The 144,179-nt window shown below is 32.8% G+C and overlaps 3 protein-coding genes and 2 long non-coding RNA genes across 10 annotated transcripts; 3 read left to right on the top strand and 2 right to left on the bottom strand.

Moving 5' to 3' along the window:
• Positions 1-11,184: 11,184 nt before the first annotated feature.
• Positions 11,185-17,480, bottom strand: LOC139527612 (uncharacterized). 3 transcript variants are annotated; one of them, XR_011665396.1, is made up of 4 exons: positions 17,409-17,480; positions 14,415-14,612; positions 12,725-12,883; positions 11,185-12,080 (listed from the first exon to the last, which is right to left on the bottom strand). It is a non-coding gene; the product is annotated as an uncharacterized lncRNA (long non-coding RNA). The 3 variants fall into 3 exon arrangements; XR_011665395.1 differs by having other exon boundaries at positions 17,405-17,464; XR_011665397.1 differs by lacking the exon at positions 17,409-17,480 and adding an exon at positions 16,320-16,653.
• A 25,664-nt stretch (positions 17,481-43,144) lies between these two features.
• On the top strand, positions 43,145-65,553 carry LOC139527611 (fucolectin-like). 3 transcript variants are annotated; one of them, XM_071323142.1, is made up of 4 exons: positions 43,145-43,264; positions 43,439-43,678; positions 55,121-55,342; positions 65,207-65,553. In XM_071323142.1, the coding sequence occupies exons 2-4, from the start codon at positions 43,444-43,446 to the stop codon at positions 65,476-65,478; spliced, it is 729 nt and encodes a 242-aa protein (XP_071179243.1). In that variant the 5' UTR covers positions 43,145-43,264; positions 43,439-43,443; the 3' UTR covers positions 65,479-65,553. The 3 variants fall into 3 exon arrangements, with proteins under 3 accessions (XP_071179243.1, XP_071179244.1, XP_071179242.1); XM_071323143.1 differs by having other exon boundaries at positions 43,258-43,280; XM_071323141.1 differs by having other exon boundaries at positions 43,258-43,292.
• Positions 65,554-73,941: 8,388 nt separating this feature from the next.
• Positions 73,942-76,915, top strand: LOC139527610 (uncharacterized). The gene is made up of 2 exons (XR_011665394.1): positions 73,942-74,751; positions 75,450-76,915. It is a non-coding gene; the product is annotated as an uncharacterized lncRNA (long non-coding RNA).
• A 5,145-nt stretch (positions 76,916-82,060) lies between these two features.
• Positions 82,061-116,265, bottom strand: LOC139529063 (protein strawberry notch homolog 1-like). The gene is made up of 31 exons (XM_071325305.1): positions 116,167-116,265; positions 114,699-114,806; positions 110,723-110,857; positions 108,535-109,239; positions 107,127-107,247; positions 106,142-106,351; positions 105,366-105,450; positions 104,400-104,490; positions 103,734-103,895; positions 101,840-101,975; positions 101,395-101,500; positions 100,060-100,213; positions 98,733-98,915; positions 97,831-97,928; positions 96,628-96,779; positions 95,717-95,899; positions 94,922-95,134; positions 94,253-94,386; positions 93,408-93,536; positions 92,883-93,018; positions 91,757-91,869; positions 91,052-91,123; positions 89,459-89,558; positions 88,624-88,698; positions 87,916-88,062; positions 87,333-87,427; positions 86,387-86,479; positions 85,874-86,097; positions 85,068-85,264; positions 82,523-84,317; positions 82,061-82,274 (listed from the first exon to the last, which is right to left on the bottom strand). The coding sequence occupies exons 1-30, from the start codon at positions 116,182-116,184 to the stop codon at positions 84,175-84,177; spliced, it is 4,518 nt and encodes a 1,505-aa protein (XP_071181406.1). The 5' UTR covers positions 116,185-116,265; the 3' UTR covers positions 82,061-82,274; positions 82,523-84,174.
• A 156-nt stretch (positions 116,266-116,421) lies between these two features.
• LOC139529064 (N-lysine methyltransferase KMT5A-A-like) lies at positions 116,422-128,325 on the top strand. 2 transcript variants are annotated; one of them, XM_071325306.1, is made up of 8 exons: positions 116,422-116,511; positions 118,289-118,384; positions 118,699-118,868; positions 121,115-121,233; positions 122,808-122,907; positions 125,548-125,607; positions 127,571-127,761; positions 128,074-128,325. In XM_071325306.1, the coding sequence occupies exons 2-8, from the start codon at positions 118,297-118,299 to the stop codon at positions 128,285-128,287; spliced, it is 942 nt and encodes a 313-aa protein (XP_071181407.1). In that variant the 5' UTR covers positions 116,422-116,511; positions 118,289-118,296; the 3' UTR covers positions 128,288-128,325. The 2 variants fall into 2 exon arrangements, with proteins under 2 accessions (XP_071181407.1, XP_071181408.1); XM_071325307.1 differs by having other exon boundaries at positions 116,422-116,525.
• The last annotated feature ends 15,854 nt before the right edge of the window (positions 128,326-144,179 follow it).

Below are 144,179 nucleotides of genomic sequence, written 5' to 3'. Positions count from 1 at the left end.
GTGGTTCTTATATACAGTCTGTAAGTTTTGTCTTTGGTTCTAAGATACAGTCTGTAAGTTTTGTCTGTGGTTCTTATATACAGTCTGTAAGTATTGTCTGTGGTTCTTATATACAGTCTGTAAGTTTTGTCTATGGTTCTTATATACAGTCTGTAAGTATTGTCTGTGGTTCTTCGATACAGCCGAAGTATTGTCTGTTGTTCTTAGATACAGTCAAAGTATTGTCTGTTGTTCTTAGATACAGTCTGTAAGTATTGTCTGTAGTTCTCAGATCCTGTAAAAGTCTGTAAGTGTTTTCTGTTGTTCCTAGACAAAGTCTTAGTGGTTCTAAGATACAGTCTGCAAGTTTAAACTGTTGTTCCTAGATACAGTCTGTAAGTATTGACCGTGGTTCTGAGATACCGCATACAAGTATTGTCTGTGGTTCTTAAATACAGACTGTACGTATTGTCTGGTTCCTAGATACAGTCTGAAAATATTTTCTGGTTCTGATGTACAGTCTGTAAATATAGTCTGTAGTTCTTAGATACAGTCTGTAAGTTTTGTCTGTGGTTCTTAGAAACAGTTTGTAGGTTTTGTCTGTGGTTCTTAGATACAGTCTATAAGTATTGTCTGTGGTTCTTAGATACAGTCTTTAAGTATTGTCTCTGGTTCTTATATACAGTCTGTAAGTTTTGTCTGTGGTTCTAAGATACAGTTTGTAAGTATTGTCTGTGGTTCTTAGATACAGTCTGTAAGTATTGTCTGTGGCTCTTAGATACAGTCTGTAAGTTTTGTCTGGTTCTTAGATACAGTCTGTAAGTATTGACCGTGGTTCTGAGATACCGCATAAAAGTATTGTCTGTGGTTCTTAAATACAGACTGTACGTATTGTCTGGTTCCTAGATACAGTCTGAAAATATTTTCTGGTTCTGATGTACAGTCTGTAAATATAGTCTGTAGTTCTTATATACAGTCTGTAAGTTTTGTCTGTGGTTCTTATATACAGTCTGTAAGTTTTGTCTGTGGTTCTTAGATACAGTCAAAGTATTGTCTGTGGTTCGTAGATACAGTCAAAGTATTGTCTGTGGTTCTAAGATACAGTCTGTAAGTATTGTCTGTGGTTCTTATATACAGTCTGTAAGTTTTGTCTGTGGTTCTAAGATACAGTCTGTAAGTATTGTCTGTGGTTCTTATATACAGTCTGTAAGTTTTGTCTGTGGTTCTAAGATACAGTCTTTAAGACTTGTCTGTGGTTCTTATATACAGTCTGTAAGTATTGTCTGGTTCTTAGATACAGTCTGTAAGTTTTGTCTGTGGTTCTAAGATACAGTCTGTAAGTATTGTCTGGTTCTTAGATACAGTCTGTAAGTTTTGTCTGTGGTTCTTAGATACAGTCTATAAGTATTGTCTGGTTCTTAGATACAGTCTGTAAGTATTGTCTGTGGTTCTTAGATACAGTCTATAAGTATTGTCTGGTTCTTAGATACAGTCTGTAAGTTTTGTCTGTGGTTCTTATATACAGTCTGTAAGTATTGTCTGGTTCTTCGATACAGTCTGTAAGTATTGTCTGTGGTTCTTAGATACAGTCTGTAAGTATTGTCTGTGGTTCTTATATACAGTCTGTAAGTATTGTCTGGTTCTTGGATACAGTCTGTAAGTTTTGTCTGGTTCTTATATACAGTCTGTAAGTATTGTCTGTGGTTCTTATATACAGTCTGTAAGTATTGTCTGTGGTTCTAAGATACAGTCTGTAAGTATTGTCTGTGGTTCTTATATACAGTCTGTAAGTTTTGTCTGTGGTTCTAAGATACAGTCTGTAAGTATTGTCTGTGGTTCTTATATACAGTCTGTAAGTTTTGTCTGTGGTTCTAAGATACAGTCTTTAAGAATTGTCTGTGGTTCTTATATACAGTCTGTAAGTATTGTCTGGTTCTTAGATACAGTCTGTAAGTTTTGTCTGTGGTTCTAAGATACAGTCTGTAAGTATTGTCTGGTTCTTAGATACAGTCTGTAAGTTTTGTCTGTGGTTCTTAGATACAGTCTATAAGTATTGTCTGTGGTTCTTAGATACAGTCTGTAAGTATTGTCTGTGGTTCTTATATACAGTCTGTAAGTTTTGTCTGTGGTTCTTAGATACAGTCTGTAAGTATTGTCTGTGGTTCTTATATACAGTCTGTAAGTATTGTCTGGTTCTTAGATACAGTCTGTAAGTTTTGTCTGTGGTTCTAAGATACAGTCTGTAAGTATTGTCTGGTTCTTAGATACAGTCTGTAAGTTTTGTCTGTGGTTCTTAGATACAGTCTATAAGTATTGTCTGTGGTTCTTAGATACAGTCTGTAAGTATTGTCTGTGGTTCTTATATACAGTCTGTAAGTTTTGTCTGTGGTTCTTAGATACAGTCTGTAAGTATTGTCTGTGGTTCTTATATACAGTCTGTAAGTATTGTCTGGTTCTTAGATACAGTCTGTAAGTTTTGTCTGTGGTTCTTATATACAGTCTGTAAGTATTGTCTGTGGTACTTATATACAGTCTGTAAGTATTGTCTGTGGTTCTTATATACAGTCTGTAAGTATTGTCTGTGGTTCTTATATACAGTCTGTAAGTATTGTCTGTTGTTCTTATATACAGTCTGTAAGTTTTGTCTGTGGTTCTTAGATACAGTCTGTAAGTATTGTCTGTGGTTCTTATATACAGTCTATAAGTATTGTCTGTTGTTCCTAGATACAGTCTGTAAGTTTTGTCTGTGGTTCTAAGATACAGTCTGTAAGTATTGTCTGTGGTTCTTATATACAGTCTGTAAGTATTGTCTGTGGTTCTTATATACAGTCTGTAAGTTTTGTCTGTGGTTCTTAGATACAGTCTGTAAGTTTTGTCTGGTTCTTCGATACAGTCTGTAAGTATTGTCTGTGGTTCTTATATACAGTCTATAAGTATTGTCTGTTGTTCCTAGATACAGTCTAAGTTTTGTCTGTGGTTCGTAGATACAGTCTGTAAGTATTGTCTGTGGTTCTTATATACAGTCTATAAGTATTGTCTGTTGTTCCTAGATACAGTCTGTAAGTTTTGTCTGTGGTTCGTAGATACAGTCTGTAAGTATTGTCTGTTGTTCTTAGATACAGTCTGTAAGTTTTGTCTGTTGTTCCTAGATACAGTCTGTAAGTTTTGTCTGTTGTTCCTAGATACAGTCTGTAAGTTTTGTCTGTGGTTCGTAGATACAGTCAATAAGTATTTTCTGTTGTTCCTAGATACAGTCTGTAAGTATTTTCTGTGGTTCTTAGATACAGTCTGTACGTTTTGTCTGCGGTTCTTAGATACAGTCTTTAAGAATTGTCTGTGGTTCTTAGATACAGTTAAAGTATTGTCTGTGGTTCGTAGATACAGTCAAAGTATTGTCTGTGGTTTTTAGATACAGTCTTTATGTATTGTCTGTGGTTCTTATATACAGTCTGTAAGTTTTGTCTTTGGTTCTAAGATACAGTCTGTAAGTTTTGTCTGTGGTTCTTATATACAGTCTGTAAGTATTGTCTGTGGTTCTTATATACAGTCTGTAAGTTTTGTCTATGGTTCTTATATACAGTCTGTAAGTATTGTCTGTGGTTCTTCGATACAGCCAAAGTATTGTCTGTGGTTCGTAGATACAGTCAAAGTATTGTCTGTTGTTCTTAGATACAGTCTGTAAGTATTGTCTGTAGTTCTCAGATCCTGTAAAAGTCTGTAAGTGTTTTCTGTTGTTCCTAGACAAAGTCTTAGTGGTTCTAAGATACAGTCTGCAAGTTTAAACTGTTGTTCCTAGATACAGTCTGTAAGTATTGACCGTGGTTCTGAGATACCGCATACAAGTATTGTCTGTGGTTCTTAAATACAGACTGTACGTATTGTCTGGTTCCTAGATACAGTCTGAAAATATTTTCTGGTTCTGATGTACAGTCTGTAAATATAGTCTGTAGTTCTTAGATACAGTCTGTAAGTTTTGTCTGTGGTTCTTAGAAACAGTTTGTAGGTTTTGTCTGTGGTTCTTAGATACAGTCTATAAGTATTGTCTGTGGTTCTTAGATACAGTCTTTAAGTATTGTCTCTGGTTCTTATATACAGTCTGTAAGTTTTGTCTGGTTCTTATTTACAGTTTGTAAGTATTGTCTGTGGTTCTTAGATACAGTCTGTAAGTATTGTCTGTGGCTCTTAGATACAGTCTGTAAGTTTTGTCTGGTTCTTAGATACAGTCTGTAAGTATTGACCGTGGTTCTGAGATACCGCATAAAAGTATTGTCTGTGGTTCTTAAATACAGACTGTACGTATTGTCTGGTTCCTAGATACAGTCTGAAAATATTTTCTGGTTCTGATGTACAGTCTGTAAATATAGTCTGTAGTTCTTATATACAGTCTGTAAGTTTTGTCTGTGGTTCTTATATACAGTCTGTAAGTTTTGTCTGTGGTTCTTAGATACAGTCAAAGTATTGTCTGTGGTTCGTAGATACAGTCAAAGTATTGTCTGTGGTTCTTAGATACAGTCTGTAAGTATTGTATGTGGTTCTTAGATCCTGTAAAAGTCTGTAAGTTTTTTCTGTTGTTCCTAGACAAAGTCTTTGAGTATTGTCCGTGGTTCTTAGATACAGCATTATAGGAGTGTCTGTGGTTCTTAGATGCAGTCTGTACGTATTGTATGTGGTTCTTAGATACAGTCTGCAAATATAGTCTGTGGTTCTTAGATACTGTCTAAGTATTGTCTGTGGTTCTAATGTAGTTTGTAAGTTTTGTCTGTGGTTCTAAGATACAGTGTAAGTATTGTTTGTGGTTCTTAGATCAGTCTGTAAGTATTGTCTGTGTTTATTAGGTACAGTCTGTAAGTTTTGTCGGTTGTTCTTAGATACAGTCTAAGTAGTGTATAGTCTGTGGTACCTACGTACAGTCTGTAAGTTTTGCTATGGTACTTGCGTGATTATTTTCTGTGGTTTTTGCATACAGTCAGTAATGTCATTGTTTTGGATTCTTTTCGTATATAACAAATCATTGAAACAGGCGGACACCATCGTTCATAAAATATATTTGTAACATGATGGTATGGATACAGTTCTTACACATATAAAGGTATTCAGACGGACATTTAAGTGGCTGCACGTCGGATGTACTTATTTACTGGCTACAATATTAATACCAAGCTGCAGACCAAATCAAAAAATGATTTCGTCAGGTAGAAGCCGAACATTGATTTTATTTCTAGTCAATTTGACAGAGTCCTACGGTTATATGACCTTACTATTGTATTCGCTGTTAATTTGAACATGAATGCAATACTTGCCACTGGACGTAAATAGTTTGTTGGACGGACAGAGTCTAGAGGTTACCCTTACTATAGAAGTGATCGCTAATATGATCTCGTTCTGAACATGAATGAAATATTTGTTACTGGACGCAAAGCAAACAGCAATCAATCAATTTAGCGGTTACTAGACTGTGGTAACGTAGGTAAAACGACGCACTGAAAGACAACTTTATTTGAAATGCATAATTTCATTACTTTTATTTTTCGATAAGTATATTTTCTGTATAACGTTCATGAATACACCAATGAGACATAGTTATTCGATAAATAAAAACCCTATACAACGTTCATACACCAATGAGACGGCGCTATGGGTATATAAGGTTCATACACCTATATATTAGACCGATCAATTCGATATATAGAGTTCATATTCCAATGAGACAGTTATTCGGTTGGTATAGACCCTTCATACATGTTGTATATACCTATGAAACAGAGTTATAAGATGTGTATAGACCCTACAATGTATTTAACGTTCATACACATACACATGAGACAGAGTTATTCGAGAGGTATATAATTACATATACTCTATACAACGTTCATAAACCAACGAATCAGAGTTATTTGATAAGTATAGGCTCTATATAATGTCCATACACCAACGAGACAAGTTATTCGATGGGTATAGACCCTATACAACATTCATACACCAATGAGACAAAGTTATTCGATGGGTATAAACCCTATACAACGTGTATACACCAATGAGACAAAGTTATTCGATGGGTATAAACCCTATACAACATGTATACACCAATGAGACAAAGTTATTCGATGGGTATAAACCCTATACAACGTGTATACACCAATGAGACAAAGTTATTCGATGGGTATAGATCCTATGTAACGTGGTGCATACAACTGTGAGACAAAGGTATTTGAGAAGTATTAACCATGTTTAGTGTTCATTCACCAATGAGACTAAGTTATTCGATAAGTATAGGCTCTATACAACGTTCATACACTAATGAGATAGCTTTATTCGATGGTTATAAGCTCTATATAACGTTCATATACCAATGAGACAGGGTTGTTATTAGATGGCTATATAACCCGTCGTTCATACACCAATGAGACACTTTTTGAGAAGTATGGACCCTGTATAGTGCATGTTCATACATCAATGAGACTGAGATATTCATTAAGAAAAGGCTCTATACAACATGCATACATCAACGAGACAAAGTTATCCGATGGGTATATGAGACAGAGTTATTTGAGAAGTATAAACCCTGTATAGTGTTCATACACAAATGAAACTTATGTTATTCGATAAGTATAGGCTCTATACAAAATTCATACACTTATGAGATAACGTTATTCGATGGCTATAAGCTCTATAACGTCCATATACCATTTAGACCGGGTTATTCGACGAATATAGCCCCTATATTACGTTCATATACCAATCAAGCAGAGTTTTTCGAGGCCGGGTTTTAGACCCTATACAACATTCGCTCACCAACGAGACAAAGTTATTCGATGGGTATACGAGACAGAGTTATTTGAGAAGTATAAACCCTGAGACAGAGATATTTGATGGATATAGCTTTTATACAATGAATCATCTGATTTATTAGATAAAAATAGGCTCTAAAAAAGACTCCAATGCGACAAAGTTATTCGATGGGTATAGACCCTATGTAACCTTCATATATACGTCTATGAGACAGAGTTATTACGAAGTTTCAATAAAGGACAAGATCATTCCGTCTTATAGAATGTAAAAAAATATGTTTTCTGTCCATTCTTTTAGATAGACGGAATATAGCAGTTACACGACCTACCTATTGTACGCATAGTTTTCTTGTCTCAAACATGCATGAAATATTTGACCGTGACCTAAAGCAAACAGCAAACTATGTCTCACATGCATGAAATATTTGCCACTTGACTAAAGCAAACAACAAACAATGTCTCACATACATGAAATATTTGCCACTGGTCTAAGGCAAACAACAAACTCTGTCTCACATGCATGAAATATTTGCCACTGGACTAAAGTAAACAACAAACTATGTCTCACGTGCATAAATATTTGCCACTGGACTAAAGCAAACAACAAACTGTCTCGCATGCATCAAATTTTTGCCACTGGACTAAAGCAATCAACGATCACTCAATCTAGCGTATACTAGAATGATGGTAATGCTGGTAAATAGATACACAGCAAACTGGTTATGTCATATATTTTGCATAAAACTTAGCTTCGTTGCACCATGGAACATTTGTTCCTTATCGAACACTGAACAGTTGGGGAAACTATACACATCATTTAATCTTGATACAGTTCTTAATTTGAATTGGGATTTAATATTTGACAGCATAGGTTTCTGACCGCAAATGAGTGTGGTCTAAGAATTTTGAAATTGGAAACATTGTGTTTTTGTTAAGATTCTATATTTTTATTTTGACCCATCTGATGAGTTAAGCCATTCTCCAACTGATTTTTATATAGTTTGTTAGGGGAAATGTTGGAGCATTCAAACTAGTTTAACCCCACCACATTTTGTATGTGCCTGTTCCAAGTAAGGAAGGAGCTAAAATGAATGGTTGTTGCTTGTTATATTTTAGGCAGTGTCTGCGCGTACCCGCATGCGGGTACGAATAGTCATATTGCCAGTCTTGGCTGCGCGTACCCACATCCGATTTTCTATTAAAATGCCATCGGATCGGGAATGAAACGTGAAATATATACGGAAATTATCGATAATATAGGGATTTCGTGTAGAACGAGTGAAGAGTATGAAAAATAATATTTTCAAATTGTATTTATTAAATAATGATACATAATAAACATTGCAAAAATTAAATGCACAATGATGGAAAATGAAACTGTACATTCCCTGTAAAAGAAAACATGATAGAAATTAATACTATTATAAAATTTAAATGAAAATTTTAAGAATAAAATTTTAATAATTTAAAAAAATACCCATATGATATTTTAAAATAATCTTTTAGTAAAATGTAAAACAGAAACTGAAATTTTAAAATATATAAAAATTCTAAAATTTAAGCTTGAGTTTATAAAAATTAAAGAAGCAAGTAATGATATCAATTTAAACCAATTATAAAAGATTCATGTAACTAATTAAGGTTTTGTCCATCTTTAGTTACGCCAAGTTTAATGTGGAAAGGACATTCCATTTGGAAAGTACTGAAATTAGACATATTCTTAATATAACGAACGATTTACAATACAAAAACTATAAGTAATCGACATTATAAAGAAACTTAAATGAAACGCGTGGCAAATTCGATTAAAAACTACAATTTAAAACAAATACCTTGTATTAGGCCTTTTTCTTGTCGAATTTGTTTGGAATTGCTTCCCACCATGAATGCAGGAAAAATTTATTCTGTTGTACTTTAAATCTTCTTTAATTTTTGTGCTCCCGGTTCTTCTTTCTTTTCTCTGCGGCTTCTATAAATTCTTATATACAATTGTATGAAATATATATGTGTATATTTATGAAAATTCTGAGTAGTTTTAATCAATTTATTCACTAATTGCAACAAATTCCGTATATATTTCACGTTTCATTCCCGATCCGACGGCATTTTATTATAAAACCAGATGTGGGTACGCGCAGCCTAGAACGGCAATTTGACTATTCGTACCCACAAGCGGGTACGCGCAGACACTGCCTATATTTTATAGTGCATTGTTTTGTGCTGTTGTACCAATGTCTCATGGTAGGAGAGGGTTTTGCGCCATCCAACTATTTCATCTCCGCCACATTTCGTATGTGGCTGTCCCAGTCAGGAGCCTTTAATTCAATGGCTGCCGTTTATTGCTGTTTTAACATATTTGTTTTTCGTTCATTATTTTTAACATACATTGGCTGTAAGTTTTCTCCTTTGAATTGTTTCACATTTGTAATTTGGTGTCCTTTTATAGCTGATTATTCAGTTTTTATGGGTTTTTAACCTTGTAAAAAAGCTGCAAGTTGACCTATAGTTGTTAATGACTGCGACATTTTTGCCTCTTGAACAGAGTTGTCTTGCTGGCAATCATACCACATCTTATCTCATTTACCTATAAATATATGGTTAGATTCAGCAGAAACATACAGGTCCATGGATTCACAATATAACAAAACACCTTGTGTTCATCATACAAAATTTAATTTTAGGACCTGTTGGAAATCAAAACGGACCAATATGTATGGCAAACTGTTTTAAAATAAAATTGAGAATGGAAATGGGGAATGTGTCAAAGAGACAACAACCCGACCAAATAAAAAACAACAGCAGAGGGTCACCAACAGGTCTTCCAAAGCAGCTTTTTACTTATTACTTTAATTACTAGAATACTTGCTCACTCACAGTGGTCAATTTGTTTTTTTTTACTACTGTTCTGCTTTTGCTGTTAAAACCATTTGAGATTGGCAACAAACACAAAAACTTCATAATAGTAAATGATTGCTTTATTGAAAAGGCAACTAAAAATTTAATTTCTACGTAGCATATATACCATCAGAAATACTCATTAAACATCACTCCCAAATCTTCAATAGAAAACATAATCCTAACACATAGTATACCCTTAAAGCAACAATAAATATAATTCTCATTTCTGACTGAAGCATAAAATATGACACTTATAAGTATTGATTGAGTTTTTGCCCATGAAATAGTCTGACATCAAAACAATGGAAAAGTGTAAGCGGAACAGAACTGACAAACCTGATTCGTAAAACCAGGTCAATATTAGCTTCAATGCAAAGTACATAAACACTATATATAATACTAATACTATATCTATCTGGAAATTTTTTGTCCTATGCTAGTACTATCCTGACCATATTTCACAAATACTTAAAACCTCTTTCCCACCCCTAGTGATAAAAGGGTTGTGTTTTTTCTTCTCTTGTCATATTTATTGACCAATTTATCATTTTGTATACTATATTGTGTTGCTCTTGTTGCATACAATGTGTGCCTTTAAGTAAACTAGTAATAATAATAAACTGTTATAAACTTAATTAACATGAACTAAAAAAAATATTGTACTAAAATTTTCCATAATAAAAACATATTCAATATGTCAAGTATTTTTGATTTCATAGTGAAAAAAATAAATATCAAAGTTAAAATAATTAACCTTGAAATTAACGTAACATAACATTTTACTTCATACAAGAAAACTAGATACCTAGTTCTACATATTTTAAAGAAAACAGATATATAATATAAAATTCATCACAATCACTGAAAACAGATATATTTGGATGAGACATTGCTGATACATGTATAAAACTTTGATATAAATTTCATAAATGTGGAAACTAAATGAGGTTGGAAGTTCAGATTAAATAAATGTTTCGTTTTAAGAATACCTGATTTCTACTTAAAGATACAAAACATGCGACATTGACAATGAAACAACGGACATTTATTCACTCACAGTTTCTCACATATCAAAGTTAATACAACAACAAAAAAAAACGTCACAACAAAATAGTTAAAATATATACAATAAATATAGTTAAATGCCATAAATGATGTTTAAAAAAAATAGTCAACAGGTTACAATTGATTAAAAACTTAAAGTTTACAATAAAATACAATTAAATAAGTAAGAGAAAAATGAGCAAGAGGAACTTTTAAGAAAAAAAAAACAATAAAAAAGATGTTACACACAAACCTAATTTGAGAAATAGAATTTACAATGAACTAGTTAAATATACAGCAGTGCAATGAGCACATTATATGCCTCTCATTTATAACATTCCATAATGCCTATATTTCATATCAGAAATTTATAAAAAAAAAAGCTTAAGGGAGCTCACATCAATAGAAATAAAGCAGTCATCAAAGTTCCATGAAACTGCTCAAAGCACTTATGAATTCTTGTCCGAAAACAATAGAAATAAATAATTCATCAAAGTTTCATGAAAACCACTTAAAGCATTAGCCAAAGGCGTGGCAAGAAGAAAACGGACGCAGGGTAAACCCAGCATACAACTTCAATAAAATAACTACTGTTCAGTATTTTTGGGGAATTTAAATTCCAAGCGAGAGGAGTCAACAGTATAGTGAGGCAAATAAGTTCAAAGGGGTGTAACTCCTAGAAAAAAAATTGAATCGCAATTTCCCGTCGATATGCACAACTACATAGTATGTCCTTATTATCTGAAAAGGTTTCATGAAATTCTGTTGTGTAGTTTGAGAGGAGTTGCGATGACAAACTGTTGCAGTAGTACATAAATTCCAAGCGAGAGGAGTCAACAGTATAGTGAGGCAAATAAGTTCAAAGGGGCGTAACTCCTAGAAAAAAAATTGAATCGCAATTTCCCATCGATATGCACAACTACATAGTATGTCCTTATTATCTGAAAAGGTTTCGTGAAATTCTGTTGTGTGGTTTGAGAGGAGTTGCGATGACAAACTGTTGCAGTAGTACATTAAAGTAAATAAGTTCAAAGGGGCGTAACTCCTAGAAAAAAAATTGAATCGCAATTTCCCGTCGATATGCACAACTACATAGTATGTCCTTATTATCTGAAAAGGTTTCGTGAAATTCTATTTTAACAGTAAACTAAGGAAAATAACATTCCTTTCCTCAGACTCAAGAGCCTGGTATAATATTAAACCAATTGCAATGATGATACTGTGTTTAGGATCAAACCATAAAATAAATTTGTTGTGACTTCCTGGAATTCTAATGATAAATCTTTTTGCTGGAGTATTGGAACAATGATCTAGATTTGCTGGAGCTGGTTTATTAAACTGTTCAATTACATCTACCAATGAAGTCAGATACTGAAAAAAATAAAATAATTCTATTAGATTATTTTGTGTCAGATTTAAAATCTATTCAATACATCTCTGATTTCTGCAACAAAAAAAATAGTATCCAGAATTAGAAGTCTTAATATTATACCTATTATTCCTATATACATGATTATACAACTATTGTTTCTGTGAATCCATATATTTTCTTATTTTGTCTGTGCATTCTTTACATTTTCTTATAAATTTTCTGTGCACTCTCTACATTTTCTTCAGTTGACATTCTGATATTTGATATCTTATTTCAAATCAATCAAACTACTGAACCTCATAAAATTTTTTGTTAAATCATTGGACAAATAACATAAATTTTAATAATTCTGATATTGTACATATTATAAAAGTGCTGAGGGTGTTAAAATATTTTTGATATTATTTGTCACTTGTTGAATATGTTTGCTTAATATAGTTGACAACCTGTTGAAAGTTTTAATTGGACTAATTGTTCAAAGCACAAAGCCATGTACACTATTTCAACAAGTTAATATTTGATGGCAATCCAATTTTAGGTGACTTGTGTTTTAGCTGGTATCAAGTTATATGTCAATCAATAGGGATATATCAATTAAGGCAAACAAATGTGTAAAGCATGAAAGGGATGACTTGAAATTAACCTGACAACAAGATCTTCAAAAACTTCATGGACTTCTTTTATTGTGCTTCTTCAACAATTCACAAATGTTCTTACACCAGATCTTGTAAGTCCACTTGTCAGGTACTTTCATGGTATGCACCTTACTTCCAGCTTTAACTTTCCATTATATAATATATCACTGTAATTAAAAAGTGTGTAATAAATGTATAATTTAAAGAAGATCCTAAATCTACAAAACTGTACACCAACTTATTTTTGTAGACTATTACTTTTGAAACTTGTGAGTTTAAGAAAGAAAGAAAAGGCACATATGTTGTCTGTCAGAGGTAAAGCAGGGAAGAAAAAGCCAGTCTTACTAGGTTATTTGATATTGCTCAACCCAACGAAGGCATTTAATTGGAATGAAAATTGTCAGGATTAACTAAAATGGGGGTCTTTCCTAACAGAAATCAATAGCATTTTGGTTGAAAATCACAAGAATAAATTGCTGCTAAGTCAGCTGAAAAGGGCTTTACACAAAATCTACTATCCCTGAAAAATAAGTTGGTTTACATATATGATGTTAAGTTGTTACCATCAATAAACATACAACTTTCAGAAAACTATTAAATATATTACGATTTTCTTTAAAAAATTAAGATATGGAGTTATTTATTTATAAATAAACACAAAAAAATAAGAGAAATAAGTTTCATTTTAGTTTTGTTGTGATTGGTGGTTTCTTCCATTAATCATACACACACCCAACAGCTCCCATTAGTAGTGGAAGACACAAAAGCATGGTATCCAAAGTACCGGTAAGACTATACCTCATGTGTTATATATATACATGTATATGAAGATACAATGTAGTTTAGTTTAAATTCCACTATACATGAACAGAAATATAGGACTTTTGTTCTATTGTTGGTTTTCTTTTTTTTTTACATTTCATAGGTACAAACTGTAATGTACATGAATAGAACTGTGTTAAAAAACTAAAAAATTACTATCCATTTCATAAAAGTTTTTACTAGAAACTCGAAATTGTCAGTCTAGGTGATCAAGTGATCACAGGTACCCCTGGTTGCAAAAACACCCTTACTGTAGTTGCCACAAACCAAAATCACAATTGAATGTGACCTGTATTTTAAGTTTCCTCACTTGTCATGCTTGTGTTAAATTATAATAAAATTGAAAAAAGTTTTTTTCAAATGGTGCATTATCAACAAGAAACACAAAATCAATCTGAATTTTTAGGTAAATAAGGGTAATAACTCTTAAAACAGTAAATGTCAAAATTAATTTGATCTGTCATTCATGAACCAACTTGCATTGTGTTCTTTAAGAACTTAAAAAAAATTTGGCAAGAGATTTAAAAAAAACTTTCAAGGTGGTCGTGGATAATTATATAAGGGGCATATTTAGTCATAAATCTTGAACAATAAACATCAAAGCTATCATAATCAAACTTGATCAGTATAAAGTATTATCCAAGATGTTTCAATTTCATCAGATTTGGTCAAGTGATACTGTAATCATTATCATAAAACTAAAATTTTGAATGGTGGACAGACAGCATACTGACAATCATGTGCATCAATAAATGCCCCATCTTTTCAAGATAAGGGGTATGATAATAATTGCGTGTCAGGAACATTTCAATACTTGCTAGCATTTTTAGTAGTAAGATATTTTGTGAAAGGTGTAAAGTCTTTTACAATATATACTTTTTTAAAACCTATCTGATTTGATCATGTTGATAATGTCAATGTGATAAACAGTTCCGAGAATCCAGAGGTTTTCTGATGTTAAGCTTTATGTCTGTCCTTGCCCATCAAATTTCTCCATGCATTTTCAACAGTTCCTTTATTTTTCGTCAGTTAATAATAATTATATATTCTGCCAATATAAATGAGAAGGTTGACCTGAAATGTATGATAAAGATTTCAATTTATACAAATTAGTTTCAAGATCTCTCCTAAAAGATGTAGTGGAACTAATGTATGAACACAATGTTTTCATAAAATTTGAATGAGTAAATTTTCCTTTGAGGTAAATTTTAAGCTTGAAACAAGTAAAGGTTAGGTATGCTTTTTTCCATTAGGTATTAGGGATGATCAATTTAAACATACTTGGTGTTCATGGGAGGCCATTATAAAATGGGGGTATCCACCAATATATAGTGAAAAATAAATATTTTCATTTATATTTTCACCATGTTCACTCATTTACATCTTTTATCGTACTTAGACTCTATCATAAAGCAGATTTTAAAGTGCCTTTCCTGAATTTCATGTGTTTCGAGTAAACAGCCTTTTTGTATTTGAGTTTGGTGGAAATTAACTCTCAATTAATACTAGAAAAGATCAAATTTTGTAAATCACATGTACAAATGTAGGATATAAATGACATCAAATCTAAAATACATGTTTGTAGTGTAAAAAAATCTTTGTTTTATCATATTTAATATATATTGGACATAATAAACAAACCTGGTTAAATAAATGTCTTTTACATCTATTCTTTCATTTATTTTGTTTTATACATAAATCAGGTAATTTAGAATTGTTTTACATTGTTTTGTATTTCAGGGCCTTTTTAAGTTAACTATGCATGGCATGGGTTTTGTTCATTGTTGAAGGCATTACACATATGTTCAGTGTCTGTCTATTTTGTGATTGTTTCAGATGAGGGTGAAGGTTGGTACCTATCAAAACGTTCAATCCAGCTGCATTTGTTTGCACCTTTACTAGTCAGGAACATGATGTTTAGTGGTTGCCATTTGTTGATGAGGTTCATAAGTCTTTCTCGATTTTTATATAGATTAGACTGTTGGTTTTTCTATTTGAATGGTTTCACACTTGTCATTTTTGGGGCCCTTTATAGCTTGCTGTTTGGTGTAAGCCAAGGCTCCATGTTGAAGTTATAGTACTTTGACCTATAATGATTTACTTTTAAAAATAGTGACTTGGATGGAGAGTTGTTTAATTGGTATTCATATAACATCTTCTTATATATCTAGTGACCCATACAAATGTAGTTGTTAACTTTTATACCATTCACTGAATGTTACTGTCAAGTTTTTCATCAGTCAAATGTATGAATGGTAACAGAACTATATATTTTTTGTTCAATGAACATGATTACTGTAACTTACTCATATCACTCATTCAATGTTTTACAAGTCCCTGTCATTTAACATGTTAGTGATGTTTTATATAATAACATAAAAATCAGATTTTTTAAATGGTTGTCAAACTATTATCGATCAGACCACAAGTTTTCTCTAAAGTTCACATTAGTTTACATTTTTCATGTTGGTACAATGCTGTTATAGCCAACCAAATGGTACATGTATAACAAGTTTTTCTCAATGCTGAAGGCAACATGTATACATGGTATATGGTTTAACATCCCTTTCATTTGAACTCATGTGGATAGTTGTCTCACTAGCAATCATCAACCACATCTCCTTATTTTAATATGGAAGGAAAGAAATTAACTATTAAGAATCATGATATTCATTGAAGGATGTAAAAAAGGGGGAGAAGATGCAAATATGGCAATCAAAAATAGACACAACAATTTTTAAAAAGACAAAGAAGAGTTATATCTGTGCCTGTATTGTTCACCTGAAGAATAAAATCACCAGTTTGCTAATTCAGACTTTTATATATTTTTTTGCAATTTACAGGTTTAGCTTTAAGCTCCTGTAACATGTATAACTTTCAGATAACAGCCAAAACTGAAAAAAAGAAGTAAAAAATCAACATACATGACATAGCGGACTATGCATTTTAAAAGACTTTTCTTATTGTTGAAGGCTGTACAGTGTTAGTGACCTATAGTTATTAGTTTCTATGTCATTTATTGTGGAGAGTTGTCTCATTGGTAATCACCGACATGCCAATTATTCTCTTTAAATTAATGTATATATTTAAAAAATGTTTTCAAAATAACAACAAAAAATGTGTGAATAAAAGTATAGTACAAGTTGATAAAGAGATTATATTGAAACAGGGGGTGTCACGGAATAGAAGTTCCTTCATATAAATGTAAGTTCCGAAAGGAAAAATATTCTGGAATATTATTTCCAGAGGAATAAAAATTACAGTATATGTTCCGAACGGAATAAATGGTATAGAATATGTGTTCCTACAGGTATAGATATTATGACATTGTTTATAACAAAGTTTCCAGTGGAACTTCAAATATAAGTTGACACCTGGACCAAATATTCACTAATTTTTTAGGATATATATTCATCTTGTTAGGTTGAACCTTTTTACATGTTCAATTTTCACCTGAGCTCCTATTTTTTCATGGAAAAAGCTAAAAAACTGGAAATTTATATTATTTCAGGGGCAATAACTCCAAAACAGGTTTATAGACTTTTCTCGAAATTTCAGTCAAAAATAATATACATATTGTCATGCTGATCCATTTTCCAACTCAGTAAACTTTTAACCTAGCTCCTAAACATATTGTGGTCACAGTTAAAAACTGATAAAAAGCATTATAAAGGGGACAAAAACTCCAAAATAGATTATAACTGATTTTTTTATACAATTTTATCTTCTTCTCCACTAGCTATATATATATAACTCCCTATTACTCCTGATTAATGTACTTGTATTGCTTGTTAAAGTTTCATCCCTATAACTGTGGGATTTATCTTTTAAAATAGGATAGATTTACATTGAAAATGTTTGGTTACCTACTATGTGTTCCAGAGATAATGGCCGCGCCCCATCATCAACATCGTGGTAGATCTAGCTAAGTTCCGAATGGAAATGAGTATTTTCCAAAAAAAATTAAAAATTTACAAGTGTGGACACATATCGGTGTGGATAGTAAAATAGAGAGCACTTGAAGCAGAGCTGAGCATGTAACTATGGTTAGATGCCCAATGGTGGAAGGAGAAGCAGTACTTTATATAAAGAGAGCACCTGTTCTACATATGAAAATATGGTTCATCTATAAAGGGGGGTTAAAGATCAGTTATACTAGATTAGTAATTGTTAAATTTGTAATAGTATGTTTGAGAGTGTCATTATCATTGAGTTTATATATTGGTTGTGCCCTCTTCAAATGTTCTACGAGCTATTTCTTTGTCTTTTACATATAGTTCAACTTGATGATCTTCTATGTGAAAGTGTGTGCAACGGTGAGTCCGATGATCTCGCCTTTTAAGACTGAGGTTATGTGTTATAATAGTCTCAGTTTCAGATAATAAGCAAAAAAGCAAAAACACAAATATCAAAAAAACAAAACACGGTGTGTTGCGGGGGTCGACATAAGTATATCATTCAAAAACTTGACTGTTTACAAGTAACCATGGAGACAACAACTTGTCAGGCTCTGAAAATTTGTACTTGCTTAGAGAAAAACCTCCGATATACTGTCATTACTGACATAAAATGATATAAAATTAGCGTTCTGCTTTTCTGACGAAAATTTCCATACAGAAAGCTGTCGCCGCGTCATCTTTTAATAGATCAGCTTGAGATTATTATTTAGGTTGAAACACTAAATGCTCATTTGATGAAAATGCTGGGAATAAAACTATTTTCCAAGGTCATTTCACCCACATAAATCCTTTCCTAAGATAAAGTAGTCCTAAACTTTGAAAAAGCCTTTAACAACTTATTCAGTTCTACCAGTGATTTCCCCCTAAAATAATTGTGTGAAGGTATTTCATGATTTGAGGAACAATATATGATGGAAAAAAATTGGGGGTCACCGATTTAGATTTGTCACTATAGCCACCTTGAATTTTGATTGGAAAATAAACATTGAAGACCTGTTGGTGACCTTCTGCTGTTGTCTGCTCTATGGTCGGGTTGTTGTCTCTTTGACATATTCCCCATTTCCATTCTCAATTTTATTTGTATGTGTCTGTCCCAAGTCAGGAGTCGTTTGTTTATGTGTTACATATTTATTTTCGTTCATTTTTTTATATATATAAATAAGGCCGTTAGTTTTCTCGTTTGAATTGTTTTACATTGTCATTTCGGGGCCTTTTATAGCTGACTATGCGGTATGGGCTTTGCTTATTGTTGAAGGCCGTACTGTGACCTATAGTTGTTAATTTCTGTGTCATTTAGGTCTCTTGTGGAGAGTTGTCTCATTGGCAATCATACCACATCTTCTCTCTTATAGTTGTTATTAATAAAGCATTTATACATATAGTATATGATGGTCATTAGTATTTCTATTGTATCCGGCATATTATATTAGGGAACAGTGCTTATCTTTTTACCTTCGAATAAATTATTGTGAACTTATCTAAGTAATTTTATCACACATTTTCCATAAGTAGGTGATTTCAGAGGGATGCGTATCTATATAAAAAATAATCATTTTCGATATTTTCTAATGCTTTTCAACTACGATTTTTGATCGAATGCGGTCTCGGCTGTATATTTGGAAGTTCCATCAAACGTACCATCTTTATAATCTATACTCTACTCGGGACAATATTCCTCAATATTCATGCAATTACCCTATAATATAAGATCAACAATAATAAATCAAATAACGTGTTAGTCTCATGGTATATGGTTTTTAGGCCGCAGTTTTAATTTCCGGATGTAGGATAAAAAAAAATTATTGGCTTCAACATCGTTGTACCGTTTTACCCTATTAGAACAATATAACTCCATACCATATGCAAAACTTGTATCATTGCTGTGTTATTTTACTTGAATAAGATAACCCCATACCATATACTAGCATGGCTATAATACTGTGTTTCTCTATTTCAATAGAATAACCCCCTAACATGTGTTAACATGGTATACCATACCCTCTATTGAACAACGTAACCCCACTAACATAAGATCTATTTAATAGGATAACCTCAGTTGCATCGGGTGCCAGGATTGCATAGTGAATCCATACACGTATAGAAACTCATATGTCACCATCCTTGTTTTTGAAATAAATGGCTTCAAAGTTGATCGATAGGCCTAGAATTTAACCAAAAACGTGTGACGTTATGGTGTACGGAATATAACGTTATTCCTTCTCAGAGAAATGGAGAAAAAAATATGTGTCGGGATCTGAATGAGTATATTTTATTTTCATTTCCCCTGTCGACTGTCGTAAAGTTCCTAGTAATGCAATATAAAATTCTACTGAATCAGATATAATTTTATTTCGTCCTGCACATGGAATTTCACTCATATGAATAAATATCAATATCGTCCGATTTTCACATCAAACGAGCATTTCATGACTTGAAACTTGCGTGAACAGGTTCCATGTGAATCTTATGATAATAGTTCTTGCATAAATCACCGGAATTTTGTACACGTTAAATTCACGTAAATATTTTAAAACATAATATCTTTCTTCTAAAATTTGATTAAAACCATAAAAAAAGTAAATTTTTGTTAAGTTTACGTGAAAATTAAATGAAACATTTCACGTGAGATTCATCCGAATTACTGATTTTTAACTCCATCATATTAGACAATGGTGGTATCATCACTGCATCCCGTGATGCAGAAATATAGTATTTTAAAAAAATTGATTCATTTAACAGTTTTTTTAATTGCTCGGTTTGATGGTTGTTTAACGTTCAGTGGCAAATAGTTCATGCATGTTTGGGACGATACAATACAATTTTGAAAACAGTTTTTTTTATGAAAGACACATTTGATGCACCAGTCAAAAAAGATTTTGTTAAAATTATGAGGAAAAATAATGACCATGATAAAATACACATTCCAAAAAATAAAATAACAAAACTCCAAGAAAAAATCAAAACGAAAAAATCCCTTATCAAATGACGAAATCAAAAGCTGAAAAACATCAAAAGAATGATAAACAGCTGTCATATTCTTGACTTGGTACATACAATACATGTAGTATAGTGTACTCTGCGTTGTGTAAATGTGTTACTTGTTTGCTCAGCAAGTCGGACAAACTTGCAAACTGTTAACCCGAATAATTCAGTCGTTATATTCCGCTTACTACATTAAGTAAGTAGGAGAGATCGATTACGGGGAGGGACTGAATTATTCGGGTTAGCAAACAGTATGCAAAATTTCACAAATTTCAACATTCCGGCATTTGTGAAAAATTATATACATAACAAATCTTGAGATCATATATGCATTTTTTATATAAGTAAAACAACTGCGAAATTTAAAAGTTCCAGCTTGAAATTCAACCTGTATCAGATGTAAGCCGGAGTCTGTACTCTGTGTGCCTTTGTATTTTTATCAAAATGCCTAATCCAGCAGCCTGTCATAAAACAAAAAAGAAACTCCAGACGATATGCGCACCTATAATATGAGTAGTAACACCAGGTACATAGTTTTAAAGCTGAAGCAAAACTACTGTAGTTCTAAATAATTAGCCGAATTAACTCTATATATACTAAGTGCGGGATTAACGGTCGAACGGACAAATGTAAAACAATATGAAGATACAATAGACTAATTGGAAATTTTACCGCATCTCCTTATATTTCATAATGGTTTGAATTTTCTAGAGAAGAGCAAAAGTTTTAAGACTTAAACTAATATTTACCAAGAGACTAAAAATGTTACTGTAAAACAATTATACTACACATACTCAAAATTTTCCAACGTTTACTAAAACTACAAATAAGAAGTGTAAAGATACTATTCCAATTAGCATTAGTCACGATTTTTTTGATGTCTTCAAGGAGTTGATGTCAGTTAATTAATGCCCAACTGTTGCTATCATATCTCTATTTATAATTCTATCAGCCAACTTTTGTACAAATAACATGTACATGTACACAATTTTTTTTTATTTGTACTTGTACTTTTACAAATAAAGTCTCATGTTACCCCACTTCCAAAATGAGCAAGCGGTAACATAGATATTTAGTTTTGCGTAACAGTTCAATTTCGGTCTTCCTCGCGGTCTACGTTTAAACTTTGTCGAATTTTTTGAAAAAATTAGAGGCAATGATTTAAATTTTAACAACTAAAGTTCCAAGTGACGGGGGTAAATTGTAGGATTGATTGCTTTAATTATTGGTTGGTTAACGTCCAGTGGAAAATAGTTCATGCATGTTATGGACGAGAACAAGTTAACAATAAATACAATAGGTAGGTTTTGCAATAGAGGCAGGGCATCCGCGATGATGGTCGGGAAAATTTAAACTGACGCCATACATGTATATATATACTTGTATACTTGTTCTAAAAACTAATTTTAAGAAAGAAACTTTCCGGGCCTTTTCCGACGCCTATTGTGCGAGCAATATGGCCCTCAGAGCCCTAAAAGGTAACTTTGTTAATTTTCTTTCAGTCGTTTTGCCTCCCAACTTGTACATGTACATTATTTCAACTCAAAACTAAAAAAAACACCGAATACCCATGCAAGCGTAAATTAACACGAATATAAAATCTAAATGATTTCAAGATCTAGCGTTTTTAAAGTCTCTTGCCGTTTGAATGATACAAAGTCAGCCGTTTGCATGTAAATTTCGAGAAAAAAATTATAACAGAATCAGGAAACACGGAACCGGTCTGACTACAGCCAGCCCCAACTATCAACTTGCGTTTGTAGACGCAAGTGGATACTCGGGGCTGGCTTTATTCAGACTGTAACGGAACCTGAATTTTGTTATTTTATGTCTGCCGAATCAAGTGCCCATGTATTTCTCAGCCTTCGTTAACTTTCTAATGCTTCATTCCGATGTTGCTGTCCGTCCTGAGTAGACGTGGTTTATACGATTACAAAGCTGGCACTGTATTTTAAAATATTTCCAAAACTATATTGAATTTACTCTCTACAGACCAATGAATTTCAGAGACTGTTTACACATGGAACACAGGAAAAATTATTCGGCTAAATAACCACTTTTTTAATATTCCATACCAACAAACTATTTTCGGTATGATTTTCAACGTCTGGTTGTATTGTGCTTTTCCCCCTAATTATATCCGTATTCTCATCCAAATAAATTTCAATTTTGTCCGAGCGGTGTTTTTGATGACCATTTTAAAACGAATTAATAGTTGTAAAATTCCCCGTTTTTTCACACATCATCCTAAGCTTCTATGAATTAGATTTCTACTTTCAAAACAAAATTTCATGGGGATACGGCGTGAATCATGAATAAGTACTTATTGCAAAAATAAACCAAGGTTTACTTTTATAAATTGTTATTTGGATGGAGAGTTGTCTCATTGGCACTCACACCACATCTTCCTATATCTATACCAAGAATAAAAATAAAGTGATAAAACTGTGCCTGTTATGTATAAGAACATATATAGATAAAGCGTACAGATGCTTAAATATCAAAGAAACAGAATATTTAAAAAGTAAAGTAATACTTTTTAAAGATTAACAATGAGCAGAATGATTGCCGGAAAACGATAAAACAATCTATGTCAAATAACCGCTACGTATTGCATCAAAACTCTCGGCACTCTGCATCTAGGGAAAGTTACCGTTACAAATGCTACACAAAACCCGCTGCATTGGCTTATATAAATATGTGTGAACGTTATTCGATAACGTCAGGAACGATAACTCATGGCGTAACGTCATTCGGTATCGTGTTACCTTAAACATTGCATCAACAAATCGAAATGAAATCCTTGACCGCATTCATCATATAAAATCAAAGAAAAGCGAAAGATACCAGAGAAACAGTAAAACTCATAAATCGAAAATAAACTGACAACGCCATAGCTAAAATGAAAAGATAAACAGACAAATAATAGTACACAAGAAACAACATAAAAAACTAAAGACTGAGCAACACGAACCCCACCAAAAACTGGGGGTTATCTCATGTGCTCTGGCAGGGTAAGCAGATCCTGCTCCACATGTGGCACTCGTCGTGTTGCTCGTGTTATTAAAAATCCGGTAAATAGTCTTATTCGGTAGGTCACATTTATGAAAAGGGAAGAGGATTGTATTTACGACGTAAGAAACATATCCGATATCATTTGTGAATCGGTTATTTCGTAACGGTCAACCAACTCGTGATGGCGTCCGTAAATTTTACGAAGGGATGATATAAACTTCACCATTTGGAACTCTTGATTTAATAGCTTCCTTGTGAACAGCAAACCTCTATAAAGGAAATCATGATAGGAAATACAAGCGACAGTAAAACTACCGATGGATGTCCGAAAAGCTTTAAATACAATACAGTTATCTCTATTCTAATGCAAAGCAAGTTCATAATTAAATTTCAATCATTATTTCAGTGTAAAATCTTCATTAAAGAAAATTCCGCGAAATTTTACACTGAAATAAGATTTTTAGGTGCAATATGTGAGTTTTTTTGGCTTATTGTTGTAGAAATTACATGTCAATACATTCAGCAATTCAAAATGTCGGCTTCCTTAGTTACAGACAAGGAGATAGAGAATTTTACGCTAACTGTCATCCAATCAGATCCATTGATACAAAATAATTGAATTAGAATTTTAGTTTGAATCAGTGTGATTCTTTACAAAGTAGGGTTTATCCCTCCCTAAGAAATGATACTTGTATCTACGTTGGCCATTCTTTTTTATGAAACAAAGCAATATATATCAACTCTTTCAATTTGTCTTTTAGTGTGAAATGGGGTATACTTGTGTATAGTGTAGAAAAGTCAAATGTTTTAATACTATTTTATCATATATCTCTTATAATATTGTCGAGTTTTCATTATGTTTGATCATGTTTGTTTTGTATTTGCCATAACCTAAATTGGTTTTTGTCTGTTTTGCAAATAAAGAATTATTACAATATGAAAGAGTCTTAAATTGTATGTACTTTAAAAGATCATTGGCGGATCCAGAAATTTTCATAAGTCATAAGTGGGAGCCCACTGACTGACCTAAGAGGGGGCCCGCTCCAGTCACGCTTCAATGATTCCCTATATAAGCAAGCAAATTTTTTCCCAAAAAGGGGGGGGGCGGGCCCCCTTGGCCCCCCTCAAAATCCGCCTCTGAAGATCTTTGGATTTTTTTAGTATCCACATCTGATTCACGCCACTTCTAGAAAAGGCAATTACACAATAACGTTGAAGCCAGCTTCGATTGCTGATAAAATAGATGATAATAATTCAAAAAAAGATTTCGTGGAGCACTTGGAAGATCCCACAATATACCATTGTTTGTAAGAACGCTTATGTAGTTAAGGGTGCTGTAAACAGTTTCGTATAAAAAAAAAAATAGGCGTTATTCCCCGACTAAAAATAGCCATGGAGGAAAACCCCTGTTTATTTACTCAATTGGTGAAAAAGTATCATGTTTTTTGTATTTGATTGTGAACATTAGTTAATTAGCTTTCAATTAAAACAAGTTGAATGATTGAAATAATTAAAAAAAATATATTAAATATACATGTTTTGAGGGGAGACAACACTGTAAACATCCTGGTTTTTTTTGGCAGTGAAAATTGAAAACTTATTTGCATTCACTGTAGCTCTTTCCCGAGCAGGAGACCGTACCCTCAAACAAGATTTTTTTGAAAGGCCAGGTAAAAACCTACAAATTTCATACAATTTGATTATGTAAAATGGGCATGGATCATGTCTTCATGGGTGCCCACATGTATGGAACGCCATGACTGTCTTCTGATGTTGATTGTTTAATATGTTCGGTGCTTTATGCATTATGTTCAGTAGTATGTATATTATGTTCAGTAGATATCCTATTATGTTCAGTAGTTATTACATTATGTTCAGTAGTTATTACATTATGTTTAGTAGTTTTTACATTATATTCGGTGCTTTAGTTATTATGTTCAGTAGTTTCATTATTATATGCAGTGGTATTTAAATTATGTTCGGTACTTCTGACGTTATATTCAGTACATTTTTCATTATGTTCAGTACTTTCGACATTATGTTCAGTAGATTCAATATTATTTGCAGTACATCATGTAATACCTTCAGCAGTCCCGCTTTTTTTTATATTCAGTAGATTATTCATTATGTTCAGTAAAAGCATCTGTATTATATTCGGTTCGTCCAACTTTATGTTCAGTGGTTGTATCATTATGGTGATGTAAGTAAAAGTGGTTGTATCATTATGATGATGTAGTAAAAGTCGGGAAGTCAATAACGGAAATTGTCGGAAAAAAACGAACGCGGATATTTTTGACGGACGTTTTATTCATGAACACCTTTACATGATTAAATGAAAATGAAAGAAATGGAAGCGGTTTTAAATCGGTGTGGTTTACGTTTCCAAGTTGGCATTTTTCACCAGGAAAAATAACTCCTGACTTAATTTGTAAGTTGTCGCTACAAGATTTCGCATATTTAGGCAGGAACGACAGGAGAAAAATAATGGAATTAAGAATAGCTTGTGTTCATTTCAGCAGCAATATTTTGACTAAGATAGCTCGAACAAATGCCTAACGGATAACTTTTTTTCAATCCGTTCATGTCCGCTAGACGTCCGTTCTTATCTGTTGGACGTCCGTCCATATCCGTTGCATGTCAGTTTAGCGTATGTTTAATCCGTCGACGTCCGTTCTGTCTGGTGGAAAATTTTGAGCATGTTCAAAACTTTGAACTGACGTCCATTGGATGAAATGTCCGAATACTAAAAAAATTATTGAAGTTTAAATAAGTCTGACCTTAGATTTTCAGATCAGTTGAGGTCTATTCATTTCTCTGTTCTACTAGTCCAGGTTTTGGCATCAAATATTTGTTTTTTATTTGAAAAAACATATTTTTGATAAAGTAGGGTTCATTTAATAGAATTCTTATTTGAAGAAAAAAATCCATTGAAAAAAAGCAGCAATTGTTATTTGAATAATTTGAGTCATATGTGTTTAGGTCTATTATCTGGGATTCTATTTGAAATGTATGGGATAGGACACTGCTCAGCAGTATAAATGTGTTCTAATTTCTTGATTTTTTTCTTTTAGTGTTTTTTTACATCAATTTCATGTATCACTTAAGATTCAGTTTTATGTAATTTTTTGTTGTTTGGTTTGTAGCTGATATTTAGCTCACCTGGCCCGAAGGGCCAAGTGAGCTTTTCTCAATACTTGGCGTCCGTCGTCCGCGCATCCGTCGTCGTTAACTTTTTACATTTTGAACTTCTTCTAGAGAACCACTAAATGGAATTAAACCAAACATGGCATGAATGTTCCATATGAGGTGCTGACCAAGTGTTGTTACTTTGTAGCCGATCCATCATCCAAGATGGCCGCCAGCGGGTGACTTAGTTTAACATAGGACCCTATGGGAAATACATACAAATGTCTTCTTTTAGAGAACCGCTGAATAGGATGAAACCAAACAGAACATGAATGTTCCTTATGAGGTGCTGACCAAGTGTGGTTACTTTGTAGCCAATCCATCATCCAAGATGGCTGCCAGCGGGGGACTTAGTTTAACATAGGGAAATCTTCTTTAAGAGAACCACAGAATGGAATGCAACCAAATTTGGTCTCAATCATTATTTAAGTACCTGTCATGATTAATATCTTTTTTCAAAAACCCAAGTAGAGTCAGGTGAGCGACACAGGCTCTTGAGAGCCTCTAGTTTTGTTGCACTCTTTCTTTTTTAAAGCTTATTTGCTTTTTGGTTGGTATTTCTTTCTTTTGGTCATCATGGTCATGAGTATTAATTTGTAATGATGAGGTTGGTAAAGCTTTGCTCACACGGAACGGCAAGCTAAAAAAGGACCACAAAAAATACTATTGTAAAACAATCCATGAATAAATTTGATCTATGATACAATGTACAAGGACATATACAGGGGACTTTGGGAGTCAGATATGTATATTGCATCCAAGTAATGTGGCAGCAGCTTGAATTGCAATTGATGTAACCCATATACTTCATTTTGTGTACTTCAAAGTAATATGCCTTGTATATTTACTATACTATATATAAAAATATTAATTTTCGCGAACCATTTAGGTCACGGAAATTCCAAAATATGGCATCAGTAAGGAGAGTTGTGCAAATAATGTGAATACACAGAACCCCCATCCAAATTATCTCCAGCTAAAAGTATTCATCTTTTTCTATTTTATATGTACTAACAATGTTCCATTTTTCTATAATTTCGATTAAAATATTCCAAAATCTGAGTAAAATTAGATAGAATGCCCCAAATAAACATTGTCTGATTGGTTGAAGTACTGTGGCGTCGATGCTTAGCATAATAAGCCTCGATGTAAAGCACACGCTTCACAGGAAGAAGGAGAGTTTTACAAATAATGTGAATACACAGATCCTCCATCCTATTTTTATTTTGATGGAAATGTTGCAGTGTTCATCATTTCTGTTTTGATTCTGCTCACAAAATTCCATTTTTTCTATAATTCCGATTTAGATATGTGGAACCCGCAATAAAAATAGATGGCCTCAATCACGTGGTTTCAATGATTTAATAGCAACGCAAAAAATTCCATTAATCATGTTGTACTTTGTTACCAATCGGAACTACTCGGCCTTTCTGGTTGCACGAAGTGAATAGCCGAGTAGTTCCGATTGACGATTGTTACATAAGCCGAATCACACATACGATCTTTGCGCTCAAATGTAGTTCTTGGTGAAGTATACAGGTAACTTCGTTTACGAAAATTTATACACACTTTTTCATTAACATATTATCAGACTTTTGCATATTCACGTTTTTTTATGCTGAACTGTAGTCGAATTCAATTCTATACATTTTTTTTTACGTGAAGCAGAAGGAGTAAGAATATTTTTTCGCGCTAATTTAAGCAGTTTCATCACGAAGAACAAAATTATTTATTGTTATTTTCGTGAAATTTTAGTCATATAGTTTATCAATTAGAGAATTTTTTGTAAGTATTACTTATTCATGTTAAGGTTCTGCTGATGTGCTTCTCTAGACCTTTTTGACGGTCCGTTTTATCCCATTTATCTCAATACTATCTCCGATGACAGAAATGTCAACTCGACCTATTCGTGTCGAAAGTGAAAATCCATCTATTTGATGAAATAATTTTTTCTTCAACGGTTCATGCATTATTTTTGTATTATTTGATAACCAATCACATTCACGATGCATGTTTGCATGAAAATGGTTATGTATTGGTGAATTGTAAGGGCGATGCAACATGCGAGGTCAGTGCGCGATCACGTGACATTATTATTTGTAAACAAACATGCTCCCCGTGTAACACGTGTCTGGATTATCCTTTCAAAGTATTGTGAATTTTTCAATCACTATTTTATGATATATTTCTTTTTGTTTTTAGGTTTGCATATTAGTAGTCCAAGTGAATTAGACATAGTTCTGAGTCGTGTGTGTTTTTTTTTTTATTGAATTAGAAGGTAAGTCTACATAAGTTATATTTAACTTAAGTTTAAAAAGATGACTCCACTTTCACTCTATATTTAAAACCCGCATACCAATTTAAACAGCATTTGCTCTGCTTGAATGTTAATTTGCCCCTTCCCCGTCAATTCCCAGTGACGGATCCAGGAATTTTCATATGTGGGGGCCCACTGACTGACATAAGAGGGGGCCCGCTCCAGTCACGCTTCAGTGATTCCTTATATAAGCAACCAAATTTTTTCCCAAAAAGGGGGGGGCCAGGCCCCCCTCTAAATCCGCCTCTGTTTCCCTTTTAAATTTGCGCAAAAGTCATACTTTCAGTCCATTTCGTTAACGGCTGATTTGTGATTTTACCATCTTAACTGCAATTTTCATATTGAACACATTTGACCATTCAGTATGAGTTCCCAAGTTTTTGACTTATATGTAGGAGGCTTTAGGTCATGTTTTCCTAAACACCTTATCGCTATTTGTCTGTCTGGATTGTTATACCCATAAAATCAGATAGTGATGAATATGCAAGTTTTCAACAATCCCAGAAAATACACCTTATTGCTATTTAGTCCAATCTGGCAAAACCAGTCACATGTAAAACTTCCTGTTTGGGTCATGCGGCTGAAAATAGAGGTTTTTCAGTAGAGAGCTGAGGGAGGAAAAACTTTAGAAAGCGATTATCAAGAAACTTTAATATAGTATGATCCACTTTTTTCGAAATTAAATTGAAGTAAAAATTATTTTGTTTTAAGTATTTACGGTAAGTTAAAAGGGTTTTCATTAAAAAGTATTGTGCATGGTGAATTGTTTCAACGGCCCCCAGATAGCTTCAACTGGATGAAAAAGTTGTGTAATGTTAAAACTTATCCGGTATGGAATAAATAGCGATTAGGTGTATTGACATCCACAGAAAAAAATAGGAAGTAAGGTGCATGTACACATGTATCTCCCCTTTAGGTTTTGATAAATATTGGATATGACATTAAGAAGTTATAAAACTGTATTCTTTGAATATGTTTCTAGCGTAACATGCACGCTTAGTACTGCTTTTTATCAGATATTTTATAACTTATGTCTTAAAATTCGGGTTTTATCCATTCCAATAGGTGGATTTAAGTTAATGAGAAAAATGCTCTGTTCACTAACTCAGCAATGCTTTAACTGTTGTGAATGTGAGCTCCCTTTTGCTATCATTAGAATCTAGATTTACATCATTCATTTTCAACTTATGAGTTCTCCTTTCATTCAAAAGGTAGATTTCAATGTCTGCTGGTCACTTGACAAGAAAATGCACTCAATGATATTATTTGCCTCAATTTACACCTGGAATGCAGATTTTTCACTAAAATAAATGTCGTTTACTTAGTAATAAATAGTTTTGTATATTACTATCATATTCATGTTTTCATTTGACATTACGAAAGTCCTTTTGAGATCCAGGATTCTGACTTGAATAAACAGTGTTTGTAACACACATGGTTTCAACCGTTTCTTTCCCTTCCCTTAAAAGTATCTTTCAGTTTTAAAACTACCTGATAATAATACAGAGTTCACACCTAATTTGAATTGGATTGACATTAACTAATTTGAATTAGTTTAATTCACATTTGAAAAGGTTTACATCCTACCATCAATTGTAATTTGAATTGCAATGCGCCTCAAATTAGCTTAGCTGTCTGAATGACGTTTACTTTTAATTTGTATTAACAAAAACATAGTTCAAATGCGAATGTAAGTGAATTGTTTGTCTATCTATGGTCAATTTTTAGCCACATTGTTGAATTTTATTTATGGAGCTTACTTTTCATTTACATAAATTTAAGATTAATATTTCTGAGTGGTACGTTACTTATAAAGGGGGTGGATTCCCAGATATTTAATGAAATTGTATTCAGTTTATGGTTTGTGGGCCTCTTATTTGGGGTTATTGATATCAATTGAGGTGTAAGAGGGAAACCAAAATAGTGAAAGATCATTGAAAACCTGATCTATTAAAGTTCATTGATACATGTGTATGTTTAATCAGCCAGTCAATTTAGGTATTTAGAAATCCAATAAAAAATGAATTCTTGGGAATATGTAGAATTATTCACTCAAGGTGCAATCAAACTTATTTATTTCACTTTTTGATTTCTCTTTATTTCTTGGTCTCTTAGTAGGTGTTGCAGATTAGAAGTATTTTCGTACCATAGTATTGTTAGTGTTCCGGATCCTGTTCAGTAGTTAATAGTGAAAATTTAGGTAAGTTTACATTATGTTTATAAATAAACTAAGCCCATGCTAAACTAACTCTAATCTTGCTGTATTTTCCTCAAAATTTTTGAAATACACTTGCATAATATAATAAGAGATTGGCATAAGCTTTCTTCTTCACACTGCCCTCAAAACTCAGTGGCAAAATTACTAGTCTTAGGCAAAAAAATAGTATATGTTTGTTTACCGTTACCTGATGACCTACCCTAATTTTAGCGCTAACCCTAAGTCATTTATTTTCCTCTTAAAAGTGAAAAATAAATAGAACTTGTGTCACGAGGGTAATAAGGGTTGCCAATAAATAATATAATAAGAGATTGGCATATATATATATATAATTATAATAAGCTTGCTTCTTCACACCACCCTCAAAACTCATTTTAGAATTGATAGCAATACAGTTTTTGTGTCTTTTATTAAACTTAACATTTATACGTTATTCACACACTTTAACAGTGCTTATTGAAAATTGTACCAAAAAAAACGTTAAGTAGGCGGTACTAAGACTGGAAGAAAATTAAGACGCTTAACATTTTTTTATATGACCAGAACAATTTCTTTGCGTTGTATATAATGCTATCATGTTGTCTGCGTCTTCGTACTGAGACTTATTTAGTTTGCTGCAGTAACTTTAGTTCTGGTGAATGGATCTCTGAAAATTTTATACTTGGAGGTTGAATACCACCATAGGAAGGTGGGGATAGAACTTGGGGGTTATAGTCTCAATAGTTTTGGAATTGGGGGCTACAAAAAAAAGCCGAAATGAGCATTTTTCTTGGTTTCCGCATATTTACTTTTTGACAGGACATATTATGGTACAGAAATGTCTGGTGTCCGGCTGTCTGGCGTAAACATGTCTCACCATAACTTGAGAACGACTTATCCAAATGCCATGAAATTTAATATAGTTGTTTCTTATGATGGTCAAATGATCTGTTTTTGGTGAAAATAAAATTGTTGAGTTACTGCACTTTATAACTAAACAGGGGAGGGGGTGTCTTTATCACACTGTATCTCAAAAACCATTCTTGATTATGACTTAAAACTTTAAACACTTCTTAGTTATATTAATCTCAATATCTGTGTACTTTTTGGTGATGATTCAAAATTTCATTTTTGAATTGTTGGGTATTTTGTAAAAAAGGGGGAGGTTTTTTTCCATGTCGGCCATATCTCAAAAACAAATTATGATTTTTGCTTCAAACTTTACACATGTCTTTGTTATATTATCCTATAGATCTGTATACTTTTTGGTGATGATTCAAATTTTGAGTTGTTAGTATTTTAATTATATGCGTGTTTTTAACAACACGGAAAATCAGAATTACGCAGTATTTATATTTAGTGTTTTTCTAAATTTAGAAACACGTTAGAGGGAATTCCCAGTTTGATAAAACATTTAAAATGCGAGAGTTCTCTGAATTCCGATAAATCTATTTCTGTCATATAAGAACTGAAGTGGAGTTTTTCTTATATTTTACCTTTATGAAACTGATATTTGAGATTGTACTTCCATAAAGAAATAGAGAACTATCTAGGTCGTTTAATAAACATTTAATATACGTTCTTGCTCCAGGTTTTTTTTGGAAATTATGCGCATGCGTATAGTTTTCTTGACTTTGAGGGGTTTTCAATTGAATGGTTGCTCTGGATTCCCCACTCAATTAATTAATTTTAAACTCATGGGATCTTTTCTATGTATGTCTGCTATTGAAGGTTATTATTGTTGCATAATTTTAAATCATATGCATCATTTAAATGAAAATAAATATAGTCCACATCGTAGAACACCCCTTCAGGCAAAATGGAGTCTTCCATATTATTGTTTCCAATTGTCTCCCTTCTGGAAGTAACTTCCGTGAATTCTGAATTAAAACAATATGTCGAGTATTAGCTCGTTCTGTCAATAAAGTGTATTATATTAAAAATGATCGAAATTTAAATGTGTACGGAAAGGAGTCATGATCACTGACCGAAAGGAAATTAAATATTTAAAGAGTTAGGAATGGGGTTCCTCCTAGAATTAACGTAGGAAAATAGGTGAAGAGATACGAAGTGAAATACCTTCTCTCACTCTGAGTCTCAGTGACTGCTGTGGAAAGTAAACTTGGAATTGATAGTACAAAAATAAAACACAATAGGCCTAATCGCATTGTTCATACACTTTTATCCGGGATAGGCTATTTTGTAACTATTTTACATGTGCAGTTGAATTAGTTTTGAAAATAATATTATCCAGCTACATGTATACATGTACATGTGTCAACGAAACAACGGCAATCGTATCCGTCAGAGCAATCTGCTCTTTGATTTTTTGGGGGGAGGGTTCCAAACCTGTTGTTTATAAGTTGCAAATCAGGCCATTACATTAATTGTTGCTTACTTAACATGTCTAGACTGTTTTTTTCTCACTTATTAAGGCTGTATGGTTGCCTATAATTACTTTGTTATTTTAACCTCTGGAAAGCTGTCTCATTGGAAATTATACCACATATATACAGATTTTTATATGGATTGTAGACCTGAAAAAGATTTTCAAAGTTGAATATGCTGCAAACTTCAAACAACCTACTACTAAGTACTTATTTACCATGCATGTCTATCATGAAACTTTTGATCAGAACTATATATAAGTGATTTCACCATTTCTTCATATGTGTACCACTATCAATCAACAGAACAAATGCAAATTATTTTTTTAATATTTGCATATGGTTTCCTTTAATTTCTCACATCTATTTTATTTGAATTTAGGGAAATAAGTATTATGTATATAAACAAATCTCATGTCGATACATAACATGTACAACAATCAAACATCAACCCACACCAAACTGGCTGTAGTTGAAAAACATCAAAAGGGAAAATACAGTGAAATCTGGAGAATTTATATTATCACATATACATGCATTTGAAATATATTTAAAATATTTTTTTCAAATTTTTTAGTTTTAGGTTCCACCTAGCTACCATATTAGAAAACTGGGATTTAAATGCTAGTCTATTAGAGGGATATTTCTAGTGGCGAATCCAGAAATTTTCATAAGTGCGGGCCCACTGACTGCCTGAGAGAGGGCCCACTCTGATCATGCTCCAGTGGTCCTCTAAATAATCAACCATATTTTTCCAGACAGGGGGGGGGGGCCTCTTTTAGTCTTACATGTATTTATGTGTACATATATCACTGATTCAGTGGCGATGGTGAATAGCTATATATAGACACTGACAAGTCTTGGATAACATTTTATAGTTTTGAATGTTTCTTCATCAGTTTACTAAAATTAGGTGGAGGTATGTTTTTATTTCCAACAGAGGGCACTCATGCTCAACCTATATCAGTTTGTGCATGAAGCGATTGATAGTTGCCAGACACTGAATGATTATACCTCAAATTTGTGAAAGTTTTAACCTATGCATATATACTTTAAATACGATAAAAAAAAATCATGTCTTTTTCAGGACTTCTGATCCAACCATGTAGAATGGCATGTTATTGAGATATGGTTCTGGTTGATGGATGTTCACGAAGGACCTGTAGTACAAAGTATATCACTGGATTAAGCTCTCTGTCTAAGTGTATTAGTAAAGTGCTTTGCTTTGAGCTCGGTTCATTGTTATGCAATTCATTCTTTGTGAAGTAAAGATTTTACAGACAACTCTCATGTACAAGGATGTCTCCATGTATTATCATTTCTATGTACAATGTAAGTAACAGGGAGATAAAAGCATTTTATTTTTTGTTTGAACCAAACATTATTTGTCCATTGACCAAATTTGTTTTGCTTTCACCAGCTTTGAAGGAGATATATTGTATTATCAAAGAATTGATAGAAAACAGCACAGAAGCTTACTTTCTAGCTCATCAGGCCCAAGCATCATGTTGGGCATTGTCATTACTAAAATCCAATAAATTTCTTCTAATCTGAGGATCAATTCAACATTTTAAAGTGTTATACTAATGATACTGACAAGCCACCACAAAGATATACTGAGTGCCAATGAAAACGCAACACTTTTGTTTTTCAAAAAAGTCTGATAATTTTTATTTATTTTATATTAGAACTTTGTAAAGTTGGTTGAAAATGACTTTAAAGACAATTGTCGACAACTTTACGGTTGGGTGATTTTTGGAACAAATGCGAAGTAAGGGTTATTTTGAACGGACATAAACCGAGTTCACCGCTTTTCAATATTCTTACCATTTTCACGATTTTGTCATTTAAAGCTTGGCTAATGTCGTGAATTTTCCCGCCCTTATTGTAAGGAAACTGCAATAAACATCTGAGTAAATGCCAGGACTTTCTGACAACCAGCGACATGCAGTTTCCGGCATGATCCAATGAAGCCTTTCACAGCATACAATTTCGAGAAGACTGTAGCCTCTACAATAACCCAAATCATCCACAAATTCAACAAAAATGGATCAGTTAATGATAAGCCACATCCCGGGGTTCAAAAAGCAAGAAACGCTCAGCAAAACCGATACATTTGGTCTTTAACATATCCGATATCGACTCTGATGGATGTCCAAAGGTCACGAGAGTTCAATGGTAGTCAAGGTAGATCCTCTGAAGCAATTTCAGTAAAGCACCATTTGCGCAGAAATTCAACAGTTAAAGAACACCACAGCCGACATCTTAATGGCCGTCTGGCGTAAACATCGAATTCTGTAGACCAAAAATCATTCATTATGTACCAAAAATCGTCAGTGGTGGTTACATAGACGTTTGGCACCCGCCTTGGCCAAAAGTCATGCGTTTCGCCAGATTTAGGTCCGATAGAGCAAATTTTGCATCAGATTTGACATGGTTTAGACGATGAAAACCACCACCAATATCAAAAAGTCAGCTTGAGTTTGCTTTGCGGGACAAGTGGAATAACATTCCTCGAGATCACATTAAACGTCCGGGATGATCAATTCCGCGGCGCTGTCGAGATTGCGCTGCACAACAGGGTTGTAACATTTTTTGTTAGGACTCTGATTTGATGATTCGTCATTGGATGTTTCATTTATCTATTGCGCCCGAAAGATGACAATGAAACATTTTTGTTTGATATCGATCTATTGTTAGAATTGTTAATTTTCAAGAACAATTCATTTTGAAAGATCATGATTTCTAATATAAATTTTATTTTTGAAAAACCAAGTGTTGCGTTTTCATTGGCACTCTGACAGTATATATAAATAGAACCATACAAATACTTAGCAAATACATATAAAAAAAGATGTGATATGATTGCCAATGAGACAATTCTCCACATCAGACCAAAATGACATAGAAATTAACAATTACAGGTCGCCACACACCCTTCAACAATGAGCAAAGCTAATGCAGCATAGTCGGCTATAAAAGGTCTCAAAATGACAATGTGTAACAATTCAAAGGAGAAAAATAACGCTTATTTATGTACAAAAAATAAAGAAAAAACGAATATGTAACGCATAAACAAACGACAACCACTGAATTACAGGCTCCTTATATCATGTTCTCAGATATCATCTCCCAATTTAAAAAAATCACGAAAAATTGAACCTATTATGTGTTGCTCTCCTAGCTATAAAATGTATCCAAAATCAAAGATGTGGAACATATTCTATCATTATCATTTGGTAACTAATGCAATTAGTGTCTCTTCCATGCCTGTCTTGAACATAAAAACTAAACTACATATAAAATAAACAATACTCCTAATGCTCCGGTTGGTTGTCATCGTGCAACACAGTTAATAACACATATAGGAAAATCATAGAACTACATTTATCATAAAACACTGTCAAACATTCAAACATACTATCCACACTCATCTGTGTCCACACTTGTATGTATATAATATATCTATTAAAAGTCATTGTATTTTCATAGTTAATAATAGCTTCCTATAGCTGTATAATGAAACATATGGGAATGCAACCCGAGTATAAATCTCACTTTCTTTGGTATAATTTTCAAAGGTGTACCATGATTTTGATTTTCATTGTCTTTGATATTAAGAAAACAAAAATAGAAAGTGTTTTATTTTTTATATTGGAACAACAGAGTCAGTGTGGGGCCACTAAGCTCAACTGCCCGCTTTGCACCAGCTGATATAAATGAATGCTTAGGGTGGGAATCGAACCCTCATACACCAACTCTGTTATCCTATATTTTTAAATGAATTAAAATTTGCTCAAAGAATAAACAACCAAACAAATTAAGTATAATAAAATTTAATAAAATGTTCCAGGGCGCAGGTTCATACAACCCCAGAAGTTGAACCCTGAACAGTTTGGGCAGCCAAGTATCCCAGGACACAACATTTAAGCTTGATACAGCTCTGAATTTGGATTGTGACACAGCATAGGTTTCTGACACAGAATGAATGTGGTCTATTAAGAACTTAAATTTTTTTAAATTGGACATTTATCTTTTATGGTCCAATTAGATTCAGCATTTTAAAGAACCTCAAAAATGCAATTTTTAAGGAAATCAAACAAAGTTTAAGTTTGGACCCTTTTGGCCTCATATGGACCAATTTGATTACAGGGCCAAAAAATAAAAAATCTAAATACATAGTAAGATTCAGTATATATATCAAAGAACCCCATATCTTGATTTTTTGTTGAAATCATAGTATAAGACAAGTATTGTTTTTGGCCCCTCATTCCTAACCAGTTTATAGGGCCATAAACCCATAAATCAATCTCAACCTTCCTTTCTTTGTATGGAACCTTGTGGTACAATTTCAGAAAGATCCATACACTTGCATACAAGTTACTTTCTGGAAACTAGAAAAATGCCTATTTGGATCCCTTTTAAGGCGTTTAATTCCTAAACTGCTAAAACCCCCAAAATCAATCCCAACCTTCCTTTTGTGCTGTCAAACCTTGTGTTTTAATTTCATAGAGATCATAGACTTAACTAAAGCTATTGTCTGGAAACTAAGTGTCTTTGGACGACGTGGACGATGACGCCGGATTACGATGACAACAATATATGGTTTATGCATAGTCTTTCATTGTATTATTATAAATGTTGGTTTGCTAGATCCAGCTTTAAAAATTCTATATCCAAACACCAGCCCAGGGACCTACTGAAATTAGTAATAAAAAAAATCACTTATCTATAAGTAGCAAATTTATAGTTTCGTCACAAATTGTGATTTTGAAGTTTAATATACCAAAATTTTAAACATATAGGTTTAGATATCGATTATATCTTATTTTTTGTAAAATTGGAAAAAAATAACTTTTTCCTTCTTTTTAATAGCATAGAAGGTTAATTTTTGCCTTTGATGCAAACATAATGTCTAAAATCAATATTTGCTGAAAAAATGTTAAAATGAAGGCTTTATATTTATCAACCGATACTTTCGTAACAGATTTTTCCCAGTAGTGGGAGTAAATTTTGCTGTAAAATTCAAGGTTTTATACACATGATATAAGGTAGTAAAATTTTACTGTTTGCGATCACAATTTCACTGTTCTTAATCTATATAGCTAGGTGTTAAACAATTAGTGGTGGAAATTTAAATAGTAATACTTAAACAGGTTTTTTTGGGAAGAAAATAGAGGTATACTTAAACATGTGATGATGGACTCTCCACAGACTACATAATACTTAATTCTTTGTTTAAAAGTGCAATTAATTTCTTCAGAATTTTAAATCAACATTAAGAAATTAAAACTCAACCCTCTGAAGACTGCAATTCATCTTTAAACCTGTGATTCCAGAAATATTTCAAAATTTTAGAATATGAAATCTGTAGTCTCTTGTGTCTACAATGTATATCCAGATGCAGCATTTTATTTATTGCCCATTTCTTTGCAGAATAATCATTTTAATTACAAAACAAAGTATACAATACAACACAATATGAACTAAATAAAATAACATATAATTTTTATTATTATTTATTATTAAAATTATTCAGTTCTTGTTTTGTTTTTTAAAACTAATAAGTTCTGAAGCAGCAGCTGATTGATCTAAATGGTATCATTCATCAATAAACAGATGAATTTGTTTTCATCATTAAAAATAATTGGTGGTCAGATAAACATAAAATATTTAGTTCACTACAAGTGCATTTAACTCATTTATGTCAAATTATGAAGACTGCAAACAAACTATATATATAATACATGATATATAGAGTGGACCATATATCAAATGAAACCGTCAGAAGGGGGGGGATACAAATCTCTTGAGATATCAAATGTCACTCTTTTTTGTTACATTATTAAACCTGATGGATTTAAACATTTTTAGTTGAAGTCATATGCACCAGTTTGTCTACACCCATAGTAAATTTTCAGGTGCAAATGTGACCATGTGTAAATTACCTGTAATAAACAGACGGTCTTCATGTTTTTTATTTGTATAAGTGCAATATAGACATATTTCCCACAATATATGTCATATCTGGTCATACATGTATGATATATGATATAATTCTGCTTCAAAACTTACTGCTTACATTATCATGATTATATAGCCCGTCGTCATACATTTATTGTTAAACTATTGCGGTGATTCAGCCAAACATATTTGATTTTTTTCTTTATTCTTTCTTGTCCGATACTTATCAATTGCTATTAAGTCTTACAGGGTGTAATTTATAGGTTGACATTGGTCTGACCAAGGAGGTTATATTAATCTTTTTCCATATCATAAACACCTATATACTGCATTGTTACCAAAATTACACCTGAACTTTAATGACCCACTCACTGATAACAACCACGTGACATATGCGATTTATCTATTAGCCCGAACTGCTCGCGGTAACAGCCTGGTACATCAGAGGGCCATGTCAAGTGGGTGATAAACATGTCATTTTCTTTATATTTTTATCATTTTTCTCTGATCGAACTGCTATCCTGGGGATGTTAATTTTGTATCAAGCAGAGTGTTCACTCTCCTTCTAATATAACCTCCTTGGTCTGACCAAGGAATTGTATATTTAAAAGAAATGGAAACGCAGCCGACTTCAAAGAAAATATTATGATGCATCTCTTGCTTTGACCGGGTGTTGATTACACCCCATCGCTCTAACTGGCTCATTACTTATCTTGTAGAAGTTATCGAACGTGGTCATTTAATCTGACACTAGTTATCTAACTTGACAATGATATTTTTTTCTTCTTAGGCATGTTTCTGTAATAAAAAATAATAAACTAAAATCCTTCTGATGGGCATTCTTTTTCAATTTGCTTGGTGTAAAATTAATCATAATTGGTTTTTTTAGAAGATAATTCGAAATACCTATTTTATTGTAGAGTAATGGTACTTAGGAGATAAGTGTATTGTATTTTAAGCTCCGACGGCATCAATTGGGGATTTGATGGTCGCAAATTAAGTTTACTGGCGACGCGTTAGCGGAGACAGTAAACGGGTATTTGCGACCATCAAATCCCAAATTGATGCCGTCGGAGCTTAACATACAATATTGTTATCTCCATTCTAATGAAACTGACAGAAAACAACGTTAAAACATGTATTTAAAATCTGTCATATGCCGTCTGCGCTTGCGCGTACGTCCCATATTATCAATTGTCAATTGATGCCATGTAAGAAAGTGACGTTATCCAATCAAAATGAACGTTACAAACGTTGTTGCATTAGAATTACATTTTGCAAGTTGCGTTGTGCAGTACGAACGCGGTATAGTAGGTGATAAATCATGAAACCAAAAATAATATTAATTCAAGAAAAAAATATAACAATACAACCACATGCAAAGTTACTTATAACAAACTTTTTATTCTAGTTTTTTTTTATCTTGATATTTCATGAAGGTATGTCACAATCAGATGATATCGGACATTTTACGACTTTGAAATAGTTTTCATGATAAAATAAAGGAAATTTTGAAAATGTAGTTAAGGGGGTTCGCGGGTCTAAATCATTTATATAGGATTTCTCTATATTTTTCTATAAATGAACTTTATCTCATAGTTAATAGAAAAATAAAATAAAAAAGTGGGGTCAACAACTGCAGTATATTATCTAGATAAAAGAACTTAGATTACAGGTGTTACAATGAACAATGGCATGCGGGATGTTCCAATTTGCAGGTATAATATTTCATGAATCAATGATAAGCTAATTTGTCTCTTACATACTTAAGATGTTAAAAATTAATAACGCCGAGCACACCTGTTAATTAATGCTAAATTATGCAGAGATGCGATAAATTTTCTATTTAGAAACAGTTAAAAACTTTCCCACATTCGCATTTTATGTATGTTAACACCAAAGGAATACAATGTACTTTTGCGACAATGTACTTCTGCTCTTCGAGAAAAAAGGAAGGAACAGTTTTGCTGTTGCGTATGGTAATTTGCAGCAACGCTTAATAATGGCAAACTGCATTACCAAACAACGATTTAGTATAAAAAAAAGTATTTACAAAAAAATAAATGAATAACAACGTACATGTATATAAAAAGGCACAATCAATCCCAATCGTAAGTCTTTGTATATATTTCTTGTCTGTTATTTCCAACTTCGTCCGTGTCGACCTTGACTGAACAAAATGGCGTCAATGTGAACTATAAATATGAGATTTTGAAAAATCATAGCAAATTCGTTTTTATCACCATTTTCATAAAACCAACACTATTTGATAGAAAAAGATTAAGCTTTAAAATTGTATGTCAATGTCACATCTATTTCACGCAGTTATTTAACTCATACCAAAATACAAAGTGTTGATGTATTTGTTGACGCACAACTTCAAATTTTCAACATGTTTCGATATAAAATAATTTACATAGTACCAGGAACATATATATTAACTTAGATATACTGTTCCCAGATAGTACCAATTATATTTAGCATTCATAATTTAGACCAAACTGTAGGAAAATATTTCTTCTTTAAAGTGATATCTCATTTTCTCACTTTTTTCTTTCTACTTTTCAATATTATAAAAAAATCGTAGTGCACTCCCAGTTTGATAGACATATTTTGACAGAATAATGAAACTCAAAACAGAAATTTCGAAAAATCGTTGAAAACTCAGAAAAGTAACAAGAAACTTTAAAAAGAGCTTAACGATAGAATAAGGTTTCAGCTTTTTTTTTGTTTTTGCAGTGTTAGAAAGTGGTGAAAATTCTAAAAAGGCTATCATTATCCCTATGGGCCAGGAAATACTACCGTGCCACCTATAGCTCTGCAGGTGCTCTGCGAGTATCCCGATTAATCTCGAGCCGCGTTTCCATTCCTTTTAAATATACAATTCCTTGGTCTGACCAACATACAAGTCCTTGTCGTTGGATGTGCTTGGAATAAATCGTTTGCACATTTTTTGTCTGTGTTCCAATTTTAATCATTAATGTCTTAAATCAAAGAAAATACTTTTGTTATTTTCTGTCTCCTAAGGCCAAAATTTAAAGCTTTTGTTTACTTGAGGCGGACTCCCAAATGCCAACTTCCGGTCCATTTTGAAATTTAAATAATAACCCCGTACCGGGACCTCGTGAGAGAGTATGGCTAAGGCAGCAACCATTTGATTTTCTGGGGGGGGGGGGGGGGGGGGGGGGGGGGGTCAAGTCGAAAACAATTTTTTTCTTTCAATTTTAGCATTACATATAGTGGCAGCTGAGGGGGAAACAAACATTTTCTTTTTCTCAGAATCAAAAACAAATTATTTTTTTCTCCGAAAACTGGAAACAAACTTTTTTTCCAAAAAAAAAACCATAGCCCCCCCCCCCCCCCCCACCCAGAAAATCAAATGGTTGCTGCCTAATAGCTAATACCTGGAACGTAGTACCGGGAACCAGGATAAAAAGTGGCAAACACAGTCGTTTCTAAGGACTTGCATGCTTTCCAAATGATTTGAGTTATTTTTCTTTTATATTAATATATATAGTTCAATTTTAGATATACAAAAAGATACCACATCATTTCCGACTGAACCGGCAAATAAGAAACCGAAAAAAAGAGAAAATTTTATTAATTGCCGCCAATTTCATTTTTCCGCGAAAGTATCCCAACTTCAAAATGGCGGGCTTGAGTATGAGTCACATTGTTGTTTTAGAAGGAAACAACAACGATCTAGACGAACAGACAAGGTAAGATGGTAGACTTGTATGCTCTGTGGTTTATTTTTTTTCAAGAGAATTTTCAATAACAGGAATTGATATATATATACTTTAGATCGTTCGAATTATTTGAGTAATACATTAACAGCTTTTTTAATGGAATTTTGCGTGATATTATATTATCCAGTGTTTCTTTTTTTACAGCTCAAATGGCTGTTAACAGCAGTATGAAATTTGGTAAAATGCTATACTATGCTACTGGTTTGATATTCGGGTGTATTATGTTGTCGTCCGCATGCAAACTATCCATTTCCGGTTATAAAGGGAAACTGGTCAGTAATGAAGTATTAGAAAAGAAAATCCTGAAAGTCGAGAGCATGATGAGAGAAACACTTGGAAGACAAGAAACGATGCTCCACAAAATCATGGGAAAGGGACACAAAGGTAGGGAAAAATGGAATATGAATTGGATACCATTTTTATTTGCTTTCCGAAATTAACTTGGAATTCATGCCAAGAAATTGCCTCCGTTGAAATTTTGCAAACACCCCATAGAGCAAATTACATGGATGATTAATATTGACCATTTGGTATATGGCTGTGTTCTAAGCGACACGTACATGAAGGTCATAAATTAATTTCTTCAATGAAATCTAATCTTTAGCTACTAATGACTGCCGTAGGGGGTCGACCGGAATTTTTAGCGAGGATTTCTTGGCATGGAGTAACAGAGAAAACTCATGGTAAGAATTCATAGAACAGAAAAGGGGCAGTGGCAAATATTTCATGTATATTTTGAACACGGAGAGAATTTACCTGCACCTTTTGCCAAACAAAACCTTTCTTTTTCTTATTTGTGCCTTCCGACTTTATGTTTTGAATTGTAGTTTCACTTTCCGTATTCGGTATTTATTCAAATGTAAGCTCCACATAGTAAAACTAACGTGATGCAGGAATATAATATCTTGGAGTTAGACTATTTCTTTCTTTTCGGGCGGAGACTCCAAGCAAACAACATGCATGTGTATAACGGCACTGTAGATTTTCGTATTAAATAAAGAAAGTTGCCGGTCCGGTAAATGAATAGATTGGTTAGAAAGCAAGGTTTTAATTTTAATTAGATTCGAAAGCTTAATTCGAGGGTTGAAAATAGAGAGCACAAATAAAAGGGGGGGGGGGGGGTTCCACAGGGAATATTTGTATCTTATGAACTCTATATTTGAAAGGGTTATTTTTTTATGTAATTAAAAAAGAGAAAAAACAAATATAGGACAAATTGTGATTGGTCTTTCTTCCTTTCTCCCATGCCAAGAAATTGCCTCCGTTGAAATTCTGCAAACACTCCATAGAGCAAATTACATGGATGATTAATATTGACCATTTGGTATATGGCTGTGTTCTAAGCGACACGTACATGAAGGTCATAAATTAATTTCTTCAATGAAATCAAATCTTTAGCTACTAATGACTGCCGTAGGGGGTCGACCGGAATTTTTAGCGAGGATTTCTTGGCATGTACTCAAATCTGTGAGACTTTTTTTTATTAGGATAACGTTTTGTTCACTCCAAATTTCATATCGTTTTGTTGCAGATCTATATGAATTAAACCAGCTAAAGAATTATCAAAAGCCTAAAAATATCAATTCGCCATACAAGGATAATAAGTAATCATGTTGTATAATTTTGCTTTTCATGTTTATTAATGTACATACATACAATTGCGTAACTTGTTATCGTCTCTCATCAATCTGTACATATTGGCTTATTTATGTTCCAGACCATATGAGTATTTGGACCGTACGCATACGGTCCGGACCGTATACGTATACTCGTACGGTCCGACCTACGCGTACGGTCGGACTGTCACGATGAGTATACGCGTATGGTCCAGTACGACCTAACCATACATGTAATCTTATGGGTTAAATTTAAACAAACATTTATCACAATCTATTTTTTTTTAGTTTTACAAATTATTATTATTTTAATAAGATGGATTAAATGAACAAACGAACAATTGAAATTATAAGTTTTTAATTGTATATCTGAATCCTATATATTTTGGGACTCTCGACCAAGGTGACGCTTCCAAAAGTAACGTAATGTTGTTTTTTTTACATTTAAATGTTTGCAGTTCATGCATCTTCCTTTGCATTTCGGCATTTATTGCTACCATTTAGTGTAACAGAAAAATGACATTAAATTGCAAACGCGCGCTATCTAATTCTTCCTTTTTGGGTAAATGCAAAAGTATAACACATAAGTATAAATGCCGTGAGAATCAAATTCAATATGATTTTATAATTAACATATATATAGGATATCCAATTTTACAGCTAGTAATTATGTGTTTTTGGAGGAATATTGCTGCATTATATATTCAACCCGAGTATGGTTTTATTCAAGCAGTGACATACAATACCCTATAGTTATGATTCTGAAGTTTTCTTACTTTTTGATCGTCTTATAGATGTGTACTTTTGCAATGTGTGCATCATTTCGTTTTGTTGAAAGCAGAACATAAATATTATGTGGAGGAAGGAACACGCGAATGCAATTCATGCCGTCCCCGAACGCTTGTGGCGACGTCAAATTATGATAACGGACAAACTTGCACTTGACATTTTCATTATCCGTATTTTTGAAAGATAACCCTGTAATCTTAATGCTATTTGGTGTACCAACTGCAACTTTGAAAGTACTTTTAATTAATATAGTTAACAAAGCCGAAAAATAATCTTCACGAAATCAAATCTCTGTTTCTTTGGCCGTAAAAGTTTTGTGAAGGCATGAAAGCAGGGCTTTCCATTGAAATTGAAGTAGAAGGCTCATTTAAAATTATAGGCGGCTGTAACATGCGTTCGGCAAAGCCGGACGCCCACCAAGCTTAAGCTTGGTGCCTTAAGCTCTGGCATAAATAGAGCAAAATCCTGCATTCTCGCAATCTCCTGGCACCTAATTTCATCTTTCAAATGACCATTATTTATGTATGAAATTAAAGAAAGAAAAAAAAAGAAATTTCATTTTTTTTTTATGTTAGTTTTTTATTTTCATTACCTTATGCTTAAAATTCATTTACTTATAAAGGAGTTTTATTTAAATAATCATCCGGTTTGTTAGAAATCTTGATCGATTTATTTTGCATAACTACGTGCATTTGTAAACAAATGACCCCCCTTTTCTCTCTTAAGACAGTTACGCGTATTTAAATCATAATTATTTCCCAAGCATTGACAGAAAATTGATATTATCCTCTGATTTTCTCTTTTTTTTTGTAAACTGTTCAATAAGTAGGATACATAAATCATTAGGAAATGTTATTCATTTGAGGTCGAGTCGACAATATTCTACTTTCGTTTTTGACCTTGATTCTCTGAACACCACGTGGGCTTTGAAAAATGAACTTCAAAAGATACTGTTTTCCAGATTCTGAACAATATGATCTACTACACTTTCTTTAATTTGACTAATAATATTCCATAACATAAGATTGTCATTCTATCCGATTGTCTTCACGTTTCAAAAGCCAAAAAAACCAACGAGTTAATGACTATCGGAACGTCTCTATTGTTATCGTTCAATGACCACCGGAACGTCTCTCTTGTTATCTTTGAAAAGAAACGATGCATTCTGACTTTAAATAGACAACCAATCAGTGACCTGAATTCATGTGAACTATATTTAGCCCAAGGTAAACACTGACTTTTCATCCTTGTTTATCGTGACCGCGACTTTGCGACAATACGTCTCTCGGCTGCCTGTAAACATTTCTTTTTGAATTTATATTTTTGTCAGTGAAGTAGCCGGCACTTGAAGCCACCGGAAGCGGCGGATTTCCGCCAGCTACCGGCTTCAATGGAAAGCCCTGTGAAAGTTTAACTAGGGCATTTCCGCAAGACATTGCAAATCTATATTGTTTTGAATTGAATATGTAGCTCAATTTATTTTTCAATTCGAATTTTGGGAGCTTATACTTAGTACAAAACGATCGTGCTTACAATTTAATGAATTATCTGTCAAAATTTTATTTTTGAACTGAAATGTTTCAAGTTTCCAAATTAAATTTCCGATGGGACATTTCCGTACATCATATTCTTTTGAAAATATGTATGCAAATTTTAAATGGAGACAGCCATGTTAACCAAAACTAAATTATATCACGTCATAGAATGTTCATGCAAAATTTCGAAGAGTTGCGTGAACATTTCGCGAATTGTTCGAGTTTTATGTTTCGATTTTGTTATATGGGACAACGCTAAGTAAACGTTTTTCGGATAGTCTGTGTCTTCCTAACCCCGTATATCTAACGTTGCGTCATACTCATAGTTTAAAATTGTCCCTGTCAACACAGAAGCGTTGACAGAATGATTCTATTCACTTAAGGACTGTAATATTTTTTTCTGTCTAGGCCACAATTAAAAATATTTTGGTTTGCCCAAACCCTACCCAAAGAATGAGACAGTGGGTAGGTAGGTAGGCATTTTCTTTTTTTCTTTCAAGAAAAGAAATTGAAGTATCGGGTGTTTATTAGTCTTCATGCCTATCTGATTAAAAAAAAAACTTCTTCAAATCAGGACAATAAAAGAATTTGAGTAGGCAGCTTTTTTCTGGGTAGGTAGCGTTTGGGCAAACAAACCTATTCTTTTTTATGGCCCTATGAAGAAATGACATAAAAAATGTGGTGCACACTGAATTTTGGATATTTCTTTTTTTCCCTCGCGGTCATATTCCCTCCATTTTCTTCGGATATGACGTTACATAAAGAAAGCGAACTAACGCGTATTAGTACATGTATAATTTCCGCGGTTCTATGATAATGTCCACTTATTTATCCTCAAAAATAACTTCATCTACAGGTACAGAGAGTTTCAATCCATATCTATTCGGTGTAATTAAACAGATACATCATGTTATGGAGGGATATTTGCGAAAAATAACAGTCGTTGGACCGAATTACCCTCAACTTGCGGCTCTGGAAATTTCACAGTCCCTTGACTGGTATTTTTCACAAATACCCCTCCAGAACATGATATATCTGTTAAGTGCACCACATTTTTTATGTGATTTTGAATAGACAGACAAAATATTACAGTTATTTCTTATAATTTAATTCTAAATTCCATTTAAAACCGGAGTAGACCATGAAAAAATCTTGATGACGTCATGTTCACATGACTGAAAAGTTAAATCACAAAAATACTGAACTTAGAGGAAAATCAATTCGGAAAGTCCATAATCACATGGCAAAATCAAATAACAAAACGCATCAAAAACGAATGGGCAAGAACTGTCATATTCCTGACTTGGTACATGCATTTTCAAATGTGGAAAATGGTGGATTCAACCTGGTTTTATAGCGCTAACCCTCTCACTTTGATGACAGCTCATCAAATTCCGTTATATTTACTAAATTATGTCTATGGGCTGATAAACAAAACAAATATCTTGTGGAAAATGATCTACTTTATAATTTACAATCTGGCTTCAGATCTGCTTATTTTACAGATACATGTCTTATTCATTTGTTATATCATATTAAAAATGAAACTACTAAGGGACTTTATACCGGAATGATAATGTTAGATTTACAAAAAGCCTTTGACACTGTCGACCATCTTATATTGTGTAACAAACTACAAAAAATGGGTGTCAAATGTACTAAATGGTTTGAATCATATTTATGTAATAGACAACAAAAAGTTAGTATTAATGGTACTGAATCTGATTTAAGATATATTACATGTGGAGTACCACAAGGGAGTATTTTAGGACCACTTTTATTTCTATATTATGTTAATGACATGTCTATAAGTATTAGTAAAGACTGCAAAATTTTATTATATGCAGATGATAGTACCATACTATACTCTCATAAGAACCCAGAAGTTATATCGGAGAAACTGGGTAAGGAACTTGAATCTTGTAGCAAATGGCTGATTGATAATAAATTATCACTTCATTTGGGGAAAACAGAAACTATTCTGTTTGGGTCAAAACGTAAATTATCTAAAATTCCTAAAATTGTGAGAAAAATTTAGGCCTTAATATAGATAATTCTCTTTCTGGAGAATTTTTTTTAAATAATATTATTCAAAAGATAAATTCAAAATTGAAGTTCCTATACAGACAGGCAAAATGTTTATCAGAACAATCAAGAAAGACTTTAGTAACAGCTTGAATTCAATGTCATTTTGACTATGCCTGTTCTGCATGGTATGCTGGTGTCAGCAAAAAAAAAATAAAGATAAGTTACAAGTATTACAAAACAAATGTGTTAGATTTATAAAAAAAACACTGGATATAGATCAAAAGTTGATCATAATGTATTGAATAGTATTGGTTATGTTAATATTGAAAATCGTGTTAAACAATTGAGATTAAACCATGTACATAATATTTATTACCACCATTGTCCAAATTATATGTATTCAAATTTCACAAAGCTGAGACATTTAAATCATCATTTTACACGAAATAGTGAATATAACTTCTGGTTCCTCCAGTAAAAAGTCAACAAAAAGACACATTTTATTTTAATGGCATACAAGATTGGAATATGTTGCCAATTTAGGTTAAAAAAATAAAGAAAATTAAGGATTTCAAAATTAGGGTCAAAGAGCACTTAACCAAAAGTTATAGTGCGGCTTCATCAGACTCCTTTTTATATTATTAATCCTATTTTTATATAAATTACTTTTAAGGATTGTACTTAGGTGAGGTTGGGTGAAAATTAATAAATCAAGAATTTTGAATTGATACTATAAGCCGGTAGAACATTCGTAAAGGATAAAATTAAGCTAAAAATTTTGATATGGACCTCCTTTTCGAGATATTTGAGATTTAAAATATGGCGGAAAAAGGCTGACTCTGACTTTTACCTTATATCTGCATTGGTATTATTGGGTCTCAAAACAAAAGAAAGAAAATCAAGAATCTTGTAAAATTTTGGTAAATGACCTTTCATGAGCTATTAAATCTTAAATGAAAAAATAAATGGGTGTTATGGGGCAAAATATTTTACATTGTATTGTATGGAAAAACGCCAAGAGTCCGAACATTTGACAAAAATTCCAAAACCTCACCTAAGTACATCCTTAATATGAATTTTTATGTCATATTATTTTGTGTGTTATCTTTTTTTGTATGCCGAACACTATAAGCCGTTTTACAAGAAGGGAGCCCATTGGAAACAAGCTTTAGAGCTTTCATGGGTTATCCCTGATAAAATATCAGCAAATTATTTCATACACTTAAGGATACTGCACTCATAAAATGCCAATATATTTTACCATAATATGTGTTATTATCATATACTTAGCATTAATATGATAGCTTTTGCATATGTGTTATGGGCGGAAGTGCACAAGCCATATCTTCCCACCCGGGCTGATAACCCATATCAAGTGCCTCTCGTGCAAAAAACCCATATCAGTGCCTCTCGTGCAAGTTACTTCCGGTGTTTCCGGTATCGGTTGTTTACTTTTCCATTGTGACGTCAGATGTTTTTTATGACGACGTCAAAATTTACGCGGGAACTTTTGTGGGGATAGTTTAATACTTGCTAACAAATGCCATTGACAATTATGAATCATTTTATATTACAACAAACATGGAGTAGTAATGATCGTAAACCTCTTCCAAATTTTCAATGTTTCAAAATGCCTCTATAGGAAATGTTACCATAAATATATAAGGAGTTAATGATGCTGTTGGATAACTATAGTATATTTGATTCATAATTTTAATTTTCTTTATAAAGTGTTTGACTGTTTTAGTTATTGCATTAGTTTATTTGCCTTACATAAAACTATTGTCGGAAGTATATGATAAAGCGATTAATACATGGCCTTTTCCATATCAGCCTGGGTATCATCCCTCGACCCATATCAGCACCTCGACTCCGTCTCGGGCTGATATGGGGGTCTCGGGATGATACCCAGGCTGATATGGAAAAGGCCATGTATTAATCTCTATTTATCGGTCGTCCCACTGTCTATATCACTCTGTTCAGCTCTTAATATTATTCCTTATCATGTCTTTGTGACGTCAAATACGTTGACCCGGCCTTAATAACTTTTTTTTCAATTCAAAATATTTTATTGTTCAAATATCAAATGTACATTTAAACAAAGGGATTGGACAAAAGGCAGTGCCTATACAAATCCTTTCCCATAATAACTTTGACCCGGACATATCAGCAACGTCATAATGTTTGAACCGACGTTAATAACTTTGACCCGAACTTATCAAGTCATCTTTTGTGTGCTGGTGAAACAAAGAAAAACTTCTGAAACACGCAAATATAGCCCGATAAATCGATTATCAGATTATCTGCATATTGATATTGTAAAATATCAGCTGCTTGACATTATATATGAAGGCTTTTTGATCTCGTTCGCTACGCTCACTCGACAAAAAGCTTCATATTATGTCTCGCAGCTGATATTTTACGATATCAACATGCAGATAACCTGATAATCGATACGTATTGTCCTTATGTATCGTATATATTGTGTATTGTAATTATAAATATGCTTGATATTTTATTGAATAAAATATTATTATTATTATTTAACGTCAGACAATCAGAAGACGCGTTACATTCAAAATTAAATTATATTTAAATATTCGGTTATTTGGATCGCGTATGAATATTTTTATAAAATCTTATTTCTAAAAGTTTGATTAAGGGCCCCCAATTAAGGAAAGAAAATATCATTTTCTACATCTTTCCATCCTCATCATTTTAGGCATTATTCCAGTTATTGCACACAAACCCAATTATATTTTACCAGGTTCACATACTTGAATGTGACACAGCTTTACCTTTTTTTTTGTCTCGATCGCGTTTAACGTAAAAGAGTAGAAAGAAATACCCTATCGTAAAATAATGCCTTAAACTTTAACCTTCAAAAGATAAATGTACATAAAAAAATAAAATCCGTAAGAAGTTACTTGTTTCAAGACTTAAATAAAAAAAAAAAGCAGAAAATGCCGGGGCATGGCACAGTGTCCTATAAGGAATAAATATAGATAAAAAAATAAATAGCAATTTAAAGAGAAATGCACGTGTAAAAAAGAATAAATGTTGGTTAATTGAGTAAGTTTTTAATGGTTCTATAGCAATTACGATACAATGTTGAGTAAAACACGTCTTTTAAGATTCTCGTATGTAAGAATTTAATTTACAAGTTTAATCATAAGAATTAGAATGGTACCTACCTAATTTAGTGCTAAATGTGTTGACCTAGCTAGTCATCATGTGAAACCTTGATTATATTAAACATAATGTATTCTAGCATACGAAAATCATTAACCATAATGTAAAATCTTAACTGCAATCAAATGTTTTAGAAAACTATCCGTTGTAAAACAAACAAGAAATCCGACTAAAGAAATATAAAAGAAAATGAGGGTATGACTTGCGGTAGTTCTGGAGTCGGAGCAAAGTACCCAGGAAAATGAGCATACTCCAGAGAGAGGAAATGACTCGGGTATGTTTGGAGTTCGAGCAGACTACCAAGAAAAGCGGGCTTCCCACATATATAAGAAATAAAGAAACGATAATAAAAATAATAATTAAAAAAAAACCACAAACGCTCTTACTATAAAGATGAAAAGATCGAAAAATGTAAAGTATTAAAGAATAAAATTGTTTTATTAATAAGAAAAAAAAGAATAAGAATATCTAAAACGCAATAAGTCATCTTGGTCATAACAACTTGTAAAATCAAAACATCTAATATAAACTGATCAAAAGCCACAAAGTCAAATAGTGGAGGATTTCTGTTGTGCGGGAAAGAGGGGGGAAAGCGCAGACTAAGGCAGTTGCCCCCCTTTCCCGTTGAAGGGTTTATGTGTTGTTGGTTTCTGTTTACATGTTTCTGTACAGTATTCAAACTACGACAATTTGGGGGACTGTCGTTCGCGTACGTGTTCTTTCGAGGCCACCTGGTGAATAAAACAAAGATGTGAATATACGTTTATTTCGAGTCCAACCATACGAGTAAATTAATCAAATACATAAATATGAAATAAAGAGTTTGATTCTTAAAATGAAATTGAATTAACAATTATCAAAATACTTTAAAATTAAAATAGTTTATCATGATATTAATGGTAACTTTAACTAAGAAAGATTTCTGTTATAAACTTACATTAAAAGATTATAAAGGTTACGTTATGTTTTTAATTAAACAAAATTGATAAGTTTACGAACTTGGTGAATAAAACAAAGATGTCTATATATGTTTATTTCGAGTCCAACCATACGAGTAAATTAATGTTTGATCCCTTAGGGTTTCCCATTTTAAACCCCAAGAACACGTGCTAGTTGGACTTGTTTTATTCACCAATCAAAATGACTTTTAGAATACTTATTTTTATAAGAACAGATTCTATTGGTTAGATCTCTTTTTATCTAATTTACATTTTTACATGATTTGGGGTTACTATTTTTAATTACTTAATACTTTGTGTTGCAACCATTAGGGAAATCCGATTATTTGGTTAGATAGAATTCTAGGTGAACAATAGTTAAGAATTAGATATATTTGCTAAAGGAAATACTTCTAAGCTAGAGTTTAAGCTGTCAAACATTATTTATATCGCTAAGTGTCAAATAAGAAGAATTTCACATCTAATACTTATATATCAAAAGTTACATAACATTAAAGACTTTCTAATTATATCTTTTTATACAAAAAGCTTTATACAAGAATTAGTTATTTTCTACAATTACATAGAAGATTCACTTAGTTTTATATGAAATATTAAAATTTATTTATTTAAATATTTTACCTCATTTTACCTTCATTATAGTTAAAACAGGGTCCCTTTTTCATGTCCTGCTGGTATTTTGAAAGTAGCACATGAAGGTATATTTTTTTATTACATATTTGATTTAATCAGGCAAAAAATAGCCTATATGGAAATTTTCATCAAACTGTAAATATGGGATCATAACTGTATCGTATGCCCTTAAGATACAGTAGAACCCGGGTCTAGAACTACATCTATTTTATACGGTCTAGAACAGGGTTTCTCTAATTTTTGTGCTATTTTCACATTTCCTGACCGGTGTGAGAAAAATATTTCTCCTCACTAGTGAAAAATCTGTTCTCGGGAAATGATTAGTCGAAATTTGATTATGACGTCTAAATGTTTTGTTTTCTTCTGAATTTTCCTATTGTGACGTCATGAAAAAAGGCGACCATGCCTGATGACGTCGCATATAAAGAACACAAGTTTTTGAAAATCTTTGAAAAAGAAGGATAAAAATCATTAGAGAAACAGATTCCTATACTATAACTCGTGTATTACGATATTTCTCCACTCTCGACAGTTAAATTTTATTATTTAAAGCCGAGCTCGGCAAGCCTCGCGCTTTAAATAATAAAATTTAACTGTCTCGAGTGGAGAAATATCGTAATACACTTGTTGCAGTGTAGGAATCTATATGTGTTTTTCAACATTTTTGTTTACAACAGGGTATGTTTTTCTATGTTTTCTGGTTAGAACAGGGAATGATTTGGCATGTGGTGTCGGCCCAGCTATACCCGAAAGGATAGTCAGTAACCACCCAGGATTTTACCATGCTTTTTTTTAAATATGATAAAATGAATATTTTTAAGCCACATTTTTCAAAATTTGGATAGATTGTTTATGTAAACACACTTGTTTGTAATTAAAAGAAGTCTATGAAATAAAATATGAGAAGTTAGGTTTTAAAATATGCTCTTAAGAAAATTTAAAGAAAAATGATGTCATCGACCTTGCTTTCAAGCTACTATAGTAAAACTTCAACAATATAGTCACGACGAAGTTTATATTTATAAAAATAAAGGGGCAGCTTTCAATAACGATTGTTTATTCTTTTTTTCTTAGAAAAGAAACTTCCACTTGATATGTGTTTGGAAGATGTGTCCCTCAAGAAGTTGACAGGACAAAGTTCAACTATTAACCGTAGATATGCTTCACGCAATGGTGTTGACGGCGATCTCCATTCACTGATTCATACGAATTCTGAAACGAATCCATATTGGTGGGTAGACCTCGGAGGTGCCTTTTCAGTGCATCATGTTGAGGTTTGGAATAGACACGCCGCCGGTAAGTAAATGAATATAAGGCCATGAAGTCATAAAACTTTCGAATCAGTTTTTTTTACACATACTCCAAATTCAACCAATCAAAATGGTTTCTGACACAGAACAACTGTAGTCAAAGAACTGATAATTTGTTATCTGATTTGAATTTATAATAGAATTTTTGTCTTCCTCCAATACATTATGCTTTTGTGAATTGACACCCCCCCCCCCAAAGAGAATAACAATTTTAAAAAATCCCCTTTTTTGCTTTTGTGCAATACACTAAGCTGTGGCGTATTGAACACCCCTAATAAAAAAAAAAAAAAAAAAATTTACAACCCCCCCCCCCCCCCAAAAAAAAAAATATTCCTGAAATATTCAAGTAAATATCATTCTTTTAAAAAGAAAATTATCATGAAACAAATGAAAGAAAATCAGCAGTTATTTCAAAGATCGTAATTGTGAAATAATATCATGATTAAATAAGGTAAGTGAAATACATGTAAAAGTGAGTTGTTTTCAGATCTCAGTACAAATATTAACTAGAGGCTCTAAAGAGCCTGTGTTGTGTCGCTCACCTTGGTCTATGTGAATATTAAAGGAAGCAGATGGATTCATGACAAAATTGTGTTTTGGTGATGGTGATGTGTTTGTACATCTTACTTTACTGAACATTCTTGCTGCTTAAAATTATCTCTATCTATAATGAACTTGGCCCATTAGATTCAGTGGAAAATGTTAGTAAAAATTTACAAATTTTATGAAGGGGGTCAATTGACCATTTCGGTCATGTTGACTTATTTGTAAATATTACTTTGCTAAACATTATTGTTGTTTACAGTTTATCTCTATCAATAATAATATTCAAGATAATGACCAAAAACAGCAAAATTTCCTTAAAACTAACAATTCAGCAACCCAACAACGGGTTGTCCGATTCATCTAAAAATTTCAGAGCAGATCAATGTTGACCTGATAAACAATTTTACCCAATGTCAGATTTGCTCTAAATGCTTTGGGTTTTGAGTTATAAGCTAAAAACTGCATTTTACCCCATGTTCTATTTTTAGCCATGGCGGCCATCTTGGTTGGATGGCCGGGTCAATGGACACATTTTTCAAACTACTAACCCAAAAGATGATTATGGCCAAGTTTGGATTAATTTAGCCAAGAAGTTTCAGAGGAGAAGATTTTTGTAAAAGATTACTAAGATTTACGAAAAATGGTTAAAAATTGACTATAAAGGGCAATAACTCCTAAAGGGGTCAACTGACCATTTCAGTCATGTTGACTTATTTGTAAATCTTACTTTGGTGAACATTATTGCTTTTTATAGTTTATCTCTATCTATTATATTAAATAACAGTAGAAAATTCAATTAAAAAAAAAAAAAATCGGGAAAATTTTCACGATATTTTCATTGTACTAATGAACTCAAAATCGTTCAATTTTTTTTTTTGTCGCGTTTTTGAATTTCCGGATCTGCGCAGAAATCTACAATGTACTTCCTTTTTCCGGTCTCGTTTGTATGAAACTTTGAGTAAAATATATATATTTTATCAGTCTAGACTATAAAATAGGAAGGGACGCAATACCAAATTTCATTTTTAATAATTCCTTGATATGAAAAAACGTTACCTGATGATAGCGTTACTTTGTTTACATTGCATATGACGTCATAACTTAAATAACGTCACAACTAAAATCCCTTACAACAGAACCAAAATCGGAAAAGTTACGATATTTCCGTTTCTTTTTTTTTTTAACAAATATTTAAGGTAGCAATAAACAGTTAGGAAAAAATAATAAAATTAGCCCTTATGAATTTTACCATTCCCTTTTCATTGCTTTCTTGCAATATCAAGCTTACTGTTTGTGTCATATATGGGCATATGTATGTAATCAGAATCTTTCATAGATTTTATTTCCAGTATATAAAATGGTAAAATATAATTTCTTTTTGGTGTATCCATGGCAACAATCTGCATTTATTTGTTATAAAATATTGCAAAAAGGGGGGGAAAGATGTCACATATTTCCCCAAAATTTGACTAAAAGTAGAATTTCAATTGCTTGAAGTAATACCTTTTCTGAAACTGTGTACATATATCATTCAGCAAATCCAATGAAAATCATATGTCTTTCATCTCATTTTTTTGTAAAATTGCGTCAAAAACTTCGTGTAGAAAAAGAGTGTTTGTAAACAGTACATTAATTTCTGGACCGATGGCCGGTCTAGCTATGAAAATACGGACTGTCAAACAGAAAACAGCCCATAAAACATGTAAAAAATAATCTTGATGCTCTTATAAACTACCTTTGAAGGCTAAATTAACACTCATCTGTCTAAAAATGAATTTTATTTCACAATAACTTTCCTATTTGAAAAATCCACAGGGGCCATAATGCGAAACTAAACTCCTAACTGTGTATTGCTACCTTAATAGTAAATATTTTTTTCAAAATCTCCCTTTTAACTTATTTTCTGAGTTCTGCTAGCTAAAACGAGTAAATTGGCCTTTTATTTTTGAAAATTGGTTGAGTAATGAATATTTTATGAAGGTTAGCAGTTGACACTGAAACGCGACAAAAACTGATTTTAAGAAAGGTGCCAAGTCAAAGTGTAAAATCTTGTCTCTACCTCAATGTTTAGCCAAATCTTAAAAATTGTACCTCTTTTGGCAGTTTTTTAATGTTGAATATCATAATAAGATCTCTGATGATGCACCATTGTACAAAATTGAGCAATTTTAATCATAAAAATGTTAATCTTTATGCTTATTGCATACCAAAGACTTGATTAAAAACTTGGTGATGGGGATCAATTTCTTACATCTGATTTAACTATACATCTAATATATGCCAAAATGTAACATGAAATCTTGATAAAAACAATAATATGATATATTCGCAAGAAATAAACCAACGCGTTCAATACTTGTGCTACTACATGCAGCCCAATCCATCAGAAGCAAGCGTTAAGCCGAAAGAGTACAAATAAAAGCATAGTGTCAAAATGTCTAATTTTGGTTGCTAAGGACTGTAAACAATAAAATTGACACACATTGTCATTGTTAAACACTTAATTTACTCAGAAGTTGATTTTGAATCTAAATATCAATAGATTTGTGGCATGAAAAGTCTTAAATTATACAATTCTGAGCTTGGTAAGTATGCCATAAGGTAGCAATAAACAGTTAGGAAAAAATAGTAAAATTAGCCCTTATGAATTTTACCATTCCCTTTTCATTGCTTTCTTGCAATATCAAGCTTACTGTTTGTGTCATATATGGGCATATGTATGTAATCAGAATCTTTCATAGATTTTATTTCCAGTATATAAAATGGTAAAATATAATTTCTTTTTGGTGTATCCATGGCAACAATCTGCATTTATTTGTTATAAAATATTGCAAAAAGGGGGGGAAAGATGTCACATATTTCCCCAAAATTTGACTAAAAGTAGAATTTCAATTGCTTGAAGTAATACCTTTTCTGAAACTGTGTACATATATCATTCAGCAAATCCAATGAAAATCATATGTCTTTCATCTCATTTTTTTGTAAAATTGCGTCAAAAACTTCGTGTAGAAAAAGAGTGTTTGTAAACAGTACATTAATTTCTGGACCGATGGCCGGTCTAGCTATGAAAATACGGACTGTCAAACAGAAAACAGCCCATAAAACATGTAAAAAATAATCTTGATGCTCTTATAAACTACCTTTGAAGGCTAAATTAACACTCATCTGTCTAAAAATGAATTTTATTTCACAATAACTTTCCTATTTGAAAAATCCACAGGGGCCATAATGCGAAACTAAACTCCTAACTGTGTATTGCTACCTAAGTTACAAAAAAAATAATTCATACAGACTTCGTCCCCATATACAGGAAATGCCTGCCTCATATTAATATTCAAGATAATAACCAAAAAGAGCAAAATTTCCTTAAAATTACTTATTCAGGGCCAGCAACCGAACAACGGGTTGTCCGATTCATCTGAAAATTTCAGGGCAGATAGATCTTGAACTGATAAACAATTTTACCCCCCCCCCCCCCTGTGTCAGATGTTCTCTAAATGCTTTGGGTTTTGAGTTATAAGCCAAAAACTGCATTTTACCCCATGTTCTATTTTTAGCCATGGCGGCCATCTTGGTTTGATGGCCGGGTCACTGGACACATTTTTCAAACTACTAACCCAAAAGATGATTGTGGCCAAGTTTAGATTAATTTGGCCCAGTAGTTTCAGAGGAGAAGATTTTTGTAAAATATTACTAAGATTTACGAAAAATTGTTAAAAATTAACTATAAAGGGCAATAACTTCTAAAGGGGTCAACTTACCATTTCAGTCATGTTGACTTAATTGTAAATCTGACTTTGGTGAACATTATTGCTGTTTATAGTTTATCTCTATCTATAATAATATTCAAGATAATAACCAAAAAAAACAGAAAAATTTCCTTAAAATTTCCAATTCAGGGGCAGCAACCCAACAACGGGTTGTCCGATTAATCTGAAAATTTCAGGGCAGATAGATCTTGACCTGATAATCAATTTTACCCCTTGTCAGATTTGCTCTAAATGCTTCGGTTTTTGAGTTATAAGCCAAAAACTGCATTTGACCCCTATGTTCTATTTTTAGCAATGGCGACCATGTTTGTTGATAGATCAAAACTTCGGATACAATTTATAAACTAAATACCATAAGGAACATTCAGTTAAAGTTTGGAAGTATTTGGCCTAGTAGTTTCAGAGGAGAAGATTTTTGAAATAGTATACGACGACAGACGACGACAGACGACGGACGACGACGGACGCCAAGTGATGGCATAAGCACACTTGGCCCTTCGGGCCATGTGAGCTAATTAAAAAGTAAAGGTAGAAATATAGTTACATCCCAGCTCCTTTGTTCGAACATGGGTGATCTGAGCCGGATCACCCCCACCAGATCACCCCAGTTTGAGTTTCTTTGTTTTGCATGCTTTCCTTTGTTCTGTAACATTTTGTCGGGAATGTCAAATCCACTATAAAACTTATATTTAAATATACAATTATACGGAAAAGACTATCTATCAAAATTCACGTAGAAAAAATCCAGTGTATATGTTGGGATTCGAACTCAAGTCCTTAAGCATATCAAGATATTTTTATAAGTGGGGCGAGTTGGCAGACCTATATTCAGTGGGGTTTAAACTCTTTTCGTTAATAAGTGATTTGTCAGATTGATTGTTCAATTTGATTTTACACTTTTTCAAAAGTGGGGCGAGTCGGTTAACAAGAGTTTTTTTTTTTTATATAAAGTAGCGATATAATGTGGGACGATTGGCCAGTGGGGCGAGTTGACATTATAAGTTATCTACGTTCATATCCATATCTACGGATATGAACGTAGATAACGAATTTATCCCCGGTCTTAGTCCGAATCGTGCGAGTTTTTATGGAAATTCGGGTACAAAGTGTAACGTGAAAACAACGGTTTTTTCATTTTCTCAAAAACTTTGATTGAAATTTGGAAATTTTACATAGTTTCTACGGGGTGTAGGGTACTACCTTTGGTACCTTTGGTAGAACCCTACAGGTAGTCAAATATAAGACGTTTTTAATACGGAGACAGGGAAAATGAATTGAGTCAAATTTGGTGCTGAATGTTGTGAGAGCTACGTCATAGATGGTGTGACGTCAACGTGGGTCATTTGCATAGCTAGGTCAGTAGTCCCATTCCTTGAAAATGTGGCAGTCAAGTGATGCATTTAATGAAATGAGTGTAAATGATCGGTATAATAGGACAAAATCGTTAATGAATTAAATATTTAATTACAAACATCATGGATAATCTACAGAATTCAATATTTCACAAGGAGCAATCATGGAACTAAGGAAAACATGTGAAGTTCCCCGGGATAATGGTTAGCAACGTCCAGGGATATGGGTTCGCAACACCCAGGGGCTATGGGTTTTGTAACGACGTGCGTTAACCAATTAAAATCCTAGATATATACTAAGCCGGGGATAATGTTTGATATCTACTCATCGTGTTAGGGGGTCATAAAGGGTATAAATCATGTAGTAATATATAAAGTATATCATAATGGTTGTGTGGCGTTCTAAACGAAATTTTATGAATTAGAAATGTTTTTTCGTTTATTCTAAAACAGCTGGGATGTAAAATAGTTATCCCACTCGGGCTTGGTGTGTCAGTGATGATCTTACACTGACACACCGCGTCCTCGTTGGATAACTATTAATTACATTTCTACTGTTAACAGTAATGGAAAAATTTGATTATGATGATACTTTTAACTATATAAATAGTTTTGTCTGGGGACAAAGATGTAGTTGTTGATTATGTGGAAATCAGATAAATCATAGCATAACAAAATATTGGAACAAAAGCAATTTTAACAGCTGGATAGTATTAAGTATATGAATATATGAAATATAAGATTCAAGGAAAAATTACACTATAAAATAGATTCAGGAATATATTATATTAGTATCTTTAAAATCATTATAAATTACCCGTAATTACCTCCCTTTGATAAATTATGCAAATTTGTTGTACCTTTGTGAAACATTTTATAATTATAGTCAGTTATATATTGATTGCGAGTTACCTACATAGTAGTTAATGAGACTTTATTTCACGAGGTTCTGTGAAATATGGAACGGCAATATATACTGGTACATACTATCCGGCAAAACACAGATAGATTTTCACTCCTCTGGAAAAAAATACCTGTGATATACCATGTCTGGAAAAAAATTACTGTGACAAATTATCCTCAGGATAAAATATCACAGAGGAAGAAATAAACAGTTACATAGAAATCATCAAGTGCAAACTAACATTCCTTGTCGCTTGTTATAAATTCATTTCTTCAATGAATACTCATCAAATACTTTTTAAGATTCATCATAACCTTTTGGCTAAAATGGCCGTATTTACACCACAAATTTTACCGTCCGAGTACAGAAAAAACTGTGCACCTGCGAAAGTTTTAAGGCATGTCTGGACCTAGATAACTTATAATTTTAGATGCATTTTATGGTTAAGAAAATTATAAACTTTTCAGGATTTTGCTATTCATTTTTTCTTTCATTCCTGCAGAAGGTGCAAAAATAAACCTAGTTGGGAAAACGTTTGAGAAGCTCCCCTTCTATAATCGATGTTGTGAGTAGTATTGATTTAAATGGACAATAGATGGACAATAGACACCTGTAAACAAAAGGTCTTTTAAACTGTGTAGCGGAGGGGACCGTTTCAAGTGAAATTCGTGTGTTTGTTTATTTTGCTATCTTCTGCAGACTGGAAAAAATGCAAGTCAAAATCCAGGTAAGTCATTAATTTTCTGAAACATAGACTTCATATAACTTTTATATACCTAGGTCCAGCCATGCCTTAACACTTTCCTAGATGCATCAGTTTGTCTGTACTCATAGTAAATTTTAGTAAAAACGGCCATATTTTTCAATTCCTTCAGATGAACCTTAAAGAAGATGCATTATACTATATCAGACCCTAGTTTGTGCCCCCGAACACTTACCTACCTACCCTTATTTTGAAAAGGTTGTTACCGGAAACACATATATTTTTTTATACCTCACTTTCAGGTAAAGAGATGGGATTTTTTTCTGAGACAAGTGCTTGTCGGACCATCCGCAAGAACTTGCGGTCATCCGATGTTAAGTACTTCAGTACTTGCATTTGTTGAAGTTTTCTAGTTTCATACAAAGACATATAATTTAACAAGGATGATATTTTGGCAAATAATTAGTCCATCCTGGCTTCAATGAACATGACATGAAACAACAAATCGAAGTACTTACCTTGTTAGTATTGGATACCTAAGCTTCACAAAATTCCGTACAGACAACTGTACACTGCCGGCTCATCTGCATGTTCCACTAAAGAATTGTCTATTAGATTGACTAGAATTCTGTCCGCAGTGAAAGAGGTTCTTCAGAAATACTGTAAAAACTGTTTACTCGCGTAGTGGTATTAATCATAAGTGCATGATTTAAAAATTCGATAGAACAGGATAATGTTAAATCTCGGTCTTTTCCTGAAATTAGTTCTATCAAAACTTTAAATTTTTCAACCCTGTATACCACCATTTCCCATGTGAAACTGAAAAATCGCCTAAAAGAAATAATCCACAATTAACATAAAAATGTGGGATATCATAAGGATACATATTTGTTTGTTTTTGTTCTGATTGAGATTGCGACACGATGATGACTGCTATACCCCTATTTTTACAATTTTACTTCTTATGTCTGTTTTGTTCACACATTGTTGTCAATATAATGTAATTTGATACGACTTTCATACACGTGAGAGGTTTAGCGCTATAAAAAACAGGTTCAATTCAACATTTTCTACGGTTGAAAATGTCAAGAATATGACAGTTGTTGTCCATTCGTTTGATGTGTTTAATCATTTTATTTGGGACTTTCCGTTTTGATTTTTCCTCGGAGTTCAGTATTTTTGTGTTTTACTTTTAAGTACATCCTAATAAATATCTTAATTGGATTTTGTCTATTTTATACTTAATTCAACCTGCCACTTATCCTGGCGGAATCTCGAAGTACATACAAATTATTGAGACCATTCGGAAGTCCTGTTTTAGTTTATGATAATATTTGTAAGTCATCTGCAATAAGCAGGCGACTTGATTTAGAGTGTATGGTTCTTGGAAGATAACATAAACCATTTGCAAGGACCTCTGTGATATCATTAATGAAATATTAAACACAGAAATTACTGAAGTGAATGACTCTTGTAATATTAAACACTTCTGTTGACATGTATTTAAGTGAAGACCCGATGTGATCAACATGGTATTTTTAATGTTAGGTTCTTTCCGACCCCGATATTTTCAAGTTTGAACAAAAGAGCATTTCTCCAATACAGGTGTGGGTAATTGTTAATGAGGTCAACCAACTTCATTAGAATGCTATGTCACAGTTTAACGTCGCTAAACTGAAATACATTTCGTTAGCAACGTCATTACCTCTCCTTTTACTGTATCGCATGCTCTTTTAAAAGGGCATACGATACAGTTTGAACTTTCGATCCCATATTGAAATTTTATAGAAATACCCCCCCCACCTTAACATGATATATTTGTTTAAAATTGAGGTTCAAATTTTAGATATTTCCTCAAACTACGGATTTGTGGACGTATTTTTCCTTTCGACAGAAATACATAACTTTGTTTTAAAAGATAAACACAAGCTGTTTTTTGCTAAATTATTTGTAATTTCTGTTTTATATATATATATTGTGTAAATTTGTACATTTTATTTTTACAAATTACTCAAATGAAGTTGATCAAATGTTCATGAAGGTAGAACAAAAACACGTATTTTTTTGCTGTATATTAATCAAATTAAAAAAAAAATGCACTATTTACGTTTTCATGAAAATTGGCACACATAATCTTCTTACGTAATCGAACCAAATGTCATTTTAGGAAAGAGGGGTCCATGAACTTGTTTTCTAGTTAAATCAGTTTAAATGATAAAAAATCAGTCGAAAACTGCATCTTTTCTCGATAAGTTACAGTTTGACGTCGAAGCGAAAATAACAATTTACCGTTTAGCAACGTCATTACCTCCCCTGTACTGTATCGCATTCAAACGTAGGTGAATTTTGTGTCTTTTGTCGCTTCTGGCAAGAACAATATACATTACTACCTCAATCTGCATGAAATTGCAATAGAGTGAGACATGTCAAACATCCTGAATTGAAAAATCTGTATGCATGTATTGATGGAATGTCAGGGATGTATTAATATTCTGAATATTTTTATCATTTGCACGAGTTCCTTCTAAATGCAGGAACTGGTCACGGTGTTAAATCATTTTCATTTTCATTTTAGGTCATAGATTCCGTCAAGCGGATATTATGGTTGGCCCAACATTAAGTAAAATGACGGCATGCACTTATTACATAGGTCCGGCTAGAAGTGGAGAACTCCTTATACTTAAGTGCAGTAAACCTACAATTGGACGGATAGTCAAGATTGCCTTAAGAGGCAAAGAATACTTACAATTTATGGAAGCTAAAGTGTTTGCGTATGGCAAGACTTGTTTGGATAAACCTAAACCTTCACATTCAAGTTTGAATGTAACTACACATTCGCCAAAATAAAACATTTATTATCTGATATCAAGTATTATGACACTTTTCTTGGTGCTACCATTATCTTATTAAAGATTAAATCTGCCCTTTTTGTTTTTGATTATATAAGAGTATTCATATATCATTAGAACAACGGTACTTTTGCCTGTACATGGTAATTTGCATGCATACCAGGAGATGTGTGTTTGATTATAGAAAAAAAAAACACATTTAATTCTTTGCTTTCAAGAAATACAAAATTCACTTGACTGGACGGGGTATTGGTCAATATATACAGTTCCACGACGCGCTTTGAGTTCTCAATACATCCAAACAGTTTTTAATCAAGCCCAGAGTATGCTGTCAATTTCCATCTTTTTTAAACTTAAGCACAAGACTACTGCACAATGTTTATTGATTTTAAATGCTGCGTTCCAAACCAATTGTCCTAGAATGAACTACTCCATTAGTAAGGCCTAAAACCGGATTATATTTGAACACTGTCACATGCATGAATTAATTATGTTTCAAAGAAGAAGTAGAACACCAATAAGTGAGTTGGTTAATGATTGGTGAAATTTAATGATAGTTTATGATTATCCTTTGTAAGAATGTATAATTCTTATATGATTTGCATATTAGGGAATACGTTGATATGATTGGTCTAAAGGATTTCCGGTAGTTGTTCTTGACGTTGACGAACTTCTTTTCGTGGCTAATGTAATCAAGATGGCGGCGATAATAACTGGACTTCAAGATGTGTCCATATATATTGGCTAGTTTTAGTGAAATCTATTTTTTAATAAATTGCTTCGCTAAGCGCAGTTTGATACGACCGCAGAGGTCCAACCCTGAACAGTTGAAGCCAAAATGGACACAATATTCGCTCTTTTGAATTTGGATTGTAATTAAATATTTGACACATAATAGGTTTGACACAAAAGAACTGTAGTCAGAGAATACAGAATGGTTTATATGATTGAATTTATATTCGATCAAGTTTTGTAAAAGTTGGACACATGGTTGAAAAGGCAACAGTTACACCCACAGTAAAATATATCAAACTTTTAGTCTATCAATAGCTGCATGCTGCTACCTTCGCCTATGATTCCAAAATGAATGAGTGGTCTTTCTCTTTTCATACAGCAATTTAAAACAAAGTTTAGGAAATATATTCCTAGGGATTTTAAACATTGCATCAACAAATCGAAATGAAATCCTTGACCGCATTCATCATATAAAATCAAAGAAGAGCGAAAGATACAAGAGAAACAGTAAAACTCATAAATCGAAAATAAACTGACAACGCCATAGCTAAAATGAAAAGATAAACAGACAAATAATAGTACACAAGAAACAACATAAAAAACTAAAGACTGAGCAACACGAACCCCACCAAAAACTAGGGGTTATATCATGTGCTCTGGCAGGGTAAGCAGATCCTGCTCCACATGTGGCACTCGTCGTGTTGCTCGTGTTAGTAACAATCCGGTAAAAGTCTTATTCGGTAGGTCACATTTATGAAAAGGGAAGAGGATTGTAGTTACGACGTAAGAAACATATCCGATATCATTTTTGAATCGGTTTATATTCCATAACGGTCAACCAACTCGTGATGGCGTCCGTAAATTTTACGAAGGAATGATTTAAACTTCACCATTAATAGCATCCTTGTGAACAGAAAACCTCTATAAAGGAAATCATGATAGGAAATACAAGCGCGGGAATATCGTATCTATTGGGAGATATATACTCCGTATGCAGGCGCTGCTGGAATGTTGCTACATAGAAATGGAAAGTTGAAATCAGCTCGTTTGTCGTAAAGTTTTGTTTTTAACCGACCCTCATTGTGAATTTCTAGATGCAAGTCGAGATATGAGGCAGACGTAACTGTAACTGTTGAATCCTTTATCTAGAGTTCAATGGGATAGATGCGTTCAACATAGTCTACAAATTTTAAATCATTTAATGAGAGAACATCATCCTTATAGCGGAAAGTAAAGTTAAAGGATATTGCTAACTTCTTATTTTTCATACTAAGAAGTAACTTAAAGATTTTATGAAGTCAGCCTCATAATAATATAGAAACAAGTCGACAAGAATAGGGGCACAATTAGTACCCATTGGAATGCCGACAGTCTGTTGAAAAACACGTTCTCCAAACGTAACAAATATGTTATCGATCAATAAATCAGGCATCTTGATAATGTCAGTGTATTTGAAGCTTTAAGGACGTCCATCGGTAGTTTTACTGTCGCAAATTTAGTTTACCTGGCGACGCGTAGCGGAGACAGGTAAACGGGTATAAAACTACCGATGGATGTCCGAAAAGCTTTAAATACAATACAGTTATCTCTATTCTAATACAAAGCAAGTTCATAATTAAATTTCAATCATTATTTCAGTGTAAAATCTTCATTAAAGAAAATTCCGCGAAAATATGTTATCTTCTTTGGTCCCTACAATAGGTGACGTCATAGGTATGCTTCCGGCGTCTAGCATAAACACCGGGCGTTTTCTGGCTTCTGTGCCGCTTCAGAATGAATTAAAATTTGATAAAAAGAAGATTTTTAGGTGCAATATGTGAGTTTATTTGGCTTATTATTGTAGAAATTACATGTCAATACATTCAGTAATTCAAAATGTCGGCTTCCTTAGTTACAGACAAGGAGATAGAGAATTTTATTCAAAATAATTGAATTAGAATTTTAGTTTGAATCAGTGTGATTTTTTACAAAGTAGGTTTTATCCCTCCTTAAGAAATGATACTTGTATCTACGTTGGCCATTCTTTTTTATGAAACAAAGCAATATCAACTCTTTCAATTTGTCTTTTAGTGTTAAATGGGGTATACTTGTGTATAGTGTAGAAAAGTCAAATGTTTTAATACTATTACAATATGAAAGAGTCTTAAATTGTATGTACTTTAAAAGACTTTTGGATTTTTTTTAGTATCCACATCTGATTCACGCCACTTCTAGAAAAAGCAATTACACAATAACGTTGAAGCCAGGCTTCGATTGCTGATAAAATAGATGATAATAATTTAGAAAGAGATTTCGTGGAGCACTTGGAAGATCCAACAATATACCATTGTTTGTAAGGACGCTTATGTAGTTAAGGGTGCTATAAACAGTTTCGTATAAAAAAAAAATAGGCGTTATTCCCCGACTAAAAATAGCCATGGAGGAAAACCCCTGTTTATTTACTCAATTGGTGAAAAAGTATCATGTTTTTTGTATTTGATTGTGAAAATTAGTTAATTAGCTTTCAATTAAAACAGGTTGAATGATTGAAATAATTCAAAAAACATCCTGGGTTTTTTTGGCAGTGAAAATTGAAAACTTATTTGCATTCACTGTAGCTCTTTCCGGAGCAGGAGACCGTACCCTCAAACAAGATTTTTTTGAAAGGCCAGTTAAAAACCTACAAATTTCATACAGTTTGATTATGGGCATGGATCATGTCTTCATTTTTTTCACCATGTTCATTGGCTGGAATTTTTTTAATATATTAAAAGTACACTTTATTTTTTATTTCATTATAAACTGGAAAACATTCTGATTCCAGTGATATCTACTTTTATTCAAGTATCTTTATTAATCAGTCCACCACTAAGGGTCACTTATGCATGGTCCCTTAAAATGTGACGTCATAGAATTTTTTTTTGATTGCACCCTTAGGTATTCAATACAGTGATGGAAGATCCAGTTCTTCATCTTTGGTTGGAATTCTCAAGCAACATAGTGTCACGTACCGGGGGTACGCAACTGCGTTACTCTGGGTTTCGTACCAGAGTCGTTTCTCTGGATACAGTCAAGGCTCAAGAATTGGTAGCGTTATTTTATTAACTGAATATTCGGATTCTCTTTATATTGATGCTGGGCGTCAAAATTAAGTGGGCTTCGGGTATCAGACGATAAATGCCAAGGATGATAATTATAATGACATCCCGGTTTATAATGCTTTATTTAATATCTTGATATACTTTTGCTTAGCCAGTGCTTTCTAGAAGCAACGAATTATTAATATATTGAGCCAGTGCTTTACTTGTAGCCACTGCTTTACATCGACTTTATTTGGGCCAGTGCGTGTGTTGGACTGTTTGGTCTGAGTCACTCTTTGCTCTTATTCAATGCTTCCCCGTCTGGAAATGCTTTACCTTGTATACCGCTAATGCTTCTCTCTGAAGCCTCTGCTTCTTCAGCAGCTATACTTAATTAATCACCTGGCTCCTTATTCAGGACCACTGCTTATAATTCTTATTCAGAACTATAGATTAATCTCACCTTTCTTCTGTATCTTGTTAACAATCCAACTGCTCAGCTTGAATTTCAAACCCAGAACAAAATGAACTGTGAAAACCTTGGTATATATAGTAAATTGTAGACTCGTCCATACAATGGACTATTCCAAAAACGACTTTATCACTAAAACGTTTTACAACACCTAAGCATATATGATATAACAAAGCACTATTGTGACGGTTATATACTTTGTAACAACTGATCATGATCGTAGGAATTCCGGATTTGTAGGTCAATTCCTGACCCCAAAACAATTACTACTCACCCAGTAAAATGTAAACAAATCGAAAGTGAAAGTAAAACACTGTGTAAATAAATGAAGGGAATGAATGATATTTCTTTCTGTTGGACTTTACAATTGGATTATAAAATAAGCAAGAACCAGGGGTTTGCAAATTCATCACAATAGATTATACATGATTTCCTCTTTGGTAAGTGTCGTGAGGGTATATGTTGAGTTTTCAAGTGAATTGTCAATACCTAATTCATTTATCAAGCAGTTTATGAAATGAGTTTTACACACAAAAACGATGTTGTTTGGGGCTTTATCTGCGGGGACAACAACATATTTGTTATGGAGGTAGGACAAGTGTTTTGGGTCTTGAGCGATTGACGTAGCATGGATATTGATAGACCCATTTAGTTTCTTAGTATCTACGGCGTTGTCTTTTCTGGATACTAAAAAAATAAACCTTGTCGTACAGTTGTTAAAGATTTCTGAAACACCATAGGTGCAAAATGAGTTGCGTTCTTTATGAATGAATAGAAGAAACCAATTTTAAGGTGGTACCTAACACTACAGGGAGATAACTCTGTAAAATCAGCAGAACGTTTTAATGGTTGTGTTCATGAGGGAATATTAAGCTTCTCAATGATCAAAAGTGTTTGTCAAACTGCTATATAACCAGTGTAATTTTTCTGATTAAACGGTTGGTTCAAATTTTTTGAAATTTATATATTTTGTCAAAGGGTCAAAGTAAATCATTTGTAAAAATTTTAAGAAAATTAAACGAGCCAAATTAATTTTAGTTAAAGTGTTAGGTACCACCTTAAGTTTGGAACTATCTTTTATTTTTTTATAATAGGACTTTATTCTGCTGACCAATTTGTTAATTAATGAAAAAAATGTATGTTGACCTTAACCTTTGATCTACTGACACAAAAATTACAAGGGTCTTTTTTTCCAAGCGGTATTCTCAAACTAAGTATGGTGAATATAAAACTTATGTTCATAAGATATAATGCAGAAACCAATTTTGCCCCCATTAATTTATTCTATAGCTGCTGTGACTGAAGGTGCAGGGTTGAAAGAGGGGGGGGGACACAAGGCGGTCCGTTAACAAGTAAACAATTAACACCTCGATTTTTGCAAAAACAACAAATTCAAAAGTGCTGATAACAGTTAACACAGTGGGTATAAAACAGTTTACAGTTTAAAGTCATAAGAAACCTCAAATTAAAATAAAATATGCATGTGTTTTTTTTATAACTAAATGGATAGTTTTCATTATACAACTAATGTACATATACTTTTTTCTGGGGAAAATTCTTTAATTTGTTTACATTAAGAAGAAGTTTACATTTTCCGTATCATAGTGACCTGAGCGTAACCCTCCTCGTTAAAATCCGGTGGTCGCAATACGCATGTAACTGTCATTAAAATAAACAATTATCTGATTGTTCATGTTAAACACGTTCTCAATGACCATGCTTTTTGTTATTTGTTTACTATAAGGTGACAATCGGTAAACTTCGGCTTCAAAACACGGCATTTAATGAGTAGCCATATTTGTTAAATCATAACAGAGAGAGAGAAAAAAAAAAGACAATTAAACAATAAATATGCGTAAAAAATGAGAAATTCGTGCACAGAGGACTTAGTTTATGATATATACATGCATTGGTTCAAGAATTGGATAAACATTATTTTTCACCACTCGTTTCATATGACTTTAAATTTATCTCTGATAATGATTAACAACACCTTGAAAAACTTTAACATAAAAAGGTATTGCCCCTCCCCTCTTAAAACTTTGATAAATGCCAAAGCTTATAAAACTGCATTCCATTATACCATTGACTAATTATAAGCGGTTTCCTTTAAACTAGCCTCAATACAAACTATAACATGTCAACTATGCAAAATATTCAAAGTCAAAGAACCAAGATGATCGAGGTGGTGGGCAATATAATCTCCATGGAAATGAGACTTGCAAATTCTAATACAACAAAATACAAAATACTATTGACTTACCACTAGTAGTTCCCCATAAACTGACCTTATCCCAAACTTATACATTGTAGCTGCTGCTGAATATAGCATGTCTACGTCTTGTTATTTCAACATAACGGTTCGACAAAAGTTAAGTCCATCAAGAGCAACTTTGACCTTGACCTCTGACCTGTGAATAAATATGGTTCTCCCTCACCGAGGAACATATATATTGTTAGATATATAGTTCCCAGCCTCACCCCATAAGACATTACTTTTGATAAAAGTTGAACATAAATTTGGTTCCAATGATAATTAAAACCAAGCCTCATGCATAAAAACACAGTACTTCAGCTGTATACATCTATATATTACAGACAAATAGTTCTACAAATACTGTCATAAATTCCTCAACAAGTTCATCGTAAAATAGAGGCGAAAGATACCAAAAGGGACATTCAAACTTATAAGTAGACGCCATGGCAAAACAGAAAAAAATGTAGATGCCATGGCAAAACAGAAAAAAATGTAGACGCCATGACAAAAAAGAAAAAAATGTAGACACCATAGCAAAACAGAAAAATAGACACCATGGCAAGACAGAAAAAAAATATAGACGCCATGGCAAAACAGAAAAAAATGTAGACACCATGGCAAAACAGAAAAATGTAAACGCCATGGCAAAACAGAAAAATGTAGACGCCATGGCAAAACAGAAAAAAATGTAGACACCATGGCAAAACAGAACAAAATGTAGACACCATGGCAAAACAGAAAAATGTAGACGCCATGGCAAAACAGAAAAAAATGTAGACACCATGGCAAAACAGAACAAAATGTAGACACCATGGCAAAACAGAAAAATGTAGACGCCATGGCAAAACAGAAAAAATGTAGACGCCATGGCAAAACAGAAAAAAAATGTAGACGCCATGACAAAACAAAAAAAAATATATAGACGCTATGGCAAAACAGAAAAAAAAATGACTAAAAGACAAACATCAGTATAAAAAACACAAATTAGAAAACTAAAGACTGACCAAAAAGTATCCACTAAACACCGAGGGTGATCATATCTCAGGTGCCATGCAAGGGCAAAAAATAGAGATATTATACTACTACAAATATGTATACAATCAATTGGAAAATTAATGTATTAGTAAGATAACATGGATTACATCCCAGCTCCTTTGTTCTAACAGGGGTGATCTGAGCCGGATCACCTCAACCAGATCACCCTAGTTTAAGTTTCTTTGTTATGCATGCTTCCCTTTGTTCTGTAACATTTTGGCGGGAATGTCAAATCCAGTTTAAACTTATAATTAACTATACGGAGAAGACTATCTATCAAAATTCACGTAGAAAAAATCCTGTGTATATGCTGGGATTCGAACTCAAGACCTTTAGCATATCAAGCCACGACATATACCACTTCACCAGGACGACTGGATACGAACTATCAGAAATTTAACATACTTAAAGGAAGCAAGATATTTTTATAAATGGGGCGAGTTGGCAGACCTTTACTCAGTGGGGTTTAAATCCTTTTCGTTAAATAAATGAGTTGTCAGACTGATTGTTCAATTTGATTTTACACTTTTTTAAATTGGGCGAGTCGGTTACAAGAGCGGGGCGATTTTTTTCATAAAGTGGCGATATAGTGTGGGCCGATTGGCCAGTGGGGCGAGTTGACATTGTTTGATATCAACTCATCGTATTAGGGGGTCATAAAGGGTATACATCATATAGTAATATATAAAGTATATTATAATGGTTGTGTGGCGTTTTAAACTAGATTTTATGAATTGTAAATGGTTTTTCGTCTGATCTAAAACAGCTGGGATGTAAAATAGTTATCCCATTCGGACTTGGTGTGTCAGTGTAAGATCACCCTCTGGCCTCCGGCCATCGGGATGATCTTACACTGACACACCGCGTCCTTATGGGATAACTATTAAAGAAAAGGTAAATGTATTTTATTTCGTTTGAAATAGGGGTTTTCCCGTTTGCTATTTGTAGTTAATATTTACAGATGGGAACTAGTATAACTAGTTCGGATACTGGTTTTGTAACAGTATGTTCTATTTATAAGTTTGACGTTAGGTGCAGGAGGCACGAGGAAAGTTTTGGCGGTTTTTATGGGTGGGGTTTAAAGGTACTATATAAAGTTTGGGATTTAAATGTATTAGTATCGAAGGTGCTCGCAGTTACGTCGGATTGAAGTTGGTCACATAGGTATATGTGCAGTTGCTGCTATGTTTATTGTACGTACAGGCGTTGGAGGCATTAGCCGGGGGAAAAGAAACGATGCGAAAGAGGAACATGTTTTCACATGACGGAGTTGAGTATAATGTTGACTTTATTTACATTCTGAAATCATGCCTCGAACGTATTATTAAGTTAGAAGCGAAAATCAATATATTTGTGTTCTAAAAACCGTTTTACAGGTTTATGATTTTATTTTAAAATACTACAAAATTTGGTTATATATTTCCATTCAATACTGAACCATGTGAATCATGTTGATCATTAATATGTAAAACAAAATAGCTTTTAAGCATGCAACTTTTATTTAAAAGTTGATAGATGAAATGCTCACTAAATATTACAGTGTCCACTTTTTGTATAAATCTGATTACTGTTTCAGTACAAAGTTCAGGTAAAGAATTTGTAAGACTTGTACTAGATTTGAGACATGGAAACAACATAATTATGTTTAAATCTTCTCGCAGTGAGATGATTTTGTCACGGAGAGTGATGCGAGTTACAGATGAGTTTGAAATGGTATGTATGAAATTTATTTTATTAGATCGCTGGAAGCGATGTGATTGGTTGCACATTGTAGTGCACCATGGAATGTTGTCGCTGGGAGCGATGTGATTGGTTGCACAGTGTAGTGCACCATGGAATGTTGTCGCTTGGAGCGATGTGATTGGTTGCACAGTGTAGTGCACCATGGAAGGTTGTCGCTGGGAGCGATGTGATTGGTTGCACAGTGTAGTGCACCATGGAATGTTGTCGCTGGGAGCGATGTGATTGGTTGCACAGTGTAGTGCACCATGGAATGTTGTCGCTTGGAGCGATGTGATTGGTTGCACAGTGTAGTGCACCATGGAAGGTTGTCGCTGGGAGCGATGTGATTGGTTGCACAGTGTAGTGCACCATGGAATGTTGTCGCTGGGAGCGATGTGATTGGTTGCACAATGCACCATGGGATGTTGTATAATTTTAATTAATATACAGAAAACAAAAGATTAAATATGAAGAGGCATTTACTTTTTGTACATAATTAAATATATGTATACAATTGATTTGAAGATGAGACTTGTAATAATCATCATGTGAACCATGTGGAGTTCATTAATATAAAAAACAAATCAGCTTTTAAGCATGCAACTTTTATTTAAAAGTTGATAGATGAAATGCTCACTAAATATTTATACAGTGTCCACCTTTTGTATAAAATCTGATTACTGTTTCAGTACAAAGTTCAGGTAAAGAATTTGTAAGACTTGTACTAGATTTGAGACATGGAAACAACATATGTTTAAATCTTCTCGCAGTGAGATGATTTTGTCACGAAGAGTGATACGAGTTACAGACGAGTTTGAAATGGTATGTATGAAATTTATTTTATTAGGTCGCTGGGAGCGATGTGATTGGTTGCACAGTGTAGTGCACCATGGAATGTTGTCGCTGGGAGCGATGTGATTGGTTGCACAGTGTAGTGCACCATGGAATGTTGTCGCTGGGAGTGATGTGATTGGTTGCACAATGCACCATGGGATGTTGTTAAATTAATATACAGAAAACAAAAGATTAAATATGAAGGCATTAACTTTTGTACATAATTAAATATATGTATACAATTGATTTGAAGATGAGACTTGTAATAATCATCAATTTTATATGTTTTTTCATTAAATACCACAATTTTGATTTTATTCTATCACCAGGTCGCATTTACTATAAAACGATCAGAGTTTTAGTACCATATTGGAGACCTTATGCATGTGCTAATTATTTCCCGGATGCCCCAAACATGCAGGTGTAGGTATAAAAAGTAGCCCGTTTTTATGTGAGATAAATCGGACAGTACCAAGAGTTCAACTTGGAGAGTTTTTAAAACGAATCAAGGAAAACAGTTTGAGAAATTATCCATCGATTCAAGATTTGCAAAACATTTGTCTGCATAACCATCTATTGCGGAAGCTTCCGGTTCAATATGTCGTATTTGACGTTCCGATTGTCGACTTGAAACTGATATTGGTCCAGTTTAGTGGTTGAAGATTTATCTTCAATTAGCAATATCTCAAAAGACTTTTTATATCAGCATCTTATTCTGAACTGTTTCATTTCCTTTGTTTCGATGTTACTGCGAGCAACTAATCCTATATCTGTGTTTGTCTTGTTTATAGCCTATTGAATTAGAAATTAAATGCTTTAAATTCGGACGAGCAGGGCGAGGGAGAATTTAAATGTATTTTATTTCGTTTGAAATAGGGGTTTTCCCGTTTGCTATTTGTAGTTAATATTTACAGATGGGAACTAGTATAACTAGTTCGGATACTGGTTTTGTAACAGTATGTTCTATTTATAAGTTTGACGTTAGGTGCAGGAGGCACGAGGAAAGTTTTGGCGGTTTTTATGGGTGGGGTTTAAAGGTACTATATAAAGTTTGGGATTTAAATGTATTAGTATCGAAGGTGCTCGCAGTTACGTCGGATTGAAGTTGGTCACATAGGTATATGTGCAGTTGCTGCTATGTTTATTGTACGTACAGGCGTTGGAGGCATTAGCCGGGGGAAAAGAAACGATGCGAAAGAGGAACAATGTTATATGTCATGTGTTTATATAATGTTTCGATTGAAGAAATATGTACAATTCAGTAAAATAAAATATTGTATCGCAAGAGAAAATAAGATGTTACTGCGAGCAACTAATCCTATATCTGTGTTTGTCTTGTTTATAGCCTATTGAATTAGAAATTAAATGCTTTAAATTCGGACGAGCAGGGCGAGGGAGAATTTAAACGGACAGAAATTCAAAGGACAAAAAGTCACAGGTCAAAAGTCACAGGACATAAAGTCACAAATTTGGTAGGAAAAAACGTCACAGGACAAAAAGTCACAAATAATTTGTTGACAATTATTTGAATATATAAGAGAAATATCTTGAAATATTTACTTTTTAATACATATATTCATAATAAAGTTTAGGAAATGTGTCATTATACCTGAAAATTGACCAATACTGACCATATTTCTATCCGCAAGTCACCTTAGTGGGATTCATATTCGTGCTATCTCAGTCTTATGGTAAGTAAGATTTAAATTAATTTTGAGGAGAAGAAGAGAAGGTCAAGTTAAAATGTGAAGATGCAGTTGATAACTTTTGACCGAAAACCATCTTCTAAATACATGTATATAGCTGTTTAATGTACGTTTGATACCAACTCAATCTGAATTCCTCTTTTTCTGTGTATAAGCCTCCTATTTTTATATGGCCAATGATTTGTATAGTACCATCACACAACACGGTCTATACGTAACAAAAACAAAAAAATAATGAAATACATGTGTACAAACAAGAATTTGTCCTTTGTACACGGGTGTCCCATTTTTACTATCAATTTCTATGTTCAGTGGACCGTCAATAGAGGTCAAACCTCTAATTTGGCATTACAATAAGAAAGATCATATCATAGGCAACATGTGTACTAAGGTTCAAAATTATTGCACTAAACTTTGTCAGAAATTACCTTAACACAAAACGTTAACCTGAATCTGGACAGACTGACAAACAGAAGACGACAAGTCCCATAAACGGACGCATAAAAAACGCAAAAAAATGGTAAAAAAGTAAATGGTCAATAACTTTAAGGAGTTGACTTACGACGTCTACCAAACAGACTTATTTGTAGAAATAAATTTTCTCTCTATCATAGTTGTCAAGATCCATTTTAATCCGAATTTAGTAAAGATGTAGTCAGGAAACAGAAATGTTGAGGTCTGGAGTTTGTTACAGGTAAAAGTAGTTCATTTTGACTCCAAATAGGTAGAGGTCTACCAGGGTAGTTGATGGCAGACATTTGAATATCTACTAAATGTATCCACACTTTAGTTCATACTCTTAGTAATGTGTAGCTTGAAATATTGTAAAGACACATGTTTATTACTGAACAAGTTGTTAAAACCTTTTGCAGACATGTGACAAGAGTTGTCAAGCCACAACAGGAGATTTGGGAATTTTCAGCTGGAGTTTGGGCCTCATAACTGGAGATTTTTTTATCAATGTATGCAATGTTTTTTTGGGTGTTTAAACTGCATAGTTTCCTTTTTTGTTAATGATTCCAGAACTCCATAGTCATTTTAACTTGATACAAATAAAAGATGAGGGGTTTTCAAATATTTATTTATTATATATATAATTCAAGATAGTGATCAGCCATCATATATAGTTGGTAAAAAGTATCTCTGCTTAAGCTACATTGTCAATTTTGTTACCGCTACTGAACAGTGTTGATGAATTGATATCTAGTTGTGAGCTTTCTGGTGGGTAGCTGTAGTGGGTAGCTGTGTTTGGTCAAGTCATTAGGGTCACCATAGTCAGCTTTGCAACAAGTGTAGTAGGCATATATATCATATTTGAGTTCATTAAGACATATGTCTTTGAGGGTCAGTAATATAACTGTTCAATGTTTTCAACAGCATCAAATTAAAGTTGTTGTTTATACAACTAAATCCATTGTCATTATTTCAGAAGTTTTGGTGATTTTATTGTACCCTGGATTATCTTTTTGGCCAATCCCACACGATCTCTTTGTATTTATACCTTTCCAGACCGTAAGATGGACATGTCCTATAGAAGTAACTAATACAAGTCTGATTAACTTGGTTCTGTTTTATTCCAAAGACATTGCATAAACAAACAAGAAAGTTTAAATATATATGATAATATTCCTTAACAAAACCTAGCATTTAATGCAGTTTTTACCTCCTCTCATCCACTTTTGCACAATATCCCTATTACAACCATCTGTAGGACTTGCTACTAATGATATACTACAACCCACATAGGTAATGCATATTTAATGATTTTTATAACAGTAATGATAATCAAGTAAAAAAAAAGGCAATTTTGCAAAGTTGAATACTTCCAGAATTATTTCTATGTATTGCCTCAAATTCTCTTATATAAAAATTAATACAATTTCAAACTTCCTGGCATCGAACAAATCATTTGATTCTATTGTCCCTTTTTAACTTTTTGATAAAACTATCATGACAATATCCCCTTGAATAAAAAGTCTGCTCTGAACCCAGTGCAAAAATTGTCAATTTAATGCTATGAAAGTGTGAAAAATCTAATCAGTTATACAGAATTAAAAAAGCAATAATAAGATGGAAGCATTATATAGTAGCACTATCTGATCTTACTGCTCAATATATCAATGAAAATATTAATGAGTAATGGAAAATTTCTTTTAAATGTTTTTGATGACTATAAAATAAATGAAAATATAAAAAAATGTAACATGAACAAACATAATCTTTTTCTACTACCTAAAAAATAAAAAAAATATTACCATGAAAAGGGAAGATAAGTAAGCATTCAGAAATGAAAATTGTCCGTTGTAACTGCTTCATGGTATTATGATTCAACAAAAAGATTTATATTATAATATCTCATTGGATTCAAATACGTATACTGGGCAGTGGTGGATTCAAAAGGTGTTTGTTGGGGATTGGAACCCCCCTTTGTTAGACAATCGATGCATTTGAAAGGGAACATATGGTTGGAACCCCTGCCCCAAAAAATGACTCGATCTGCCCCTACTAGATAAATGAAGTGGTATACAAGCTTTTAAAACCATTCACTCTTTAAACAAGCTTTTAAAATGCAAAGTAAACATTCGACATATTGAAAGAGATAGAAGGCTAATTTTACACTCCTAATAACATACTAATATTATGGAATTCAATAATAAGAAAATAGATATATAAAAGTATGAACACAGTCTACAAACAAGTACAAAATCCTCGCTCGCTCACACAAATAAATAAATAATACTTAGCCCAAAATGTGTAATAATGAAATAAGCCAATAGGTCTCACCACACAATAACCACACTTATTTACAGTCTCTTATACCCTTTAAAGGTCATCAAGTCCTACAAATCTATGACCATCTGATAATTATCTTCATATGAGTTGTTTTCATTATTTGTACAAACAATTGGAATGTTTACATATAATAACATTAAATTTTTATGTTATTCTAAGGACGTATATGAATGAAAAATACAAAGGTATCAGACAAACACACTGTTATTCTAAAGGCGTATATGGATGAAAAATACAAAGGTATCAGACAAACACACTAAGTGTTTTGTGTACGTGTATATACAAAGGTATCAGATAAACACACTAAACTAAGTGTTTTATTTATATACAGATAGCCATGTTTATAACAATTACCTACATGTGAAGGTTGTTGTATTCAGTTTACAATTTTGCTGATAAACTATTTCTAACTCATTCTTTTAGCAAAAAGAACTAAAATTTATGAAACCACATATAAACTTAAACCTCACCTCATTTATACACAAACACACACTTATTTACATGAAATAAACTCTACAATGAACAAACAAATTATATAAATAATGTGGTCATTTTTCAGTAAATAATTTTGTCATAGCCTATGATTGATCTTTCTAATTTCTTAAATCTCCAATTGTTTATACTGGTGCCTTTTCAACTGATATTCTTTTTATAACATATTGCACACACTGAAATTGTTAAACAAGTGACCATTCATCAGGCTGCAGCATTTTATCTTTCCCCTTTCAAGCAGGTTCTTTTTAAATTCCAGTTGTGGAAAATTTAATGGAAAATGTGAGCGACTTATCCTCCCCCTTTTTTCATGTCACCGGTTTGGTTAAAACGCATTGGACAGGATACAGGACAGTTGCCCAATCCCCCCTTTAATAATCTTTCACACTTTTCTACTAACATCATATTTGAGGGTCTATGTGGGATTTAAAGAATATTAAAGAATAAAACTAGAAATATGGACCAAAAAATATTAAGAATAGAGAATAATGACCTAAAATGAAACAATAAAGAAATGCAAGAAGACCCCCCCCCCTTTCCTCTTTCCCAGACCGCCACAATCCCTTGAGCTGGCAAGTTGATTGCAGATATTGGCATTTCATTTTCAGACTGATCTTTGCAGGTATTACTTTGACACCAAAAAGGAAAGGTAAAAAGACACTATTGCACACACTAAAACACCGGTCAGTTTTATGACTTTTTTTTGACACTCGAGTCAACACACCAAGTGTTCATAGTGGAACAGAGACTGCTGACCCATTTGAGAGTACCTTAGTTCATCTTGTTTATGGTGGAGATAATGTTTTCAATTGTCTATGTATAGTTAAGTGGGCTGATGTCTATTTTTTGTGTTTTTTTGCAGCTGAACTGCTGTGTTCTTCTTTCATTTGTGGTTTTTGGTCACCCCTTCAATATTTTCTTCCACTTTTTGTCTTGGAGTAACAATATATGCTTTACAAAACTGTTTTCTTGACTTAAAAACACCAACACAACCAAGACATTTCAGCACTGGCGTGTGAAATTGAATAATTAATTGACATTATACATCCATACTTGTCCAATACAGGTCAACAAGATCTATGGGTTGACCAGTATGGAGTATAGAACCCTAGTCCATCCATACTTGTCCATTACAGGTCAACAAGATCTATGGGTTGACCAGTATGGAGTATAGAACCCTAGTCCATCCATACTTGTCCATTACAGGTCAACAAGATCTATGGGTTGACGGGTATGGAGTATAGAACTTTAGTCGCACCAAATAATCATATAACTTTTTACCAAAAAACTACACATATACATGTAATAATAAACTCAATACTATGTTTTAACAATATGATAAATGCTCTAGATAAACCAACAACATATCTATTTACAATTTAAATACATTTAAGTGCAACAACTCTTTCTAGTTAAAACAGAAAATGTCAGTTATTTGTTATTGTAGAAACCAGGGTGTTACCGTTTTGATTTACTTTCTTTTTTCACTTGCTGTATCGAAACGTTTGATGCGAGGACAGATTGTCTGCTGGATCAAATAGAACACAGTTATTACTTCAGTCATATTCAGGTAAAAAACTGTCATAAAATTTTTTACCAATTATCTAATGAACAGCATTAATACCTTAATTCTTCCCTTCAAACATTTGGTTGAGAATATTTCTACATGTTTTTTTTTCAATACCAAAACTCACATACCTGCCAACTGCCACTATTTGCGAGGGACTTCTCCCATGGAAGCTCCCAAATTGAAATTTTGTCCACAATTTAAACAAAAGAATTAATTTTACAATGACTTTAGGCTTACAAAAGTATGAAGAAGCCAAAAAACAACATTAAAATGTAATTGCAGGCCCCCTTGAAGGTTTTAAAGACTATGACAGCCATCTTGCACGCAAAACCCCCATGGGCATTTTGAAAAGTTGGCCGGTATGAACTCATTGGTTCTTTTTGTTTGCGTTCAGATTTTTTTTTAGAAGACATGCTGTAATGCTGACAAGATCTCTTAGATATTAAACAATAAATTTGTTCAAGATGATTTTATGGCAAACACATAATTGTTCTGAAACAATGCCTTTTTTAACAATTACCAGAGGCAGAGCCTGACATTTTTGGTATTTAAAAATCTGACCTAACAGTTTGAAACTATACAAGAACAATTAACGAAATAACATACTTTAGTTGTTTATACAATAAAGAAAATACTCTCTATAATTAATTTTTGTATCATTTAATTATAGAAAATATATCTATAGTAATAACACTTTGCATCATTTCAATAATTGACCATGCATCATTTAAAATGTAAAATTTCACAGAAACTATTCGTAAAAGTATCAGTATAGATACTTTCTGAAGTTAGAACAAAATAGTACATTGTAGTATATTAAATTAAAAAAAAAAAAGCAGATAAAATGAATGTTTTTTTCTCTCTCCACAATAACAAGTGTCTTGACCTTTTCTGTATTAAATATTCAGGGTTATGCACTAAAAAAATATATAATCTTTTACATCTTACATTTTCATGATCACAGCATAGTAGAAAAAAATACATTTTAAATTTATTTATACACAAAACAACAATATTTATATATTTTCACATAATGCATCCCTTGATGTAGTCATCTTTCGGACTGGTCTGTTTTTATCATTTGCAAAGTAACTGAACATAAACTTTTAAGGCCATATCATTTTTTTGTTACGATCTTTGGAATTTGGGAAACAAAATTCTGTGACTTCTAATATTTGTCATATTAAAATACTTATCTTTCAAAATAACATAATTCTATAAAATTTTATTATGAATTTAATCTTTAAAAAAAAAAATATGTTTACAGAATATCGGGCAGTTTCAGACTTTATGAAAAGTAGCTGAAGGTAAAGAACACCCAATGTAAGATTTTTGCTCAGTCGAAAAGGAGATTAATTCAAATCTTTTAATTTTTATCTGGTAGTCATGGTAATATACAAATAATTAATCAAAAATATTAAACCTTCCCTTTTTTCTAAAAGAAAAAAAAAATCAAATTTGTGTGGCCTTATGAAAATATTTCAGGCTAAAGCAAATAATTTGGTGGCTACTTCAACAAGGGGTGCAAATTCTGACAAAAAATAATGACAACCAAGTTAGCTATATTTTTTTCTTTCATTTTTTCTTACACTTTCATTAAGATCTATCATATTTCTAACATTCTATGTTTTGTATTCACACATGGCTATTTATTAAATAAATTCCTCTCACTTTACCAATCAAACTTTTTCTCCACTTTTGTCTACTATCCAAACAAACACACACACACGTACAACCTTGCAACTTACAAATAGACTAGAGCTCTATGAGCAGCAATCAACAATAAATTAACCCGATTATGCTCCTTTTTAATCCTATAGTTGGGACCACAAGTCAATCTCCAAAGCACCAAGAAGTTCTCTTATTGTTCATCAACAAGTCTTGGCATGGAATTTATTTTGTATATTAAACAATGCATGTAACATAGATATTTTTGTATCACTTGCTAACTTGTAGACTACTTTGAGGAGATCACTGATGAAAATAGTAGTGCTGGCTATCACAGTTTCTGTCAAATTGTTAAAAGTCAAAAGACGGCATGCTGAGATGAGATTCATCGGTCTCAACGACTGGCTGAGTATGTTGCTCTGTATAAGTCTGAACACAATCTTGAGACAATATGTTACACAATGCCATTAAACAATTACTTGGAATCAAACTCCCTGAAAAAAAGCAATGTTAAACTATATTTCATATATATATATATAAATCATTGGACATAAAAAAAAATGCATACATCTCCAGCAATAAATTGTCTATATAACAGTTAATCATAAAAAAAGAAGAAGCTCATAAAATTGTACTCAGTATTCAGATTACAAAATATGTACTCAAAACATTAAATCCAGTATTTTGCTTGGTGGAGTCTGATTACAATAATATTGCTCGAAAGTTTTATGGCCGCAAGGCCAGGTTATACCAAATATGATTTGCCAAACGATTCCATGGAACCTGTGTACACCATTGTTGATTTGTATGTCACTTGATCTTTGTATCTTCCACATGGCTTTTACTTGTTTTGTTTCCACTTTTAATGCATCTTTTTGTATTCCTTTATAAGGTTTTTGTTAGTTTTGCATGATTTTAGCCAAGATTGTTAATTTTTGATATTTGGGTTTTTAAAATGTATTTTGGTATTGACCTTTTTTATGGTAGCATTTTTGTTGTATTTTATATTTCAGTATTTGAATCATACACAGTGTATGTTCTTGTCTTTCATTTTTTGTTTTAATTACCATGCTGAATGTACAGTGCCTCACAGTTGTTTTTTAAATAAGGCGCTTTATAAATTTTCATTATCACTATTATTATTATTCAATAACTACAACTATTTCATTAAAGATATCCTCAGAACTACTGTCTTTTTTTTATATTGATATTACATGCTGGATACACAATCCCATTTAACTTACCCACAATCCTTTCACCTGCGTCAGTTTTTAGACGAATAATCTGCATTTTGGAGTTTATTCCACCGGGAGCAGAAGCAAGAACATTTTCTAGTTTATTCCACACACTTAATACTGAACCACTGAGAACGTGGAATGTACGTGTTCTCAGGCCAACATCACACTGCAGACCTAATGCTGTTTTCTTGCAATTGCCTTTCCTGAAAGAGTCAAATTAATAATGTTTAACATTAGATCAGGCAACCAATATATTGTGGATATACTATATAGGACCATTCGATGCTAAATGTTTAATCAAATGCATTATTGCCAATACATAGTGGAAAAAATCCTTACAGAAACATTTGAACAACTTAAATAAACACTGTTATCTAATATCATTTGAAAACAATAATGTGTCCTTAGTACATGGATGTCCCACTCACACTATCATTTTCTATGTTCAGTGGACTGTGAAATTAAGATAAAAAATTTGATTGGGAATTATAATTAGAAATACAATATCATAGGGAACATGTGTACTAAGTTTCATCAAATTGATTGGACTTCAACTTCATCAAAACTACTTTAAGCAAAAACTTTAACCTAAAGCATGACAGACAAACAAACAAACAGAAAAACATAATGCCCCTAAGTTGGACATGAACAAGAATGTGTTCATAGTACATGGATGCCCCACTTGCACTATCACTTTCTATATTCAGTGGACCATGAAATTGAGGTCAGACGAACGGACGAACGAACAGACACAGACCAGAAAACATTATGCCCCTCTATTATGGTAGGTGGGGCATTTAAACCTATCTTACCAGAAGGCATGACTACAGTTGACTGCAGATGAGATGTATTGATCTTCCCACCATTTCTGGGCGTTGTCTGGTAGCACCTTTTTGTATCTTTTTAGAAGACCAGTCAATGATTCTGGATGAGGTTGTCTCCCTGTGTTAGGTCTATAGACATCATATAATTTCTCCTTCTTCTTGTTTGTTGTATGATAAACAGCCAGAATGGCAGTCTTCTTCCAAAACTTGTCCTATAATATGAAAGTATTCTGTTTCATATTTCTGTTAAGTTTGTAGTGTTTAAGGGTCACATACCAGAACATATATGCCTCATTCAAAAATAACTTGCATTTTTATAGTTGTTAATTATGTTTAGCTTTCTAATTATCCACTAATATTTTTTTTTATACATATATATGGTAGACACCCAGGGGCAAGAAAACAGAAAAGAAATTCTGATATTAATATGTAAAATTTTCTTAGCTATTGCCATTTTTTGTTAACTTTATTTTACACCTTCGGATAATAAAAATAACTTACATTAGCAGACACATAGAAGCCATCTTGTTCACCAGAATATTTCCTATACAAGTTAAGGACCTGGGTCCACGACATCCCTCTTTCTACTGTAACCTATTAAAATAAAATAAAACACATTTTTACTTGATTGGAAATAAATAAATCAGGGGAAAACAGATTATCTGAGAAAAGTATGTTTTGTACTGTACTCAACATGCAGAGTTGGATTTTTAATGCCTTAATTCAGTTACTCAGAAAGGTATATGTCTTAAGACATGATATCCCATGGTTTATAGATTACTACTTTTGTCCTTTTGATTACTAGCACGACATCTTATGAAATAACAAATAAAAGGTCTGTCTTTACCATCTTTCATTGAAGAGTTTCACTTTATTCTAATGTTTATAGTTATGATACTTGAGTTTCACTATATTCTAATATTTATAATTATGTCATATACTTGAGTTTCGCTATATTCTAATGTTTATAATCATGATACTGGAGTTTCGCTATATTCTAATGTTTATAATTATGATACTTGAGTTTCGCTATATTCTAATGTTTATAATCATGATACTTGAGTTTAGCTATATTCTAATGTTTATAATTATGATACTCAAGTTTCACTATATTTTAATGTTTATAATTATGATACTAAAGTTTCGCTATATTCTATTTATTATTATGCTACTAGAGTTTCACTATATTCTAATGTTTATAATTATGATACTTGAGTTTTGCTATAGTCTAATGTTTATAATCATGATACTTGAGTTTCGCTATATTCTAATGTTTATAATCATGATACTTTAGTTTCGCTATAGTCTAATGTTTATAATCATGATACTTTAGTTTCGCTATAGTCTAATGTTTATAATTATGATACTTGAGTTTCGCTAGTCTAATGTTTATAATTATGATACTTGAGTTTCACTATATTCTAATGTTTATAATTATGATTCTTACTGTGTTTAATTCAGTTTTAGCTGTATTCAAAGCAGCATTCCCCACAAATGTCTTTGTTTCTTTCTTTGAAACTTTTTCTTCACCAGCACCAAGATCTACAAAAGAATTTCTCATTGTTATAAATTTCAATTAACAAATATGTCATTACTTCGCAGGATAGAAAAAAAAACCTATCAAAAAAAGTTTTTTTTACCATTACAATAATGAATTTATAGTGCAATGTTTGAATGGCTGACCAAGGGTTGTAAATAATACACCCACAAAATCTTCATCAAAATACTTCTGCTTAAAATGGCTACATTATCCAACATTTGAGTTTGGGAGAGAGCATGACAAAGAATACATGTGAAGAACTCTACAAGGTGTTTTTTTTAGGTGTCTGCCTTTATTAAACAGTTAAAAGATACTTTCATACTTCCAAATCCCTCTTCAAAAAGTATTTACATCTAACCTTCAGTTTTCAAATTTTTGGTTACTGCTGTCTTCTGTTTTTTCTCAATTTGTTTTTTTGACTAAGAGCAAAAATATTTTTTTCCTCGTAATAATATATGATATCATATCATATCTCTATAAATAACCTTACCTAAAATACCCATATCCCATCTTCCACTCCTTTTGGCATCCAGGATGATTGCCATAAGTGTATTGGAGAAGAATTTGAAGAGAGAATTCTGTAGACAAACTTCCATACCGAGGATTCTGTTTAGGAACTTGCTGATATTATTATAGTCTGAAATTGTCAGAAATAATATAAAAATGTCATTATTTAGACCAAGATAATCTCAAAACTAAACAATATTCTTGGTTTAAATTTCAAGATCTTTGGCATCTAACTACAATGACTCTGGATATTAACTACAAGTTGAAACCTTCAGGTTCAAGACTGAGAACGTATGGGGCAATTGTTCCATCAAAAAATGTTCTAAAATAAATGTTAACACGAGATTGCTAACAATGTTATTTTTCCTATAATTGGTAATAAATGTTGCCATTACCAACAACTGATGTCATCCCCACAGGTCATTTAACTCTGTTGTCAAGTTACACAATAATACACAACTTTTTTCTCATGTACATGTGTAGTATTTATTTTAAAAAATTGAAACCAGAGAGACAATACCTTTTAAAACATCGCTCTCACCACATTCACGTCAATTCTATTCCTGTCTACCAGGAACAATGGAAAATTAACCAGTAATCTTATTTTCATTTTAGTGTACAAACAATTAGCCTATCCATAGTCCTTTAGATTCCAAAACAACAAAAAACTTTCAATTTGAAACTATCCTACCTTTATCAAGAATTGGTACAGTAATTCTGGAGTCCACAGATACCAGACCAACACCAACCAGTCCTCTTCTTACTTCTACAATCAAAATATTACTTTGATGAATAAACCATTCATGACTCAACACATGTGTTTTAACAAGTTTGTTAATTAAATTTTATGAATTTTACATGTTATAATTACTGAGACGATACAGCTTAAACATTTTGTAGGTTTTTTGAATAAAAAAAAATACAAAAAGTGTCATAAACCTACCTATAAATTTGTTCATATGCTCACAAGACATAAGTCTTTTTAACATTAATATTTACATTTTTAAGTTTTGTCTCACATACATGGCTTGAAACTTCTAACATATAGAGCAAAACATGTATAATTGTCAAAATAGCCTATTTTAAGAATTGCCATCATTTTATATTCATTTAACAAAGGCCATTCCTAAAAAATATCCATAAATTTGTTCGTGTCTTAAAGTCAGTTTTCAAAGTTTGACATTTAGGGCTCATATTCTAGTTCCCCACGGAGGTAAGAAAAGATGCAATTACTATGATCTATTTGACTTTAAAAAATTAAATGAAAACTGTGGGAACTTTTCTTGAAATGCATGATGATCTTGAACTCTAGCTCTAAAGAATGTTTGTTGAAATTGTATTTCCTTCTTTCACAGTCACCCCTAGTCAACTTCCAAGAAATGTACATTTGTTCCTATCCTAATCTGAAGGTGGTAAGTTGCCTTATTTTCTATCATACCACATCTGATTTTGTTTTTTTATTAAATAGTTAGTCAGGACATTCCTGCCTGTAACTTGTTTTTGAGAGAAATATTAAAACAACCTACCATCACAGAAATTTCCTTCAAAATCTTTTGGGAATGGCACTAACGGTGATTCAAATCCCATACAGGATTTCATTACACTCTCCAGGGCTGTTCTTCCATACTGTAATGTCAAAATTTCTATTTAATATTCAGTTTAAGGTAGATTCATGGTATACCGCCATCTTGGATTGAACAATCACAGTAAAAAATCAGTCTAGTTATTTGCCTAAATCTGCAAATTTGGAGACAGATTTGCAATTTGATGGTTAGACTGTTTAATAATATACAGAAAACTTGGCAATTTATTGTATAATTCAAAATAATTAAACAAATATCATTTTATTTTGCTTTTTGAATCATTTTTTTCAAATGAGCCATTTAAGGGAAGATAACTCTTTTAGTAAAAAATTTATACTGGACAGATAGGGAATTTTTTTCTTTTTACTTGTAGCAAGAAAACAAGTTCGGTGACACCATTTTTTCTTTTTATTTTCTTAAAATATATTACAAAACCTATCTTTTCACAATTTATTTCAAAATTCTATCTCATAGATTATTTTTTATGCACAAAATTGTGTTTTTCCATTAACAATCTAACCAAATTTAGGCAATTTTCAACTACTCATAGCTTGAAAAATAGCACGGTGACCCCTACTTTTTATTATATTTTTGAAAAGAGCATATTAAAATCTTCATTCTGGCTAAGTATAAGAAAATTCTGTCTCAAAACAGATTTACTTATGATCTACCTTAAATATACTTTTTCAAATTTCTACTACAGCAGTGATTTTTAAAATTTTTACAGTGGCGGTTGAAACCTTTTTTTTTATTATCAAATCAATATGGTGAAAATATGTTTGCAGTTTCAAATTAACTATTCTTGACATATAAGCTCTCAGTATATATTCTATTACATTCTTATTTATTATAATATTTGTAGATTATCTAGATATTAAAACTCTTTTGGTTGCTTGTGCTTGATGCCACTTTCAGAAACCTTTGCAATATCATGGATGCCAGCTGGTAGCCATTTTACCCCAAACTGATTTTCGATAGGAAAGTGGCAATAACTGTCAATTTAGATCTGATTCCAGGAGGGAAGTTTGAACTCACAACTGACAGCCAAGTGTTGATGAAATACTTATATCACTCTGCCACCAAGGCCCCTTATCTTAAAAAGTATTGTAAATTCAGAAATTATTGTGTGCATTTATTATTGCGATTTTGTCATTTAGACTGAGTGCAATTTAATTTTTGCCTCATTGAGAAAAATCCTGTTTAATTCATATGAAAAATTTTAAAATGTGAGTTTAAATTATTGCGATTATGATCCTAGCTGTCACATTTTTCGAATAATAAAAACATTGCAATAATTTTTGAATTTACAGAATTTTATCTTCAAAAGAATAAAGACTTGCTTTTTACAATTTTATACAAAGGTGTTTTTAATCATGTAAGTACAATTTGAAAGTTTAAATTGATGCAGGGAACTGCCTATCCAAGTTTCGCAATTGCAACAATAAAAATGCAACGATATAATGACCGCTCAATTATTCATGTTATACTTCCAAAGTTGGTCACATGTTTGTGTTTTAAGTACACTACAATGCTCACCTTGTTATCAAAATTAAACCTGCTGAGATCTCTAGATTCAGTTGCCCGTCTGTCGCCATGAGTAAGAGCACCCTGAAGACATATAAAAAAAATTGTTAAATGTTGATATGACATTTCCATACTTAAGGAAGCTGGCTTGTCATGTTCTGGATTTTTTGTCCGATTTTCGGAATTCTCTGGTTTTATCCGTTTGAATGCCTTGAAAAAAATTGCCCGGTGACCCCCATTTTTCTTTTTGTTAATCTTTTGCATGTATAATGATAAGCCATCTGTATAAGTCTTATACAATTTTAATTACTTTTTAAAAGTTTTTCAGAACTTCAACCTGTCAATGATAAAGCTATGAAAAGTCAAGAGAGAATATTTTCCCGCCAAAATTTCAATGACTAATATCTCGAAAACAAGCACGGCGACCTTGATATTTTTTATGCTCTTTGGATTCCTTTATTAATCCCCTATCAATATAAACTAGTGTTTTAAAAAGTTAATTACTTTGAAACTGAGAAGCCAACTCCCTTAAAAAAACAAGGGTAAAACATAATGCCCCCACCATAATGGCGGGGCATAAAAATATGGACACTGATGATGCCCCCACTTGCATTTAACATTAAGGTACATAACTCAAGAATTGTAAAAGTGACAATATCCAAATGATTACTTAATTTTAAGTTCTTAAAACAATAGTGGCATTCAAGTATGACTTACTAGACTTTCCAGTCTTTTAGCAACAGTAGAAGCAAATCTTTGTTCTCCAGCTAGTTCAGATATCAGGAATGCATATTCAGGGGCTGTTACCTGATTTGATCTATGTGTTCTGCCTACAATGTAGTGACAAAAATATGTGACAATACTATATACACAATAGTAAAAAATCTTATGGCAGACATTTATTCATTTTTTTGGGAATAAATTTACCAAAAATTCAATATGAAATATGTAAATTTGAAATACATATAATAAACAAAATGTTGTTTTTTTCAAAATTGAAATGATTCACTCTGTCTTCTACAAAGATTTACACAAGCTCAGTTGTAATTTTTTGGGGCCTAAATAATGCCCTACAGTGTTTTCCATTTTTCAATAAGGTAAGGTGGGTGTTTTAAAAAAATAACTTGCAACCGGGTGTTTTTGTTTTTAAATGTCCAACCTTTTTTTTAATTTACTGTGGGTGCACGTGGGGGTCACAGAAATAAAGATTAGTATAATATTCACATTTAATGGAGTTGAACAAATATAAATAGAAGTAGTCATATTAATTGTCAAATATTCTTTGATTTTATTTTATCAAAAATGTATCTCTTTTATCTCTTCTTTCATTTACAATTTTATGCATCAGCATGGATTTAAGGCCTTTCGATCCAGGTTTCTGTCCTGTTTCTTGCTTTTGTGCCGTATTTTTGGCACACAGAACAGAAGTATCCTTCCTCTGTGACTATAAGTCATTTGAAGTCTTGCTCATATTTGTCTTCACTTGCGTGTTTTTTCCGTTGTTTGGTTGATTTTTGTTCAATTTCCACAACTTCAACATAACTATCAATTTTATTTAACTTATTTGGTCTAGTATTTTCTTTATCCTCATCGTCATCTGCCTTTCTTTCCCCCGATTGATTAATGAAAACATTGAAATTTGACGATTGGACGCCATCTTTGTCAATGACAACAAGGCGGGATTAGTATTCAAATTTTAACGGTAAGGAACCGAAAAAAATCCGGATTTTGAAAAAAAAGCCGACCACCTCCTAAAATCGAAAGGTGGTCGGCTTTCAAAAGAAGGTGGTCGGCACACCCGGCTTAAATGCCGAATGGAAAACACTGCCCTAGTTGTACATACCAAACTGCTGAATAGCTCGGTCAGCACTCCAAGGAAGCTCCAAAGTGATATGTACACGTCGTTTTCTGTTAATTGCACGTTTGTCTGACTGAAGGGAAATACCTGAACTGGCTGCCTCAGATATTATAGCTATATCCTAGAAAAAAAGAAATCAATTGATTGTTACAGTAATTAATATTAAACAATATCTTAAATATTTATGGTATTCAGATCAGATGTGTATATTTTACAATAGGCCTTTCTAAAAACTAAAATATTATCAATTACGTGACAGTATCTGGTCAAAGAAAAGTGATTTAAAAAAAAATCCCCATGGATTTACTTTGTTTCGTTTCATTTCTTTAAATATGACTCTCTATTTAGAGATAATCCTTGCTATGCATCTATCAAACTGATGTAGTTTTCAGAAATTTTAGATTTTAGTCTTCATTTTATGTTTGGTTTCTAAAAAACCTAGTTAAAACATATTTGCAACTTACTATTCATACTAGAATTGTTCAACTTATTTTTTAACAACTACAATACCTTTTCTCCATCCATGAATCTTTGTTTTTCTGTGAGATTAAGAATTTCCAATGGAACATCCATTTCACTACGAGATTCATAGCTTATTCCTTCATCAGTGCTGATAACACGACCTTTACGTCCTGTCATCTATAAAGAGATCAAGAATTCACAAACTTTACCAATCTGCTAGAAATTAAAATTCTATAAACATTGACTTCAAAATCACAATTTCTTTTATTCCTGTAATAAGTAAATTAGTAATAATTTTTTTTGTTTTTTGAAGCGCCCTTTGTTGATCAGCATCACCCACACTACAGAGAAATATACCAAACTTAAATTTTTGGGAAAAACTAATGATTTTCTACTGTAGGAATAGATCACTTCCAGTCTATTCCATTGAAATATACAGGATAACCAGAGTCACTATAAAAGTAAGGTTACCACCTAATGGGGCAAATTAAAAAATTTCACTAATATTTCCACTATGCAAAATTATAGATGAAACCCACCCATAGTTCAGATTTGGAAGTGCCTTCCCTTGGTCCCATGTATGTTTTTATGGAACAACCCTTAGCTGTATTTGGAAATAGCTTTCAGGCTTACTAAACCTTGATGTTCTTCCACTTTCTACTGCAAATGAGCCTCCAAGTTCCCTTGCATTAATTTCTTGTAAACAGACCACTTATTATATCTTGTTGGTCTCTAAAATGTTTCTTATTTACAGTTATCCGTTTCAATTTTGGTTGGGTATTTGTCTCTTTGCAACATTCCCCACTATCTTTCTCAATTTTAGAATTAAAAGCTGAACATAATATTGAAGTTGTTAGCAGCAAAAGATGTCATCAAAATGGGATAATCCATACCTCTGCAACATTGTCTGGTCCCCCTAATTCATCAATGAGATGATCCAATGTGTTAGGAGGTAGATCATCCAACTCCTCCAGCATGTCCATCAACTCTCTCTTAAGTGCTATTGCTTGTTCTACTGAATCCATACCTACAAATCAGATGGCAAATGATTTTAAATCATTACAATAAAAATATAGAGAATGGAAACGAAAACTTCACCAATTCATCCAATTATAAAGGGCATTACTCTAATATGATTAAAGTGACGACACAAAAATTCAAACTTAATCTGTGTATTTTGGTAATAATCATTGTGTACAAGTTTCATAACATTTGATTGAGGCAAACTAAAATTAAAGAATGGAAACCAACTTTTCAACGATGTACAAGCTTAAGGGTAAATTTATAATTGTGTCCTTGTTTTTCTTTTTTTAAACTTGATAGTATCTAGAACAACTGTACCCTTTCTGACCAATTGAACTAGCTTGGGAAAATCAGACACCAAATGCCCTATTCTTTTTAGTTGAAATGATTTAAATCCGAACTACCTGTAAAATTTTCAAGGACAGAAGTTGTCATCAGTACTAGTAAGACATTATTAATTTGAGTATATGTTTTTCCTCCAGCTAATTCTTTGTATTTAAGTTGGCACACTTTAACAATAAAGATCGTATTATACTTACTATACAGATTACCATTTGTATTGTTATCATCATGGTTACCATTAGATGTTGATGAAGATGGTTTCTCAGCAGCAGGATTTGCTTTCTTCAGCAGCCCAGCTGCAGCTAGAGCCTTGTCAAATTCTTCATCAAAATCCAGATCTTTTTTCTTTTTCTTGTTCACTTTACTACTTTTGGTTTTTGATTTGCCCTTCTTTTTCTTCACCCAGGGATCTTTAAAAACACAGGTTTATCAACATTAAAATACATATAGTCTTAAATCAAGCTCTAAATTGTTAGACCAGCGGTTTTTATTTTATTTTTCACTATTACATTTACTCAACTCAGTTAAAACACCTACAGCAATATTCCATGCTCTGTGTCTATCACCTTGGGGCAGTTCAAAAGAGGGGGAATTAAAATAGCTTATCTTTCCTGTTTAACATTGTCATTTCTGGGCCTTTTATAGTTGACTATGAGATATTGGCTTTGCTCATTGTTGAAGGCTGTACATGACCTATAGTTGTTCATTTCTGTGTCATTTTGGTCTCTAGTGGAGAGTTATCTCATTGGCAATAATACCACAGCTTCTTTTTTATACTATCCATTCAAATGATGATATGGAAAACAATTAGTATAACTTACAAGACAATATAGCAGATTTTTTTCAGTTGTTTAAGTATAAAGAAACAATTCATACAGCAGAAAGTGTAAGACATTTTTTTTGTCAGAAGTCCTCAAGGATTTTCAGGAACCCCTGTCCCTTATCTTTACACATGTAATAGAAAACACACACTTTATTTGTACAATACATACTATCATCATCACTGTCAGATCCTCCAAATGGATTAAAGTTATCTACATCACTGTTGTCTGAACTAGAGGCACTGCCCAGACCTAGATCTATATCACTCATATCTGAATCAGACGAATCAGAACCACTGCTGGTGTCGGAAGAATCACCCTTGGCCTTCTTAGACTTTTTACTCGAAGTATCAGCTACAAAAAAATTATTGTTAAGGTGCTGTTATAGTAAATTAAAACCCTGAATCAAAATATCAAACATACATGATAGAACAAATACTGTTTGAAAATGCCTGTACCAAGTCGGGAATATGGCAGTTCTTGTCCATTCGTTTTTGATGAGTTTTGTTATTTGATTTTGCCATGTGATTGTAGACTTTCCGAATTGATTTTCCTCTGAGTTCAGTATTTTTGTGATTTTACTTTTCATTATACAGAACATGTAGAAATTGAAAATAAATTGATATGTCAAGATCTCCATAAAACTAGGCCTTGTCTGCAGTTGCTATTGTCAGTGATGTTTTAGAATGTAATCAATTGTAGTTTATATTATTAATCTTTTGCCGAAATTTAAATCCATGTCAATGTCGCACACAATTTTGTTATTTCTCCTTTCTTGTATCCATCTTTTGATCAAGAAAACACTTTTGTCCAAGATTCCAAAAAATAATGAAGGTTTGACGAACCGATCATTAAAACTAGCAGCATCAAAAATCCAATTTAAACAAATCCATTTTCCACAGTAAAATACAAAAATAAGCATTTTCAAAGTTTGCTTTTTGATGCCGTCTCAAGCTCTGGATCATGAACGATTCTTTTAATTTGTACATACAATGACCATGAATGACATATCCCTCAGGAAATCAACTCTTCTACTGATAAAATTAACTTAAATTACCACTGACTAAATTAACTTAAATTACCATTCTTCCTTTTATTGTTTTTATTATTTTTAGCAGCAGCAGGTGTTTCTTTCTTATCTTTATAACTTGAGAATCGATCTCCAAACAGATCAAATGTTTTCTTTCTATCAGGTGCAGGGAAATGTTTCTCTACTAATGTCTGGAATACTCCCCTACAAAATAAATAACATTAAATATGTATCTTGTTTTATTTAGCAACGAAATTGAAAGTCACATTTTTTTCCCTTCAAAGTCTTTGTTAAAATACCCTTTGTAAACCCGACCCAGTGTATTCTGAATTCCGGTATAAATATGCAGTCCCAATACTCTTAATTACATTAATTATTACCTGTCAAATTAATTTCAATGATCGATATGCAATCAAAACATATTTGTTTATACAATATGGCTTTTCAGGATAATCAATTAGTCAGGTGTTAAACTGTGAACTTACAATCGTATAGAAGTGAGCTGTTTTATTTATTAAAACATTATAAACGTGTCAATTAAACAAAAGGACACACCAAATATATCTTGGATTGAACTTACGTTGCAACTTGGATAAACAAATTTAAATCGCAGAGCAAGAAATCTACATCGTGATTTCGAAATCCTGCGTTCCCCTAAAGAAATGACCTTGATAATGAAAAACACCCGGATGACAACAATCAACAGGTATTGTACACTGTACATACAACATCGTTTCGATAGTGATGAAATTACGTTTGATAATATTCTGGCTTTTTCATCGGCCATTCCAACGTTTCAAATTAACTATCATGGGAGTAAATTGAAACTCTCTTCTCACAATCCAAACAAGGCAAATGCAAACAATGAAAAACGAAGTGAAAGTATTTTAATTTATCAATCAGATATAATTTACAATCAGAGAGAACTTTTACATGCAAAATATCGGACATCACAAGTCATTAACTTCCGGTCAAAACAGAAACCTGAATAATCCCGCCATTTTTCAAAGTCCCGTAGCCGGCCAGTTTATACAGGTTTTACTGTTCAAGAAAATGTCAGTTGCAAAAATTTGTCGAAAAATTTAACTTGGTATAAATTACACTTTTCACTTCATAGTGAACAGGTGAAGCTAATTTTGAGTTGATATGACCACAAACTACTCTAAACCAAACCTTCAACCTGATACTGATGGAAGCACAGATCAGAAAACATAATAAGACCTCTACTACAGCAGGACACCCAAGTCGTACTTACTTTGCAGTTGATACAAAGTCATTCAATTCACCACCCATCTCTTCCAGCTGTTCTAGAGTTCTGGCTTCTCCAGTTGACTGTAGACCTATCACAACACACTGAAAAGCATACAAGAAATTCTGAAACTTGAACCTACATAACTAACATCTCATCAGACACAAATTTAGTTGATAACTTTTCACATGTAACATATATATTAGCAACTTTATTCTGGTTTAATACTGTATCTTTCAAAACACAGGTATTTACTGGCATACAAATGACCTTTTAAGTGACACTCTTGATTTGAAACTCATGAAGGTGTAGTCAAATTCCTCAGTAGTTATGAAGTGTTAAAAGTATTACCAGAAAAAAAAGATACATGTAGGTAAACTATTTCTTTTGATTTTATCTAAAAAAATAAAACAGCCGCTCAAATGTGCCTTTTTTTATTAATTGATTGTATCAATATCTTTTGATATAAATTTGAATTTTTTACAATTCGTTATGTTTGCTATTTTCGTAAATCTTAAATTTAGTGTCATTTTCTTCAATCTTGTATTAAAGATTCTATTTAATGTATACAGTTTATATTGATCTCTTTAAGATGGTTATTTTCGTGGGTGTAACATTTTGTGTTTTTCATTGAATAAGGTCTACGAAATATTTTGGAGGTGATTATTTTGGCGGATTCAAAACTTTTATCTAAACTTTGCATGTCCACTTTTAAATTGATGGAATTTAATTTTGCGATTTTGTTCTATCCTTGAAAATAAGCGAAAATTTACACCACACGAAAATAACCCGCTATACATTATACAAGATAATTGGCAAAATTATAGAAATTTCTTTTGCCTCTTAGACCAGGTGAGCTAAAAAAAACATTGCAAATGGAAATAAAACAAACCAACAATAGTCCCTACCTTTCCACTTTTGACAGCATCCCTTGCAAGCCTTACACAAGCATTCACCTTTGATGATATACACAGATATTTGAAAAACCTCTGATGAGCTGACCAGAACTGTCCCCACATGGTTTTCTTCATTCTGTGCTCAGCATCCATCAAATCAGCTGCTTTCTGAAACCTGGTCCTTGCTGTCACCCACTGTAAAAGAAGATAACAATAGCCAATATAAACTCTATACATCTTGTACAACCAATTTCAGTAAATTGACCAATTCTATCTAAGTAGTTTTCTTTAATGTCTCATTTCTTTCAAGTGGATCATTTAAAAGATATTTTATTTTAAAGAAAAAAACAGTGAAAATTTGCTATCATTTCTGTTTACTGTTATGTAAAAGAAAATGCTTGCTTTTGTTACTTTGCTCATTGTGAATTCAAACCTTTTTCAAGACTGACATTTAATTTTCACTCTTTCTAATCTCAAAAGATTCTCAAACAGAAACTCCACACTATCTATACATGCTAGACAGAAGAGAGGGCATTAAAAAAAACTTTAATCATGCAAGATGTTATTGTTCTTATTCCAAGTCAATTGTTAATGTTACTATATGTTTTTAACCATTTAGGAATTGGGTTTTGAAGTCATTCACAGCCTTGATATCGGATATATATGTTCCTTACGTCGTAACTACAATCCCCTTCCCTTTCATAAATGTGACCTACCGATTAAGACTATTTACAGGATTTGTTATCTCATAAGCAACACGATGGGTGTCACATGTGGAGCAGGATCTGCCTTCCCTTCCAGAGCACTTGAGATCACCCCTAGTTTTTGGTGGGGTTTACGTTGTTTATTCTTTAGTTTCCTATGTTGTGTCGTGTGTACTATTGTTTGTCTGTTTGTCCTTTTCATTTTTAGCCATGGCGTTGTCAGTTTGTTTTAGATTTATGAGTTTGACTGTCTCTCTGGTATCTTTGTCCCTCTCTTTCATTTAAAACTTCAAATATAGTACACATATAGAACTAACACATGTCTTTCATTGACAACCATATGTTGTCCCTTAGAAATATTGTAATGTTTGAATGCAATGGCAAAGATGCTTCATCTAAATACCATTTAGGTCTATTCCATTAAAATGTATGTGGGAGGGTAGGAAGTGAAGTTTAATTATTGAATGTGGGGTCATGGGTCTTTTTCAGTATGCATCTATTACCATTATTTAAAATTATCTAAAAAGAGATTGTTAGTAGTAGGGAAACCTTCTACAGATATTTTGAAATTCCCATCCTACCCGCCCACATACATTTTAATGGAATAGCTCTTAATTGAATGAGGTAACATTTACCATTCTGACACTTTTGTTATAGCATTTTATAAAATTCTCCTCTAATGGAATGTCTTCTATCCTGAATGTAACACCCTGGAAACTAAGCTGCCTGGCAATATACATCCCTCTTAACTTCATTTCCATGGCAACCAGTTCCATAGCACCAACACCTCTAAAATAAAAGATTAAGTCTTATTAGTTTTTATGCATCTGAATAAGAAACCAGTATTTTGCTTAACCATGCCTTTTATAATGGTTCAAATTGAAATCACAGAGGCAAATATTTCACACTAGCAAGTACACAACAAGAATGCATGTGTTGTCTTGTATTTCAAAGAATAGGAAAACACAGGAAAAAGATGCCGGCCAGATTTGAAAAGCTGCAGCTCAAATATGAAGCTATTCTATTCAGTAGATCAAAGTATCATCAACATATCCAAAAAGTGCTCACATGTTTCAACTCATCAATTTAGTGCCTGACGAAATATACCAATTTCATAGTTTGAGAAAATTGTGAAGGAAATATTTGTTGGATGAATGTACAGATGAAACGCTGTACTGACAAATGATGAGGCTCCCACAGGGTACCCCCTCAGGTCGCTTTTATATTCGTCAAGAGGTCGTTTTTAAGGGAAATGTACAGGACGCAGGTCATTTTTTTCCTAACACATATGATGGAAGTTGGTCGGAGGTCGTTTTTCCAAATTTCAAAGGTCGCAGGTCGTTTTTAGAAGGCCCTCAGGTCGGAAGTCGCCTCTAAAAAGCCCAGAGGTCACAGGTCGTTTTTGACCCTGCAGGAGCCTCAATGATTGGCAATAACAATTGGAAGTATATTCAAACAAGAATGTGTCCAAAGTACACGGATGCCCCACTCGCACTATCATTTTCCATGTTTTATGGACTTTGAAATTGGGTAAATATCTAATTTGGCATTAAAATTAGAAAGATTATACTATAGGGAACATGTATACTAAGTATCAAGTTGATTGGACTTCAATTTCATCAAAAACTACCTTGACCAAAAACTTTAACCTGAATCGGGACGAACGAACGAACGGAGCCACAGACCAGAAAACATAATGCCCCTCTACTATCGTAGGTGGGGCATAAAAAGAGTGGACCAGCAGTGGTAAAACCTTTAAGTGCCATAATGAATCATAATATTCATAAAAGTGTATTTAGTAGGATAATCTATTTAGCCTCAACAATGGAAAAGTTTAAAAAGTCTATAAACATGATGTGGTAATTCTAAACTAACATGTTCATGTAAATGTGTTTATAATTTCTTGTTGAATCCTCTGCCTTGCAAAAATAGTATAACACTTTATAAAGTTGTTAGATCAAAATGTGTACCTTCTTTCAACTGCTTGAATAAAGTCACCAAATTCTTTAAATGGTGTTCCTGGGCCCCAAAGTCCAAGTCGTGTCATGTATGCCATATTCTTTGGTTCAGATGCACCTAAAAATCATTAAACAAGGAATAGTTTAATCACATAAATAAAGAATCATACTGTCAAAGCAAAGCTATAAATTTGCTTACACTGTTGAAGGGCAATTTCCCCAGATTTCAGAAATTAAATGCTGTAACTGGTTAAAAGTTAATTAACACATCTTTTATCCTAAAGAATAAATTTCACATCTATAGATCTCCTTTTCTTTTCTTTACAAGTTTAAATGTAATTCTCAACATATTTAATTGATGTTACAATTCTGATCTCATCTGTAATACATACAATCACTATACAAAGACAACTAAGTGTATTTACAGAACTTATTACTTTATCAACACTATATATACCTGTAGCACTGGCATACACAATCCTGGCTTTAGGTAATCTGTTTTGTAATTCTAATACTGTCTGCCCTGTTTTAGTTGGTTTACTGGAACCTGTTGGACACAAGTTCTTTGCTTTGTGACATTCATCAAAAACAATCTACATTGTGTTAAGACAAATAGATACATCCTCTTTCTTGTTTATAAGTCTTATATACAAACAGCATTTCTAATTCTAATATACATGTAACTTTAACTTGCCAGCTCTGTTAAAAATTACAAATGTATTTGATAGGGAAACTGATGAAACAAAAATGTGTTCATAGAACACAGATACTGCCAGACACTTACTTTCTATGTTCAGTGGACCATGAAATTGGGGTAAAAACTCTAATTTTGATCATTTCATAGAGAACATGTCAACTTCAACTTCATCAAAACCTACTTTGACCAAAAACTTTTACCTGAAGCTGGACAGATGGACGAACCAACAAACAAACTGACGCACAGACCAGAAAACATAATACCTATAAGCAGGGTTCGACACTAACGGTAGTCCGGTAGTCCAGTGTCCCCCTAAAAATCTAGGACTACCAAAACATGGTTAATCAGTAGTCCTGTGGACCACCTTGAAATTTGTATATGGTCTGGCTATTTCAATGCTAAAAATTGGCATAAAAGTCCTCCCAATTATGTTTACATTATTCAAAGACAGTAATGGCATTTGGAAGAACGTAAATTTTATATTGTTATTATGAAAGCACTTTTGAGATCCAGATTGCTGATCAGAATCTTCACAGTGTTTGTAACACATGGGATTTTCAATGTAAAATGAAAATGTCTGATAACCAAAATGTGAAGAAACTGCAGAATAGACAGCAAAGGTCAGCAATAAAAACGTAGGTGTCGGAGTTAAAAAAAAATACTTCCCAAATTTGGATAAAAAAATTATTACTCCCAAAAAAAGAAACAGGAAGAGTTAGTTTGAAAAAAAAGCCAACAATACTTTTGGTGGCTTTCTTATTAAAAAAAACCCATATATGCATGTCATTCAAAATGGTATTAAAGGCATTTTGTTTTAGCAACATATCCACTGAATTGCTTTCAACAGTGATGATGAAGTTTGCCTCTAGTTCACAAACAAAGACATTGTGTCACTACAAGAAAAATCTTATAAACTGTTTGAAGAATTAATGAAAACTTTTGACTTATTTTTATCCTTTTTTTCTAAATAATCCGGATCGATCCTGGAATAAAAGGTCAAATAACTCCACCTAACAAGGCCTTAGAAATTGTCTCAGATTGCAGATTTTGCATTTCATTTTTCAAAATTTTCTGACGGTAAAAGTTCAGGAGTAATAAAATTTATTCACTGAATGTCAACTTTAATTTATCTGAAAAAAAAAACCAAAATATTTTCAAAACTCAAATGAACATTTGTGTGCTTTTGAGGTGCTCAGATGGCAGGAAATTGCATCTTATTTCGAAAATTTTTCTTGGGGGGGCATGCCCCCAAACCCCCCTAGCTAGTTCGGGCCGCGTTGCCGCCCTCACAGGTGATAGAGTTGGACTACCAGGACTACCCAAAATTTTTCCTTGGTAGTCCTGTGGACTACATCACCTCTAATATTAGTGTCAAACCCTGATAAGTAGGGCATAAAAATATGTACAGTTGTAATATTTTTTTTACATACTCCTCATCTATTTTTTATCTAATCCAAAAAACAAATTATCCACATTTAAAAATGCTAAACTACCTGTATCACTCATACATTATTTTAGTGCTTTCCAACATCAATATTCAGCCTTATTCTAAATGAACCTATTCTATCGAAATTCAATACAAATTTGCAATACATATTTGCAGTACACAAAGTGTAGACACCTTTTCAGTTACAACATATTTTATTAAGGATACACAACCATCAAAATCTTTTCCACACCATTTCAGCAGTTGTTTTAATCTGGTATTGTATTTCCCACCTGACTGACTCTCACCAATCAGAGAGGAGTAAGTAGCAAATATCACACCTTTCTTCACGCTGCCATTTTCTTTTGATGATATTTTTGCATATTTTAACTGAAATTAAAGAAAAGTTGCTTTCTTAAACTATAAATAAATGTTCAGGGTGTGAGGACAACAGAATAAGTCTAAACTACGATAATTTTTAAAGTAAAGAAGAATGTATTTAAGGGATAACAATGCCCCTGCTGCGAAATATATGACAAATTCATAAGTTTTCTATTTAAAAAGGGACATCGCTGGCGCATGGTGAAAACATGGAAAAGTCACCGCACCCAAATCAAACTTGATCTGTGTTTGGTGGTGATGAGCACTTTGTATCAAAATACTAATTTGTCCAAAACAAAGCAATCAATAATTTTAACTTATGGTTTATTTTCTTTGTGACAATGATTATTGTATGGATTTTTATGTTTAGAAGAATAGCATAGTTGAAAAATATCAAATTAATAATCCTGGCTTAACATTTGTATTAAATGTTTTCAGTATAGTCTAGTAAAATTGCTTTTAATTCCAAACTTTTCTTTTAAAAACAATTATGATAAGTCTGATAACACAAACCTTATTCAATGAATGAACCTCTATTCTTCCAGCACCTATATCTCTCAAGTCTCTCTCTGCATCAACCTTTAAGTCATTCGACACACTCAACCTGCACAGAAACAATGTATTGTGTTTACAATTTCTGACAAAATTATCTCGTGTTTCTTAAATGAAAAGATATTGACAACTCGTGCATCTATAGAGAAAGGCCTATATAAAATACCAGTAGATATCACAAATAACTTTTGAAAAATTGTCATTAAAGGACATTTACCCCTTAAGGGGTCAATTGACAATTTTGGTCATATTAACCTATTTTTAGATCTTACTTTGCTGATCATTTTTGCTGTTTACAGTTTATCTTCATCTATAATAATATTCAAGATAATGACCAAAAACTGCAAAATTTCCTTAAAATTACCAATTAAGTGGCAGCAACCCCACAATGGTTTGTTTGATTCATCTGAAAATTTCTGGGCTGATAGATCTTGACCTAATGAACATTTTTACCCCATGTCAGATTTGCTCTAAATGCTTCTGTTTTTGAGATATATATAAGCCAAAAACTGCATTTGACCCCTATGTTCTATTTTAAGTAACGGCGGCCATGTGTTTTGACGGATCAAAAATCGAAGCACACACTTAGTGCAGGATAATCTAAGGACCAATCATTTTAAGTTTCATTCAAATCCATTCAGTAGTTTCAGAGGAGAAGATGTTTGAAAAATTGTTAACGACGACAGACGACGATGACGGACGCCAAGTGATGAGAAGCTAAAAAGAAGATATGGTATGATTGCCAATAAGACAACTATCCACAAAAGACCAAAATGAAACAGACATTAACAACTATAGGTCACTGTACGGCCTTCAACAATGAGCAAAGCCCATACCGCGTAGTCAGCTATAAAAGTAAAAGTAAGTTCAAGATGATTCCTACTATAAATTAACGATTATCATCAATATTTTATTTTGCACACATACCATATTGCTCTCTTTCTACCAAGTAGATAATTCTCATATATAACACCAGCAACAGTTCTTCCTTTCCCTACACCTGCTCCATCGCCTGTACATTATATAAAACTTCATTTATTCAGGGTTCTGTTTTAATTTGAATACATTCAAATTCTTTAATTTCATTATTTTACAACAAGAAAACAACCATATATATATATTTGTATGTTTTCTAATTTTGGTTCATTTATATGTTTTGGAAATTGGAGTGGATTTTGAAGTCCATTTTCCCTGAACTAGTATATTTTTTTTAAGAAGCCAACTGAAGCCCACCTCAAAGGGCTGGATCTTCCTGGTGTATTGAAGACCACCTCAAAGGGCTGGATTTTTTTGCAGTGTTGAAGACCCATTTGTGGCCTTCCACTATTTTCTGCTCTTTGGTGGGGGTGTTGTCTCTTTGACAAATTCCCAATTTCCATTCTCAATTTTATATAATAGATGTCAATAATTGCTCTGCTTTGAACAATAAATTGTTATAATAATCTATAACTAGTTTTTTTGTTATTGTTAAAGGCTGTACTGAGGCCAATAACATCTGTATCGTTTAGTCTCTGGTGGATAGTTGTCTCATTGGAAGTAATACCACAATTCCCTATTAATTATTCAATCAATGAGGTCTTGAATAAAATACAATATACTGTACAGATAATTAACATAACATCTTTTTAAAATCATAATTAGCATCTTTATAAATTTTGATTTTATAACAGAAATCCATTTTGAAAGTGATATTTAAGTCTTACCTATCAAGAAACCAGATCTGTCTCCACTTGGAAGAATTACATTATGTCTCTGGCAGGCATAAACAATAGCCTCTAACTGAAGGGCAGATAACTCTCCACATTCAATGGTTGTATCTGGTATAGCCAACCTATACCAGACATCCTGAGGCTCTACACTGGATAGGGAACTAGTTTCTACTACTGGATCTGGATGTTTGATTCCTAAATTTACTGTAAATAGTAAAAACATCCTTTTAAATACAAATGGTTTTCTAAATATATGAAAAAGCTTCATTTACTTCAGTACAACAAATAATTATTGATTTCTTTTATTCAGGCCTCCATATTTCAAATCAGTAGTTTATTACCTGGTCCAAGATGACTCATTACAAAAATTAAAAAAAAACAATATTTTAGTAGTACACTGGCCATGGACATAATGCCCTACCAAAACTCTTTATTGCAAGCTTCCTTATACAAGACTGTCTACTATCATAAGCAGGGCAATAAAAGTTATCAACAATTTTCCTGTTATTTGCTTCATCTACTATACTTAGTACATTTACCAGTCTACTATTCTTGATAAGCTGAATAATCATGATAATATATGCACAAGTCTTTCTTTTTTTTTGTGCATATATATAACTAAGTCGAACATGTTGAAAGAAAAGAATCACTTTTTATGACTGAACAGACGGATAGCTTTTTCAGAAGAATATTCTTGATCTCATGAAATCATCTCGTTTTATAATTAAATACCATACCAACTTTAGCATTATATACAGTGGTTTCAATTATTTTCGTGGGTACCAATTTTCATGGATTAAGGAAAACTTGTATATTCTGGATATTCAATTTTGTGAATTTGCCAAAGTCTGCATACAAGCCTAGATAATTTGTCATTCTTTGAATAATTAATTTCGTGGTTCACCTGTACAAACAAAATCCACAATAATTGGTATCCACAGTATAACACCAAAGAAATTCTAACTTATATTTTACTTACATTTTGTAGGCATATAATTAGCATAAGTTTCAGCATGTCCTAATTCTTGAACTTCCTCTTCTACATCATCATCATCCAGTGGATTTGCATTTGAAACAAAGCTAGTGCCACCAAGAGTTTGCTATTCAAAATAAAATGGATCAACATGATTTAAGTTTTAATTTTGTCTGTTAAAACAAATATATGTATATTCAAAGTGAAGTGCATTTAAAAATATCAATTTCAAAATCATTTGAAAATACTAAAACTTTTCTATGTACAATTTTTAAAATGCTGCAAAATGTATATTATATAAGTGAATAAGAAAAATCATTCATGAAGTTTTTTTTTATTTATATCTCTTCTAGAGAGTTGTCTCATGGGCAATCACACAACACCATCTTATTTTTATATTTTAATAGTTCTGCATTGTTATATTTTTCTGAACCTTTTAGAATTTTCTGTTTCAAGATAACATGTATTTACTCAATTGGTGGAACAGATTTATTTAAATACTAAGTAAGCATATTGAACCAATTCTCAAATTGTTTTTCTTTTCTTTGGCATTGTGTTTTCCTTTTCATTGAACAAGAAATGGAAATTTAAGATTAACTGATGAAATAAGTTACATGTGAAAACCAACAACATTTTGGTGATATTTTCAGAAGATTACAACTCAGAGCTCAAAATAATGGGTTGTACCAGAAACTCCAAGACTATTTTGTGTTCTCCAATTTACTGGACAACTGGACAACATTTCCCACTTTTTTTCTTTTTTTTTTATAAAATATATATATATCTTACAGATCAGTTCCAACAATTATATATCAGTCCATGTCAGTTTTAACTATTTTATAGTTGGTACTTTTTGTTTCAAATTTGGTTACTTTTTAACCTATTTACATGTACCTTGGGCATTGTTGGGAATGTTGTCAAATATACATCATTACATGTATTAAACCCAGCATCAGTCCCCACTATCCCTACATTTGCCCTGATGTATGTTTCACCAAAGGAATCTACCCAGCATCTTTTAAGTTTAAATAATTACATTAGATGTATGTTTCATTATAATACTTTATTCTGATTGGCTAACTGCACACCACGTGTTATTCCGTAAGCAGTTGTATTGCTCAATACAACTTTTCATTCATGATAACACGTGGTCCAACAATAAAGTGCACAGGTGAATTAAATAAAAAAATATATAAAATTCGTGTTTTCATGATCATAGCTAAAAAATGTAATTATAAGTATTGAATGCTTCTTTTTGTAACTTTATAGGGTTGTAAAAGCGTTGACCGTGCGCACATTTTTAGAATGAAGCGCTTCCGCGCTTCATACAAAATGTACTTCGGTCAACGCTTTTACACCCCAATAAATTTACAAAAAGAAGCATTCAATTCTTAAATAACAAGGAATAGCATACCTGACTCATGGATCTATGCATTCCAGCAATATTCTGCATGTTCTGTGTAACAGACTTTAGCTTCAAATCCTGGTTTGACCACAGCCGTGAAATATCTTTCTGCGTGATATTTGTCTTAATAATATTTGACATTTCACCATTAGACAAACTGTTACTGTTCATATTAGGCATACTTGGACTATGCAACATGGTCGGTATATTACTTTGTAAAGTGTGAGGTACATTTTTATTTAACAATGACACACCTGCATTACTACTGCTGGGGAATACTTTACCACCTGCAAACACTCCTTGGTTTATAAATTGCACGGGTGAATTTGTACTACGGACAATGTTTGGTTGAGTGTAAACCACATGACTAGAAGGAATATCGGACGGCCTCGTCTTTGCGATGCCATTTGTAATTATTATCTTCTTTCCAGCTAAATTGCTTGGAATTGAAGGATGTAGTCCTAAGCCACTGTTAGCATTAAACCTAATAGCTCCAGATCCTGGTAAATTTGCCAGGTTAATTGCACTTGGATTATTTGCATTACTACCCACTCGGGTAATTTTGATAATTCTTGGTTGTCCACCTTGTGTAGATGGCTGAAGTTTTATCTGTTGTTGTTTTTGTCCTACATATTGACCTGTCGGAGGCACTCTTATGATGGCAGGAGATGAAGATGTCTTGTTGAGAGCTCCCAGACTGTTGGAAAATATAACCTGAAAAACAAGAATGTGTCCTCAGTACACGAATGCCCCACTTGCACTATCATTTTCTATGTTAAGTGGACCGTGAAATTGGGGTAAAATCTCTAATTTGGCATTAAAATTAGAAAGATCATATCATAGGGAACATGTGTACCAAGTTTGAAGTCGATTGGACTTCAACTTCATCAAAAACTACCTTGACCAAAAACTTTAACCTGAACCGGGACAGACGGACGAACGAACGAACGGACGAACGAACGGACGAACGAACGGACGAACGAACGGACGGACGCACAGACCAGAAAACATAATGCCCCTCTACTATCGTAGGTGGGGCATAAAAACGTTTACTCTCTCAATGCGTGAAGGCTTTACTTATTCAACACATGGCCAAATGGCACAATAACTACAATGAACTACAATCTGTAACAATTTCTATATATATCATATTAATTTCTAATACATATTGTACCTCAATACATTTTAGAACAGGCTTCTCATTAAAGTGAGTTGACCAAGAGTTCTGGACTAGTGAAAATCTTTCTGGACTTGATCATTTTTAAAACATCATGATACTAAAATGTTATATCAACTGAACACAAACATTTTCTCAATTTACAGATTTAAACAAAAAATTGTCTGAATTTGATCACAATTCCTTGTTATATTTTGTCATGGAGACTGAAATAATACATAATCATGATAATACAACATTATATAGCAATAAAATGTCTTCTTCTCATGTTCTCTCCATGGCCAAAAATGACAAGTCTATGAACTTGCTTTGAACATGTTGAACAATCCATTATGAGATACATGTACCAGGTAAAACCAAACACTTGTTTGACAACTGCTGATTGACTGAGAACATAATATATTTACATTTTGCTTTATTAAAGTCATAAGAAACCTCAAATCAGAAAAAATAATTCTCATGTTTTTTTTATAACTCAATGGATAGTTTTCATGATAAAACTTATGTACATAACTTTTTTCTGAAGAAAATCTTTAATTTATTCATATTTAGAAGTAGTTTACTTTATTTTAATTGCTTCCTTTCAGGAGAGCAATTCCCTCCGACATATTTTCCGTATGCAAAGTGACCTAAGTGTGACCCATCTCATAAAAATCCGGTGATCACAATACGCATGGATGTCCTTAAAATAGACTATATTCTGAATTTACATGTTAAACATGTGCTGAATTTTCATGCTTTTTTGTTGATTTTTTGTCGATTGTTGACAAACAGGTGACAATCGTTAAACTTCGGCTTCAAATCACAAACTTTAATTACCTGCCATATTTTGACAACACTGACCGATTGAAAAAAAAATTGACGATTATACGAAATTTACACGGAAAAAATGATAAATTCATGCACAGAAGACTAAGTTTATGATGTTTGTATGCATTGGTTCAAGAATTGGAAGAACATTATGTTTCACCAGTCACTCGTTTCTTATGACTTTAAATATCATATGATTAAAAAACTTACCGGACTAGATCTTTGATTGGTGTACACCTGATAATTTGTTGTAGCCAACTGTTTCAAAGCATGAGAAAAAACATTAGGATCTTGGACAGGCTCATGTCTTATATATTGGTTTTGGCTTATCAGTAAGTTAGGATCCTGTAATAAAATTTACCTTTAACTAAATATGTTCATAATTAAAATGCATATAAAGTAGAAAAAAGAACAGAAATGATTAAGTTATTAAATGTTACTCAGAGAATCACTCTTAATATGCAATTAGTATTGTATGACTAGTAAACCAAATTTTACAGCATCCTCCATTATTCCTTCACACATAAATACCAAAACCTGATAGTTACTGATTTACATTAATAAAAATTGTGAAATTAGATGAGACTTTGGCAATGTTGCATGATGGTTTTCCTGATGTAATTAGCATTCAATTTAATGTCAGAAGTTCTATTATAGAAGCTCCATCAAAGTTTTTCATCTATCATATAAATGTGTTGATCAAGTATTCAAGAACCCTTTTTTTCAAACAAGTAAACCACAGCAAATACACTACAATTTTCGCGAAAGCCATCTCAAACTCCATACACCGAGTTTTTTCCTGGTGTGACACCAGGAAACTCCGACATCACTCCCTTAATTCTCAGGAGAAATTTGGGAGTATTCCCTCCGACTTCCGTGTAAATCCGTTACCTTTTGTTTATTGTATTAGCAACATCTCTCCCAGTCTGGAGTGATGCGGTGTCACACCAGGTAATTAATTGCCCTAATCCTTCTGATCTATGCCGGTCCGTGACAGTCAAGGTATGCGAGATTTCTAATGTAATTAAACAATTGTATTTCCTGTCTATTGATTATCAGTTTATATCTGATTGCTTGAAACAAATGAAAGATTAAAATAAAATCAAAACGTTGTTGTTAATTCTTTTAATTACTCTGTACATCTAAATCAATTTTTAAAAAACAACTATATTTGATTTTGACTTCTGTTTTTTATCAGTAAATAAATATTTAATTTACTAAAAGAGATATAATTGTGTAACAATAAACGGAGACTAACGCTGAATAAATTAGGGTAGTTCAAAGAAAAGTGACACGTCTCAAAGTATTTTATACAAGTAAAAAAGAAAATATTATTCACTATCTGTTATGCCAAGTCTACGCCATTTCCATTTTACGATTACAAAATGAAAGTTTTAAAAAGCAAAAGGTTGTTGTTATTAAATAATTTCAATTGCATTAAAGTTTTATAAAAAAAAATCTATACTTGATTATGACCTCGGGTTTTTTTTTTATCGGTAATTTATATAACTTACGAAAAGAGACATACTTGCATGAAAATAAACGGAAATTAACGCTGAAGGTATAAAATGTGAGAAAGAAAGAAAATTACGTGTCTTAAAACTTGTGTATGCAAGAAAAAAAAGAAAATACTTTTCACCATTCCTTATGCTTAATAAGTCTACGGCATTTTCTCTTCACGATTTGTTAGCATTACTTTAGGATAAATAATACATTTCGGCTGCAACAGGAATACTTCCATAGCTGCATCAACTCGTCGGTGCATAATATTCATTTACGCACAATGAATGTAAACTTTTGTGTTGTATTTAGAACAGTGATCTTTAAATATTTTTAAAGCAATTAATTGCCGTGGGAAGACGATACGCATCTCAGTGATCAACAGTGCGTAGTTGAACTTGAACTTGACTTTGCTCACAATATTGAATGCTAAAAATAGTGACATCAATTTTGTCCACGAGATTTTTATTTGGCGGGAAATAGTATCATGTAACAGTAAACTCAGGTGACCTTTCTGGATAACCGTGGGAAAATTCATTCAAGGTTTAAACTTGCTTTCTAATGATTGACATAAATTTGTGTGCGTTAAGATTGAGGCTCTAGAAGGTACTTTTACAATTGATTAACCGGATTCTAAATTGTATTCCTTTTCTGAATTAATTTTAACCAACATCAGCCTTTTATTTTTAAGTTTCTCAATCAACAGAGGACAAAAAACCGGACATTATTTATACGTCCTTAGTCAACACTATATATTAATGGTAGATGAAAACAGGATGCATGTCGTTCAGTTCCTGATGGGCGTTGGTAGAGATCCTCTGTGAAAATTTACCGATCGTAAAAATCCGATCCACATTTTTTTTTACATATTTCTTTCTTGTAGAACACGATATAATTTCATTTAAATATTCTATTTTATAATTGTTGAAATACTTCTTTTTATATTTCGCCGAGGACTTTTAACAAGCTGTAAAATACGGATTGCGCCAATCCAATTTTATTTTAAATAATTAAAGATCAATAAAAGATCATAACGGATAAAAAACACGATTTTTTTTCTCCATATAATTAAATATTTAAAGGTTGTGATTATTGTGTTGTGTCTGGGCGGCGAATGTATCTCAGTATTTATGAATATAGGGCTGCCACATTGCATACAAAACTATTTGTCACTTTACAGTTTCTTTTTTAAATTCAAATATTTCAAGTCGGTAATCTATCGAGGTAGTGAAACATAATATTTTACATTTCAAAATAAATTGAAAGTAACAGAGTTCACTTGTTGATCCGATGAATTAACTCTTGGGTTTAATTTAGATTGGACATATTACCGTAAAAAACATCATTTTGTTTTAAGGCAGTTGATATTAATTATATAATATTGAACTATTAATAAACCGAATATTGCTCACTGAGTAGGTCATAAAAGGTTCTAGTTGTGGTAAAATCGTCTTTGTTGAAAAAACAAAATTATGACCTGATCGGACTATAATGAAAATACAAAATAAGTGTTTTAATCATATTTTTATACATTTGTACGTTGTATGTCATATGACAATGACATGGGCATATACATACAAGAATAATTATCTTATTTTAAATAAAAATGTCACACTTTTATCTGACAATGAAAGGACATTTAAATAACGTATTTTAAAGCACTCAGGTGCAATCAAGATCGATTAAATGTACAAAGATAATAAATCTGGCTAATCCGATGATATTGTCACGCGTCATTAATTTTCAGTACATCTGATGGGCAATAAACCAATAAACAGCCACGCGGTGTTGGGAGAGAATCTTTGGAGGAAATTGGGAGTATAATCCGTGATTCGCGGTGTCACACCGCTACACTCGGAAATCAGTGATTAGAGTTCGCGATTACATACTCTCTGGGCGTACTGTATAGCTGCAAGACTATAATAGTATAAACATCCTCATGCAGTGTTCTAGGATTCCCATACCCGTTACCCGGGGTAAGTGGATTAGGACAACGGGTAAGTCATTTTTTAGCCTTTGTCACCCGGTGGTAAGTCAATTTTCAAGTTCGGGGAAGCCGAAAAAACTCTTGAAATTTCCCGGTCCTCTTCAATTTTCCCATATCTGCTTTTTATTTTTATTAAATCACGAGAAAAAACTTTGATAAAAGATCGAAGATTTTGTCGATGTCTATCGGCGCTTTTATTCAAGCACTCGTTTACTAGGTGTAATCAAGCGCAAAAGAGACCACATTCTTCTCCTATCATTCTAAAAGTCGGTCATGGTGTCGGTAAAATCGGAAAATCAGGATTGATAACTGGTGCTTAAATCGGGACATAAACGATTTTTTTTTCTTGTCATCGGAGGAAAATAAACTTACAGTTGCATTTATTATAGCTCTTAATAAATGACATAGTAATAACTATAACATATTTGTCAAATTTAGTAAGAAATCGGTTTTTTTGCGCCGTCCGCATTGGTTGGCGGATTTAACTTTTAGATGTGGGTAAGTAATTTTTTTATTGATCTTACCCGTGGTAAGTCAAGGTGCCAAAAAAATCCTAGAACACTGCTCATGATCATATACATATTCAAAAGAATTATGCTCTTTTATATTGCATTTCCATTTCCTTCAAATCAGACCATTTCACTAGAAATCAAAACATATAAATTGAGACTTCTTTTTTGGGGTCACACAATTACTTACTGCATACTGTACAGGTTCTGGTGTGGGCTCTGGAGCTGAAAAATCAAACTCGTCACCTGTGATGCCTGATTCATCTAAAGCTGCAGACAAAATATCTGTAAACGGGTTCTGTAAACAAAAAAATATCATTATAATATCTATATATTTTTTTGTAGATCTACATTATCTATAACATTTAACATATTTATCACTTTTGCAAACTGTAGGAAGCGAATATCAATAATATTTAAGAATTAGAATGCCAGGTAGAATAGGTGCGTCACTGTCAGTAATGTAGCAAAAATTGTTTCGGAGTTGAGTGTGACATCCATTTTCTCTGCACAAGTACACATTTTGGTTTGGGTAAGGAGACAGCTGAAGCCCACCTCTGGATGCCGGATGATCCGATTTTCTAGCTTTGTTGAAGATCCAGCACTGATGACCTTGGATACTGTTTTATGCTCTTTGGTCAGATGTAGTTGTCTCTATTGCACTGATCCATATCAGTTGTATGTATGAAACAGGTTTCTGATTCCAATTGCATAAATGTTTTTATATTTGTTTGTAAAATTCAGTGGCGGATCTAGAGATTTTCATAAGTGGGGGCCCACTGACTGCCTAAGAGGGGGCTCACGCCGGTCATGCTTTAGTGATGCCTTATATAATCAACCCAATTTATTCCCAGAAAAGGGGAGCCCGGGCCTCCTCTAAATTGGCCTCTGAACTTGTCTTACAATAATTAGAGTCGCATAAAAGTTCCTGCAACATTTGCATCACCTACACCATTTTTTGTCAAAATTATGAAGTGATCATTGCACATGTTGCAAGGTTGATCAGAGCTATTTCTACTGTCAAAACATACAAATTTAGCTTAATACCTAAATGTTTAGATACCTCTATTCATCATATGTTCTATTTGTCCCTTAATCAGTCAAAAATATGTTTTTGTTCTATATAATGTGTATACTGTCTTGACTGTTTAATAAGAATGTTTGCAGAATAAGTTTTTTAAATGGATTTGCTAAACACAAACCCACATTTTATTCAGAAATTAGATTACATCACTTGCAATAGTATTTATAGTCCACTATTTAGTATTAATGGTTGGATAAAAAAACAGTTATATTGAGAAAGAATACTAAATATTGAAATTTTTTTTCAAGTTCTTCATCAGACTTCTTTTTAACGGTTATTGCGCAATTGTCCTACAAAAAATTCGCTTCCTTATGATCTCCAGTCACAAAATCTTTGATTTACAATTCAATAACGTAACTGTCATTATAATTTGGAATGACATTCATAAATGACGAAATGTGAAAAAGACTTATTCACTCTCACATGATCATTTTACATTCGTCTAACAGGGAAGATTTTTTTTTTATTAATTTAGAATGAATAACTGCAGACATGTTGACTTTTTGTACATAATTGAAAAGAGTATGTATTATTCTCATTCAAATACACCAAGCCGACACGTGTTCTCTCTTACATTTTCTTCACTGGCCATAATTTATGAGAGACCTCCGCACGATGATCATGGCGTTTTCATCTCATCCCTAGCTTAATTACCCATAATGCACTGTGAAATGACGTCGCAAATTTCTTACAAATAGTTTGTATACATTAATAAATCACTAAAATAATTTATGTTGTCTTTATTTGTTCATTCTTAAGCAAATATTAAATAATTCAGTCAAAATAAAATCCTAATAATTTTCTCGTTGTAATGTCATTTCGGTGGAATGAAACATTTTCTATCGACCAATCAAAATCAACACCCAAGATATGGACGCAAACCCCGCGACTCTTGCATTGGTTTGAAACAAGAAATTTGGTAAGAGGTACTCGGTAAACTGCTATTAATTTAACAAATAACAAACAAAAACAACAAAGTTAAACTCAGTGCACGTTTCTGATACCCATTCACCTTGCGTAGGTATTGAAAATACTTATTTAAAGCAACTTGTATGGTGTAAAACAAAAAAGGGGGGACGTTTTGTTTACGTTTTTTTTATTGTCTGTCGAAGAATGTATATAGGTGACTGGTGTTAAATAGTAAGTTTTATATCTATTTAACATTTTGACTGTCTGTCGAAGAATGTATATAGGTGACTGGTGTTTAATAGTAAGTTTTATATCTATTTAACATTTTTACTGCTACAATTAAGATCATTTTGTAGAACCATTTTTCTATGTGAATTGGTCGATTTTCTATTATATTTTTTAATGTATTATTATTAATAAGCAGATTAAAAGTTGGTAGTGTCAGTAGTAGTTACTACCAGTGTACAATACAGCAGTAGTAGTGGTAACATGACAGTGTAAAGGCCTGTGTCCAAGTTGTCTACGTAGTTCTACTACTGTAACTAGTCCAAATAATTATGACGTCTTGAAAGGCTATTATAAGTTTTTTTCTTTGACACGTCATAATTATTTGGACTACTACTGTAACCACTAGCAGGCCATTCATTAGGAGGCGGTACCCGGTACTTTTACCCTCCTATGCTATTGACAAGTACCGCCTAAATGTAGGAATTTTTATATAAGATATTCATAGAATTAATTGAAAAGTACCGCCTAGAAACGTGGAAAGTACCAGTCAACATGAAAGATTATGAAACCCCTGCACTAGCCAGTCAACACTAACATACATCATAAATAACCACCAATACAAAACTTATTGTGTTATTCTTTCCACGATGCAAGAGGACAAACACATGTTGACAGTATAATTTTAACAAACATTTTCACAACAACATTTTATTTTAATTTCTTTTTATAGTTTATTTACATACTTACAATGAACTTTCACTTTCAGTTGCTATTAATAACGTTACTTACCATTGTAACATTGTGACGTTTAAATATTTACAACCTGATTTTGTACTTCAGCATGATTTTATGTATTGTTTTTATCCTGATGACGGTACCCTAGGCACTGAAACATGTCGATCAATAAATTTCTGAAGCAGTCCCTAAAGTGTTGTTGTTATAAGACTCTCAACATTTTATGTCTTTTATCATAACGACCCTGCATACCCCCGGGTATCCACTTTATGGACTCTACCGTACTACAGACTCACCAGGCGTTGGTTCACTTTCGTTCGCAAAAGAAAAGAAGTACAAATAAAGTTTCTTTCAAATGTTTTCCTCAGTATTCATTGTATTTATTAGTGGAACGAGAAGGCAGTTCTATATCTTAAGAATACATTGGGTCAATGGGATCCTATAATCTTATTACTATTTGACAAGTTGATAGAAAGTGCAATAAGTTATACATGTTATAGTAGAATGTTAGGTTGTGTATCTACATGTATAGGATGAGTTATCATGGATTCATGTAAACATTAAACAACTTTATAAGAGATTGTTGCATATGATCTATAATAGATTATATTATTTCAATCTTATTCACTGTATGATTAGTAAACATTACATTACTACAAAAATATGTTTTCAGTTTCTTATTGTAAGAAAAACACTAGGAGTTGCTTGTGTCTCTTAGACATTTGCTAACGATGACAGGTCCAGAGCCACTGAATCAGAGTTATGATCAAGGAATATGCCTGCTTGCTTAGTAAGTATATAATATGTATTGTTTTTTTTTTCAGGTTTGAAAATGAGTGATTCTCCCTTACCCTTGGTTTCCACGCCTTCAAGAATAACTGACTACTTTCCACCAAGTCCAAAAACAAGTCAAGAAACTGGTAAGATATTTTATTAAATGAATCTTGATTATGAAAATGTCACCAATGGACCAGTTCCTATTGTCAAGGTACGTATGACAATTAAAGATATGATCATGTGTATCCTAAAATATACATTAAGTTAAAAGCCTGGTGAAGTGATGATCACTGCAAATTATGACTGCAGTGTTTGTGATATTTCAAATTGAGTGTGCTGTATGAGCATAGAGTGAACCATTCAGAGAGATCACCAACAAAATAGTTAAATATTGCCACCAATATGTGCTTTGCTGGGCTTCTATGAATATGCATTAATGTTCAAAATATTATTTCAGGTGATAAAGATGAAAAATTCAAAGAAACCAAGGCCAGCAAAATTGACATTTCCAATTCTTCAATATTATTGACCCCTGAACCTTCACCTGCCAAAGACAATGAAAAAGATCAGAAAGATAAAGTTGAAACAGACAGTAACTCTAGTACTGAACAACCTAAATGTAAACAGGTACTGTAACATTAGTAACTATAGTACTGAACAACCTAAATGTAAACAGGTACTGTTACATTAGTTACTAGAGTACTGAACAACCTAAATGTAAACAGGTACTGTTACATTAGTTACTAGAGTACTGAACAACCTAAATGTAAACAGGTACTGTTACATTAGTTACTAGAGTACTGAACTACCTAAATGTAAACAGGTACTGTTACATTAGGTACTCGTACTGAACAACCTAAATGTAAACAGGTACTGTTACATTAGGTACTCTAGTACTGAACAACCTAAATGTAAACAGGTACTGTAACATTGCTATAGAATACAAAAAAAGAAGATGTGATATGATTGCCAATAAGACAACTCTCCACAAGAGAACAAAATGACACAGAAATTAACAACTACAGGTCACCTTATGGCCTTCAACAAAGAAGCCCATACTGCATAGTCACCTATAAAAGGTGGTGTGTTAGATTTCTTGTATAGATATTGATGGTTTAGAAACTGAAATTTTCATTGTTAGTGAATTGTCAAAATTTCTTGGGCACACATTTTATAAGTTATTATTGTTTTTTTTAAGATGCACTTTTTTTTATACGACCCCAAAAATTGAAATTTTTTTTGGTTGTATATATATTGTATGATGTTGGCGTCGTCGTCATTGTCATCAGAAGACATTTGGTTTTCGCACTATAACTTAAGTATAAATGAATAGAAATCTATGAAATTAAAACACAAGGTTTATGACCATAAAAGGAAGGTTGGGATTGATTTTGGGAGTTTTGGTCCCAACAGTTTAGGAACTCACAGTTTAGGAATTAGGGGCCAAAAAGGGCCCAAATAAGCATTTTTCTTGGTTTTTGCACAATAACTTGTGTATAAGTAAACAGAAATCTATGAAATTTTAACATAAGGTGTATGGCCTAAAAAGGAAGATTGGGATTGATTTTGGGAGTTTTTGTCCCAACAGTTTAGGAATTAGGGGCCAAAAAAGGTCCCAAATAAGCATTTTTCTTGGTTTTTGCACAATAACTTTAGTAAAAGTTAATAGAAATCTATGAAATTTAACACAAGGTTTATAACCACAAAAGGAAGGTTGGGATTGATTTTGGGAGTTTTGGTCCCAACAGTTTCGGAATGAGGGGCCAAAAGGGTCCAAAATTAAACTTTGTTTCATTTCATAAAAAAATGAATTATTGGGGTCCTTTGATATGCCAAATCTAACCGTGTATTTAGATTCTTAATTTTTGGTCCTGTTTTCAAATTGGTCTACATTAAGGTCCAAAGGGTCCAAAATTAAACTTAGTTTCGTTTTAACAAAAATTGAATTCTTTTTAGTTCTTTGATATGCTGAATCTAAACATGTACTTAGATTTTTGAAAATTGGCCCAGTTTTCAAGTTGGTCCAAATCGGGGTCCAAAATTAAACTTTGTTTGATTTCAACAAAAATTGAATATATGGGGTTCTTTAATATGCTGAATCTAGCCATGTGTTTAGATTTTGATGTTTGGGCCCGGTTATCAGATTGGTCCACATTGAGGTCTAAAGGGTCCAAAATTGAACATTATTTGATTTCATAAAAAATTGAATTCTTGGGATTCTATGATATGCTGAATCTAACCTCGTATTTAGAATTGGGATATTGGACCATAATAGGTAAATGTCCAATTTGAAATTTTTAAGTTTTTAGTTTAAGTTCTTAGACCACATTCGTTCTGTGTCAGAAACCTATGTTGTGTCAACTATTTAATCACAATCCAAATTCAGAGCTGTATCTAGCTTAAATGTTGTGTCCATATATACTTGCCCCAACTGTTCAGGGTTCAATCTCTGTGGACGTATAAAGCTGCGCCCTGCAGAGCATCTGGTTTACAGTTTATTTCATTCCAACTGTTTACACAAAAACATTACTTTTTCATGAAAAGATAAGTTTCATTTACTGTTAGATTTTTATGCCCTCTTTGTGCTGAAGGGTGCACTGCATGTTAGTATCTCCTGTACCTCTCTAACTTAAGTTTGCCTCAACCAAATATTATAAAACCTATACACAATGCTCATTAACACCAAACACAGAACCGTTTTTAACTTGGGGTGGTATTCTTAAACCGTACCTGAGTTATGTCCCTTTGTAAATTAAAAAATTGAAGAATTTGACATATATTTGTAAGTGAGGGCATCTGAGTCTTATATGGACACACTGTCCACAGACCAACAATATCAGTATGAGTCCTTATCTTTTGTTTGTATCTTCAAGGTTCTTTTAGAAAAATATGATGAAAAAGATGCAGAGGAAGAAAAGCCTAAAGGAAGACAAAAGAAATCAACAAAAACAGATTCTACTGCACAGAATAAGAAGAAAGCATCAAGAAAAAAGTTTGTTTAGATTTCCAAACCATTTTACATTAAGATTCAGTATTCTTAAAATGGCAATGAAATATTTTACTAAAAGTAAAGAGAATATTGTATACTAAACACATGAAGGTGTTTTAAGTGAACCATTATTGAAGGTCCTTTTACAATACTTGTAGCTTAAGTCCACAGACCAACATTAACAGATTGTAAATTTGAGGACTATAATAAGTTCCGTTAAAAGGAGAAATTGTTTTAAAGGCCATTGTTTTAGGGCTTTGGTTTGAAAATAAGACAAATAAATCTAAGCCATCCAACAACATGCTTTAGATAGGAACATGATCAGAACCCGGTACCTGTATTTTTACCTTAAACTCGTGCATGAGGACATTTAAATTCAAAACTGCAAAGTATTATGACAGCAGAAATTAGATTCCTTCACAAAATATTTCAACATTTTAACAGTTATAATTTATCAATACAAAAAAAACATAAGTGTGGAAGTCTTGAAGAATACTACTATATTATGCTATATCAGGGACCAATTTATGCCTCTTTAACCTTCTAGTTAGGTTCTAAAAGAAATGCACTACGAATTAATTGTGGTCTCGGACCATAATGTATAGGCAGGGGTAGAATTTAAGATTTATTGTGTACTGGCCAGTCAAATCAGTGGACTGAAAATCAACTGGTTTGGCTTAAAATCTACTGGTCCTGCAAAAATTACATTCATTTGACAAACACTAATATACATTTTTGTAAATGATTTGTACCAGACTTGGACAGAGGCTTGTTTATGATAAAAAGCTATTATCTAGAAGGAAATTTATTAAAATTTTGTTCCTGTTTTCTGTATTCTACTTATAAAAGGACTTAACATACAGTTAAAGTTTTTATGCCCCACCTACGATAGTAGAGGGGCATTATGTTTTCTGGTCTGTGCGTCTGTTCTTCCGTTCGTTCGTCCGTTCGTTCGTTCGTTTGTCCGTCTGTCCCGCTTCAGGTTAAAGTTTTTGGTCAAGGTAGTTTTTGATGAAGTTGAAGTCCAATCGACTTCAAACTTAGTAAACATGTTCCCTATGATATGATCTTTTTAATTTTTAATGCCAAATTAGAGGGTTTACCCCAATTTCACGGTCCACTGAACATAGAAAATGATAGTGCGAGTGGGGCAATCGTGTACTGGGGACACATTCTTGTTAAAACATTTAATAGATTCATAAACTGTCCTGGATTTTTACCAAAGTTGGACAGAAGCTTCTTACAATCAAAAGATAGTTTCAAAAGGAATTTTTATTTATTTTTTTCCTCATTTTTGTTGAGCGTGCGATTAACAGCAAAAGTAAGCAATAGCATTGACATCTAGGCTCTTGACTTCATACTGTCTCATTCTTCAAAAAAAACCATTTCACTTGAGTAGTTTGATATGAAAAATTATCTTATAGTAAAAAAAAAGATCAAACCAAATTTAAATAAATAGCAATGTTTTTTTTAACAGTATAAAAAAAATTCAGATTTCATGATGTGTCCCTTGTACCAGTTCTCGTATCAAAAGTTGAAAAATGATTATCTTAAATTCTTTATCTTCTATTTTACAGAAAGACAGCAGAGTCTACTCAACCTAGTCTACAAAACAGCTTGTTGACAGACTTCTACCCTGTCAGGCGTAGTAACAGGAGATGTAAATCTGAGTTAGAGGTGTGTTTTTATATGTAATCATAATCAGGTCAAATTTTGCAAATTTTAATTTGTATTTTCCCACATAATTCAATTCAGAATATTTTATTGCTCAAATATCAAACGTATAGTTTAACAAAGGGGTTAAAAAAAAGTCAACACCTATACAATTCCTTGTTCATACAAGATAGAATATGATATATTTCTGATAATTTATAATATTGCAGTGAGTCAGGGGAGGCAATCCCAACACTTCTTAAAATTAATAATTAGGTATACATATATAAAAAATGATAAGTGAATCCTTCAAAAATCACTACTGAAGATGATGTCAAATTTGATACCTCATTTATAAGAAATGTTGATGAATCAAATAAATCTTTAAAGGGATATTTACTCAAATCCACTTACTGCAACAAAGGTGTTCTATTTATGAAATAATAAGAATTATTGCCCCTTACACACTGCCCTGCACACTTTAAGCATTGAGAGGCAAACAGATAAATAAATATTAAATTTATCAATTTTTAAGTTTATAAAGTTTTGAACACCTTTTAATTTTAAACAACAACAAATGCTGACATGAATCAATTGGTTTCATTGATATATTTGTTCAAATTTCCTGAAAGATCACATTTATACTTTTAGAATGGTTTACGTTATAACTTGACTGTATGTGTCATTGATACTTAAAATGTTGCTAGAACACTCAAACGGTGCTCTAAACCTAACATTGGGTTTAACCGTCTTTAAATAAAATTTCATATGTTAAGATTAAATAAACTGAATTATAGTTTTAATTCTAGTCTGTTTACTCCAACCAATTAGAAAATGAAGTTTGATTTAAAGAAACAAATCTTATTGTGACTTTTGTTGTACAAAATATTGTTAAAACTTTCATATAAGATAAGATAAAAGATAAAAGATAAATTTTATTTTATTATAGTGTCACATATTGATTGACATAATAAAGTACACAATATACATATCATCACATAAAACATTCAATCAATACCCAGCCATATAAAGCATTATAGATTACTGTTTATACAAACATAAATTGCAAATTGTATGAATTAGTTTGGCAGGTGTTCTTCTTAATTCATGTAATTAGAACAATTATTTATGACACCACTTTGTATTCCCTAATTAACAAACAATAACATAATTATCTATACACCTTTGAAGCCATTTGAGATCTAATTATAAAGTAATTAGTTCCTTTTGTTCACCTGTCATTAATTTCATACATGTAAATTTCACAATCAATTTCATTTGAATGAGAGTAACTATGGCATGTAGTACTGCTAAGAGAGTTCGACTGAATAGAAAGATAATCGACTACTCAATTATGGATAGTGAGGGTTTGGTTGATGAGGCTGTTGTGTCTTCAGCATTAGATAATTTAATGGTGATTTTTTTTATTTAGACATAAAGATGATAGAAAGAGATGTTAATTATCTGTTTTATTTCATTCTTGAAAAGTTCTGTAATCTTAGGACAGTTTGGCTTGACATTCTTTTTAAATCATAATATTTATATTAAAAGTGTGTTATATTAAAAGAAAGTGCAGTAATCTCAATAACATGTTTATTAAACTGTGGGAAAAATGATATTAGAATAAATACCAAAATTATAAAATCTTTTGGCATTTGATAATAAAAATGGAGAAAATGTATAAAACCTGTTTAGAAGAACATTGACAAAACATTATTATCAAGAGATAAAACATTTAGATTTAAACTAACATGTGCAAACTTTTCTATAAAAATGTCAGAAGTAATACTAATACTAATACAAGTGTATTTAATTTACCAGTATAGGTAAATAATTTTGGTGTTAGAGTTATATCCCTTTGAAATTCAAAATTTGTTATTTATATAGGTATAAAATTTTTATTTCTACTTTTCTTGAAACTCTCTTGACTACATTATTCAAATAAGAGTGTCTGTCATTAAAAGTTGTCTTCAATATCTTCTTGTTTGTTATTTTTCAAACATTGCTCATTTACATACATGTAACATCTTTGCACAATGGATTGTTTTGTTACATTTTAAGATAAAAAGGCAGGGGTAGTATTCACAAAACAACTTAAATTAAGATTCCAATTGTAATACTAATTTATAATAGGACATGTAGAAAAATCTGTCCATTCAAAACAAATCTAAACTCTAATAGCTTTATGTATACAGGTCTTGATCTCTAAATGTTTGGACATGGTTTGACTGTCAAGAAGTTGAAAGTTTAAGGTGTTGTTAAAAATATATCTTCCATAAAAAACGAATTTATGGAGATTAAGGGGAGATTATTCAAACCTTAAAAGTTATAGGGGTCTCATTGGGGGTTCTGATCCCTGATCCCGCTTACTGTTTTGTCAGATTCCTGTATCTCGCTTACACTAGTATGTACGTAAGCAAATCTCAATTTTTTATAATTTCCCGGGTCCCACAAGACTTCATTTCCCGCTTTCATGGCATAATGATTTGACTTTAACCTGTCACGCTTACAAAAAATCGACAATTCCGCATCACGCTTAGACCCGAATGAGACCCACTTTATACATCTGCAAATAAACCTGACTTTGATAACTGTTACCTCTGGTGTTCATATAATTCCTTATTTAAACAGTGAAGTATTAAATTGTATCATATTATTTTTCAGAAAGACAAACAGTGTGAGATAGAAGATAAAATATTAAACAAGAAAGAAGAAGGTTTGAAGGTAACATAATTTAGTGAATCTTAAAATCCTAAGATATAACATTTTTAATTATAATGTCTTAACATCAAAATCTACGTTTTGTTTCTCTAACTTTCTAACAGCTTGTCTTAGTGAACATTAACAAAGTAACCTGCTTTATATCTTTCAATTTATCACAGGAGAAAAATAACGAAATTCATTCTCAACATCTTGTTTACAAATACAGAGATTACACAATCTTTAATCCTTTGATATAACAAAGTATAGGGAATGTCGGAAGCTTGAAAATGAGATATTTATGTACTTTTTAATTGTTTGAAATTGGAATGTTCAAGTTGTTAATCAATATATATAGAATAATGGCATTTTTGTTTTTTGATACTGATTTATCAGCAAGAATATCAAGAGAGCCTGATGAAGTCAGTATCAAAAAATAAAATGCCATTATTCTTTTTATCAGCAATCTATCTTAACTCTATGTTTTTTGTAAAGAATAAGAAGTAAAATGAAATAATAAGTAGAACTACTTATACGTGTACAAAACATTGGGTTAGTTGTTCGGTTGTATGAATGAAGTCGCATGCATTTCATTGATAAATTGAAGTGGATGGACAATAACATGTGACGTTACTGCACTGATACATGACGTAATTTAGGAGATAACTATATTGTATTTTAAGCTCCGACGGCATCAATTGGGGATTTGATGGTCGCAAATACTTGTTTACTGTCTCCGCGTCAGCCATTACGCCAGTTCATTTTCACAATCGTAGAAATGGAAGCCATTGTAGTGATCACACGCTGCCAATTTTGCTCTTGGAAACCGATAAATTTATCCCCTTTACGATCCTTATATGCCAGTTGTATTTTAAAAGACAAATGTATCAACTAGTAAATGAGCATCAGTTAATGACCTTTTCTAGATTGATTCAACTTAAAACTATTGTCTGATCGGTTGTCAGGTGGAATTTTCGAAAATTCATAAACATTTAAAAAAAATTATAATTAAATATTTCGTGGAAGGGCAGACTAGATTTTTTTAGTGGTTGAAGACTTTAAACCCTAGTCATCACACACAAAAAAATAAATTTCTTGAAAATATGCATTTTCATCATCCAACTTGAAAGACTGTCGTCAAGTACTTTTAGTAAAATTGCTATTCAAACACACCTACTCTGTTTTTTGATTCATAAGATAGATATTTCACTTGACCCATATATTTCATCTTTTAGCACTATGATTTTTTTATGTTATAAAGTCAACCTGTAGCTTTGATATATAAAAATGATAGAATCTGAAGTGAGACGATGTAGGAAATATTCTTGCTTTGTACGATATCAAGACAAAATATTTAACTCAAACACGCCCTAACATAAAAATGTGCACTCGATTATCTCTTTTCAATACAATTGTTACCCTTTTTGGGGATTTTTTTCTAGAGTCACATAATGGAAGGGCAGACACGAAAATCACTGAACTAATAAATAGATATGTTTTCCGTCCGTGGTAAAAAATATAAAAAATCGGAGGTTATGTATTTTCTACATCCAACTTGAAAGATACCTATGTCGTCAACTTGATATCTAATTGTTCTGCTAAACTATGTTCTAGATAGATTAAAAACTTATGCAAATTGTGTTTTTAAAATAAAACACTTCGTAATTGAGAAGAAAATTGTCATTTTATTTGTTTCTATTAACTTTTAAAATGTTTGTCACTATAGTAAATATTATAGTAAGCGTTTATCGCCTTCTCTAACAAAGGGCTTTGATTGTTCTATTTTAACCAGGTTTCCGACTGATCTATTTATGGGTTAACAGTTGACAACATTTTAGAAATTAAAAGCCATGGTTCAAAATGTGCACAATCTGCTGTAGTGCATTTATGTTTTCAACAAAGACTACTGTTTTGCATCGGTAATGTTTGATTTATACTTGAGAAGTTATTTCCGACTGTATCCAAAATCATTCATTTCTTATTGTAGGTTGAAGAAATTGCAAATAAAGGTCGTGGGGTAATTGCTAGTAAAGATTTCTTCCGTGGAGACTTTGTTGTGGAATATGCTGGTAACCTTATCAGTCAGAAGGTTGCCAAACAGAAAGAGCTGGACTACAGCAAAGACCCAAGTATTGGCTGTTACATGTATTACTTCACTCATAAAACCATTAATTACTGGTAAGTAAAGGAGGATTAGTAATAAAAGGATGCAAGACTGTATGCCTTAAGTAGTATAATGTGTTGTAGTAGGGATAAGTGTTGGCCTGCTTACTGTCAACTTGTTTAATAGCAATCAAATTTTAGTGAAGTAGAAATCAAAAAACTATTTTTATCTTTTGAAGATGCTTATATCCTTAATACACAAATTCATGAAATATATGCTGATCAAGTTTTCTGTCCACTTATCAATCAAGCATTTTGTTATTGAAAAATACAAAAACATATTTTAACTTTTTAAAGTTTAATGCAGCATTTTTATTTTATTTTAAGTGTGGACGCAACTGCAGAGAGTGGGCGTCTTGGTCGCCTCATCAACCACAGTAGAACGAAAAACAACTGTCACATGAAGTTAACAGAAATAAATGACCGCCCATACCTCATGCTTGTGGCCTCAAGAGATATTTCAACTGGTGAAGAACTTTTATATGACTATGGAGACAGAAATAAAGAATCTCTGACATCACATCCATGGTTAAAGTCATGATGTTTGGTTGTTGTTAGCTTTTTATTGTTTTAAATTACCATGGTTACTGTGTTTTGAATTGTTACTTTTTAAACAGATGTTCATTTGCATTTATATTGACTGATTGTGTTTGATGCATGTTTTTAAACAAACTCTATGTGTCATGTGTATGAATGAAGTTTTAGACAATATATATTTGTTATGTGTATAAGTGTAGGTTTTTATGTAAACAAACTTTATTTGTCATGTGTATATATATAGTTTTAAGAGTTTTTAAAAGAAGTTGTGGTTGTTGTTTCCATAAGTATTAATTTTTGTAGCTGTTGCAATTAAATATTCAAAGATATGGACAGAAAATGTTCAAAGAGTTGTTAAAAAAGCTAGTTTTATTAGCTACCTGGTAGAAAATTATTTTCCAAGTCTAATGAGTTTCTGTGTATTTGTGAAAAATATTTTAAAAGAAAATTCTATGATCATGGTTAAAAATGACAGATTAAACTCATATTGTCTGAGTTAATTATATATTTATACATATATGTTCTTATTTTAATACAAAACAATGTTTGGGTATTAAATCATTTATAACATCTAAATAGCATTTAAGAATATTTTACATACTAAGATGTTATCCCATTTACGATCTTTTTGTTTGGGCATTAAATATTTAATATAAGACATACTTTGTATGATCAGAGATACTATTCTTAGTTGTGTGAAAAATAGTTAAAATGTGATGCCAAATTATTGATAATCTGTTTAAGTAATACTTATTTTGTGTAAAATCTTCAGTTATTTAGATTTTAACTTGGTATTGACATAAACCTAGAGCTGAGAATCACATGTTGACCTTAAAATTTCTTATTAAGTTTTAAAGTTTGCCTTGGTGTCTCAAATTTTCTTAGTATAACTTAACATCCTTTTTTATGCCCCACCTACGATAGTAGAGGGGCATTATGTTTTCTGGTTTGTGCGTGCGTCCGTCCGTCCGTTCGTTCGACCGTCTGTCCCGCTTCAGGTTAAAGTTTTTGGTAAAGGTAGTTTTTGATGAAGTTGAAGTCCAATCGACTTCAAACTTAGTATACATGTTCCCTATGATATGATATTTTTAATTTTAATGCCAAATTAGAGGGTTTACCCCAATTTCACGGTCCACTGAACATAGAAAATGATAGTGCAAGTGGGGCATTCGTGTACTGGGGACACATTCTTGTTGTCTTGGGAGTTATTTTGTGAAAAAGAGCTTGAGATTTTCACTTTGTGTGATTATACTGATTAAAACATTTTTGTCAGATATTTTATGCATTCTTTATAGATGATATGCATTTATGTTCATTAATTAATCTAAAATAAAAATATTTTAAGTGAAAAATTATGCGTTTGAATTATTGAATCATGTATCAATGCTCTAGAAATAAAATGTGTAATTGATTTATTTTGTTATTTTGTGTATGTCTGTGAAATATGTGGAGTACCTTTCAGAATAAGATAAATAGAAGAATCAAATTTTATGTGTCGAGAAATAAATGTAGTGGATGAAATGTCTCTTGTACTTGTATTAGATTAGATTTGTATAAGTTGTGAATATGTTATTTACATAAAGTTAAGACATAAACGTATTTTTGTGTGTCAATATTTAAACAGGTATTGGATTTATTCAGGTTTACTTATGAAAATCCAGCCTTTATCTTATGAGTAAGATATAAAGGGAAAATGAAAAAAGTTGTTGTCAATGTGAAACTATAATGATGCATCCATAAATTTATATTACGAAACTAGTCAGCTATTTTCACCTCATTGCAATGTTCAGACTACATACTTCCTAAAAAGCTTATGACTGCTATATTTGAATTTCACTTTTCATCAATTTAGTGTTTATGTTAAGTTCTGTAAAAACATAAATTAATACTGTACAATGAATTATTTGGCATTTTTTTATTCAACTTAGGGTTTTGAAATGATAAGTTGATATTTGTGGATAATTAGTTGAAAAATTGTTTGTGAAATTCATAGTTTACCACTACAAGAGTTCAAATTGATGGTGGTCCAAATTTTTACCTTTAGATTGTCTATTTTAATGCATACAGTATGGACCTTCAATATCTGAGAGCTATCTTTATCACCATCATTTTTCAAGAGTTTTCATTTATAACTCTTGAAATGTTTTGGCCTTTTAACCATGCAATTTGTTTTAAACATGTTTGTTTATCCAAACACACAATATTTCTTTCTTTTCATTTACGCATTGTAAATATAATAATGCCCCACACATGAATGTGACAAAATAATGAATGAAAAATTTCTGATTTATAAGACTCTTTAAGTAGAACTATTGTAACTGAAGTAACGAAATATAACAACTTAACACATTATGTTGCAATGATCAGATTTTCCTAACATTTTTTTTGCATTTCATGAAATTAAGCTGCCAGATATTTTAATATTTGATAGGCACCTTTGAAATAAAAGTAATATCCTTAAATAGGTAATTGAAGTATAGATAGAAAACACATAACTGTACTTATGGTTTTAAAAAGGTAAGTTATTAATCATTCTCAATTTTTATTTTGACCAGCATGCATGTATGCAGTTTTAAATTTTATTAAGGAATGTAAAACCCTGATTGATCTTTTAATGCTAATTTATATTATTTGACAATGTACATAAACATTGTTAACTTAACATCTCTGACTACCATTTCTGTATAAATTGTAAAACAATGATAATTACTTATATTGAATGAAATGAACTGAATGCAACAGAACAGCCTAATAAAATAGGTAAATGATATTTGTTTATGTATTAGATCAACTAGCCATTTATGATGTCTGCCTGAACAACTTTTGCTAGTGGTGGGAAATATGTATACATTTGTAGGTAGAAAGTGTCAGAAAAATTATTTGATTTAATATCCCTCCCAGAATGGAAGATACGGATAACAATTTGGCGATGTGTTGGTGTATATAGATACCTTATGTGAAGAAGTTTCTGTCTGTCATATGTCCATCGTCTTAGACCTCGATTTCATATTTTAATGACAACTTGAAAACAAATAGTTTTTTTTGCAAAATGAAAAACTCACTTATTATGAGTAATAGGATATGTATATGATGTAAATGTGTTCCTTGCAACTTCTACATGACCCTCGGGTAGGGTTTACCTGACCTCTACCTCATCACATGGATCAATTATCAAAGTTAAAGTTGCTTAGTCAAGTCCGTATCTCAGATACTATAAGCTTTAGGTCAAACATATTTGGTGAATGGAATGGTAAAGTGAACATTAGACTGTAAGATTTATCTGACATTGACTTCAGTTTCATGGTTTATTGGTTGTTTAGTCTTTGTGGTTTGGTCTATCTCTCAGATAATATAAGTAATAAACTATACACAAAGAAAAAAGTTAAGCATCCCCAGGTTTTTTCGAATTGACAAATATTACGATGAGGGACATGGGATCCTTGGACAATTGGTGTCATAATTAGTAATGCATATTGTAAGGACATAACATTAGCTTTAAGAAATACACAACAGATTGCAAAAAAAAAATGATAATTTAATGAATAGATTGTCACAAAAGCACAAGTCCAGTTTAAACACTAAACATGTCCATTTTAAGTATGGACCTTCTGAGTTTGTTAGGCATGATACTAATGCCATTTCATCATGGCAGGCCATGGAAGAGGTACTGCTTCGCCTTGCAGAAATGTGGTTACCACCCTTGAATGATGTGGCCTAGCGTTGTCATCCATAAACACTGGTCTTGCAGCTAATGGGTGGTTATCAAAATGAGGTACAACTACTGGCCAAAGAACGTCTTTGATGTATTGATCACCATTAAAGTTTCCTCGCATAGTGACCAATTCCTATTAGTAGTCGTGAGAGATGCATCCACATACCATCACAGACCCTCCAACGTAAGGGACAGTGGCTTTGATGTTCCTTGGGGTATATGCTGTATTTTTATGTCTCCAAACTCTCAATCTCCCATCTGTTACATGCAGAAGAAACCGGCTCTCGTCTGACCAATGGATCTTGCGCCAGTTCCTCAAGTTCCAACTGACGAGCTAAGCACCATGCCAAACACAGATGTCGGTCAGTTAACATGGGGCGTCTTATTACACTCCTTGACTACAGTCCTGCTGATTTCAACTGGTTCCTCAAGGTTCTGGTTGATAGCTGTGTATGAAGTAACCATTCTCTTTTAAGAACAGGACTTGTTGCAAATGGCATTCGTCTAACCAGGCGTTGCAGTGCCCTGTCTTCATGCTGCAATGTTACCAATGGTCTACCTGATCTTAATTGACAAGTGTTTTGGTTTGGATGTGTTCCCGCACAAGCCTGCTGACTACAGTATAATGGTAGTCCATCTGACGTCCAATAGCTTTATAAGATAACCCTGATGACCGCATGCCGATAATCTGCCATCTTTGAGCCTCCAATATTCGTCTTCGTACCATGTTCACAGAGTGTGAATAAATTTTTCAAATCGCTAGACTTAAATACTCAAATTTGAAGCACGGGAAAACTGTATTTTGTAATTTGTATGTGAGGCATGGTTCATGTGCATGATACATTGATATCTTAACCGGTCAAACCTGTATGGTCACATCTTTTTAAAGGAACATTGATCTTGTTAAAATCTATATTTATATTCATATTAACATTTTGGTAAAAAAAAATATTGCAATATATCAGAGGGGTGCTTAACTTTTTTTTTTGTGTATATATTTAATGTATCAAATGATACTAAGGTGTACATGTCCATCTGATGAGTTTCATCTGACCTTGACCTCATTTTCATGGTTCATTGGTCAATAGTTTAACTTTTGTTATTATGTCTATTTCTCATAGGTCAACTATATTTTGTGTATGGAATGACTGTAAGGTGTGCATGTCTGTCTTGGACCTCATTTTTAGCTCACCTGGCCCAAAGGGCCAAGTGAGCTCTTCCAATCACTTGGCGTCCGGCTCCCGGCATCCCTCGTCGTCGTCCGTCATCGTTAACTTTTACAAAAATCTTCTCCTCTGAAACTACTGGGCCAAATTAAACCAAACTTGGCCACAATCATCATTGGGGTATCTAGTTTAAAAAATGTGTGGCGTGACCCGGCCAACCAACCAAGATTGCCGCCATGGCTAAAAATAGAACATAGGGGTAAAATGCAGTTTTTGGCTTATAACTCTGAAACCAAAGCATTTAGAGCAAATCTGACATGGGGGTTAAATTGTTTATCAGGTCAAGATCTATCTGCCCTGAAATTTTCAGATGAATCCGACAACCCGTTGTTGGGTTGCTGCCCCTGAATTGGTAATTTTAGGGAATTTTTGCTGTTTTTTGTCGAGCCTGCAACTTTTGTTGCAGAAAGCTCGACATAGGGATAGTGATCCGGCGGCGGCAGCGGCTACGGCGGCGGCGGCGGCGGCGGCGTTAGCTAACTTCTTAAAAGCTTTATATTTTAGAAGGTGGAAGACCTGGATGCTTCATACTTTGTATATAGATGCCTCATGTTACGAAGTTTCCGTCAGTCACATGTCCAATGTCCTTGACCTCATTTTCATGGTTCAGTGACCACTTGAAAACAAAGTTCAGATTTTTTGTAATGTTGAATTCTCTCTTATTATAAGTAATAGGATAACTATATTTGATATGTGTGTACCTTGCAAGGTCCTCATGTCTGTCAGACAGTTTTCACTTGACCTCGACCTAATTTTATGGATCAGTGAACAAGGTTAAGTTTTGGTGGTCAAGTCCATATCTCAGATACTATAAGCAATAGGGCTAGTATATTCGGTGTATGGAAGGACTGTAAGGTGTACATGTCCAACTGGCAGGTGTCATTTGACCTTGACCTCATTTTCATGGTTCAGTGGTTATAGTTAAATTTTTGTGTTTTGGTCTGTTTTTCTCATACTATATGCAATAGGTCTACTATATTTGTTGTATGGAATGATTGTAAGGTGTACATCTCTAGCGGGCAGATGTCATGTGACCTTGACCTCATTTTCATGGTTCAGTGGTCAAAGTTAAGTTTTTGAGTTTTGGTCTTTTTATCTAATTCTATATGCCATAGGTCAACTATATTTGGTGTATGGAAATATTTTATGATCTTTATGTCAGTCGCGCAGGTTTTATTTGACCATGACCTCATTTTCACGGATGATTGCACAGTGTTAAGTTTTTGTGTTTTGGTCTATTTTTCTTAAACTACAAGTAATAGGTCAACTATATATGTTGTAGAGAAGCATTGTTAGCTGTACATGTATGCCTGGCATGGTTCATCTGACCTTGACCTCATTTTCAAGGTTCATTGGTCTTTGTTTAGTTATCTTGGTTAATGTTCTGTTTGTGTGATAGTTGTAATAAAGCTTAGCTTTATACTTAGGACTATCAACATAATATCAATGATTAGTAAAGAAGGCGAGACATTTCAGCGTGTGCATTCTTGTGGTTATTATTTTGAATATTATTATAGATAGAGATAAACTGTAAACAGCAATAATGTTCAGCAAAGTAAAATTAACAAATAGGTCAACATGACCGAAATGGTCAGTTGACCCATATAGGAGTTATTGCCCTTTATAGTAAATTTTTAACCATTTTTCGTAAATCTTAGTAATCTTTTACAAAAATCTTCTCTGAAACTACTGGGCCAAATTAATCCAAACTTATCCACAATCATGTTTGGGGTATCTATTTAAAAAATGTGTCTGATGACCCGGCCATCCAACCAAGATGGCCGCCATGGCTAAAAATATAACATAGGGGTAAAATGCAGTTTTTGGCTTATAACTCTGAAACCAAAGCGTTTAGAGCAAATCTGACATGGGTTTAAATTGTTTATCAGGTCAACATCTATCTGCTCGAAATTTTCAGATGAATCGGACAACCCGTTGTTGGGTTGCTGCCCCTGAATTGGTAATTGTAAGGAAATTTTGCTGTTTTTGGTTATTGTCTTGAATATTATTATACATGTAGATAGATTTAAACTGTAAACAGCAATAATGTTCACAGCAAAGTAAGATTTACAAATAAGTCAACATGACCGAAATGGTCAATTGACCCCCTAAGGAGTTATTGTCCTTTATAGTCAATTTTCAACAATTTTTATAAAATTTGTAAATGTTTACTAACATTTTCCACTGAAACTACTGGGCCAAGTTCATTATAGATAGAGATAATTGTAAGCAGCAAGGATGTTCAGTAAAGTTAGATGTACAAACACATCACCATCACCAAAATACAATTTTGTCATGAATCCACCTGCTTCCTTTGTTTAATAGTCACACAGACCAAGGTGAGCGACACAGGCTCTTTAGAGCCCCTAGTTGTCGAGCCTGCAGCTTTTGTTGCAGAAAGCTCGACATAGGGATAGAGATCCGGCGGCGGCGGCGGTGTTAGCTAACTTCTTAAAAGCTTTATATTTTAGAAGGTGGAAGACCTGGGTGCTTCATACTTTGTATATAGATGCTTCATGTTACGAAGTTTCCGTCAGTCACATGTCCAATGTCCTTGATTTCATTTTCATGGTTCAGTGACCACTTGAAAAAAAAAGTTCATTTTTTTTGTAATGTTGAATTCTCTCTTATTATAAGTAATAGGATAATTATATTTAATATGTGCGTACCTTGCAAGGTCCTCATGTCTGTCAGATAGTTTTCACTTGACCTCGACCTCATTTCATGGATCAGTGAACAAGGTTAAGTTTTGGTGGTCAAGTCCATATCTCAGATACTATAAGCAATAGGGCTAGTATATTCGGTGTATGGAAGGACTGTAAGGTGTACATGTCCAACTGGCAGGTGTTATCTGACCTTGACTTCATTTTCATGGTTCAGTGGTTATAGTTAAATTTTTGTGTTTTGGTCTATTTTTCTCATACTATATGCAATAGGTCTACTATATTTGTTGTATGGAATGATTGTAAGGTGTACATGTCTAGCAGGCAGATGTCATGTGACCTTGACCTCATTTTCATGGTTCAGTGGTCAAAGTTGAGTTTTTGAGTTTCGGTCTTTTTATCTAATACTGTATGCCATAGGTCAACTATATTTGGTGTATGGAAATATTTTATGATCTTTATGTCAGTTGCGCAGGTTTTATTTGACCGTGACCTCATTTTCACGGTTCATTGCACAGTGTTAAGTTTTTGTGTTTTGGTCTATTTTTCTTAAACTACAAGTAATAGGTCAACTATATATGTTGTAGAGAAGCATTGTTAGCTGTACATGTCTGCCTGGCTTGGTTCATCTGACCTTGATCTCATTTTCAAGGTTCATTGGTCTTTGTTTATAAGTTATCTTGGTTAATGTTAAGTTATGTGACAGTTGTAATAAAGCTTAGCTTTAATTTAAACATATTTATTTATAGTGGATTGGGAAACAAGTTTTGCAACTTATATTAATCCCTTTCCACTTTGCGGGTGCGAGTGCTGCCTTGTAGCGGCATTAGCCTACTCTTTTTCGAAATCTACAAGGGTGTCTTTAACGTGTAAGAGATATGGCTCTCTCTTAACACGGGTCAGCCATTTATCGTCCCCTTCCGACGGACTATCATCGTTTCCTCAAGACCATACTCGCAGATGGTGTCAAGGGAAAGCCGAAAATTGAGTTCCTGAAATTTTCATCCCAAACGGGAATCGAACCAGGAACCTTTGTGTTAGTAGTCCGATGCACTAACCACTACACCACGGCTCTCTACTACACCACGGCTCTCTAGCTTTATACTTAGGACTATCAACATAATATCAGTGATAAGTATAGAAGGCGAGACATTTCAGTGTGTGCACTCTTGTTATAGAACATTAATAATGTAAAGTTTATGTGATACTTGTAGTAAAACCAACATATTACAGACTTTCAACATAAAGTCAATGATAAGTAAACAGCAGACAAGACATTTAAGTGTGTGCACCCTAGTTAATTTCTGACAGTTGAGAATGCGGATGATCTTTATCTTCTTTTCTGATGTCTTATATTCTTAAATTGGTTTTGCATGTGTATACTGCGGCACCTGACCTCATCAAACTGGATCAATGTGTAAATAAAATTAGGATTCCTGTATAGTTTTGTGATTAAACTATCTTTTTATGTAGCTTAGTGTAAAAGCTGAACTAAAGAATATTTGTAAGATGTATATGCTATTCAGTGATCTCCAAAAGTTGTGTTACAGTAAAACATAGGAACAAAATATAAAAATCTGTTCAATACAAAAAGAAAGACTATTAAGACTCAAATTACAGATCTCACTGAGAGTAAGCACAGTTACTGAAAGCTAGTTCAAAGCCAATAACAACTAAACAAAAAATCATGCTTGAATTATTTCCATAGTTCATTAATGGGGATTCTACATTGTCAAAATTATCTCCCCATTAAGTCAGTTCATTTTTGTCGAGCCTTCGACTTAAGTCGAAAAAGCGAGACATAGCGATCCTACATTCCGTCGGCGTCGGTGTCGTCGGCGGCGTCCACAAATATTCACTTTGGTTAAAGTTTTTGAAATTTTAATAACTTTCTTGAACTATCCTGGATTTCTGCCAAACTGGGACAGAAGCTTGTTTATGTTCATAAGATAGTATCCAGAAGTAAATTTTGTAAAAATAAAATTCCATTTTTTCCATATTTTACTTATAAATGGACTTAGTTTTTCTGCCAGGAAACATAACATTCACTCTGTGGTTAAAGTTTTTAAAATTTTAATAACTTTCTTAAACTATCCTGGATTTGTACCAAACCTGGACAGAAGCTTGTTTATGATCATAAGATAGTATCCAGAAGTAAATTTTGTAAAACTAAAATTCCAATTTTTCTGTATTTTACTTATAAATGGACTTAGTTTTTTTCTGCCAGGAAACATTACATTCACTTTGTGGTTAAAGTTTTTTAAATTTTGATAACTTTCTTAAACTATCCTGGATTTGTACCAAACTTGGACAGAAGCATGTTTCTAATCATAAGATAGTATCCAGAAGTAAATTTTGTAAAAAAAAATCCCATTTTTCCCGTATTTTACTTATAAATGGACTTAGTTTTTCTTCCAGTTAACATTACATAAAGTCTCAGTTAAAACATTTTTAAGATCCTTAAACTATCCTGGATTTTTACCAAACTTGGACAGAAGCTTCTGACAATCAAAAGATAGTATCGAGAGGAACATTTTTATTGATTTCTTTCATCATTTTTGTTGAGTGTGTGATTAACAGCAAAAGTAGGCGAGACACTGGGTTCGGCGGAACCCTTACAAATTTTTACAATTAGAAGTCATTGTAGGGATGACACGTTGCCAATTTAGCTCTTGAAAACCGATAAATGTATCCACATAGCACTATAACGATCCTTATATGCCAGTTGTATTTTAAAAGACAAATGTGTCTTCTAGCTAATAAGCATCAGTTAATCCGATTGTTCTGCATTCAGTCAACTTACAGAGGCGGATTTAGAGGGGGGCAGGGGGCCCGCCCCCCTTTTCTGGAAAATATTTGGTTGTTTATATAGGGAATCACTGAAGCATGACCAGAGCGGGCTCCCTTTTAGGCAGTCAACGGGCCCCCACTTATGAAAATTTCTGGATCCGCCACTGACTTAAAACTATTGTCTGATCGGTTGTCAGCTGGTGCAATGTTCGAAAACTCAAACATTTTGAAAAACTCTAATTAAATATTTCGTGGAAGGGCAGACTATAAATGTTGAGTGGTTGAAGTGCTATAAACCATAGTTTTCACACACATGAAGTTTTTTTTCTCGAATATATGCATTTTTAAGACCCAACTGTCGTCATTACTATTAGTAAAAAATTTCTATCCGAACACACCTACTCTGCTTTTGTGATTCATAAGAAAGGTAATTCACTTAAACCATATATTTCATTTTTTACTACAGTGAATTTTTGATGTTATAAAGTCAACCTGAAGCCTTTAATATAAAAAACGATAAAATCTGTAGCTAGATGATGTTTCAAATAATTTTGCTTTATACGTTTTCAAGACGTGTAACTCAAACACGCCCTAACGTACAAGGGTGCTGTCGATTTTCTCCTTTTGATGCAATTGATACCCATTTTTTTTAAAACTTTTTCTTGAGTCACATAATGGAAGGGCAGAAAGGAAAATCAAGAAACAAATAAAATCCGTGGGGTTTTGTTTTCTTTTTTGAATTGGAGGTTATGCATTTTTTTCAGATCCAACTGAACACCATGTTGTCGACTTGTTATCTATTTGTTCTACTCAATTCGCCGTTTCAGAATCTAAAGCATCATGGGTAATTTCATTGTTCGTACCCCAAAGAGAAAATAAAGTTACGTCATTGGTTGAATTTCCATTGTTTATAACGTTTTAAACCAATCAAAACGCTTTGGTGTACGCTTTTGAAAATATTACCCAGGATGCATTAGATTCTGAAACGGCGAATTATGTAATGGATAAATTGAAAACTTATGCGAATAGGATTTGTATGATAAAATATTTTAGCAGAAAATTGTCATTTTATTTGTTTCTATTAACTTTAAAAATTGTTATTACTGTAGTAAACAATACAGTAAGCATTTATAGCCTTATAAAGAGCTTCAATTCTTTTGTTCTATTTCCAATGGGTTTCCACCTGCATCTAATTTTATTTTTATGCCCCACCTACTATAGTCACCTACGATAGTAGAGGGGCATTATGTTTTCTGGTCTGTGCGTCCGTTCGTTCGTTCGTCCGTCTGTCTGTCCGGTGTACACATGTCGCACCGTAACTTGAGAACGACTTATACAAATTTCATGAAACTTATTATAGTTGTTTCTTATGATGGTCAAATGATCTGTATACTTTTTGGTGAAAAAAGGATTAAAACTTTTTGAGTTACGGTACTTTGTATCTAAAACAGGGGTGTGTTTTTTTCACATGTCGCACCGTATATCAAAAACGATTTTTGATTATTGCTTAAAACTGTACACACTTCTTAGTTATATTGATCTTAAGATCTGTATACTTTTTGGTGATGGTTCAAAATTTCATTTTTGAGTTATTGAGTATTTTGTAAAAAAAGGGGGAGGAGGTTTTTACATGTCGCGCCGTATCTCAAAAGCTATTTATGACTTTTGCTTAAAACTTTACACACTTCTTTGTTATATTAATCTAAAGATCTGTATACTTTTTGGTGATGATTCAAAATTTCATTTTTGAGTTATTGAGTATTATGTAAAAAAGGGGGAGGTTTTTTTTTTTACATGTCGCGCCGTATCTCAAAAACAATTTATGATTATTGTTTAAAACTTTACACACTTCTTTGTTATATTAATCTAAAGATCTGTATACTTTTTGGTTTTGATTCGAAATTTTATTTTAGTGATATTTAGTTTTTTTGTTAAAAAAAAAAGAAGAGGGGGGGGGGGGGGGAGGGGGTCATATGTCCCGCCATATCTCAAAAACAATATATGTTATTGCTTAAAACTTTCTCAGAAACTATTTATGATTATTGCATAAAACTTTCACACAAGACTACGGGCGTATCATGCGCTCATGGCGCAGCTGTTAATTAAGGTTTTGAATCTATTGGGGGGGGGGGGGGGGGGGGAATAAACCTATTGAACTGGGCACCAAACAAGTTGATTTACGTTCAAAATAATCCATAAATCCCTTATGTAAGATCAGAGTTTCAGATAAATAGTTCAGAACTATTTGGTTTTGCCCAGGGCCCATCATTTAGGAGTAACAGTGAGAACTGACCATATTTGCAGCAGTCAAAATAGTATCGAAGTTTTTATATTTTCTGTTGTGCCCTAAGGAATAAAATGGCTCAAAACACGTCTATTCATTCAAATTTGATTTTATTTTCTTTGGCTCTACTTCTTTACTATCTGCAATCATGTCAGCAAATGAAAACAGCGAATGCACATTTTGAACGATCATCTCAGTTAACATTTTATCAACTATTTCGGTTGTTTTTAAATTGTTGGCTTTCAAATATTCGGCTGTTAAGCGTTACTGATAAAGATAGATCATGAAAGCTCTCCGGAAGCATGCACTTTTAACGTTTTGTTTTCATTTTTAATCGATTGTATGACGATCATATATTGCCTTGTAACATTGATTTCAGTTCTGATTAATGGCACGGTAGGAATACCGAATTTATGGTGTCGCTACCTGCTATACACGCTGAATTTATAAGGAGTAAATAAAATATTAATAGCCTAGAGCCAGGATACTGTTATAAAGAGTGCATTTCTTTCTAACCAAAATGTTGTAAACGTTGTGTGGAGTTTGTTGTTGTTTTCTAAAAGCTACAAAAGTAAAAACAAATACATCGTTTAAATCAGTGTTTACTGACCCTGATTGAACTTCCAATAATGCATGCACATGTTGTTGGTAAACAAACTTTTTACAAACGTAGAAACAAACACATCGTTTAATCAGGGTGAAGTTAGAAACAAATGTAGCGTTTGTTCTAACAACCGATGAACGACAAACTGTAGACGCATTTTTAGCAAGTGCATAGTTTTTCAAAGTATGTAAACTTTGCAAACGTATGTTTGAAACAAATGATCAAAACATGTGCGCGCTTATTCGTTTGTATCGTTTGTGTTAGAAAGAAATGCACCCCCAAGTATCTAAATAAACTGAGACAACATTTGGACTGATGCTTATAAGAGTATATACATTTATCTTATATGTAGCTCCATAAGGGGTCCTAAATCCTCCTCTTTTGTTATTAACGTATATTACATCACGTGGCGTCCGTCGTCCGTCGTCGTTGACTTGTTACATTTTAAACTTCTTCAAGAGAACCACTGTATTGAACGGAACCAAACATGGCATGCATGAACATTTCTTTTGAGGTTCTGACCAAGTGTTGTTACTTTAATTTTGAAGCAAGATGGCCGCAAACGGGACTTAGTTTAACATATTACCCTAAGGGAAACCCATATAAATGTATTCTTTTAGAGAATCACCTAATGGAATGAAACCAAACGTAGCATGAGTGTTCCTAATGAGGGTCTTACCTAGTAATTCTTTGTAACCAACAAATCCTCCAAAATGGCTGCCAACAGAGAATTCAGTATATCAAAAGACCCTATGTGAAATACTTACAAATGTCTTTTTTAAAGAACCACTGAAAGGAATGACACCAAACATGGCATAAATCTTCCTAAAGAGGTGATGACCAAGTGTTGTTAACGTTACTTTGAAGCAGATCCACCATCCAAATGGTTGCAAACGGGAGACTTAGTTTTAACAAAGGACCCTATTGGGAATACGTACATATACTAGTATCTTCTTTTAGAGAACAACTGAGTGGAATGAAACCAAACATGGCATGATTTTTTTTACACTAGTCAGTTTATGAGCCCTTCATGGCTTGTTTTTTTTTTTGGTGTGAGCCAAGGGCTTTGGTTCCTTGTTGAAAACCTATAATGGTTTTTCTTTTAAACATTGTTACATCTTCTTATATGTAATAAATATTGGTTATAAGGAACTGATGAAGTGTTGCTACTTTGTTGCCGATTTACTGTTCAAGATAGCCACCAGGATTTTATTAAATTATGGGGCCGATATTAAACCTTTGGCCTCAATCATTATTTGGGTATCTTTTATGATTTTAATCTATTTTCATATGATTTCAAAAACCAAAAGGAGAATCAGGTGAGCGACGCAGACTACGGTGGGGGTATACATATTTCACAAATCGTACAAGATGTTCGATAGAACTTTTTACATCTTACTAGTTGCCGCCATCGTTCACCACCATATCTCAATTATCCATAACCATAACCATATGTTGTGTATGGAATTGTTGTAAGGGGTACATGTCAGTCTGGCAAGTTTCATCTGACCGTGACCTCATTTTCATGGTTCATTGGTCAATGTTCAGGGGTTTTTTTTGTGTGTTTTGTTCCGTTTTTCAAATAATAAAAGCAATATATCAACTATATATAGTGTATGGAATTATTGAAAGTTGCCGATTCAAATTAAAGGTCGGCAAGTTCCAAATATCTAGACTGCGCGTTCACGCCCAATGACCTAAGCAAGCCGTAATAAAAGTCCAGGGGCGTTTCCAGGATATTTGAAAGAGGGGCTTAGAATACAAATTTTTTGACCTTTTTTTTGCTTAAAAACAAAAAATAATTGTGAAATGCACTAATGTAACGGTTGGGCATGAATATTTAATAGTTAAAGTGATATGGTTTGATATTTTTTATGCCGAACTCTTTCCAATAATGGTATATTAAAATGATTGGATGAATCTTAACAGCAGTAGACCAATAACGAGAAATTCCAAATTCTAAGGTATACATAAGGCGTTACTTTACATTTCAATAGTCCTAGGACAGAATTTTATGAACTGGAGTCGTTATTCCGGTTACCCAGGTATAGGGTCCACTGGGAAGGTCAGAAGCTCCTAGATTTCAACAATTTAGCATCAAACTATGAAGTATTATAACAGATAGACAAATTGATGAAAATAGTCTACCTTCGGATCATCCAAATTATGTATTGATTAATATGTGGATATCAAATCTTTGGAAGAAGTTGTAAATTCAGTTAAGGTTATATAAAATGGGCATGAAATGATTAATTGTTGGTTGTTTAACGTCCAGTGTCAAATATTACATGCATATTCAGGACGAGAACAAGTTGACAATAAGTACAATAGGTAGGTCTTGTCACAATAGAGGCCATCTGGGATGATGATGGGGGACATTTGGACTGCCACCGGAAAATGAGGGTTTATTGGATAGGGACAGAAAGGAGTAGGGATCAGTAGGGCCTATAATGGCCTAAAATGGCCCAAGATTTACACGATATTAAAAATTCTAACAGAGCAGATTTTTCTCCGTAAATTATTAGAATATGAGTCAATGATTAAAAAAAATATTTTTATCTGACGAAAAAAGGTTCAATGACGTCACAATGTTAGGTGCAAATGACGTCATAATTGG

Source organism: Mytilus edulis, chromosome 6, assembly GCF_963676685.1.
Source record: "Mytilus edulis chromosome 6, xbMytEdul2.2, whole genome shotgun sequence".
NCBI lineage: Eukaryota > Metazoa > Mollusca > Bivalvia > Mytilida > Mytilidae > Mytilus > Mytilus edulis.
This window is presented reverse-complemented; position numbering and strand designations above follow the sequence as displayed.

What these genes read in the sequence shown, in the direction of transcription:
- LOC139529064 (XM_071325306.1), top strand. Translation starts at nt 118,297, where the DNA reads ATGAGTGATTCTCCCTTACCCTTGGTTTCCACGCCTTCAAGAATAACT. An exon ending in AACAACCTAAATGTAAACAG is followed by an intron (nt 118,869 to 121,114) that starts GTACTGTAACAT and finishes TGTATCTTCAAG; the next exon opens with GTTCTTTTAGAAAAATATGA. An exon ending in GATGTAAATCTGAGTTAGAG is followed by an intron (nt 122,908 to 125,547) that starts GTGTGTTTTTAT and finishes ATTATTTTTCAG; the next exon opens with AAAGACAAACAGTGTGAGAT.
- LOC139529063 (XM_071325305.1), bottom strand. An exon ending in ATAACAAAAGTGTCAGAATG is followed by an intron (nt 98,916 to 100,059) that starts GTAAATGTTACC and finishes CTTCTTTTACAG; the next exon opens with TGGGTGACAGCAAGGACCAG. An exon ending in GGTTTAATTTTGATAACAAG is followed by an intron (nt 89,559 to 91,051) that starts GTGAGCATTGTA and finishes TTGACATTACAG; the next exon opens with TATGGAAGAACAGCCCTGGA.
- LOC139527611 (XM_071323141.1), top strand. An exon ending in CATGGGAAAGGGACACAAAG is followed by an intron (nt 43,679 to 55,120) that starts GTAGGGAAAAAT and finishes TTTTTTTCTTAG; the next exon opens with AAAAGAAACTTCCACTTGAT. An exon ending in TTGGAATAGACACGCCGCCG is followed by an intron (nt 55,343 to 65,206) that starts GTAAGTAAATGA and finishes TTTTCATTTTAG; the next exon opens with GTCATAGATTCCGTCAAGCG.